Below are 144,179 nucleotides of genomic sequence, written 5' to 3'. Positions count from 1 at the left end.
ACGCCAGCGCAATCGGTTCGATTATGTATGCTATGCTATGCACTAGACCTGACGTAGTGTTCGCGTTAAGTATAACGAGATGTTACCAAGGTAATCCGGGAGACGAGCACTGGATTGCCGTAAAAAACATTCTTAAGTACTTGGGAAGAACTAAAGATATGTTCCTAGTGTACGGAGAAGGGGATCTGAAAATAGAAGGATTTTCAGATGCAAGTCATCTCACAGATGAGAATGATTTTAAATCCCAATCAGGATACCTGTTTATCTTGAATGGGGGCGCGGTCAGCTGGAAGAGTTCCAAGCAAGGAAGCGTAGCTTTCTCTACGACCGAGTCAGAGTATATCACTGCTGCGGAAGCAGCAAAGGAAGTGGTTTGGATTAGGAAGTTCATTACTGAACTTGGTGTGGTGCCTGACATTGTAAATCCCATTACACTGTACTATGATAACAATGGAGCAATTGCGCAAGCAAAGGAACCACGGTCTCATAATGCATCCAAGCATTACCTAAAGCGATACCACATTATAAGAGAAATTGTGGCAAGAGGAGATGTGAGAATAGAGAGAGTACCTACCGGGGACAATGTTGCAGATCCGTTGACAAAGCCCTTAACCCAGAAAGTACATGATCGTCATCTAACTTCTACTGGGATAAGTTGTAGAAACAATTGGCTTTAGTCCAAGTGGGAGTATGTTGGGGTTTAGTGTCCTATAGACAATTGTTCTAGGATACGAACTTAATGTAAATGAAGTGTTCTTTATATCGTTTGTTTTAATGAGATATGTTTTCATAACTATATAAAGGCAATCCCTTTTAAGAACTAAATAAAGTCTAATAAAAGGAAATCCGTAAGTTTGTTTAAAGTGATTATAAAGTGTTCATACAAGCATGAAGTGAGACGAAACTTTATAATAAACTAATAAACATAAAACCACCCCAAGTCAAGTAATATGTTCAGGATTGACATATCACTGTTGAGACTTGCATGTAACAATGTCTTCTGTCCCGACAGAAAGCTGATCTCACAAGCTTCATATATACAGATATCTGGACAGTTACATGGATCCAATGAAAAGAAGTTCATTAGGATTGTGGACCCGACTTGAGATAACAGGATGGGTAGATTCATCCTTGTCACCTGTTCATCTCATTGGTATTAATAGGTATAAGTAATCCTCAGACTCAAAGGAATGTTAATTAGTAATTCTGGATTACGGAATGTGACGCTTTGATCCTGTTGTAACACGATCCTTAACAGAGATGACTCTGGGGTGTGAACAACAGACGTTGGGTATCACAGGAAGTAATTGCAGGATAGTTATACATTGGATTGAGCATTTATCACTCCCGATAAATGGGAGATATGTCCATGGATCGCTTGTGGAAGACTTGACTCTAAATCCTTGCAAGGTGATAGCTTAAGATTGAAATGCAGATTTCTCTTAACCTATCTAATTGGAGTTGACTCGGCCTGTACAAGTAAAACGAACGTCTCGCTATATGTGCCTTGACATTATCCATAGTCATAAGATTCAATTCAAGGATGTAGTTGATAAAGGATCGAATTATACTGTAACTAATACGGAAAGGTCAAACGACAGAATCAACCTGTCTTCTTATAGCTCTGGGGGAATGATTACGGACTTGCCAATCACATTTTGCGTACATCATTCCGTTATGCAAAGATTAAATATAATTCGTTGAAAATTAATTTAATAGTTGCATACGGCTAGAAGCAATAAGAACCTAATGGGTCACATATAAGACTTGGAACCCAAAAGAGAAACAGATGTTAATTAATTGATGGAAGCCCAACTGAGCCCAATAGGGCCCAGTAACTAAAGGGGGGGGCGAAATTTATGTATTAATACATAAATAATTAATTTGATTTTATCAATCCTAATTAGATTAGGATTATGAATTAAATTAATAAAAGGATAATTAAATTAGGAGTTTTAATGAGATTAAAATTACTCCTATTATTATCCAATAAGGTTACTATTATATATATATATATATATATATATATATATATATATATATTTAGATATATTAATAGATAATAATTAAGAATTCTATTCCGAATTAAATTCTTATTCAGTAACCTAATTCTATCTAACTAGGGATTGCATACAAGAGATTATAAATACCCCCCTACATAGTGATTTTCAAAACACACTAAGAGCAACCGGGAGAGAGAATTTCGACCCACACCATAAGGACGAGATTATCCACCACTTCCTTCCGTTCAATTGATTTTCATCTCTTTCTCTTTATCCTTGATCTTGTGTTGATTAATTAGAGACAATCTACTTTGGTTGTTATAAACGATTGATTCTAACTTGATCTTCTATTGTTTTGTTTTGTGCTCGGGAACTCGAAGTAAGAGTTGTGGGCACTTCGTTTGCAACGGTAGATAGAACTTCTGAAAGGTATTTCTTTTATCCCTCTTTATATGAAATAACGATTAACGGATCTTGAGGTTAATGGAAATAGGTTAAAAATTTTATATTTCCGCTGCTATATGTTAGCCTATTTTCCTTCAGTTAGTGGGAATTCGTCCAATATTTATAGGCGGAGCGCGTCGATCTGATAGGTCGAAATGGCGGTTCGTTCTCGAAGAGATCAACGACAGTTATCTCTGGCATTAATGACACATTTGGCGCATGGTTTTCTAATCATTACGCTTACGTCATCCTAGGTGGCTACCAAAATACGTGTGCTAGCATTAATTATGCGAGTTGTTCGACTCAGCATCTAAGATACTAAACGTTTGGAGTTCTGAGTGCGTAGGTAATTGTAGAAGGGATTCATATCATGTGAAGTAACTCAGCATTTAGTAATCACTCAACATATATAGAGACTCAACATATAGTGATTTTATAACATTCATTTTTACTCAACATATGATAGTTACTCAACATGTAATGATTACTCGACATATTATAATCACTCAAATATTCATTTAGCTCAAAAATTTATTGAAGAGGATTAGACATACCAATAGCTTCCCTTAGTATGTTGAACTGCTCACGAGCCAATGGCTTCATGAAGATATATGCAAGATGTTCATCCGTTGGGACATAGGTCAGCTTGATCTCACCATTGAGTACATGATCTCTGATGAAGTGATGCCTTATGCTGACATGCTTCATCCTGCTGTGTTGGATTGGATTTTTGGATAAGTCAATGGCACTTTTGTTGTCACATTTAACTTTGATTGTTTTTGTTTGAACTCCATAATCATCCAGCTGTTGTTTGATCCATAGGACTTGTGCAACACAGCTTTCAGCAGCAATGTACTCAGCTTCAGTTGTTGACAAGGCAACTGACGACTGCTTCTTACTGAACCAAGACATCAGATATCTTCCAAGGAAGTGACATCCTCCTGAAGTGCTTTTCCGCTCAAGCTTGTCTCGTCGATAGTCATCGTCAGTGTATCCAACGAGTGTGAAATCGTTTGTTTTTGGATACCATAAACATGCATTCACTGAGCTTTGCAAATATCTAAGGATTCTTTTTACAGCTATGTAATGAGATTCCTTAGGGTCAGCTTGATATCTTGCGCAGTAACATACTAAGTACTGAATATCTGGCCGACTTGCCGTTAGATAGAGTAGAGAGCCGATCATACCTCGATACAATTTGCTATCTACTGACTTACCTTTTTCATCAGCACAAAGCATAGTGTCAGTACCCATGGGGGTAGATATTGGTTTACATCCTTCCATATCAAATTTCTTCAATATCTCCTTAGCATATTTGGTCTGGCTAATGAAGATGCCATTCTTACCTTGATTGATTTGAAGTCCAAGGAAGAAGTTGAGTTCTCCCATCATTGACATTTCAAACTCAGTCTGCATCTGTTTGCTAAATTCCTTGCACATAGATTCATTAGTAGCACCAAAAATGATATCATCTACATATATTTGTGCCAACAGGGTATCTTTACCCTTTTTCTTAATGAATAAGGTTGTGTCAGCTTTTCCTCTGACATAGTTTCTGGTCAGCAGAAAACTGGTCAGTCTTTCGTACCAAGCATGTGGTGCTTGCTTTAGGCCGTACAAATCCTTTTTGAGTTTATAAACATGATTTGGGAATTTTGGATCCTCATACCCTAGAGGCTGACTAACATAAACCTCTTCATTTATAACTCCATTAAGAAATGCACTTTTAACATCCATTTGGAACAATTTAAAATTCATAAAGCTAGCATATGCACATAATATTCTTATTGCTTCTAATCTAGCTACGGCTGCAAAGGTCTCACCATAGTCAATACCTTCCTGCTGATTATAACCTTGAGCTACAAGTCTGGCTTTGTTCCTGACTACGTTTCCCTATTCATCTAGCTTATTGCGAAATACCCATTTTGTTCCTATGATCTTTTGATTCTTCGATTTAGGCACTAAATCCCATACTTCGTTTCTCTTGAATTGATCAAGTTCCTCTTGCATAGCATTTATCCAGAATTCGTCATGCTCAGCTTCTGAGAAGTTCTTCGGTTTATGAACTGAGACGAACGCAACATTACTGAGATATCTCTTGAGTTGATTTCTGGTCATCAGGGTGTTCTCAGCCGCATCAAGAATGGACTTCTCTGAATGTCCTCTTGGAATCTTGATCTCTTTCGGCAGTGTTGAGTTTTCAGGAGTTGGTGTTTCAATAATCTCTGCAGGATTATATTGGTCAGCAAAGATAATTTCAGGTTCGTTCTTACCATTGGTCAGCCCTTGAGGTTGTGACTCAGTGGCTCCATTTTGGTCAGCGGAAGCTGAGTATGGGTCATCTTCAATAGGCTGACTTATCTTCCATGCATGGTCAGTTTCATCGAACTCAATATGTACAGACTCTTCTACGACCTGAGTTCCCTATATGCTTTGCTGTTTGTTGAGTACCCTAGAAAGATAGCTTTATCAGCTTTAGAATCAAACTTAGCAAGGTTGTCTTTAGTATTTAAAATAAAACATTTGCAACCAAAGGCACAAAAATATCCAATGTTGGGTTTTCGTCCTTTCCAAAGTTCATAGGGGGTTTTCTTAACTATAGGTCTAACTAGAGCCCTGTTGAGTATATAGCAAGCTGTGTTGACAGCTTCACCCCAGAAATACTTTGGAAGCCTATTCTCACTCAACATTGTCCTAGCTATTTCAACTAAGGTTCTGTTCTTCCTCTCAACTACCCCATTCTGTTGAGGAGTTCTAGGAGCAGAAAAATTGTGGTCAATGCCGCTGACTTCACAGAATTCATCAAACTATTGATTTTTGAATTCTCCGCCATTATCACTTCGGATGTGAGCTAATTTTAGGTCTTTATCATTTTCCAGTTTTCTAATCAGTGTTGAGAACATCTCAAAGGCTTCATCCTTGCTACTCAGCAGGATAACCGAAGTATACCGAGAAAAGTCATCTACAATGACCAAGGAAAATCTCTTACCACCTCCGAAAAGATCCAAGTGTAGTAACTCTAATGGGTGCTTGGTTGAGACTACATTTTTACTTTGAAAAGACATTTTGGCTTGTTTACCTTACTGACAAGCATTGCATAATTGATCCTTCTCAAATCTGAGTTTGGGTAATCCCTCAACTAGTTGCTTTCTTGCTAATTTGGCTAGGAGGTCCATGCTTACATGACCAAGTCTCCTATGCCATAGCCAGGAATTATCTTTCTTTGACACTAAGCATATATTTTTTGAAAACTTCTTTTCTAAGTTCAGCATGAAAACATTTTCAACACGAGGGGCAGTTAAAATCAACTCATTTGTTTTTCCCTCGAGTATCCTACACTCAGTGGCATCAAATACAACCTTTCTACCGCTGTCACACAGCTGAGCTACACTCAATAGGTTATATTTAAGACCCCTGACTAGAGAGACTGACTCAATAGTAGGATTACCACCAACAGTACCTGACCCTACTATCTTACCCTTTTTGTTGTCTCCAAAACTTACATTTCCTCCTCGTTTATGCACAAGTGTGATGAACTGAGTTTCATCACCAGTCATATGCCTCAAGCATGCGCTGTTAATGTACCATAGCTTTGACTTCTCCACGCACCTCAAGCTCACCTGCAATGTAACTAGTTATCTTTAGGTACCCAATTCTTTTTGGGTCCTCGTTTGTTAGAGTCAGCAAGTGAAGCATCATATTTAACTTTGTGATGGCATACATTTATTGTGTGGCCATCTTTTCCACAAAAGTCACAATAAACTACCCTTTGAGGGTATTTCCATTTTTGGTCAGCACGATTGTGCTGAGCATGCCAGCATACCTTTGTGGTATGTCCTTTCTCTCCGCAGAAGTCACATTGGACATTCTGCTGAGTATTCCATCTTCGCTGACTAGTACCTGAGTACTCAGCTTTTCGATGGAACCTCTTCTTAGCCGATGTATTCAGCTGATTCTGTATTAATGTGATGTCCTTCCTCAGTTTCTTGGAATCTGATTGGACTTCAGAGACAAACCTATGCATGATTTTTAGATTCTCATCTTGCCTAGTGTTGTCCTGAAGGAGATGTCGAAGGTCACTGAGTTTAACCTCCTCGATCTCATCACATCGCCTGCTGAGTGCTCTTATTTTCTTATTACACTTTTTGATCAGTGTATAGAGATCACCCAGGGCATTAATCATTTCATTTCTGAGCAAGGGTAGAGACATTACCTCAGTTGTATGTTCCTCATGATCAGATTCTTTAGAGAGGTCAGCTTGTTCAGAGAGACAATGGTCAACAGCTTCGTCAGCCATGAAACAGATATTTGCTGACTCGGTGGCATCAGCTTCTGACGAGGTTGACTCATCACTATCACTCCATGTGGCCACCATTGCCTTTCTGCTTCCCTTCTTGTCTTTCTTTAAGGTAGGACAGCTTGATTTAATGTGCCCGGCTTGATGGCAATCAAAACAAGTGACAGGCTTTGAGCTGTCCTTCTTGTGTCTGCTATCACTGGACTCAGCTTTGTATTTATCGCTTCTTTTGAATGGCCTTTTGCTGTACTTGTCATTTTTCTTGAACAGCTTCTTCATTTTCCTGGTAAACATGTGTTGGGGTTTAGTGTCCTATAGACAATTGTTCTAGGATACAAACTTAATATAAATGAATTGTTCTTTATATCATTTGTTTTAATGAGATATATGTTTTATAACTATATAAAGGCAATCCCTTTTAAGCACTAAATAAAGTCTAATAAAAGGAAATCCGTAAGTTTATTTAAAGTGATTATAAAGTGTTCATACAAGCATGAGGTGAGACAAAACTTTATAGTAAACTGATAAACTTAAAACCACCCCAAGTCAAGTGATATGTTTAGGATTGACATATCACTATTGAGACTTGTATGTAACAATGTCTTCTGTCCGACAGAAAGCTGATCTCACAAGCTTCATATATACAGATATATGGACAGTTACATAGATCCGATGAAAAGTTGTTCATTAGGATTGGGGATCCGATTTGAGATAACAGGATGGGTAGATTCATCCTTGTCACCTGTTCATCTCATTGGTATTAATAGGTATAACTAATCCTCAGACTCAAAGGAATATTAATTGGTATTCTGGATTACGGAATGTGATGCTTTGACTCTGGTGTAACACGATCCTTAACAGAGATGACTCTGGGGTGTGAACAGTAGATGTTGGGTATCACAGGAAGTGATTGCGGAGTCGTTATATATTGGATTGAGCATTTATCACTCCCGATAAATGGGAGATACATCCATGGATCGCTTGTGGAAGACTCGACTCTAAATCCTTGCAAGGTGATAGCTTAAGAGTAAGAAATACAGATTTCACTTAACCTATCTTTTTGAGTTGACTCGGCCTGTACAAGTAAAACGAACGTCTCGCTATATGTGACTTGACATCACCCATAGTCATAAGATTCAGTTCAAGGATGTAGTTGATAAAGGATCGAATTATACTGTAACTAATACGGAAAGGTTAACGACAGAATCAATCTATCTTCTTATAGCTCTGGGGGAATGATTACGGACTTGCTAATCACATACTCTGTACATCATTCCGTTATGCAAAGATTAAATATAATTCTTTGAAAATTAATTTAATAACGTTGCATACGGCTAGAAGCAATAAGAACCTAATGGATCACACATAAGACTTGGAACCTAAAAGAGAGATAGATGTTAATTAATTGATAGAAGCCCAATTGAGCCCAATAAGGCCCATGGACATAAGGGGGTCGAAATTCATGTAGTAATATACATGAATAATTAATTTGATTTTGTTAATCCTAATTAGATTAGGAATATGAATTAAATTAATTAAGAGATAATTAAGTTAGGAGATTTAATTAGATTAATATGCTCCTATTATTATCCAATAAGGTTATTATTATTATCCTTAATATATTAGATATATAGTGAGATAATAATTAGGAATTCTATTCCGAATGGAATTCCTATTCAGTAACCTAATTCTATCTAACTAGGGATTAGATACAAGAGATTATAAATACCCTTCCCTTGAGATTTTCGAAACCCAAGCAAGCCATACCCTACTTGTGATTTTCGAAATTCACCTAGTCCAAGAGAGAGAAAATTCGACACCCCTAGTTCGAGGACGAGATTTCTTTACGGCTTCGTTTGATCAATTGATTTTCATCTATTTCTTTTATCCTTGATCTTGTGTTGATTAATTAGAGGCAATCTACTTTGGTTGCTATTCAACGGTTGATTCTAAATTAATCTTCCCGTGTTTTATTTCGTGTTTGGGAACTCGAAGAAGAAAAACAAACAAAAGGGAGAAATTCGTTTTACTACTCCTACATCAGGTCAGTTCGCGATTTCGCGGATTCCGGGAGATTGAACCGTCAGATCGTCGCAATTGTTGGACAGGAGCTTCTAGACATATTCTTCCACGTTTCCACCGATGGGATTGTCGTTCGGAGGTCTGGAAGGTCTGTTTCGGATAGGGGCAGATTGGTAGACAGTTTCTATCTCCTTTGAAGTTGTGGGCACTTCGTTTGCAACGGTAGATAGAACTTCTAAAAGGTATTTCTTCTTATCCTTCTTTATATGAAATAACGGTTAACGGATCTTGTGGTTAAATGGAAATAGGTTAAAAAATTTATATTTCTGCTGCTATACCTTAGCCTAATTTCCAACAACATGGCCATCTCCTCATCATCTGATGACTCAGCTTCAGTTGAGTCGGCTTTCATGATAAGAGATTTTTGCTTCTTGTCCTCAGTTTTTTCTTTAGCCTCAAAGTTCTTCATGGAGATCTCATGGGTCAGTAGAGATCCAATGAGCTCATCATATTTGTACGTGGTCAGGTCCTGAGCTTCTTCCACAACTGTCTTCTTAGCTTGCCAGCTCTTGGGGAGACTTCTCAAGATTTTCTTCACTTGTTCTTCTTCTGTGAAGTTCTTGCCGAGTCTCTTAAGCTCATTTATGATGTTAGTGAATCTTGCATTCATTTCAGAGATGTCTTCATTATCATTCATCTCGAACAGCTCGTATAGCCGCATATGCTGATTCACTTTGGACTCATTGACCTTGCTAGTTCCTTCATAGGTCACCTCCAGCTTCTTCTAGATTTCTTGTGCTGACTTACAACCTGAAATCTTATTGTACTCTGCAGCATCTAACGCACAGTGAAGCATATTGATAGCCGAAGCATTATTTTGTAATTTTTTAAGGTCATCTTCTGACCACTTAGACTCACTCTTGACAGATTTTACTCTATCAATGGTTTCATAGGGAACAAACGGGCCTTGGACTATAGCCAGCCATGCACTCATGTTTGTTGCCTGAATGAAGTTTTTCATTTTGTTCTTCCAAAATGTATAGTTAGATCCAAAGAACAGAGGAGGCCGACTAATAGATAATCCCTCAGGGAGTATCTGTGTTGTTTGATTTCCTGGAAGGAAATGAGTGATGTTCTCAGCCATTTACAGGGATCAGCTCAAGATAGTATTATCTTGAATAGTGAGCTACTGTGCTCTGATACCACTTGTTGGTCCTGTGTAACGTAGTACGATTAGTTCCAAGAGGGGGTTAGGAACTAATGTAACTTTTTCGCTTAATAATGCTGACTTAATTAAATGTTTGACAGTTTAACTCAACTTTTGGTCAGCAAGGCTGAGTGAGATGTGAGACAGCTCTAATCAGATACTAATTAGAGCTATTTCGATTGTGAGTTGGGAAGTAACACTTTAGGTCAGCTTCCAACTCAGCACTTTGATTACTCAGTGTCAGCTTATACAAATTATTTACTGAGCAATTTAAGCAAGCAACACATACATATATATATATATCAAGAGAAAGGGTTAGAGATTACTCAGCAGACATATCCTAGTTTGGCCTCACCGCCTACATCCAGTCCCCAGAATCCTTCCGAGCTTTTTCAATCCTCTACTGAGCTCTTTAAAGGCAGAGCACAAACCTTTTACAATAGCAACTGAGCATGCAAGAGTACCGTCCTCTATTCGTCTACTCAATCCTATCTACCACTGAACACTATAACCGAGTGCTCAGATTTTCTCTACCACTGAGTACTATAACCGAGTACTCAGCTTCACTCTTCTAACCTTTACAATTGATACAAGATTGTTCTCACAAAACGAAGAACACTTTAGATGAATACAATTCACTCTAGACTTTTACACAATGATTGGAATTGGGTGTAAGAACTTGCTTTTTCTAATCAGGCAGCTTCTCTTTTGGATCTTTTAACTTAGTGAAGATTTTCCTTGTCTGTTTCTCTCTTGTATTTTTGGCAATGATCCAAGTGATGAAATTGTCCATTTATAGTGAATTCTGAAGCTTAAATGATTTGAATTCAGACATATCCATTGGAGTAAACGGTTTTCTTTCATCATTGATAGGCCAGCTTCCAGAATTGCAGGCCAATCTTGTCGTCTATTTTTAGCAGGCGCCAGGTTTGCCAGTTTCGTCTTCTTGCACCAGGTTCGTCTTCTAGCGCCAGGCTTGTCTTCTTGCCAAACGCCAGATGGTCCATGCGTCTCGAAAATGTCCTTGAAATAGATTTTCGAGGCTTCTGAAATGTGTCAGACTTTGTCTCACAAGTTGACGGATAATTTGACACTGACTTGATTATCACTCAACTTGACATAGCGACGTCTTGAATATTGCTCAGCTTAACTTCGCAGCTTCACCTTCAAGCTTTCATGAAGAAGACATTTCTGTTGTAACTCTGAGTTGTGTTCCACTCAGCTTCTGCCGTGTGATTTGTTTATGCTGACTTTGTTCTGTCTTTCTTTTATAGACTCTCAGTTCCTGTTCTTGTTAGTTAACTTACTCAACATTGAACAAACACATTAGTACAATTAAATCAAAGCACTTAAATTTAATTGTCTTAATCATTGGATTAACTTAAATAATTTTGTCAAATCAAAATCATGTGGAAAGGTGTTTCAACAAACTCCCCCATTTTGATGTTGGCAAAAGTATTTAATCAAGGAACTCAGTGTTGAGCATCCCTCATGATTGATGACCTTTTTATTCTTCTGAGATTACTCCCCCGTAAGGGTTGCATCTTTTTGACTTAGTTCAACTCTAAACCTTCTAAGATCTAATTGAGTGAATCTAAGACTTGAGTCACTGACTTAGTTCAATTCTAAACCTTCTAAGATTTAATCGAAAAGAGCCTAAGGTTAGCTTCTGAAGAAGGTCAATACTTGGAACACTTTGATTACTCAGTGTCGGCTTATACAAATTATTTATTGAGCAATTTCAGCAAGCAACACATACATATATATATCAAGAGAAAGGGTTAGAGATTACTCAGCAGACTTATCCTGGTTCGGCCTCACCACATACGTCTAGTCTCCAGAATCCTTCCGAGCTTTTTCAATCCTCTACTGAGCTCTTTAAAGGTAGAGCACAAACCTTTTACAATAGCAACTGAGTATGCAAGAGTACCGTCCTCTATTCGTCTACTCAATCCTATCTACCACTGAACACTATAACCGAGTGCTCAGATTTTCTCTACCACTGAGTACTATAACCGAGTACTCAGCTTCACTCTTCTAACCTTTACAATTGATACAAGATTGTTCTCACAAAACGAAAAACACTTTAGATGAATACAATTCACTCTATACTTTTACACAATGATTGGAATTGGGTGTAAGAACTTGCTTTTTCTAATCAGACAGCTTCTCTTTTGGATCTTTTAACATAGTGGAGATTTTGCTTGTCTGTTTCTCTCTTGTATTTTTGGCAATGATCCAAGTGATGAAATTTTCCATTTATAGTGAATTCTGAAGCTTCAATGATTTGAATTCAGACATATCCATTGGAGTAAACGGTTTTCTTTCGTCATTGATAGGCCAGCTTCTAGAATTGCAGGCCAATCCTGTCGTCTATTTTTAGCAGGCGCCAGGTTTGCCAGTTTCGTCTTCTTGCACCAGGTTCGTCTTCTAGCGTCAGGCTTGTCTTCTTACCAAACGCCAGATGGTCCATGCGTCTCGAAAATGTCCTTGAAATAGATTTTCGAGGCTTCTAAAATGTGTCAGACTTTGTCTCACAAGTTGACGGATAATTTGACACTGACTTGATTATCACTCAACTTGACATAGCGGCGTCTTGAATATTGCTCAGCTTAACTTCGCAGCTTCACCTTCAAGCTTTCATGAAGAAGACATTTCTGTTGTAACGCTGAGTTGTGTTCCACTCAGCTTCTGCTGTGTGATTTGTTTATGCTGACTTTGTTCTGTCTTTCTTTTATAGACTCTCAGTTCCTGTTCTTGTTAGTTAACTTACTCAACATTGAACAAACACATTAGTACAATTAAATCAAAGCACTTAAATTTAATTGTCTTAATCATTGGATTAACTTAAATAATTTTGTCAAATCAAAATCATGTGGAAAGGTGTTTCAACAAACTCCCCCATTTTGATGTTGGCAAAAGTATTTAATCAAGGAACTCAGTGTTGAGCATCCCTCATGATTGATGACCTTTTTATTCTTCTGAGATTACTCCCCCGTAAGGGTTGCATCTTTTTGACTTAGTTCAACTCTAAACCTTCTAAGATCTAATTGAGTGAATCTAAGACTTGAGTCACTGACTTAGTTCAATTCTAAACCTTCTAAGATTTAATCGAAAAGAGCCTAAGGTTAGCTTCCGAAGAAGGTCAATACTTGGAACACTTTGATTACTCAGTGTCGGCTTATACAAATTATTTATTGAGCAATTTCAGCAAGCAACACATACATATATATATCAAGAGAAAGGGTTAGAGATTACTCAGCAGACTTATCCTGGTTCGGCCTCACCGCCTACGTCCAGTCCCCGGAATCCTTCCGAGCTTTTTCAATCCTCTACTGAGCTCTTTAAAGGTAGAGCACAAACCTTTTACAATAGCAACTGAGTATGCAAGAGTACCATCCTCTATTCGTCTACTCAATCCTATCTACCACTGAACACTATAATCGAGTGCTCAGATTTTCTCTAACCACTGAGTACTATAACCGAGTACTCAGCTTCACTCTTCTAACCTTTACAATTGATACAAGATTGTTCTCACAAAACAAAAAACACTTTAGATGAATACAATTCACTCTATACTTTTACACAATGATTGGAATTGGGTGTAAGAACTTGCTTTTTCTAATCAGACAGCTTCTCTTTTGGATCTTTTAACTTAGTGAAGATTTTGCTTGTCTATTTCTCTCTTGTATTTTTGGCAATGATCCAAGTGATGAAATTTTCCATTTATAGTGAATTCTGAAGCTTCAATGATTTGAATTCAGACATATCCGTTGGAGTAAATGGTTTTCTTTCGTCATTGATAGGCCAGCTTCCAGAATTGCAGGCCAATCTTGTCGTCTGTTTTTAGCAGGCGCCAAGTTTGCCAGTTTCATCTTCTTGCGCCAGGTTCGTCTTCTAGCGCCAGGCTTGTCTTCTTGCCAAATGCCAGATGGTCCATACGTCTCAAAAAGGTCCTTGAAATAGATTTTCGAGGCTTCTGAAATGTGTCAGACTTTGTCTCACAAGTTGACGGATAATTGGACACTGACTTGATTATCACTCAGCTTGACTTAGCGACGTCTTGAATATTTCTCATCTTGACTTTGTAGCTTAGCCTTCAAGCTTTCCTGAAGAAGACATTTCTATTGTAACGCTGAGTTGTGTTCCACTCAGCTTCTGCTGTGTGATTTGCTTATGCTGACTTTGTTCTGTCTTTCTTTTATAGACTCTCAGTTCATGTTCTTGTTAGTTAACTTACTCAACATTGAACAAAAAAATTAGTACAATTAAATCAAAGCACTTAAATTTAATTGTCTTAATCATGGGATTAACTTAAATAATTTTGTCAAATCAAAATCATGTGGAAAGGTGTTTCAACAGTGTCCTCATTTCAGCCTACTGTCAAAGAAACTACCATCATTCAGGTATGTATGTAAAAGATGTGGAATGCAATGCCATTTTGTTCAAAACTGCCTAACTAATGGCGACCCAAATTACGATGTCAAGAATGTATATGTCAGGCCTGCTACACCAAACCCAACGAGGTTACGTTTGAAGAAAAAAATTAAAAGGCTGATGTCTACTAAGAAATCAGAATCTGTTAATGTCCAACCAGAGTTTTGTGCTCTTTATGCAAGAAAGCTATGAAGGATGATGTGATGAGTAGCAAATGTTGCTTGGAGAGTTTCTATGATAAATGTATTAGAGATCATCTGATCAATTCTAAGTTAAAATGTGTGTGTGGAGCAAGTGATGTTCTTACAAATTATTTGAGTCTGAATATGACAGTTAGGGGTTTGATTAATCAGATGTTGTTGGAATTTGAAAATGGAAACAAATTAGATGTGAAATAGAGAATGTCTAAGAAAGCAAGAACTATTGATGATCATGTTTGTACATCTAAGATTTTTTTGTTATTCCAAGGTTTGGGAAGTTATATGTACTGATTTTATCACATTTCCTTTCAAAGTAGTTTTTAATGTTGAATTTGAGATTAATTGGGCTTGATTGGATGGGGGTTTTAGAGGGGTTAATAAGGGAAGGGTTAGTAAGGGTTGATAGAAACCCTTGTTTGGAAGGGGGAAGGGTTAGTAAGAGTTTACAAATCCATGTTTGGAACACAAAAAAAAAAATAGAAAGGTAAGGGTTTGGAGGGGTTTTGAAGGTTTTTTTTAAGAAATTCCATCCAATTTTCAACGCCCCAAATTGGTGGGTTTGGAAGGGTTAGAAATTACCCTTCCTTCCCCTTCGTTACCTTTCCATACCTTTCTCTACTCATCCTTTATTTACCCTTTCATACCCTTCATCCAGTCAAGCCCAATGTAATTTTGATTTTATTTTGGAAATTTTTGTTCTAATTTTGTTGCTTCCTTTATGTTTCTATGAAGTCAATTAAAGTCAATTAAAGTCGGTTAAAGTCAGTTAAAGTCTAGACGATGTGGTGTTCGATAGAGCAAGCAATGAAGTCTTGTCTATTAAGGCGCTTGTTAGCTTCCCCTTCCTCTTTTAGTTATACTCATCTCCGCTACATTTTCGACTCTAAGATTGGCCAATGACTATTGAAAAATCTCTCTTTTTCACATTTTTCATACTTTTACCATTTCTCATTTTCCCATTTTTTCATTTTCTTATTGTTTTCGTGTTTTTCTCGTTTTTCATATTTTTCACGTTTTTCTATTGTACATGTTTTCGAATCCTAGTTTTTATTCCTCACTATCAAGCCCCTAAATACATATCCTAAACTTGAATTTGATCTAATTTCTTACATGTTGAAATTTGCCATTATCGTCTCCTCGTTTAGCTCTTAAAGCTCAATTGATAAACCGAAACATATAAAACCTTATTTTTAGTTGTCCTCTCTCTACAGACTATTTCTAATAATTATTTCGCATCAATTCTAATCGATCATTTCAACCCAAAATAGTGTTTTCAATTATTTCCCAAATCAGTTCTTATCGCATAACAACTCGGACCAGACTACTTTCACAAATTTATTTTGGTCACACCAAACCCCCCCTTTTCTAGCAAATAGCATACCAAAATCTTCCCTCATATCCAATTTCGGATTCCAACCCTTAATTTGATCAAAATAATCTTTTACAACTTCTGTTTTAGTTCGATTCCAACTCTCAAAACTTATTTTCTATTTAATATTGGTTTGTTCGAAATTGTTATTTGCTAAGTGGCGAATTTCATTCACTCTCCTCCTAAAATATTGACTCCCATTCTAGTCCATTCATTGTGGTTAATACTCACTGGACTATTTCTGAAGCTGTTCGTCAACAACTTTTGACATCTCATTCACATCTCAACGATTAGTTTGTCATTTTATTTGTATTTTTAGTTTTTATTTAGTATTTAGATTATTTTTATTAATGTGGGTTGTATTTTTTTAGGGAAAAGTACAAAAATAAACCATGTGGTTTGAGACATTTTCAAACATAAACTACGTGGTTTAAAAGTTGATAAATAGGTATTTTGAGGTTGGTCTGTTAGTAAACATAGTCAAAACTGATTAACGGTGTTAAAAAAAAAGTCAAATGACAGTCAAAGACAAAAGACAAAGAGTTATTTTTGTCTTTATATTTATTTGTTTTCTAAATTAACTCACTCACCATCTCCTCCTTCTCTCATATATATCTTTAATTTATTTATTTTTCTCTCATCAAACCGAATCAACCCCAATTAATATCTTCTTATCCCCATTTACTGGTTCAAAGAACAATTTCTCAAGAGTATGGAAGCATTTGAGAAAACAAATTCAAATTCTAATAGATTATTGTTTCAAACCGTAATCAAAACTAAAATTAAGAAGTCAATAGATTTATGCACAAAAGACTATTGGAAAAAGCTAGCTTTAATTCATTAATTCTGAAGTTCTATATCAAAAGAAATAACTTTATACCCATTTTGATGTAGTTGATATACTTGACTTAATTCAAGTTCATCATCATCTTCTTCATCTTCTTCTTCAAGAGTAGTAAATTGAGATCCAACAGATTATCATCGGACTTGTATTAAGCCGTAACTTTATTAACATTATTGCCAAAGTAAGAAAAGTGCACCTTTTTGTGCCCACCAAGTGTTTGGACTGAATCAAACACCTTATCACATAATGGGTATTTATAGATTCTATGATCAACAAACACGCCTGTGAGGGCCTAAACCTTTTCTTGGAAAAAGTCGGTTTAAATGCAAAGTCACAATCACTTAACATTGTCTTAGGATGCCACTTGGTTTAAAAGTACAAAAATAAACAATGTGGTTTGAGTCATTTTGAAACATAAACTACGTGGCTTAAAAGTTTGCAAAAGTGGTACCTTGTGGTTCATTCCGTTAGCAAATACAGTCCAAACTGACTAATAGTGTTAAAAAAAATCAAAAGTCAAATGGTAAAGAGCTATTTTTATCTTTTTATTTATTTATTTTATAAATTAATTCCTTTATTATCTTATTGTCACAAACAAACCCCAAAACAAAAACAAATTATCAAATTCACCATCCCCTTCTCCTCTCACATCTCTCTTTAATTTATTTTCATTCTTTCTCTAAACACACTCACACACACACTCCCTCTATATATTTTCTCTCTCTAAACATACCTGTAAATCGAGTTTTTATGATGTTGATATATCTAAATAATTGAAAAATAAGTTATGGGTAGATACTATACGCCGGTTCTTATGATGTTGATATATCTAAAGTATTGCAAAATAAGTTTTTTTGTGGGTAGATACTGTTTCATTGATGCAATGAGCCTTTTTTGAGTATGAAAAGCTCTTGGAATTATGCTCCATTTATAAATACGTTGGGCATTCAACATTGAATTGTTGGAGGAATTTAGGACATGAATCGAAACACCAAGAGGTTCGACTCCATCATGATGACAAACATAAAACCACTGCAGAAAATAGAGGTAGATCAACTTCTAGGACATTTCGGCTAAGGAAACAACGAAAACCTTCTCTAGATATCTCGTAAAGGTTGTGGCAGGAGTTGCAAATGGTTCTTAATAATTTAGAAATTAATGATGGTACCCACCATTCTTATAGTATTCCCAATAATAAATAATTAGCTTATTACAGTGAATCGGGAGATGAAGCTACAACCTCGGGTAAGGATGCAATTGAAAGTTCGGTTGATATCTATAAGTGTAAAATCTGTTTTTGCATGTATTTTTAAAGTGAGAAAATAGAGAGGGAGAGTGAGTGCGTTTAGAGTGTGATAAATTAAAGAGAGATGTGAGAGAAGGAGAAGATGGTGAATTTGATATTTTGATTTTTTTGGGGGTTTGTTTGTGATAATTAGATAATAAAGGGGTTAATTTATAAAAGAAATAAATATAAAGAGAAAAATAATTCTTTACCATTTGACTTTTGAATTTTTTAAAAATATTAGTCAGTTTAGACTGCCTTTGCTAGCGGGATGAACTACAAGGTACCAGTTTTCAAACTTTTAAACCACATAGTTTATATTTGAAAGTGACCCAAACCACATGGTTTATTTTTGTGCTTTTCTCTTATTTTTATTAATTTGGATTGCATTTTTTATTAGGCAAATTCTAAATATAACTATGTTGTTTCTTCGATTTACAAATGGGTACTTATGGGGTTTTTTTTTAAAAAGAAGATTAGGGTCCTCGCCATTAGCAAAATTTAGAACTTTTAGATTGTCATTGTCAATTTTGACCAATGATAACTTCAAATTAGAAAATTCCAATAATTAAAATATGTACATATTGGATATTTTACATACTAACACCAACAATTCATCACAATTTTACCAAACACTAATAATTAATCAGCTAAAAAAAAGCCAACAACAACGGCAAACAACTAACTACAACAACAACTATCAGTTAACAGCTGAACCAAGCAAGACCTAATAGATTTTCTTGGTGTTGATTTTCATTTCCATAGAAATTTCTTAAGCTAGCCTTTTACAAGTGAAACTGCAAACCCAAGAGGATTCTATTTTATTTTCAGTCCTTGAATCCTTCGCTCAATTGCTTCATTTTTAGAATTCAAGTTTTAGGCACATTAATTCACTGATTTTCTAAAAACATTAATTACATTTTGAGAATTAACTTCTCTAACATGCTCGCACCAAATCCACATATGTTCAAATTGCTAAAATATCACTAACATAAATTAACATGACTTGTCAACGTTACGGGTAAAAATTGTACCATTTAAAATGTTTGTGGTAAAAACTACTCTTGCTTGTCATTGTTAGGAGTATTTTTTCTACCATATTCATTTCTTAATATCTGATTCGGGATATGAATAAGGGCCCCAAGGCCCAGAAGGGCCCCAAGGCCCAAAAGGCCCCAAGGCCCGAGCACCCTCTATAAATACACAGCTCATCTGGGAAGTAAGAGGCGGGTAACTCTTTCTAACTCTCACTCATTTTGATTAATAGACGCTCTTGAGCTACTAACTGTCTTGATCGTCGGAGTGTCCACAGGGACCCTTCCCGGCGCAGAGACGAACGTTCAGAGTATCAGACCTCGTCAGCAAGGGCTCGGATCACTGTATCCGCATTCCCAGATTATTTGGTGCGGTGATCGTGGATTACAAGTGACTTCAGAGCTTCAAACAAAATGCAGACCCCTACTGACTCTGCCCTAACTGCAGTACCCGAAACTGGAGCGACCAGCTCCATGACGCACGCCGAAGGCGCGATCCCAAACATTCCAATCTCCCCCAAAAACCTTGGGCCATTGATGGAGGAAGTAAGCCCTGAAGAAGAGGAGACCTTCAACACCACTCAACTCCTCAGCGCGATCCAAGGTTTTCAAACTACCCAGGTCGTACACACAGCGGCTCAGATGAAGATCATAGACCAGTAAAGAGGTTTGCAGGAGGAGAACGCCAAAATCTGTCAATACCTTAAAGAGGCGGCAGAAATGCAGAAAGAGGGAACTTTGCCAGAGCAGGCTGCAGGGCCGGTGGTCATCGCGGGAAGAGGAGCCGGGGCCGTTGCGACCAGTGAGGGCGAGGCGCGGTGAGAGGGGACTGCAGTCGCGAATAGCGAAGACTTATTGGAACTAAAGATTCAATGTTTTCTCGACAAAAGGGCCCTCGGGGGCGTGATGGGAGGAAGCATCACCTCCAGCAAAACACCGCTAGTGCAAAGGATCATCGAGACGAGGTTCCCGCGCGACTGGAAAGCTCCTCGACTGACCCAATATTCAGGGACCGAGGATCCCAACGACCATGTGGCATCATTCATGAGCACCATCAATTTATACTCGAAGGATGAGGACATCATGTGCAAGGTCTTCCCCACCACCCTCTCATCAAGCGCGCAGGAATGGTATCGAGGACTTGCCTCGGAATCAATTGATTCTTTTGATCTCCTAAAAGATCTTTTCCTCTCACGGTTTGCTGCAGCAGCGAAGGTCAGGAAGATCAGTTCGGACCTAAACGGGCTCAAGCAGCGAACAACCGAGTCTCTACACAATTTCCTCTCAAGGTTTCATCACATGGCCTCACAAGTTAAAGGCCTCAACCTGGAGGTGGCCCATGACGCCTTGGCAAAAGGGACCACTTGCGAGCCTCTGAAGCAGAAATGTTTCCGAAAGATGCCGAGATCTTTCGAAGAGCTGATGACCATGGCACAGCCATTTGTCAGATACGATGACTGTGACCGGCCCGCCGGCTACGAGGAGACAGAAAAGGACAAGGCTAAAGGCGACACGCACAAACAGGATAAAGGCAGGCCGTTCCCGGAGCCACGTGAGGAGGCCCGAGTCCGTAAGGAGGCCCCGATGCCTTTTTCGGCCCGGACCGAGCGCGCCAACTTGGAGCGTAGGGGAGATCGATCCCGGGGCAAGGAGGTGCATTACACTGTTTAGAGTCAACCTTGCCGATTCACACACCAAGTTCTGGCCATCGACAAGGGTAAAACCCGGGCAGAAAAGGAGTACTGCAAGTATCACAGATCCTCCGGACATTCCACGGAGAACTGCTATCAACTACAAAAGGAGATTGAGCGGATCACGAAGCAGGGCGTTCCACCAAAGGCGAGCAGGCAAAGGGAGCAAAGCCCGAAGTAGCGGGAAGCGGGACGAGCAGAGGAGCCAAAAAGGCCAAGGTACCATGGGGAAATACACATCATCAGGGAAGGAGCGCCAGCACTTTCCACCCCACCCGAGAGCTCCCGTAAAAGGAAGGCGGTCGGACAGACACTAACGGTGCAACCGCCACTCCGGACCAGCCATTCGGAGGCTCTTATTGTCACCATCAGCATCGCAGGTTTTAAGACACACCGAGTGCTGGTAGACACAGGGAGTTCGGTGAACTTGCTCACCTAGGCAGCACTCCGCGCAATGAAGAATACTCGCACTGCCCTCAGAGCCGGGACTTTCCCTTTGGTTGGCCTCTCAGAGATCGAAGTACCGGTGAAAGGAGTTATCACATTACCAACTATCTTCACCGAAAGGGTCGAGGAAATCGAGGATACCGCAGAGTGGGTGGTGGTCGATATCTCCCTGGCCTATAATGCCATCATCGGAAGGCCTCTTCTGGCCACCCTGAAGGCCACGGTGGATATCTTCGGACTATGCTTGACTTTACCCCTTCCGCGTGGAAGGATCACCATCCAGGGAGATCGTATGCTGGCCAAAAGGTTGCAGTGGGAGGCGACTCAGCCTCGAACAGCGCTCTACCTGGAGGATGGTCTGATGGACATGAGGGGTTACAATCCCGTGCCCATCGAGCCAGTCGATGACTGTATCCTCGGGGATAACAAGATAGTGAAAATAGGGACGAGACTCGCTTCCCCGTTGGCCGAAGAGATCAAGGCTGTCCTGACAGAGCATTCGGATGTGTTCGCCTGGTGCACCGAGGACATCACGGGGGTCTCACCTGATCAAGCAATGCACAAACTGAGCATCGACTCCTCTGTCGAACCTGTGAAGCAGAGGATGCGAGTGCAGGCAAAGGACAAGCAGGCAGCAGTAAAGGCAGAAATTGACAAACTCCTAGCTGTAAAGTTTATCCGCGAGGTCAACTATCCGGACTGGCTTTCTAATGTTGTACTTGTAAAGAAAGCCAGCGGAAAGTACCGCATGTGTGTAGATTTTACGAATCTCAATAAAGCTTGCCCCAAGGATTCTTATCCGCTGCCTAATATAGATCAACTCCTTGATCAAACTGCCGATCGCAAGATCTTGTCTCAGTTTGATGCCATCGCTAGTTTCCAGCAGATCCCTTTGGACCCAGCCGACGCCGAGAAAACTTCTTTCATTACGCACGAGGGCACATATTGTTACAATGTCATGCCTTTCGGGTTAAAGAATGCGGGGGCCACGTACCAACGCTTGGTGGATAAGATGTTCGCCCATCTCATTGGCAAGACGGTACAAGTATATATCGACGACATGGTAGTCCTAAGCACTGAAGAGGGCGACCATCCGCAAGATTTAGCGGAAGTGTTTAAAATTTTCAGAGCCTATAACCTCAAGCTAAACCCGGAAAAATGTTTCTTCGGAATTCGCAGTGGTAAGTTTATGGGTTGCGTGGTATCAGAGAAGGGCATCGAGCCTAACCCTGCAAAAATCGAGGCAATTCTAACAATGGAACCACCGCGCGACCTGTAAGGGGTTCAAAGACTCAATGGAAGGATCATCGCTTTGGGACGTTTCATCTCCTGCTCGGCGCAGCGTTGTCTCCCCTTTTACAAAGCAATCAAGAAGGAGCATCCCTTTAGGTGGTCTACGGATTGCCAGGCCGCATTCAACGCCATAAAAATTTTCCTCGCAACACCCCCACTGCTCTCGGTGCCAAAACCAGAGCAGGACATTCACTTATACTTCACCATCACGGATGAAATAGTAGGGGTCGTTTTGACTCAAAAAGAGGGGACGGAGCTTTTTCCAATCTACTTTCTGAGCAAAGTGCTGAAGGGAGCTGAGATCCGATACTCCGAGGTTGAAAAAGCTCTATTCACTATCACTCAAGCTTCAGAACATTTGAGACCATATTTCCAAGCGCATACGGTTGTGGTCAGAACCAATTATCCGCTAAAAAAGGCCGTCCAGAGACCAGAGGTTTCCGATCGTATCACCAACTGGTCCGTTCGGCTCTCCCAGTTTGATGTACGTTTTGAGCCCCGCACGACGATCAAGGCTCGGGCACTGTCCGATTTTATCATCGAATTCACCAGCTGTTCTATCACCAAACCTACAACAGCGACGGCTCGCGCTGGCGATATCTGGACTATGAGCATAGATGGGTCCTACGCTCCAGGACGAGCAGGCGCTGGCATAGCCATTCAAGGACCCGGCAATCTCCACATGCGGTACGCCGTCCGACTCGATTTCTCGACCACTAATAATCAGGCCGAATATGAAGCCTTGATCGCCGCTCTTCGACTGTCAAAAACAATAGTGAATGAACGGCTAACGATATGCTCGGACTCAAAGCTTATCGTCAGCCATGTCAGCGGCACTTACAAGGAAAAGGACCCAACAATGTGCCAGTACCTGGCCCTCGCCACATCCCTGATCAATGACCTCAGGACAAAAGGAGTAACCCTTGACCTAGTGCTAGTACCACGAGAGGAGAATGAGGAGGCAGACGCTATCGCCGCTCTTACAGTAGGCGAACGGTCCAATGACCCGCTCACCTTAATCGAAATTGCAGGCGCCCCGGCCATTCGCATCGAGACCTCGCTGCAGATCGACTCAGCAGACGCTGCGGTAGGAGGATGGAGAAGTCCAATTATCAGATATCTTCAGAATGGGACACTCCCCACAGATCGGACAGCGGCATCCCTCATGGTCCGGCATTCTTGGCGTTATGCATTGCATGATGGCTTACTATATCGCAAATCCGCCACGCATCCCTGGTTGCGCTGTGTATCCGAGGAAGAGGGGGATCACTGTCTTAAGGAAATTCACCAGGGCGTCTGTAGCTCGCATCAGGGCGCCCAAACAATTGCGAAGAAGGCCCGGCTCCAGGGGCTCTACTGGCAGACCATGGATTCCGACGCAATGCGTCTAGTCCGCAGTTGTCAGGCATGTCAACTACACGCCAATACTCATCACGCCCCGACAGCTCCATTCAAAGGTATCATCACACCTTGGCCATTCGCGGTATGGGGCATCGACCTGCTCGGCCCTTTCCCGATGGCTTTGGCACAAAAGCATTTCGTTGTCGTGGCGGTCGATCACTTTACCAAATGGATCGAAGCTGAAGCAATTGCCAAGATAACCGCCGACAACGTCATCAGTTTCCTCAAGCGAACAATCATATACCGATTTGGGGTCCCTCACTCCTTTATCACTGACAATGGGAAGTAGTTCGACTGTAGTCAGTTTCGCGATTTTTGCGCTGACTGGGGCATCAAAGGACGGTACACATCGGTGGCTCACCCTCAGAGCAACGGCCTCACGGATGTAAGCAACCGAACGCTCCTTCGAGGAATCAAAGTGCGATTATCCGACCAAGGCAGGGCATGGCCCGATCACATTACGGCAATCCTATGGTCATACCGCACCACCCCTCATACAGGAATAGGACGCACTCCTTTTTTCCTCGCTTATGGGGCAGAAGCAATGGCACCATCCGAAGTCATCTTTCGCTCCCCCCGACAAACCAGTTTCGAAGAAGTCGACAACAGCGCGGAGCTTAGGGACGCCAGCGACAGACTAGAGGAGGAGTGCCTTAATGCTCTATTGCATATCATGGCCCATAAGCAGAACATCGCGCGCTATCACGATAGAAGAGTTCGCCCCTTCACTTTTCAAGTCGGAGACCTTGTGCTCAGAGACGCCGCAGCTGCGCAATCCCTTTTAGCTCAAGGAAAGCTCGGCCAATCATGGGAGGGGCCGTACAAGATCGACACTGTTCTCCATAATGGCGCTTACAAGATCGCCTCTTTAGATGGGACGGTCTACGACAATAGCTGGAATATCCAAACGTTAAAAAAATATTATCAATAGCTTGTACACGAGAATTATGATTAATAAAGATATTTTCGTCTTTTCGTCTAACAATCCCATATTGTTAACGATTTTGAGCAAGCAGAACTCTGTCGCGTTCTCCGCCAACAAAACATTCAAATGTTATCATCAGGCTCTTCGATCATATCGAACGCCTCCTATATCATCTAACAATCCCATATTGTTAATAATTTTGAGCGAGCAGAACTCTGTCGCGTTCTCCGCCAACAAAACATTCACATGTTATCATCAGGCTCTTCGATCATATCGAACGCCTCCTACATCGTCTAACAATCCCATATTGTTAATAATTTTGAGCGAGCAGAACTCTGTCGCGTTCTCCGCCAACAAAACATTCAAATGTTATCATCAGGCTCTTCGATCATATCGAACGCCTCCTACATCGTCTAACAATCCCATATTGTTAATAATTTTGAGCGAGCAGAACTCTGTCGCGTTCTCCGCCAACAAAACATTCAAATGTTATCATCAGGCTCTTCGATCATATCGAACGCCTCCTACATCGTCTAACAATCCCATATTGTTAATAATTTTGAGCGAGCAAAACTCTATCGCGTTCTCCGCCAACAAAACATTCAAATGTTATCATCAGGCTCTTCGATCATATCGAACGCCTCCTACATCGTCTAACAATCCCATATTGTTAACAATTTTGAGCAAGCAAAACTCTATCACGTTCTTCGCTCCATTTAACATACAAACGATATCCTAAGACTCCTCGAGCATCCAAATATAACACCCGAATGTTATCATTAGAGCATCTCCACATAACATTCAAGTGTTGTCATAAGGCTTCTCGAGCACCTCGAACGTTTGCAAAGTCATCCGACGTTCCCTATATCAATAACGATCATCTATTTTCCCGTCGGCATAAAAATTTTTGGAAATCTTCGCAAACAAAGCGGATAGATTCAGATAAACTCACAAACTACATAAACAAGGTCAACTAGAATTATCAAACCCCTACAACAAGATCACTCCTGCTACAAAGAGCCATTACAAATATACCTATGGCTGCAACAAACGCACACACAAACCCAACACATTCAGGTAGATCAAGGACAATCAGGGTTCGGGATAGCTTCCTCGTCCATCAAATCTTGATGCATCGCTCTCCAGTGCACACACTCATCGGTATTATGGTCGTTCTGTCTATGGTATAAACAGGCTTTGCCCACATGTGTCACACGGTGATTAGGATTAGCAGGAACGGGACCAAGACTACCCTGCCTCGCGAACTCTAAGAAAACCACACTTCGAGGTTTGATGGGATCGACGAACGTCGATCCATACGGACGCGTCGGTGAAGCATGGCTCCCTACTCACCGGTACTCCGTCTCATGAGGCAAGTTTATCACCCTTTCCATCTCATCAGCTAGAAGCCTTTTTATCCAGGAAGGATGCGGATTGAGCACCGAAGCGACGGTCTTATCGGGCTGGAGATACCCAATGCCCTCATGAGACCATATTTTCTTTTCTGTCGAAGAGAGCGCGCTAATAGCTACCTCACAGGAATCGGTGACAGATCCAGTATAGGGAACGGAGTTCTCACTCTCCACTTTCCTTCGTTGAGAGGCCCAGTCCCGGTTCATCCAAACAGGGGACGAATACCTAGCCTTCCTTTCCAGATCGCGATCCTCAGATGGAGGACAATAGACGTAGGGATGTGGCATCGCTGATATTGCCTTTTGCACTTCCAACACGCGGGCTAGATCGACAACGTCCCGAAGCGACATTTCTCCGAGAAGATTGGTTAAGGAAGAAAAGAAAAAGACGAAAGAGAAATTGCAAGTCCACAAAAAAAATCCGGCTCCTACTTATAGCAAGACGGAGAAAGGACGTGAAAGACATCACAATGAACTCCAATCAAATCAACATGCAGAATACATAATTAAAATACCACAATATCACAAAAAAGATTCAGATTGTACGGGTCATCATTACATCTTTGAAAGCAAAAGCGAATGAGCAAAGTACAACTACCTACTACTACTTCTTGAAACGACCACAAAATTCGACAGCCTTCGCCTGGGCAGCTTTGTCGTACACATTCGGAGCAAAGATCACCTCCGGAGGAACCTCATACCCTGCGGAGTAAGCAGCGGTGATCAGCAACATACGATCCAGCTTTATGAGTTTCTCCTCGCGCTGACCAGTGAGAGCATGAAGATCAGCAGCCTCCTTCCGTGCAACTTCCAGTTGTCGCCTAAGGGAGTCGTTCTCCGTGGACAGCACTGTCGCCTGTCCCATTTTCTCCTTCAGATTCTCCACCACTCGGCGAGTCCACCCAACAGCCATCCTGAGCAACACCCTGTACGCATAAATCTCCTCGACATCCTGTGTCAACCTCTTGGAGAGCTCCACTCGACCGGTCGTCTCTACTTTCAGTTTCTCGGACAGAACGGTAATCTCGGCCCTACGACATTCCAGAAGCTCCCCCGCAGCTACCAATCTCTTATTTGCGTCCTCTAGATCGCCAACAGATCTCCACAGAGCGTTTTCCATATCACGAAAGACTTGATCATCATTAACGCACATGTCAAAAACCCTGGTTGCATTCTGGATAGCCTACATAAAATAACACAAGTTAAAGACGAAAATCATGAAAGATAAATCTAGGCAAATAGTGCGGATAGGAAAACCCACCACACCAAGGGCCGATAAGGTTTCCAGGCCCAGGTTCATTTTTGAAACCCCCTCCATCCGCTGGTGCTCCCCAAGAACCCTGGCAACACGAGCCATCGCCCGAGCTAGATCGGAGGTCATCATATCAGAGTGCACCGATAAATTCATGACATAGTCCCTGAACTTGGAGATTTTCGTTTCCATCCTCTTAACCATTTCCGGATGATCTCCTACCCGATCCGGCACGTCAGCAGACAGCTCGGTCCCGCCATCAGTACAGGTTTTCCTAGCACTCTCGCTGGCCCCAGCTGCATTTTTCCCGGCAGGCTCTTCCCCGGCCCCAGTTTCATAAACAGATTTCCCCGTATCCCTTTTTCGCTTTCGAGCAAGCACCCCACGATTCAGACTCCCGCCTTTTTCCTCTTCAATGATGATCACCTCCACATCGCCCTCGAGCTCCTTGGCAGCTGGATCATTCACGGGCTTTCCTTGCGGAATGTCGACTATTCCGTCAGCATCTTCTCGCGCATCAAGAACCCCTCCCATACTCTGCACCACTTGGTTCACATCCTCGAGCGAGGAAAATGAAGCCAATGAACCCGAAGCTCCTCCGAACGCCTCATCAGCGGTCTCCAGACCAACATTGAATTCGTTGGGGTCAAAGTCCATGCTGACGCGGGGATCTCCTGGACCTGCAAATACAGAAGGAAAAAGTACACTAAGGCATTTCGAATACACAATAGAGCATTATGTGCAACATAATTCACAAAGCAAGTTAAAACCCCAGCCCCTCACCTACAACGGCAACATTCACCGAGATCGCCTCCAGTTCCGCCAATTCTCCAGCCTTGAAGTTATATCCCCGTTTCCATTTCTCAAAATCCGCAACCGACCACCCCGAAAGTTGAGCCATCTGCCATTGATTCCAGATGTAATAACCGGCGGCCAGGAAATGACGAACTAACTCATCTACATCCTGCTTATGATCCTTATCTAACGGGAGATCTTTCAAATATTTCACCAGATTCTCCTCGGATGGCAGCTTCGGGCGAGTTTTCAGCCATCGCCTGGAATCCATGGGGTCTTCATTCCATACCACCCTAAAAGGAAAATCTCCGTCGAGCTTCCTCACCAAGAAATAGCGGTGCTGGTATTCAGATACTTTATCTTTCAAACCACCGATCACTTTGAACTTCTGGTGGGAGAAAGTAACATGTTGAGATCGATGCCCCTTGTTTGGTTTAAAAAAGTCGCGAAAAACCAAACCTGTTGCTCGATACCCGGCAGATCGACACAAAGAGTAGAAGGCGACCATCATTCTCCATCCGTTCGGATGTATTTGCCCGGGGCACAGATCGTATTCCTTCAGCACTTCTACAAAAAAGGGAAGGAGCGGCAGCCGCATCCCCGATTCAAACTGCTCCTCGTAAACGATGAGCTCATTTGCGCCACCCGCAGAGTGAGCTCGATTTTCTTCGCCCAGCGCAACTAATTCATAGGGTTCCCCGAGTCGATATACCGCAGATATCACCGGTAGGTCCGTTGAGATGATTATACTATACACATCCTCCACTGAAAGGGATTCCGGTCTCTTAGGACGCTCGGCTCTCTCAAAGCGCTTACCGTCGATATTAGAAGTCTCAAAAGATCGAGTCCACACCCTCTCGCGCATTTCATCGTAAATCGCGGCAAGGGGCCACTCCGCGGTAATCAGACCCTCCGGCACAACCACTACCACCTCTAGAACACCGGCAGCAACGCCTCCGATAGGACGATCAACGGTAGGCGGTGGACGAGCGACGATTTTCTTTCTTTTCTTCATCTCACCAGCCACTCCGCTAGTTTCACTCTCTTTTTCCGCTCACCTTTTTCGCGATACTGTTCGCGTCCGCGAAGCGTCACGAAGTGTGAAGTCACCAGGGGTAACCGGCGGCAGTCTGCTTAGGGCTCCCCGTGAAGAACCCTCTGACATAATACCCCTCCCCAGAAAAGATGAAATAAAACAAAGAAAAACACAAAGCCAAAGCCAAGAAATTATACGACTAACCTTAGAAAAAAGTTACGACAAACTGACGCGAGGAATCTCCCGAAGAACAACGATAGTCAAAAGACCACCAAATATACGGAGCACGAACAAAAGAGGGTGGGCCGGCACGATCGTAGGAGGAAGGCAGAACCCACAGCAATAAAAAACAACGGCAAATACTCTCCCAAAGAAAGTTTGAGGAAGAAATAAGAAGTTTTCTACTTACCCTTTCTAACATTTATAGCAGAAGGGTAAAAGGCGCCGGCACCGCGCATATTTTCAAGAAATATTTACGGCGCATGCGGGGGATTTAATTACAGACGCAATTAATGCGGCGCTACAAACAAAAAACGCATGCAGTAGTCCCAAAGGTTTCTTCAATTAATCCAACGAACTCTTCTTACAGTTTTCCACCATTTATCAAGACAAGAAACAGTTGCAAATCTTGAATCTTCTCGCATTAAATACTCGACTTGGCTCTTCGGCGGGGGGACTACATGATTCGGGATATGAATAAGGGCCCCAAGGCCTAGAAGGCCCCCAAGGCCCAGGGGGCCCCAAAGCCCGAGCACCCTCTATAAATACACAGCTCATCTGGGAAGTAAGAGGCGGGTAACTCTTTCTAACTCTCATTCATTTTGATTAATAGACGCTCTTGAGCTACTAACTGTCTTGATCGTCGGAGTGTCCACAGGGACCCTTCCCGGCGCAGAGACGAACGTTTAGAGTATCAGACCTCGTCAGCAAGGGCTCGGATCACTGTATCCGCATTCCCAGATTAATATCTAATATGTCATAATATTTCATAGTACATTGGGATAAGGTCCAAATTTAACCCTATAATTTTAGGAATTACAAATTTACCCCTACCATATCAAATTGTATAAATTTATCATTAATGTTTCCAAGTAAGGTGAGATTTACCCTTATCTAACATGAAATTTGAATAAACATGTTTTGTCATGTGTATCAGTTCAAAACTGAACCGCACCGAAATATAATTGACATTAACAATGAATTGAATAATATGTAAAACCGAAATATAACTATACCAAAATATCATGTTCGGTTCTGTTTTAAAACGAACAACCCCAAATTTGATTGTCATATTGAAGCTTCAAATAAATTGTCAATAAACTGAAACAATTTTATATATTTTGTTTAGTCGTTTATAACCGTGTTAGTAATATAATAAACATTTTAAACACTTCGATAGTTTTTTATTTTGATTAACTTATAGATATGACAGACTTAGTTGTTAGTAGTTTTTTGGAGGTTGGTTTTTAATTATGTTATTAACACCGAAAACATTTTAGATATAATTGGGTTTTGGAAAGTTCGATGTCACAGTTAAATTAAACTACACACCCGATCATATAGAATAGATCAAGTCGAGTGCAACGGTAAGCATATTGCTTATATATGTGTGTAAATGTATTGTGGCTTATGACTTGTTAAGTGTGAGATTTATATGATTGAGTAAATTATGATGTTATGAACTGAAATATGGCATGTTGAGCCTTATGCATATATTTGAACTGAATAATGGTTGGATAAGAAAAGAACTCGAGCTTGCTTATATGGATATGTGAAATGATCCTACTTGAGAGTGTTATTCGAATCAGTGAGCCGAAAGAACATATATTGAGTTATATGCGTAGCAGACTACATGGGTTGAGTTCAACTCCTCCATAGTATAAATGATTGTATTTCGCATTAGTGAGCCAGGATACATATTGGGTCAAAGACCATTTTACACATGTCATTTAAGTAAAGTAGGGCCTATATTAATCAAATAATGATTATCGTAATAAGTGAATTAAGTGAGTGACTTTGTTTTATGTATGTATAATAAGGGAAAAGTACGAAAAAAATATCTGTGGTTTGCCCAATTTGCAAATAGAGGCATGTGGTTTAAAAGTTTACAAATAAAGGTTTGTGGTATATTTTATTTAGAAAACAAAGTATTACAATTACACATTTAAGTTCTAATTACAACTAAATACATTTTTATCTTCAAAAAAATTGTTCTTACATATCAGCAAAACACAACCTCCGAAAAAACAACTTCCTAAATCGAAAAAATAAAAAATATGATGGAATTTCACGTTTTTTACTAATCTGACAGTTTACGAACTAAATTGATATTTAAGTCATTTTACATAGTTGCAATTTGATTTTTGGATCTATGTTTTGTCAATATATAAATGTAATTGAAAAAAAAAATCAAAAAACATTCTTATTGTCATCAATTACTTAAAATTTTAATTTTATATACTTTGTTTTGTAAAAAAAACAAACCACATACCTCTATTTGTAAACTTTTAAACCACGTACCTCTATTTGCAAATAAGGCAAACCACGAGCATTTTTTTCGTACTTTACCCGTATAATAATGCTAACTCGATAAGGATGATATATTTTTTTATTTATGTTCTTTACATTACTTTTGTATACATATATTTGTAATATGTTTATTGAATAAGCAGCTCATTCCTTGCCAAAAAATGTTTACAGGATAGGTGGAGTTCTTTTCGTTTAGGGTCGCACCGATAGTGACAATCCATTCTGGCCTATGCATTTTTGAGTATTTTGATGTATTTTATTTTGTGATATGTAGGATAATGACTTGAATATGTGTTATAAATTGCAAAGTCTTTCCTATGTATAATATGTAAAAGATAACATATATTTAGTGACAAAATGTTTATATGTGATTGAAGTTGATATACATTAAGTTAATTGAGATAAAAATAATTATGTGGTAAAAGAATTTGTGAACAGTAATGAAAATAATTTAAGAAAAAAAATGAAACTAAAAGACTTAGTTTTATAATGAAAATGATTGAGACTTGTAAGTACGTGCTTGTATGAGATATCATGCGAGGGAATTATAGGTTAAAAGAAGAAATCCATAGCAAAGTGAGGATGCACCATCAAATGACTCGTTTAGAAGCCATAAAACTTGCTCGGACAGCAGACTCCACCATCTTGAAAGAGAAAAGAGGCGGCATTGCTAACCTAGGTTTTAATTCAGGAATGAAAGAGAATGGTGTGGCTGCTCACGTGATATAGTGGAGAGGCTTTAATGTAAATATGCCTAATAATTCAAAACGGGAAGAGAAAGATGGCTTGGGCATGAAAGAAATAATTCGGGTGGGGCAAGAAGTGGGAATGTGAGATTAAATTCTTCTTCATCTTTGATAGCATAAAACTCCTCAACTGTACACAACAGGGGAACCAAACATATGCACCCAAACATAGTTGGATGATAGAAAGAGAAAGGCTTTTACTTCATATGCGCACAACCTAACTCCCCGCAACATTGCTGTGCAGAAGCCATATTGAGGGTTTTGTTGTTCTCAAAGGATGAAGAGGTAAATGAATAGGGTGAAATAGTCGTGGAAGAAGCCATTAACAGAGAAGAAGGCAATGAAGGAGAGGGGAATGACAATTTTCAAGTCTTGGAATGGAATGGAATGGCTAGTAGTGCTGATGAAGACTTGAAGACGCTCAAATTCACAGGTACAATTTCTGGAATCTCCATATCAATCTTGGTCGAGAGTGGAGTGACTCTTAACTTTATATCTCAATGGTTGGTGAAGTCTCCGGGTTTACAATGGGAATAAGGAAGAGGGATGACTATCCATTTGGGGGATGGGTATCGAGTTAAGGTATCTCAACAATGTCCGAAGCTCAAAATTGGTACGGGTGACTTTGACTGTCATATGAAAGCTCTAGTACCAGATATGGAGAATTTGAATTTGATCCTCGAAATTGAGTGGCTTTGAACGTTCGGAGAAGCCTGCAAAGATTGGAAGTTAGGAAGCATGAAATTTTGGAAGGAGTGGGCAGTTAGTGGAGATTGCGGGTTCGAGTATAAGTCGTCGGGAGCCACCCGCTTTACAATTATGGTTAAAGGAAGATGAAGATGAGAAAAAGGCAATAGAAAATAGAGCAGAAATATGTGGCAAAAGGGGAAGAAAAACAGAGGAAAAAAATTGAATGAATTGATGGACAAATTTTAGTCAGGGTTTGGAGAACCAAGGGCCTGCCTCCTCTAAGAAAGACATCCCATACCATCTCCTTAGTCCTAGGGAGTGAACTTATTCGTGTCCATCCTTACCTCTTCCCCCATTACCACAAAGATGAAATTTAAGGACAAATCACAAGTATGCTAGCTCAGGCCATAATTTGGAACCTCAATAATGCTTATTCAAGCCCGATCCTCTTGGTGAAGAAGAAGGACGCTATATGGCATTTGTGTGTGGATTATCAGGCCCCCAACAAGGTGACCATCCCAGACAAGTACCTGATTCCAATTGTTGATGATTTGTTAGAAGAATTACATAGGACTCGCTATTTCTCCAAAATAGACCTCAAACCGGGTTACTATCAAATACGAATTAAGAGCAACGACATTGAGAAAATGGCCTTCTGAACACACAACGGTGACTACAAGTATCTCGTCATGTCGTTCGGATGGATGAATGCTCCGACTATATTTCTAGCAACAATGAGTGGCATCTTTAGGCCGTTTCTTTAGGAGTTCGTGCTTGTTTTCTTCGATGATATATTGATTTTCAACAATACTTAGGAGGAGCATATGAAGCATATATAAGTAGTCTTAAAAGTCCTCGAAACACATCAGTTTGTGGCTAATCGGAAGAAGTGTCAATTTGGGATGAGAACCATGGAATATTTGGGTCATGTGATCAATGGCGAAGGAGTTTAAATGGATCCCATGAAGATTCAAACAATTGTTGACTGGCCAGTCCCGAGAACGATGAAGGGCGTGCATGGATTCCTCGGGTTAATAGGGTATTATAGGAAATTTATCACCGACTATTGTAAAATTGTGAGGCCCTTAACTAGCCTCACAAAACAAAATGGTTTTGAGTGGAATGAGGATGCTCGAACAGCCTTCGAGTCCATAAAAAGGGCAATTACTCAAGCATTGGTCCTCGCCTTACCAAACTTTGATGAACTTTTCAACATCGAATGTGATGTGTCCATGCGAGGAGCGGGCACATTTTTAATGCAACAAGCAAGACTGATAACATATTTTAGCAACACTCTATGGGATAGAAACTTGGCAAAGTCCGCCTATGACAAGGAAACCATGGGCTTGGCTCTTGCTATCCAACACTAGCGACCTTTTTTGCTGGGCAGAAAGTTTCGGGTGTTCTCTGGCCAAAATATTTTAATACATCTCCTAAATCAGCGCATAACAACACATGACCAACAGAATTGGGTAACAAAGTTTATAGGTTATGAGTTTGACACTTTTTATAAACTTGGTAAACTAAATGCATCCGCTGATGCATTATCACGACGTGAGGAGTATGGTGAACTCTAATGGATAAATTCAGATTCTAAATAGGAAGACGGGTTGCAACTTCTTAAAAAGGCGGAAACTGATCCATAATTAATCAAGATAAGAGAAGCCCTCCTCAAGGAACCGTCGTCCAAGTCGGTGTTTAAATTGTAGGGAGGCGTTATTTTGTACAAAATCAGGTTAGTCATTTCATCCAATTCTCCCTTAATTCCCTCCTTACTACATGAGTTTCATTGGTATCCAATTAATTCCCTCCTTGCTACGTGAGTTTCATTGGTATCCAATTGGGGGCCATTTTGGGTTCTATCAGACTTACAAACATGTGACTGCAAATGTCTATTGGGTAGGGATGAGTAAGACTTGCCAATGGGTCAAGGCTTCCGCTCTGACACTAGTGGGGCTATTGCAACCGTTAGAAATTCCAAAAGTGGTGTGGACTGAATTACCAATGGATTTTATCACAGGATTACCCAAGTCTAAGGGGTTTTATTCGATTTTGGTTGTGGTGGACAGGCTGAGCAAGTATGCCCACTTTCTTACTTTAAGGCATCTATATTCGGCTAAATCAGTAGCATAATTATTTACAAAGGAAGTTGTTCAACTTTTGTAGCATCCCTAATGCAATTGTTAGCGACCGCGAACCTATTTTTATGAGCTTGTGCTAGTTAGAGTTGTTTAAACTACAAGGGACGAAATTGCAACTGTCATCCGCTTATTATCCAGAGACTGATGGGTAGACTGAAGTTACAAACAGATGTTTGGAGGCATATTTGAGATGTTTTGTAGTAGAATAGCCACAAACTTGGGCAGATTGGATACAATAGGCTGAATTTTGGTTTAATACCACACATCAGACGTCATGACCCCATTCGAGGTAGTTTACGGGCGTAAACCCCTAACCTCGTTTCAGTTTGTACCCGGAGAAGTGAGGGTCGAGATAGTTGCAAGGGAGTTGGAGGATAGAACACTTGCTTTAGTTCAGTTGAAGTTCAATTTGAACAAGGCACAACAGGCAATGAAGTCGAGAGTGGATCAGAGTCGACGAGAAGTGATATTTGAGAAGGAAGACTGGGCATACTTAAAGTTTCGACCACACCGATAGAAATCCGTGGCAATGAGAATTAATCAGAAAATGGCAGCAAGGTTTTATGGTCCGTTTCAGATCATAAAACGAATTGGGGAGGTGGCATATCAATCGCGTTCAGTGCAACCGTCGCTGCCAATCAGATTCAAAGTTAACATTGCCGAATCTTTACAGCTGACCCATGCGCTAGCAACACATACAGTAACGAAGGAGAATAGGTCAAACAGTGGTTGGTTTAGTGGGAAGCCAGAGGTGCGAAGGGAGCAACTTGAGAAGACGAAATCATGATTGAGAAGACGAAATCATGATCTGTAGCCAGTACTACTCATTTAGTCTTGTGGACTGTGTCCCTGGGTTTATTTTGCTTAGCCATTAAGTCTATTTTGTAAGGTTACTGTTCTATTGTCTTTCTGGAATAGAATTCACCCCACTAGTTCATTTCATAGTGATTATCCATCTATGAGTAATCTCTATCAAGTTGCTGTGTCCATGTTCTGCAATAAATCAATGATGCCGGATGCTGTGAATGTGATGAGTAGACGATGTTAATTGTCGGAATCTGGTTCTGGGAATTATATTTGTTCCAACAGTGATGAAGACATTGACAAAGCAGAGGTGTTTGTGTTTCGGGTTGGAGTCGTGGTATCAACAAACAACAAAGAGAGGAAAGCAAGAACTATATGAAGAACCCATGTTTCTTAAGTGCTCTTTCAATCTTGAAAAGTTAATGTCTCAAACATTGAAGAAAAATTGATGTTATTCCAAAAGCTTGTCATCTCTAGTAATACATGCGTATGTTCAATATACCTTAAATAGAAATCAACTAAAGCAAAATGTGAGAAAAGGCCCAAGTTTTCAGCAGTTAAGAGAATCTTGGCATAGCTGCATTCTTACTGTCAAACAGTAGGGTTAGTATCAGCTTTATAAAAAACTATTCTCACCAAAACTAAGACCAACAAAATCCTACCAAACTAAAAAAAAAAAAAAAAAAAAAAAACCCAAAAATGAGACTTTTTGATAACTTAGCTGCACCTTTTTTTTTTTTCCCTCGTACAGCAAATTGCTTAACTACACAAGAATTCAATCAGTTGGTTTATCACTACTTTCTGGATCCTTAATTCCCAAAGCATCACCTAAATGAAAGTTGAGATTGCTTCTCATAGTTCTGCTTATTCCAACTCCTGCTTCATCTCCTGTTCTCATCATTGCAGTGAACTCCGCATAGTCGATTCGTCCATCCTGGAAAATACCATTCACATAACCATAAGGATTCTCTCAAATGGAGAAACAAATAACAACTGGATTACAGCAATCAAAACTCAATTTCCAACCTCTAATATTATACAGAAACATATATTAATGTATTAAGCAACATCGTTTCTTTATAAACTATGGCGAAAATTGTTCCCTAAAGTAGCTTCGTTTTTCTCAACAGAATGGCAAGTGTCATCAACATGAATACCACTATATACATGACAAATTAGGTCCGCGGAAAGCATCCTTTACCACTATATACATCGATACAAAATCACAAAGCTAAAGGAATTAAAGAATAAGGAAATCACTTGATATGACCGTGAAGAGACTTACATTATCCTGGTCAATTTCATTGATCATGTCATCCAGATGAAGATCATCTAGGCCGAAGTCTTTGCAAGCCTGTTGAAGCTCATCGACTGTTATGTAACCACTCCCATCTTTGTCAAAATAGCCGAAGGCTGCATGCAAATTCTCTTCCCTCTCCATTTTATTTAAGTGCAAAGTAGCAGCAATAAATTCACCATAGTCTATTGATCCACTATTGTCTATATCCGCCTGTAGATGTTCCCCATGTGAGAACAAAAAGTCATTGAAATTAATCAAGTAGCAGAATAAAAAAAGTCATCTTCAGTTACTAGTCACAACTGAAAAAATATTTTTATTTTACCGCCTCCATTAGAGCCTTGATTTCAGATTCCATCAACTGAGAACCAACTCTCTTCAGACCCTCTTTAAGTTCCTCAAATGTAATTGTCCCACTGTTGTCTGTATCAATCATTTTAAACAACTCTTTCAAACCACCGATCTCTTCCTCAGACAGCCTTTCTGCTATGACCTGTTAAAAGGATTTTCTCATTGCAACAACTTAGTGGATAATGGACCAAATGTTTACTTCCATAGAAAGAGTAAATATATAAAGTAAATGCAGTAGGGAGATAGTGTTTGAAATGTAAAAATCTAATCATTTTGGTATGACAAAAACTATAAAATAAACAAATTACATATGTTAAATATTATATTCACAGAAAAAATCTTAGTCAATCAAATTGATTTTCTTTTTCCAATCCAACTTCTAGAAGAAAAACTTCATTTAAACGCTATTACTCTACTCCTACAACAAGTAATGTCATTATTTCTATATCATATATTCTCATTCTCATGTAAGTTTATCCAATTATACTTGAAGTAACTCAGTAGCTCTATCCATAAATTGATATCAAATAACTATTGCAAAATACACTTTAATTCAAGAATATAATACGAAAAATATGGATAAAAACATACGCGCAAAGCCATCTTTTTAAGTTTATTCATTGCCGAGAATTTCTTCAGACGTGACAAGACTGCAGAATCCAGAGGTTTATCAGGGGCCATTCTGTCATCCACGATCCACGGGTGACCTAAGACAAACAAATTTCGTCAGTATCAATTCATAACAGTTTATAAAGATCCGTACTATAGTACCTATAGAACTAATTTGATCATAATAATAATGAAAGAACTAACATAATACTTCATGAGCAGAAATCCTTGTTCTTGGATCCCGCTCAAGCATCTTTCGAATCAAATCTTTTGCACTATCTGAGATAGTGGGCCATGGCTCAGATTCAAAATCCAACTTGCCTCTCAAGATCAGTTTGAAAATTCCTGATTCATTTTCTGCAATAGGGGAGAAGAAAATAAACTTCACATGGAGAAAAAAAAACTAAGATAAAGGATAGAAATGTAGATGCATCTGTGAACTGCTGAGAGAGATAAAAATCAATGATAAAGGTCATTACCTGCCCAGAAAGGAGGAACTCCAGTTAACAAGATGTAAAGTATAACTCCTGCACTCCAGACATCTATTTCAGGTCCATAATGCTTGAGCAAAACCTCAGGTGCAACATAATATGGACTTCCAACTACGTCCGAAAACCGTTGTCCTGAAGAGAAAAGTATCCAACAATTGAGTCATTGAAAAGTGAAATATATAAGGAAAATGAAGTTCCATTTTCCCAGACATCAAGATATTTTCAACCACTAGAAGAAATGACTTTTACAGGGAAATAATCACTTAAGCATCCTCAGAAATGCTAGCAATTCTGACACCTTAAATCGTATTTGGAACAAGATAGATGTGAAATCATTTATTTTGCAAAATAAATAAAACAACAGTATCATTTGTTGAATGAATTTCGCGTTTCGCATCTTATATACTGATTCACACAATTTTAAAGCATACAACAAACATATATAGTTGATTGCATTCACAGATTCTTACAACTGTTGAAGAAACTGGTTAATTATAACAATATAATAGAATTAAATATATACAAAGAATGAAATCAACATTCTTAGCCATGGAAAATCCTTATAATTTTTTTTTAAAAAAAAAGGACGAAAGGAATGAAATAAAATACCAACTGAACTTCTTATTCGACAAAAGCAGAAATGCTCCAAATGCAAAATAGCAGATTAGAATCATTTAAAGGAAAACAAGAACATAAACACGTAGGAAGAATATCCAGAATGAAAGCACAGAACAGCTCAACCCCACAAATGTCTAAATAACCAATCGGATCCCAATGCACAGGCAGGAGAAAAGAAAAGTCACATGCAAAGCACAAAAGCAAGAAATGCCCAAATACAATATATTTTTCTAATCGATCATAATCGTATCTGTCCGAATCTAGCATACCTAACAATCAACAAACACGAGGACCAATCTAATTAACGAGAAAGGAATTCAAAAAGAGAAGAAAAAACAAACCTGGCTTATAAAAGATAGAGAGCCCAAAATCCGTAGTCTTAAGATGAGCATCATCTTCAGGAACATCAAACAAGAAATTCTCAGGCTTAAGATCCCTATGCATAACCCCTAAAGAATGGCAAGCCTCAACGACACCAACAATGGTCTTGATCAATTTAGCAGCCTCCTTCTCGCTATAATGGCCTTTGGCTACGATCTTATCAAAAAGCTCTCCACCGGCGCAAAGCTCCATAACCAAATGAACAAACATAGAATCCTCATAGGTACCTTTGATTTGAACCACATTTGGATGTTCAGAGAGGTGATGCATGATTTGGATCTCCCTCCATACATCTTCATAATCTTCTTTGCAAAGAAGCTTCCGCTTAGGGATTGATTTGCAGGCGTATTGTTTGTTTGTGGCCTTGTTGGTACAGAGATAGGTTGTGCCGAATTGGCCTTGGCCCAATTTCTTGCCAATCAGGTAATGGTCCCGTAGTCTTGGGGTCTGATATGGAAGAACAGAACGTGCAGACCTTGGTTTTGATGATGATCCTGTAGTTTCATTCATCTGGTGATTTGGATCTCAGCTGAATTTTTGTATATTTTTTCGGTTTTGAGGAATTCTTGAAATTGTTTCCTGCTCTTATTCTTTGTTAATGGCAAATGCAAGCGCCATGTTAATCTGAGATTTGTTTTCTTATTTTTTTGTTTAATAATAGGATAAGGTACTGATTTCCCCAAATTTTTAAGTCTAATTATGAAATGTTAATTTTTTATTTTACCTTAACAAAATAAATCGAACAAATTAATTTACTATTATTTGAACTTAAGTGCCATATTGGATTTTTATTGGTCAAACATCAATTAAATATAAAATGTTTATTTTGATACTAATCTTATCCAATGAAATTTAGTATTTTAATAATAATAAAAAAACTAATCAGTTTTCTTTTAATTTGTTTAAAAACTTGATTTTTTTTTTTTTAAATTTGCGCCCCCCAGATCCGGATGTGATTCTAACCCATGACTTCCCTAGTCATAGGTAAGCTCTCAACCACTGGGCTAAGAGCTTCACCACGTTTAAAAAACTTGATTAATTTCTAAACTTATTTATTAGTCTTTTAAATGTATTTAAAATGTTATGATTAAGTTTTTAAATTTATAAAGATGTAAAAAAAATAGTAAAAAGTTAATTTATTTTTAAAAGATTTTAAATCATAAATTAGATCTTTATTTTTTAAGTTTTGAATTTTTTAATAAATTTAGATAAATTAAAATGAATAATGGATAAGAGCATCTCCAAGAGACTCTTAGTGAGCTCTCTATAAATAATATAAATAATTGACTCTTAGTGATTTAAGAGTGGCTAAGATATATCATCTCCAACAATGCTCTTTATATTCACTCCTTATTTATTATTTTATTATTAAAATTATTCTTTATTGTTACATTACCAATAGTGTGAGGAGAGAGACACATCAATAATAAATTATTAATAAACAATAAAGTTAGGAGGCACTAAGAGGTAGAGAGAGGCTCTCTATTAATAGAGAGGATGGAGAGGCTCTTAGTGATTCGAGGAACCACTAAGAGGCTGTCTTCAAATTTTAACTTAAGAGTCAATTTAAGCAAGTTGGAGATGCTCTAAGCAAGTTCCAAAACCAATGTGCCACTTTAAAAAAATCTAAAAGACAAACATATTATTTTAAATTTTAAACAAGTTGAGAATGATTTTTTTTTTTTTGAAACAATAAGTTGAGAATGTTAAAAAGATATTTTATAAAGTTAGGACCAATCAATTTTTTGAAACAACTTTTGAGCTGTCCATATATTAAACCTTTTTAAAATATGTGAGGTAATACTTAATTAATAATGAAATTATTAGGGTAAATAATTATAAGGTCTTTATGTTTCTACTTAATACGTTAGTAGGTCCATCATATTATTATAAGGTTCTTAAGTTTTATCTTAATCAATTCTTTAATTCTTCTATTTGTTTTGTAAATGAAAGTCCAAAATTACCCCTAGTTATATACATAACAAAATTTATCTTTTAGTTTCAAATTTAATCTAATAAGTTTATTGAAGTTTTTAAACTACATGTACACCGAAATTAATATACTTGAAAAAATGTATTATTAATTTTCTTAAATTGTAATTATTTTTTTTCTTTATTTTTAATATAATATCTTTAAACTAACATTAAATATTATTATAAATTTTTTAAAAATCATATTCGTTTTCTTCATTCGTAAAATTTATTAGAATTATAATTTTTTTTACAATGATAGTCTTACTCCTATTTTAATAATTTTTAAAATATTTTTCATTTATTTTTTTAGTCAATAAATTTTACGTTATTAAATTAAAATTTTATAATTGTATAAAAATTAATAAATCAATTACTTTATATTGGAGTTTATATTGGAGAGATTGTGATTATGTAGAAAAAAGAGAAAAAAATATAAAATAGGAAAAATAGATGTTTTATTATTAAAACATAAAAAAAGGGAGAGAAAAACCTAGGGCTAGGAGGGCTATGGAGGGGGGCGGCGATGGGGGCAGATCGGAGCTGGAGGAGGCAGATCGGGCGGCTGGTGAGGGACGGCCTGCGGATCTGGCGTCGGAAGGGGTATCGGCAGGGGGTTGATGCGAGTTTGGTGGGGGTTTCTAGGGAGAGGAGGGTGAGTGGTGAGCGGGTGAGGGAGCGCTCCCGGGAGAGGGGTCGGGCGGCTCGGCAAGGGATCGATGGGATGGATCCAGGAGGCAGCGGCGCCGGGATAGGGGATCGGGGAGCAGGAGGGGCTTGGGATCGCGATGTCCTTGATGCGGCGCTTGGGCTTGTTGGGGCAGTGCGTTGCTCGCAGTCCCGCCTGGAGCGCAGGAGTCGTCGAAGGTTTCGGTGCTGCCGGTTGGGGTTTCTGGTGACGGGTGCTTGGGCGTGCGACACCCTTGCGCTGAGGACGCTGCTGCCGGGAGTTTGGGCATGCGGCGCCCTAGTGCTGGTTGGGGGGCGCCAGGTGCTGCGGAAGGCAAGGCTTCGGAGGGGGTTGCCGCTGCTGCCACGGGTGTTCCGGCAGCGGTATTGGAATGCCAAGCGTTGGTCCAGGCTGTGTCACCTGATGCTTGTGCTAATCCGGGTCTGAATCAATTTGTGGCCACTAGAGAAAATCTTATTTTTAAGAAAGATTAGGGGAATTCCTCCTAGAGAGACAAGGTTTTGGGGATGGTTGATGAGGAACCCATGATGGAGGAGGACACTATCGAGGATGAGTCTGAGGACATCTATTCCGACTCTGATGTCGAGGATGGAGAGCAAGAGGACCCGCTGTGTCCGGTGATCCGTCTGTCCTCTGAAGACAAGCGAATCCTTAGATCCAAGTGGAAACTAGCTTTAATTACTTTGCCCAAAGGATCCAGGCTCAATGGGCTAAGAAAGGGAAGGTTACCATTACGGACCTGGAAAATGACTATTATGTCATCAAATTCACAAAGGCGGAGGATTTTAATGTCGTTGTTAACGGAGGTCCTTATATAATTTCCAATCATGTTTTGGCTTTAAGGCCTTGGGTTCCAAACTTTAATCCTCATGACAGCTCTGTCAATAGGATCCTCACTTGGGTTAGATTCCCAGGATTGCCTATTGAGTATTATAGCGAGAGATTTCTTAATAAAATTGGTGGACTTGTTGGGAAAGTTCACCATGTAGACAAAACTACCGTTGGGGCAGTGAGAGGCAAGTTTGCCAGGGTTTGTATTGACATTGATCTTGCTAAGCCTCTTCTGTCTAAGTTCTGCGTTCAGAATAAGGTCTTTCATATTGAATATGAAGGTATTCACAATATATGCTATGAGTGTGGCATGTTTGGCCATACTTACGATGGTTGTCCTAGAAGAAGGAATGTGGTTGAGGAGGTGGTGACGAACATTGTTAGAACTGAGGAGAGTCAAGGTGAAGGGAGGAATTTTGGGCCATGGATGCTGGCCAAAAGGTCGGTCAGAAGGAAGCCACGTGCAAATGTTGTTCGGAATCATACTCCCGATATCAGCAAGGAGATGCAATCTCTCCAAATTGCTCCTGAGATCAAGGTCAGGCCCCCGGATATCAGGATTGGTGCTAGTGCTGAATCAGCATCCGCATCTGGGTCTAGGTTTGGTGTCCTGGCTAAAGAGGATGGACAGGACTCTGACTTATCTAATGATCATATGGAGTTAAGTATGCCAGGCCTTGAATCCGCCGAGCCAGCCACCATCCTAGGTGAATATGTCAATCCTCTTTTCGTCTCCAAAGCTGTTGCCAATGGGAGCTCCCAAATCATTGGCTCAACAGGAAATGGGATGACTAATGAGGTTAGTAATTTGAAAACTTTGGTTGAGGTCCCAATTGGAAAATCTATGGGAGTCAATAAGTTGAATATGAAGAAACCCAAGGCTAACCCTAAAAAGAACCAAAAGTCTTTGGATTCTTGGGATAAAAGGGGGCCTGCTGGTACCTCTTCAAGGCTCTCAGGAGCCCCGAATAAATACCTAATCTAGGGTGTGTGCCTGGGGTCAGTAGTCTTCCGATCTGATGGACTTTTTTGTTTGGAATGTTAGGGGTGCAGCTAGCAAGGCTACCCGCATCCATGTTAATGATCTAATTAAACAATTTAACCCCTCTTGCTTTGCTCTTCTTGAAACCAAGGTTAGTGGTGCTAAAGCAGATGAGGTGGTTAAAAAGTTTAAGAATTGGAGTTGTGTCAGATCTGAAGCTACTGGTCGGGCAGGGGGGATCTGGCTTTTTTGGAAGCCAGGTCGTGTTAAAATTGATATTATCAGTATGGATAAACAATTCATTCATAGTAAGGTTTGCTACCCTGGTAATAAACCTGCCTTTGTCACCTTTGTTTATGCCGATCCTGTTTTGGCTAATCGTAAGAGGCTGTGGGAGATACTGTATTCTATAAGTATTAGCATGGTGGATGCATGGATGGTGGCTGGGGACTTCAACGATATTGCCCTTATGAGTGATCAGAAGGGGGGGTAATCATTATGTTAACCGGTGTCTCAATCACAAGCAGAATATGGATTTATGCAGGCTGTCTGACCTGGGAGCCGCTGGTCATAAGTTTACTTGGAAAAGGAATAGCGTGTTTGTTAGGTTGGACAAAGTTTATGCGAATGTGGCTGCGATTTATGGTTTCCCCAAGGTTAACGTGCTAAATCTCCCGTTCCGTCATTCTGACCATTTTCCTATCCTCGTTAAGCTGGTGAAATGTCATCGGCCTAAAGGGAATAGACCTTTTAGGTATCTGGTTACCTGGGAGTCCCATCCTGAGTTCAAAAATTTTGTTAAAGACAATTGGCAGCCTCATTCTAATGTTCTCCTTGCCGCTGAGGGATTTAGGAAAAATGTGGTGGGATGGAATAAAAACATCTTTGGCCACATTGTCAGAAGGAAAGATAAACTTTTGAGAAGAATTGAAGGCATTCAACGCAGTTTGGAGACCCGCTTTGACCACAGTCTGAACTGTCATCTTAGATCTCTCCAGAACGAATTAGAAGCTGTGCTTAGACAGGAAGAGCTTCTTTGGTTCCAGAAATCTAGAAAGGCTTGGATTAAGGATGGGGACCGGAATACCAGGTTTTTCCACCTTTCTACTATTATTAGGAGGCAGAGGAATCGTATCGACGCTATTAAGGATTCCAATGGTGATTGGGTCTATGAGGATGAAGATATTCGTCGCCTGGCCCTTGACTTCTATAAAGACCTTTTTAAAGAAGATGTGGTGGATCTGGATAAAGCTCTTTCTGGTACGTCCTTTCCTAGATTGGAGGAGGATACTATTAAGGATGCTTTCCACCTTATTGACCAGAAAGAAATTGATCTGGCCTTCTCTAGCATTTGAGCGACCAAGGCCTCGGGGATCGATGGTATTCCTGCTTGCTTTTACCATAAACACTGGGATACTGTGAAAGAAGGAATTTACAGTTTTGTTAAAGGTGTTTTTGGTGGGTCCAACGATATTAGGCTGGTTAATAAAACCCTCCTGGTTCTTATCCCTAAAGTGGATAAACCTTCCTCCTTTTTACAAATGAGGCCGATTAGTCTTTGCAATGTGTTGTATAAAGCTATCACTAAAATTGTGGCTAATAGACTCCGGCGTATTCTTCCTGAGATTATCAGCCAGAATCAAGGCAGTTTTGTTCTTGGCAGGCAAATGATGGATAATGTGGTCATTGCATAGGAGATGGTTCACTCCATGAAGATGAAGAAGGGTAAGAAAAGGATTGTGGCTCTCAAGCTGGATCTGGAGAAAGCTTATGACCGTTTAAACTGGAGTTTTCTTCTGGATAGTTTGAAGAAAGTTGGTATCCCGGATAGCTGGAGGAGATTGATCGAGGACTGTATCTCTTCTCCTATCTTTCAGGTCTTGATCAATGGTGATATGTCTGATGAGTTCTCTCCCTCCAGGGGAATCCTTCAAGGGGATCCTATGAGCCCCTTCCTTTTTGTCATTGCTATGGAGAGGTTGTCTCACCTGATTCAAGAAGCTGTGAGCAAGGGGAGCCTCCACCATGTGTCCATCAACAAGTTTTGCCCTCCTATTACCCATTTGTTCTTCGCTGACGATGTGATGATATTTGTGGAAGGGAATGAGGAGCAAGTTGGTGTGGTTATGGATATCCTTAATTGCTTCTGTGCTGCTTCTGGCCAAAAGATTAACATCCAAAAGTCTCAGATGCTTTGCTCTAAAAATATGGATAAAGGAGTTTGTAAAAAGCTTAGTGATCTTTCTGGTATTCCTCTTACCCACTCTTTGGGTAAGTACCTTGGGATCCCTCTCCATAGTGACAGAGTCTCCAAAGCCTCGTTTAAGGAGACTCTGGATAAAGCTAATGGGATGTGTGCTAGTTGGAAAGCCAATTCTCTTTCCCTGACTGGCCGTCTAACCCTTATTCAGTCGGTCAACTGCGCAGCTCCTAATCATATCATGCAAGCCTGCAGATTGCCGGAGCCAGTTCTTGATGAGCTTGACAAGATTAACCGGCGGTTCCTTTGGGGAGAGTCTGGGGAGGGGAAAAAGATTCACCTTGTCCATTGGAAGGAGGTCTGCCAGCCAAAAAAGTTGGGGGGTCTTGGAATAAGACAAGCGAAGGATAATAACAAAGTCTTATTAATAAAGCTCCTCTGGAGAATGTGGCAATGCCCTTCCTCTCTTTGGGTTCGTCTTCTCTGTGGTAAGTACCGAAAAGACAAAATCTTTGGGGGCCCTAAGGAGAGAGTTGCCAATTGTTCTTTCCTCTGGAAAGGGCTTAGCGATGTGTTTGTAGAATTCTGCTTGGGGGTTGGCCTGGAGGTGGGTAATGGCAATTCAATCAGTTTCTGGAATGATACCTGGTTAGGAGACAAACCGTTATTAGATGTGTGTAGATCCCCTCCGCCTATTACTATCCGTAATTGGAGGATTGCCGATGTGGTGGACTCCGAGGAGGACTGGATTTGGTCCAAGTTTGATACTTTCTTTAACCTGGATACTCTCCTTAGGATTAGGGGGTGAAGATTAGTAATCAAGAGGAGGACAAGGATAGGCACTGCTGGGCCCTAACTAACAATGGTGTTTATTCCTGCAAATCGGCCTTTGAAGCCTTTTCTCCCAACGGGTCTGACCATCTCTCTGATACTTGGAAATCCATTTGGGCCCTCAGAGTCCCTTACCATATTAGGAGCTTCCTGTGGCTAGGGGTTAAGGACAGGTTGCTTACTAACTCTGATAGGCACAGAAGGCATTTAGTGGCTTCAGGAGCTTGCAGTAGATGCAGAGGACATGTTGAAACCTTGTGCCATGCTCTTAGGGACTGTTCTAAGAGTAAAGAGGTGTGGAAAAAAATCCTCCCACACCATATTCTTCCCTCCTTCCTTGCCCACTCAGAGCATGACTGGTTCTCTGAGGGTGTTAGTGGGAATTTACTGGCTAACATGGAGCATGGTGACATTTTCTTTGCTATCATCAGTCACCAAATTTGGAAATGGAGGAATGAGGAGATTTTTGGTAATAAAACGGTTTTTATTCCTAACTTGGTGGAGTTCTTCTCGAAAAAACTCTCTGTTATTACTGAGAGTTTCAAAGGGGATTCCCTTGCTTGCTCTACCCAGAAAAAAGCTGTCCACCTCCTTGGTTGGAGCAGGCCAAGAGAAGGGGTGGTTAAGTTAAATACAGATGGCTCCTGCCTCAATGATGGGAAGATTGCTGCCGGAGGTGTTCTTAGAGATGCGGGGGGCGCCTGGCTGTCTGGGTTTACCCAGAATCTTGGGTTGGGCTCTTTCTTTTCTGCTGAGCTTTGGGGTATTCTCTCTGGTATCAAGCTTGCCAAGAATCTGGGTTTGAAGATGTTATCTGTTGAATCTGATAACATGGAGGCCATCAATATGATTTCAGACAATCATGCTATTTGTCGGAATAGCCGTAACCTTATCAGAGCTATTAAAAGGCTTTGCTCCTCCTTTGAGTTCATTAAGTTCAGCCACATCTTTAGAGAGCAAAATCGGGTTGCTGATCGCTTGGTGGCGGCTGGTCATTCAGGGTTGTTGGGCGTCACTACCCTTACTGAGCCTCCTTCCTTTCTCTCGTCTCTTCTTTTAGAAGATAGGATCAGGGTCAACTTTCCCAGGTTGATCCCGAGTTAGGTTTTCTTTGTTTGTTTTTTTCCTTTCCTGTTTCCACAAAAAAAAACATAAAAAAGGGTAATTTTGATATTTTAAAATTTATTTAGTATAGTTTGACCATTGACCCAAGCATAAGGACTAAGGAGTTAACAAAAACAAAAAATGAGGGACTACATAATTATTTCTAAAAGCACAAGGAGTAAGTAGAATATTAGATAAAAACATAGAGACTTTATAATTATTTACCCAAATTATTATGAATAATTATAATTAAATGTTAATAATTATTAATGAATGTGCACAATATTACATGCTACCTAAATAGATATTTCTATTAGAGCATGTATAGTGGTTGTAACTTAGTACGTTACAAATTTTGTGTCACCTCACTATTAGAAACACCCACAAGAGACATCCCACTATATTTCTTATTTCTTCGTTACTACACTAGAGCCCACTTATCATATAATTATATATATTATTCAATTAATAATTATTTACTTAATTTTTTAATAAAAAAGAATGCAGGGATTCTGAAAATTAAGAGATAGTGCCAGAGTGGGATCCATTTAGTGTGTTGCTTCAGTTTGCAACTCACCACAAATTGTAACACCAATATTACAAGGTGTCTAATGGATGGGTGTTACAAGTAACAAACTTGTAATACCCATTAAAGTTACTCTTATATATTTTTCAAAAATACTTTTAGTATATATATAATAAACACTTGTAAGCATCAAATCAATTTTATTTCCCAATCACTCTCTCCAAATCACTCTCGAACATTAACATTTTTGTTTTATAAGCTCAAGCATTAACATTTGTCTTCAAATAACTTGCAACATTTGTCTTCTAATAAGCTTATCTCCTCATTTGTAATACACATACTTATTATTTTGTCTCAATCTAAGTTCTTTATTATAATATATTAATCTATATATATGCATATATATTAATGTACATATAACTATGGTTATAATCACACTATAATTCGATAATTTTATGATACGTTATCAGCACAATTTTGCTCGATCGATTAATTTCATACAAATTTGTTCTTCCAATTAATCTCAAGTAAGTTCTCAATTAATTTTTAATTGTTACATATTATAATTTTATGTTTTAATACAATTGTTTGTATCATATTTTAGACATGTCAAATCTTACAAATGTTGAATTTGTGGTACTTGACATTTTCGGGAATAATTATCTTACATGGGTGTTGGATGCGGAAATCCATTTGGAGGCCAAGGGTCTCAGAGATACTATCAAAGAACCAAATGATGCCAATTTGCAAAATCGTATAAAAGCGATGATTTTTCTCCGTCATCATCTTGACGAAGGGCTAAAATCAGAATATCTGATTGTAAAAGATTCATATGTTCTTTGAAAAAATTTAAAGGAAAGATATGACAACCAGAAGTTGGTCATATTACCAAGAACTCGTTATGCTTGGTTGTAAGATTTTAAATCAATAACATAATATAATTCTGCACTTTTTAAAATTACATCGAAATTAACATTGTGTGGAGATGATGTTACCGATGAACTTATATTAAAGAAAAGGCTTAATACAGCATTTGCCTCATGAACTTGTCCAAAAAGTTTGATTGGTGTCCTGAACTTTCAAAGTGTCCCGATAGCCCTTCATTTAGGCCCTTGAACTTGTGTAAAATGTAATCAATTGATAACTCGGTTGTAAAAAAGTAAGTCAAATGCAGAATATGTATTCCACGCATCTTTGAATGTTATTACATAATTCAAAAATAGATTAAAAAGGAAGTTATTACTTGCTCAACTATACAACTTGTCTTCTCTAATATTAGAACTACATACTGCGATTTTGATCGTTTTACTTTTTTTTAAGACAAGTGCAATATATCTTCCGCATTTAACTTACTTTTTTTTGCAACCGAGTGATCAATAGATTATATTTTGTGCAAGTTCAGAGGGCTAACTGAACATTTTATGCAAGTTGATGAGGCTATCAGGACACTTTGAAAGTTCAGAGGGCTAATCAAGCTTTTTGGACAAGTTCATGGGGCAAATGATGTATTAAGCCTAGAGAAAACTTTCTCTACTTTTGATGCATATGTGCTTCTGCGACAACAATATAGAGAGAAATGATTCAAAAAAAAAATTATGAGTTAATTTCTTATCTACTTGTAACAGAACAAAATAATGAGCTCTTAATAAAAAAATCATGAGTCTCGTCCTATCGGATCGACCGCATTTCTGAAAGTGAATGCAACATCATACAATAATGAAAATAATAACCGTGGACATGGTCGCGACCGTGGTCACGGTCGTGGACATGTCGTGGATATGGTCATGGTGGACATGGTTGTGGTTATAACTATTGTAGTTATAATAATAAAAATACAAATTCCTACCAGAAGTGAAAAAATGACTGCTCATTGGTCACGTACATGTCATACGGCAAAGCATTTGATTTTACTTTATCAAGCATCGATGAAGAAGCAAGACACAAATATTGAAACTAAGTGTGTCTTTGATGGAGATGTCCCAATTAATATATTTCATTTGGATATGACAGATTTCTTCTCTACTGCACCCACCGAAAAAAATAATTAATGTCATGTGTTTTACTTGTAATTTTATTTATGTATTGTATTTTTCTTTATGTAATTTTTTTTTTATATAGGAATGCTAAAATTTCATTAGATAATACGATTGCTAGTACAACGTGAAAAGAGTAAGGAGTAAAACCTCACATACATATAGGCTAAGCCTAATACATGATCCACACGGGAAAAAAAAGACTAAAAATAGCAAAACAGGCCATAAAAGGTACAACTAACATAGAAAACCACTGAATCATATATTTATCGTAACCCCAGATTCGCAGCGGAGCAACTGTAGTCCAATCTTTATCTTTTGAACCATTCTGAAACTTCGGATCTACGTTCCTTCTTTTGCAATCCCGTAGATCCAGTGATCTACAGATAATATCTACCTTTTCTGCACTTGCTACAACAGAAGCAGCTACAAAAGCAAAGATCTTAACCAACCGATGCACTTCAACCGGATCCAGAGATCAGATGAAATATATCAGATCCAAGCAAAATAAACTGGCAAACCAACAGAAAACACAACTAGTACACTAGAAAAACAAAACAGAAAAAAACACAGGGGAGGAGGAAGAAGGAAGACAAGCTTCCTTCTTCCTCCTCAACTAGATAGAAACAACTTGAACCTTACTGTGAGAAGTCGGAAGAAAAAGAAAAGGAGGGGAAAACTGATATTTGGCCGAAGAAGGAGGAGAAGAAGAAAAGGGGAATAGGGAGTCGGCGGCTGATGGCTGATGAAGGAAAGGTGAGGCAGCAAGGTCGAAAACCTAGAGAGCGGCAGGCTTATTTATGTAATTTTCATTTTGAATCAATAATAATATATTCTTATTTTCTTCAATGAAGAACATGAATTCTTCCCCGGTATTAATTAATTTCAAGATAAATGAAGCAAATATATGTATTGTGGATAGTGTCACTATACATACTATTCTTAAAGATGCAAAATATTTTTCTTCTTTAAGAAATGGTGAATGAGTCATTGCTACAATATCTGGTAACACAAAATTAATTGAAGGATCCGGTAGAGCCAATATAATCCTACCAAGAGGAACAAAGTTTATTATAAATAATGCATTATTTTCCTTAAAATCTCACATAAATTTGCTAAGTTCCAAAAATATTTGCAGAAATGGATATCATATTGAGACTGTAACTTAAGTGAAGGAAATCAAGAATGTCTTTATGTACAAATATAATTTCAGGGAAGAAATATATGTTAGGAAAAATTTAATACTTTATCTTTTGGTTTATACTTCACATTCATTAATATGATTGAAGCAAATCATTGTAAAGCAGAAGTTCACCGATTCAAATACTTATAAGATTTGGCATGACAGACTAGGTCATCTTAGTTCTATAATGATGAGAAAAATTATAGAAAATGGACGTAGATATTCATTGAAGAACCAGAAGATTCTTCAAAGCAATGAATATTATGGTGCTGTTTGTTCTCAAGTCAAATTAATTACAGGACCCTCGAATGGTAAGATTGGAATTGAATCATCGATATTTTTAAAACGCCTTTAAAACGGTATATGTGGACCAATTCATCTACCATGTAGACTATTTAAGTATTTTAAAATAAAACCCTTTCTAATTATTTCAAATAAAACATTTTTTTATATCTTCACAAGTACATGCACACTCAGTGGCGAATCCAGGAATTGAGGGAGGGGGGCAAAACTCTATGTAAATTTTTTTTAGATAATAACATTAATTGAAAAAAAATATACTTTAGTACATAATTGCTATTCGATACAAAATGTCTTAAAAAAAAAAAACTTCTAATGCTAAGTAAATCGACGATTAGAAGGTGACAATTGACATCTACGATCTGTCATAGCTTGAAAACGATCCAAAATATCTTCATTATCAATGTTGATGAAGATATCCTTCGAGCTAAATACTACCAAACAGTCATTCAGCCAATCAATTCAATTAAATAATACCAAATCAATTCAATCAATAATACCAAATCAATTCAATTCAATTCAATAAATACCAAATCAATTCAATCAATAATGCCAAATTAATTCAACCATTTCAATCTATTAACCTAAAATTAAGAATAACCTAAAATTAATAACAATCTATCAATCAATATCCATTAACCTAAAATTAAGAACAAACAAATTATCAATCCATTAACCTAAAATGAATTTAACCTAAAATTTAAATTAAAGGAGAAAAAGAAGTTAAACTAACCTGGAAGAGGCAGCCGCAGGTTGGAGATGATGGTGGTGGACACCGACCGGCCGGAGGCAGGGGAGCGCATCGTCGGACGGAGGAGGAGAGGAGGAGGAGTGGTCGCCGCGTTTGTGTGGGAGAGGAGAAGGGAAGAAGGCGAGAGATAGCAGGGGCGAGAGAGAAGAAGCGATATAATATCGCGGATGCAGCGATGCTGCTGTTATTTGTTAATTAAAAACCTTAAATCAAAACGACGTCGTTTTGGTTCCAACCAAAATGACGTCGTTTTGAAATTTTTTTTTTTATTTTTTTTTTACGGATGAGGGGGGTGGGGGGCAAATGCCCCTTTGACCCTCCTAAATCCGCCCTGGTGCACACTATATTAGCATATAGATGTATATTACTGTAAATCAACTTAGAAATATAGAAAAAGGGAAAATTACAAAACTAGGTCAAATGGGAGGCCCATTTACATATTTAACCCATTTACTCAACCTATTACATATCTAGACTGTTTTTATGTGACTTTCCCGTAATACCCCTACCCTTCCCACTTCCCCTCACTCTATCGGTTTCTCTCCCCTGTTCTCCTTGGTGCGCGAAAACGGTTTGGCTCCTCCATTAATGATTTGAAGACTTTTGATCTTCCTATTTGCCTTTAAATTGCATGAAATCTGCACCATGTTTCCAAATCACAATGAAGTTCTCTTTTCATCTCTTGATTCTGCAACTTCCTAACCCTAGAAAACGAAGCCATGGTTCTTCATCTTCATGTTCGTTAATTGGTTTCTTTCTTCTTGTTACCATTCCAGAAATGGTTATTCTACGTTATTTTCGTCGTTCTTCCCAGTTTATCATATTGTTAAGAGCGAAAAATGTAAGTATCTGCAGTTTTTTCTGCGTTTTCCATGAATTCACTTCGCGTAGTCGATGAATTCACGGAGATCTGCGAAGAGAACGAGCCTGAAACTTGATGATCTACTTCGTGAATCGATGAATTCGCGACGTTCTGCGAAGAGAAAGAGTCTGAAACGTATGGATCTACCTCGCGAATCTATTAGTTCGCGAAGTCTGCGAATAGATCCTTACGTTTCAGACCTCGCAGACTTCGCGAAAGCATCGATATGCGACGTAGATAGTCACATTTCAGACCTCGCAGACTTCGCGAAAAAATCGTTATACGAAGTAAAATCACCTCTTCCCATGCACATTTACATTCGCATGCTTCGCTAATTTTCATTTCGCGAATCCAAAATCGTCCTTTTTCATAACTAACACGGTTAATTTTTTCTGTAGATGGTTGAATACGTAACATCCCTTTCTGGAAGGCGGCGTACTGGGCTGCAGGGAAGATGATTTTCCTTCCTGTATAGGGATGAACTTCCCCAAGATTGACACATTGACTCCTGAAATGATTCGTTAGGAGAGGTTGTGTCAATCTCGGGGTGCACCATGGGACACGTCCATCCCATGGTGCCAATTTTGAAGCGGATGCGTAATCTTGGTACCGGATTAGTTAGTTTCACTTTGAAATGATTAGTTAATAGAGTTCATTGTGGCAATCTTGTTGTAAATTTTGATAATGTTATGATTTGAATGTTAGAATCCGTTGTTGTTTGCCCTTTTTTGTTATATACCACTTCGCGAATTAGCTTCAAAACACATCCAGGCTTCGCATATGCGAACTAAATTCATCAAGCAAACCCAAACATTTACTTCGCAGACTTCGCATAGTATGGAATATGCGAAGTCAGACGGGATGGGGCGAGCCGCGCGTAAATATTGGGGGTATTTTTGAAAAGTCACACAAAATGAGTCTAGATATGTAATAGGTTGAGTAAATGGGTTAAATATGTAAATGGGCCTCCCATTTGACCTAGTTTTGTAATTTTTCCATAGAAAAATCCATTCACTAAAGTTTAAATACGTTTAACCATTAGAAAGTAGGTAATTATCCATGAACCTTCTTTGGAAGGTAGGGTAGTCCCTAGGGATGGCAACAGGAAAAAGATTATCCGAAAATTATGAGTATTTGAACCGACGGAGACATGGAATAACCGTAAAAATTAGGGATGAGGATTGAGACGGGGAAAATTTTGTCCTCGAAACCTAAATGGTGATCGAGATGGGGATTGCTATATCCGCCCCGTAGGATCCCCGCTCAGTTATCGTATAAATTTCCGTAGAGATTCCCGAAAAATATTTGTAAAGATCCCTAAATAAACTTATTAATTTTAAATATCACTTGAATAATATTATTTTTTACAAACCTATTAAGCTATCCTAATATTAATTAATTAGAGTATGGAGGGAGAGTACTGAATTGAATAGAAGAAAACATCAAGTATTAGTGAATATATACAATTCAACTATAAACGAAAATGTAATAATCTGTTGGTTGAACTTATCTCTTTACCAAAAGTTATTAATTTTCTAGAAAATGGTTGTTCTAGGTGCATAAAGTATATACAAATTCTAATTTCTAACGATTCAAATATTTAATTGAAATTATGACATGTTTGATTTGGGATTATTAAAGTTTTAATTGAATGCATCATGTTATGATTGATACCACAACACAAGGTATGTGAAAATAAAAAGTAACAGTGAATAAAGTATTTAGGTTAATGGTTACTCTGTAACCAGTATTTAGGTTAATGGTTACTGATTTATAACCATTTTACGGGTTATAAAACAGAAACCGGTTAAAACTGGTGTAGTGTGGTTTTTTTTTTTGTTAAACCATCCGGTACTCCGAACCACATTGGCCGACTAATCCGGATTCGGGGCGGGTCTAAGGATTACGGTATTTAAACCCCTCCCAGTCGCCGTTGGGGGGGATTGATCCTGAGACCGCCCTACCAAGGGCAGCCCCATGCTACCACTGCGCCAACCAACGATTGGTGTGTAGTGTGGTTTTGATATATAAATTAAGTAGATTTTTAAATTAATGTTATTATTTTATTGGGTATGACGATTTTCTGTTATCCGTGGGATTCGCATGGTAAGGGGATGGGGATGAAAAAATCTCCGAATCATTTTATGGGGATTCCCCTAAGCCGTCCCTGTAAATATTAGGGACAGAAAAAATGCATTTCCATCCCTGCCACGGACCGTTGTCACCCATAGTACTCTCCCAGGGCCAGCTTTACCAAATCTTACCCAATTCGTTGGAATCGGGTGATGACTCTATCTTTTAAAAACTAAGAATTTCAAGGTATTCAATAAGTATAGAACTACACGATAAGATTCTCCTAAAAAATAACATCGAAAGAAAAACCCTACAGAAGCAACACAATCCAACTCCTGGGGAAAGCTATCCATGAGCGTCCGACAGCTCACAATATGTAAACTAGGTTGTTTCACCATAGATTAAATCATGTTACTTTCACTTTACGGTATTCATATATAAGCTATTTTACAATAAGATGTTCGAGTTATAAATTATACGCTTCTTTTATCATGCATTTATGGAGGAGCTCGCCTCTAGATTGAAACGAGGAATGAACAAATGATGTTATAAATTATACTCTTCTCTAGAATGAGGCTATAAATTTACTACATATAAAGTATTGGAATGGTATTCTAGCAGAAACAAAACCGTATAAATTTCCATCGAAAATCGTCAGAATATTCCGTCAAAAGATTGTCGAAAAATCTAAAACACTATTGTTGCCATCATTTCGTTAGTTAACCATTTTGCCGACAGAGATATGGCGATTACGATATTCGGGGTTTTTTTTTATTGTAATACTATGTCATTAATTCCCATCTTTTCATTAATAAATAATTGAGCTTACACTTGCAGGAAAAACATAAAGCAGTACAGAAAGAGCGTAGTAATTAAGAAATTTTATTAAGTGATATAGATAGGCTCTGCGTGCAACTTCAGTATCGAACCCCACCAGGTCGTCTAATCTTATTCTTTCCAGACTTTCCGTGCAGATGATATGTCGAGCTGGCAACAATTTGAATAATGCCTGGTTTTCCTGCAATAACACCATCAACATAAAATTTATCATATTTGCATATTCTCCTAAATCTCAATCAATCATGTATCTTATATTAATTTCCGACACAATCTCCACATAATATCTTTTATACTTACAGCGTGTACAACACAGATTCATTATATCAGGTGTTTTTAATTCCACAAATTACTGTTTGGTATAAGATACTCTAATACAATGTTATGAACCTATTGAACTAAAAATTCACGCCTCCAATCATATATTTTATATTAATTTCTGACCTATTAAAATAACCTCTATTTAAAATTGATTTAATTGAAAAGTTTAGGGAGAAAGAAGGAGATGGTTACCAGAGAGTTGTTGAACCTGGTCAGGGGTGAGCTTGGCTGAGAAGCCACAGGCAGCCGCGTTGTAGCTATAAAGCATAGAATTCTTGGCCGCATCATCGCTTCAATGTTTATAGAAAAAAGGATGAGGATCGGGATGGGGATGGGGCTGCCGAGAAAATAGAGAATGAAAAGAGTAAAAAAGAAAGGGTGAAATATACCTGCCGAGGGCGTCGGCAAGAGTACGGAGATGAAAAGCCTCATGCTCCTCGTCATCCTGTGGCTTCTCGGTGTGGACTATATGAACTTTAGCTGACAAATCAGGTTCAGATTCACCCATTTTTATAACAAAACTCACTAAAATCAAACAACACAGTGAATAAATTCCCATTCTCTGCATCTTTTTTCAGTAGAAATTATTTGAAAGAAATATGAGGAAACTGTGATTATAATAATACTAATAAAGTAGATGATATATATGTTATGAGGAGTGTTGTTTGGATCCTTTTTACTTGCCTGAGCATATGCTCTCTTGCCGTTTGTATTTTTTATTTTATTTATATTGGTGAAGCACAAATTTAGGCATATTGTAAACTTTTTCTATGATTTATTAGGCATTTGATTTGACTTGGTATTATGAGATCCATTAACCACGTGGCGCTTAATTTGAAATTTATTTCATCCAATTTCTTGAATCTATTTATTTTTTTTTTTAAATAAAAGTTCCATTTATTCAATATCAGGGGACAGTACAGTATAAATAAATTGGGGTGGATTGGATCTCCACTCCTCTTGGTCGGACACAGAATCGGCAGCCCTTGCTAACACATGGGCTCCTCGGTTCGCAGACCTCTTAAACCGATAACACATTTAGCTAATTGATTAGAGCTTTACAATCATCTACCAAAATGTCAAATGAGGAAACTAACTCCGTGGAACTGTTTAACGCCAGTACCAAAAGCTGCGAATCCATCTCCAAATGAACATTTGAATAGCTTGTCCCTTTTAACCAGCTCAAGGCCTCCTTGCAGCTCATTCCCTCCGCTATAAGGGGATCCCGTGTGCTGTCTGTTAGACCGGTTCCTGCTACACAAAATCCTCCTTTATGGTCTCTCAAAATAAAGCCGAAACCGGACCTGTTATTTTCCGCAAAAACCGCTGCATCGACGTTTAGTTTCAGGCTATGTTGTGTCGGTTTTTGCCATAAAATGTTTGGCAATTGCTGTTCCGAACGGGCTGCTATACATTGCGCTTGCTTCCATCGACTTAGGTAAGCTGTGGCGTTGCTGAATGAAACCGATGGGAGGACTGATCGGTTATCCCAAACTTTGGCGTTTCTATCTTTCCATATAGCCCAGCACACCGTTGCCGCCATCTCCAGGTTACGGGTATCATGCTCCCGTTTGATAAATCTCCAAAAATCCTGCAAAAACGAAAACCGTAAGCTAATATCCCCTATTGGGGTAAACAACCACATTTGCCTCGCCTCTGGACACTCGACTAACGCGTGGTAAGTCGTCTCTCTTTGCCCTCCGCACCTCGGGCACTCGCAGGGAATTTCCACACATTTTCTGATTAATGCTTCGCGGGTTGGTAAATACCCAGCTAGCGCCCTCCAGACTAGGTGTCGGATTTTTGGTGGAGTTCGTAGCGTCCACAGGCTTCCCCACATCTTCTCTTCCACTTGGATTGAGCTGTTGTGAAGAGTAGACTGTAAATGTCTGTATCCACTTCGTACTATATAGCCGCCTCCTCTCTCCTTGTTCCACCACCATCTGTCCCTGACCTTTCTATCTGTGAGCCTTACTCTTTCTATCAGCAATCTGTCTCTGGTTGAAAAAAGATCTGCAAGAAGTGCTTGGTCCCAAGCATGATTAGGACTTGATGGGAGAGATTGCAGAACGGATTTGATTAGGACTTCTTTGCCGGCTTTAGACAGATATTTTACTTTCCAACTGTTGACTCTGCTTCTGAACATATCCTCCAAGTAGCCAAATATCTCCTTTTTGTTCCTTCCTATTAGTGAATGGAGGCCTAAGTACTTCCCTGGCCGTTCTACCACCCCCACGCCTAGTCTGGCTACCAATTGGATACTTATTTCAGGATGGATGTTTCTGCTGAAATGAATTGACGATTTGTCGAAGTTGATTTTCTGTCCAGATGCCTGTTCGTATTGCCATAAACATTGTTTGATAGCATCACATTCCTATTCTGAGGCCCTGAAAAACAGATAGCAGTCGTCAGCGAAAAATAGGTGGGAGATTGACGGGGCCCCTGCTGCCACCGAGCACCCATGAATAATCCCCCTAGCTTCAAGGGTCGCCAATGGCGCTGAAAGACCCTTTACACATTATCAGAAAGAGATACGGTGAGATTGGATCTCCCTGTCTGAGTCCCCTTTGCGGCAAGATAGGACCTACAACATGAGAGCCGTTAATAATATGATAACTGGCTTTAGATACACATTGCATTACTAGATGAATCCACTGAGGTGTGAAGCCCAATTTCAACATCATTTTCTCCAGAAAGAGCCAATCTACTTTGTCATATGCCTTTGCCATGTCGAGCTTGAGAGAAGAAAAACCTTTTTTGCCTTGAGTTTTCCTGTGTAGAAAGTGGTTTACTTCAAAAGCCAACATTACATTGTCTGTTATCAATCTACCCGGGATGAAAGCACTCTACTGCTCAGATATGATTTTTGGGAGAACTATTTTAAGTCTGTTTGCTAGCATCTTTGACAGAATTTTGTATATCACATTGCACAATGCTATTGGTCGAAGGTCAGAAGCATACTCTGGAATTGATTTCTTTGGGATAAGAACCAAGGTTGTTTCATGAATTTCTTCAGGGAAGGACCCAGTGTTAAGACAATTTAAACATGATTCTGTCACTTTTTCTCCAACCACATTCCAGAACTTTTGATAGAAACAAGGGTTGAACCCATCCAGCCCGGGACTTTTATCCGGGTGCATTAAGAAGACTGCTTCTTTCACTTCTTCTGTTGTAAACTGCATTATAAGTTCTTCATTATCCTCCCTTGTCAACTTGCTAGTGATATTGTCCAATATGGCGTCGTCTTGGCCTGGTTCAGATGTAAAAATATTTTGATAATAGTCTACCAGTACCTGATTTAAGCCGCTATCCCAATCATGCCAGGTTCCGTCCGTGCCCTTCAGGCGACCAAGTAAGTTCTTTTTCCTCCTTGTTGTGGCTGCCAGATGGAAGAACTTGGAATTAGAATCTCGATCCTTAAGCCATTGTTGCTTCGCCCTTTGTTTCCAGTAGGTTTCCCGTTGTTGAAGAATCTCATCGAGTTCATTTTTTTACTGTTAGCAGAGCTTGTTGAGACGCCATATCACTTCTGTTCTTTAGTCTCTTATCGTGGACCTGCACTCATTGAGTTAATTTTGAATTGATTCCTGAGCATGTCTCCCCACTGAAGCAGCTTCTCACCACATCGTTTTAGCCTTGCCGTTAGCTGACCCGGCCTGTCGTTCTGCCATCCGTCTTCTATTTTTGCTTTACAATCCACCTCCTTTACCCATGAATTCTCAAAGCGGAAGTCATGTCTCCGGATTGTTCTGCCCTACCATAGAGATAGAAAGATAGTTGTGTGATCTGAACCCGATACCTCTTCATTTATAACCATTGCCTCACCAAACCGCGTATGCCAACTTGCACTTGCTAGGGCTCTGTCCAGTTTTTCCTCAATCAAGTTCCCCGACGCACGACCCCTTTCCCATGTAAATTCACTTCCCACCATACCAACTTCTGTTAAACCAGATTAGTCAATTGCTTGATTGAAACCTCTACAAAGTGCAGGGTTATGATGGTTGCCCCCTCTCTTTTCTCTATGAGCTCTGATATCATTAAAATCCCCAATTATGGGCCACGATAGCGTAGATAGCGATGCTAACCATTTGATCATCACCCATGATTCCTTCCTCCGGGTTCTTTCCGGATACCCATAGTAACCTGTCAGCCGCCAAGGTGCCCTTCCTGGCAAAGTAACAATACCATCAATATAATTCCGAGAGAAATGGAGAAGCTGAATTGTATTGTTGGACCTCCAAAATAGGGCTAATCCTCCTCCTGTACGAACCGAATCAACATAAAAGACACCAGCAAAACCTAGTTTTTTCTTAATTACTTCTACTTTCTCCTTGTTGCACTTTACTTCAATTAAAAACACAAAATTAGGCTTGAATTTGGACACTATATCCACTAACATCTGAACTGTACGAGGATTGCCCGCCCCTCGACAGTTCCAGCTCAGTGTACTCATTGGCTTGGGTGGCCCTGGACACCAGGACCTCCCTTATGACCGGTTTATGGTTGATCAGATCCTTTGGTACTACCTGTGGCCGTCTTTGCCCCCTGTATCCCTTCCATCATGTTCTCCTTCCCTATTGCTGGATCTTCTTGTCTTCTTCGTTTAGCCTCAGATAGGATAAGTTCATCATTGATCATGTTCAAGGGTGGCTGATCCCCTTTCCTCTCCTGACCAATCTGTTTACCCTGATTTTGGATTGAAGTAGCTCTAAACCTGTCTCTGGTATTCCTGTTATTGTCTTTTGATGGCTCATCTCCTGGGGGACTAGATAGCAAGAATTTGGACTGAACTTGTTGGGCTGCTCTCCAGGATAATGCTGTAAGGGAGATTGGAAACACCCTCTCTGCTTGGTCTGAGTCGGGCACTTCCATAAGTAGCTCAAAGTGAATTGTGACGATGCGTGCAAAGGTAGCACAAATTTCGATTCTGCCGGAGGAGTTATCCGAGATAGCAAGGGCAATGGTTAGTTGGTAATAGAGTTATGGGATTTACAATCAATGTCTTCTACCATTCCCCTCTTACGTAGAGATCAGTCTCTGAGAATACTATGACGTTTACATTAACATAAAGAATATATGACAAAGACAAATAATTAATGAGAGTATGAGAGAAAGAATTAGGATTCTTTACCATTAATAAAGTCTTCCTATTTATAGAGGTTGGACAATGAGTTAAATCTAACATACCTTTAGACATTTGGCTAAACGAACCTTTTCTCCGTTGGCTTTCCTTTTGTATGAGTAGAAAAGGGTTTGGAATCGGTGGGCTTGGACCATGGCCCCATATTCCTCATGAATTAGTCCTCCCAACTTGTGGCGTTAGAACCATTGGATGTGAGGTTCTGATAGGGATAGTTGGGCACGGTGGGTTGGTGTGATTTATCGGCATGTCCCATTATTATTGTGTTGTTTGTAGATCAAAGTGTGTTAGTACCACATGTCGTTTTAAAAGCCGCCTTTTGTTGGTTGTTGATGACGAAATGGGTTCAGAGTATGTGTCATTTAACAGATAATAAATGATGGTTGTGTTAGAGGTAATTAATGAAGTTTTTATTTATTTATAGAGGTCGGTCAATGGGTTTAATGACTAATGTATCATTGGGTATTTGGCCAAGTGAACCTTTCCTTTGTTGGGCTTTCCCTTTATATGAGCAGGAAAGAGTTTGGAATCGATGGGCTTTAGGCCATGGGACGATATTTCTCATCAGTTGGTTTTGTTGTTAACTCAAGGACTTGTAGTGTGGTGCTTTCTGAGCTTTGGAGTTTCTAATTTGGGTTGGCATTGGTCTGGAAACATGGTTTCAGGCGTGGAGTGGATTCATTGAAATCGATTCCCTCACTATTGTCCGATTTTTTACCGTTAAGTATTCTTCCCCTACTGGGCTCTTTTGGTTGGTTAATGAGTGGTGTCATCTTCGGGATCAAGAGGTGGTAGTGAAGCATACTTATCGAGGAGGCAATAAAGCTGCTGACTCGATGACAAATTTTATAGAAACTTATTTCTTTGGTTATCATGAGTGTGACATACCACCTAACATCCATGATTTAATTTTTACTGATTCATGTGGTTCCGTTTTTCCTAGAGTTGTTCGTTTTTAGGTTTGTTTTTTCGTTCATTTTGGGCTTTAGCCCTTCCTCGTAATATATATATATATATATATAACACAACTAAATCTTTAATTATTATTAATAAAAAAAAGCAATATCTTTTAGTATTATACATAACTTTTTTTTTATTAAAGTTGAAATACACTTCACACATTTTTTAGGTAAATATAATAATAAAATAGTAATAATAATATTATTAAAGAAAATGGACCCTTTATGAAGGGCCTCTTGCCCTGTTCACTGGAAAAAGTAAATCTAGAATAACTCTTCACCTAAAGTGGAGCCTTCTCATGGACAGCAAACATGGTTAAAGAAGAAATCTGAAAGCACCAATCAATCCTCATACAGTCTCATATGCAAGCAATCTTGCACACTGAGTAGTACAGAGAAGAGAATCACAAATAAAAGATCCAAATTAGCTTTAAGCACACAATACACTGCACTGAAAACATCAAAACACAACACAACACAGACTTGTTCATACATACAAAGTATAATACTACATTTATTCAGTCATATTGAGCTTTCTTTCACATGCAATTTAATGAATACGCCCAACGCCAGGCTTGGCTGGATGCAGCTGATATGTCATGCTGGGAACAACTTGAAGAACACCTGGTTCTCCTGCAACAACACAACAAAATTTATATAACCTTTTGATCATTTTGATCCCCAAAATTCCCAATCTTAATTATATCAAAGGATAAACAAATGAAATGAAAATAAGATAGATTGCCATTGAAATACAAGTGAATTTCGAATCCTCCTATTCCTATATGCTTTCTTTATACATTTCCAATTCTATTCCTCATGGAATTTCAATTTCCAAAACCCTTCAAAATCAGCTCATCCAAAATTCCTAATTCCACCAAAGATTTGGAGGATGATCAAACACTTGAAGACACAAACCCTATATAACTTGAATTCCAATATAAAATTAATCATGTCCCGTCCATCACAAATTCACAATACAAGGAAATGAAATCAACTTTTTATGTTCTCTTCCTTTTTCTGCTAAATTCCTAATAATATAATTTCCACAAAACCCCAAATTCCACTAATTTTCTAGCAGAATACATCGTATAATTCAAAATTCCCAGATTAAAAATAACGAAGAAGAACAGGAAATGCTTACTTGAGAGTCGCTCAACCTGTTCAGGGGTGAGCTTGGCTGAGAAACCACTGGCAGCGGTCTTGTAGCTGTAAACCAAAGCATCCTTGGCAGCCTCATCGCTTCAATTAAGAAAAAGAAAAAGTTAGAATCAATAAAGGCAAACGAGAAAAGAGGGAAAACGATGAAATCTATTAAAATTCTATTAAAATTGACGAGAAAAGAGGAAAAACGATGAAATCACCTGCCGAGCAGAGATGAAAGGGTGCGTAGATGATAAGCCTCAGGCTCTTCATCCGTTGGCCTCTCAGTGTAGACAATATGAACGGCGGCTGAGGACGAATCAGCCGGCGGATTTACAGGAACAGATTCAGCCATTTTGGAAAGGAAAATCAGTAGAAGGAGCGAAATCAAAGATGACAACGATGAGAATTGGGTTCTCCGCATATCCAATTATGATTATGAAATTGTTCCCAATTTATACAATTACACACAAATTATTTGCTTAAAAAGATATTTAACGGCCATACGACACAATTGTCCCAATCGATAAATACCGAAATACCCTTCATAGATTTTAGAGTTTTCTCGTTGGAAAATTTTGGAGTAAATTACACCTATGGCCCCTCAAGTCTACTCTTATTATTAATAATTTATTGTTTATCAAGTCTCTGAGATTGTTTGGTGATTGCGAAAATAAAAGAGACTTTTTTTCTTTTACTAGAAAAGAAGATAAAAAGGAGGTAAGGGGTTGGTGAAGAACACCCACAAAAAGCTTACAAAGAAGCAAATAGGATAAATCAACATAGTGATTTACCTTGAAAGATGTACCAAAATTAAAATAAAAATATTAGTTGATATAAGTTAAATATTTTAACTAATAAAAAATAAGTAATTTTTCACTTAACAATATAAGTTTTTTTTTTTAAATAATGTCAAGTTTTATTAACTTAAATCAGATGAAAGAATATTATTAAGAAATGGTGGTGGACATGCCCACTCACCCCGAACAGACACAAAATTGACCGCTTTTGCTAAACATGGATAGCCGAATTCAGTGAATGCTTAATAAAGGAGAGAGAGCACAACTCTAAATCTCATGATAAATGAATACAAACAGAAATAATGTCAACTAAATACGAAGGACCTTCTAAACTCATTTGAATTGTCTTGGCTATGACGAGACAATCTGCTTGAATTTGAATTTTCTCACTGGAACGATATATCTTAATCCAACTTAAAGCTTCTTTGATAGCCATGACTTCGGCTAGCTGAGGACCGAGATTTCCTTGAAAATCTCTCATCTTAATTAGAATGCATTCTCCAAAGTGATTATTTGATGATGCTATAGATGGAAAAAGAACTTTTGATGCAAGAATTGAAAACAAAATAAGAAACTTGTCAAATGACAAGACAAAACCAAACTTGTTAGATGACATGACTCATATCCGTTGAACAGCCGTGAAGATGAAATAACTCCAAATTCCCCTTTAAAGAAACATTGTTTAACTCATCTTCCTCTCCATTGGACATTAATATGTTTTTCTCTCATCTTCATATAAGTTAAGTTGTTGAAGAATTGTAATCGTGAAACAAACTTAAAATAAATAAGTGTTTTTTTTTGGGGAAAAAAATAAATAAGTGATGTTAAGCAATTTGTTAGATTATCAAACATGAAATCTTACATGGATTTGATTTTTTTCCACGCAATGCATTTTGGATTTTGAGAGAAAATAATTTTAAATAATTCTTAATCCTTTTATTAATGGCCACGATGAGATTTATTTATAGACTATTAAAGACTATACAATTAAAATTATAATAATGCTTTAAAATTATATACTCCCTCTTCAAGATGGAGGTTGAGAAAAAGCGAGATCCATCTTCGAAAAAAAAAGCAGAGAGAATAAGCAGAGAGCGGTTTTGTGACAAGACTAACAAGTTGGAGCTTGGTCGAATTGTGAAGGTGGAGAGGAAGTCTGATTGGAGGTATTCATGGACTATATGACAGTTGATATCGAGATGTATGATGCGTTCATAGAAGACTGGATTAAAATCATTACAAATAGCAGTTTTATCATCACAGTAAAATGTAATAGGTAAGGAAATATGAACTTGAAATTCGTGTATTAGGTAAGAAATCCATATAAGTTTACAAATAATACAAGTCATGCTTCGATATTCAACTTTGATGGAGGATCTACTAAACGTGGGTTGTTTTTTAGCTTTCAAGGAAAATAAAGAGGTAAAAAATGCAACAACCACTAATGGATCGTCGAATTTTCCTACAACGGTCCAATTAGCATCACAATAAACAGAGAGTCAAAAAATACTAGAAGCGTTATAAAAAAAAGAGTGCTTTTCAGATATAGAAGAAGATAATAAAAAACATCGAGATGGTGAGAGCGAGGATTTTGCATGAATTAACTAAGTTGTTAAACAGCGAAGCCAATATCAGGACGAGTAAAATTAAATATAAAAGACGCCCTATTAAACGAGGATGTTGATCCAAATAGGCTAAAAGTGTACCAAACTCTGGATCAAAATTAAAACAAGTTTACATCGAACAAAGGCAAGGATTGGCGAAGGTTAAACCAGTATTAGAAAGTATGTCAGAAATTTACTTTAGTTGAGAAAGGAAAATTTCACCAGGATAACGAGCAAGTTCAAAACTGAAAAATACTTAACAAGACCAAGATACTTAATAGTAAAAAGAGAATGCATATGTTGTTTGCACCTTGAATAGCATCCTCGGAGTTATCGGTAAGAAGAATGTCATCAACACAAAGTATAAGGATGAGGAAAACATCAAAAGTGATATAGGTGAAAAGGCAATGATCGGAAGAGGCATGTTTAAAACCAAAATGCTAGAACATGAGAAGTGAATTCTTTATTCCATTGGTGATCGCTTGTTTAAGGTCATAAAGGGACTTGCATAATTTACATACTTGATCCGATAAGGCTTTAAAATAACCTTCTCGAGGTTAAAGATAGATATCTTCACCCACAAAACCATAAAGGTACACATTATTTATATCAATTTGATGAATAGGTCAGGTCTTAATAGTAATCACCAGACGTACATTTATGACGTTAGCAACAAGTGAAAAACCCTCGATATAATCAATGCTTTCAATTTATTTATAGCCATGAATGAGCCTTGTATCGATAAATAGAACCATCGAGTTTACGTTTGATACGAAAAACTCAGTGAAATGGCTTTTTTTCCTTTAGGTAAAGATTTAAGTTCCCAAGTATGGTTGTGTTCCGAGATAGTTAATTCATCATCCATAACAAATTCACAGTTTAGATAATGAAGCATTCCTTGAAATTATTTGTAGGTTTAGCCACAACCAAATCTACCTTTTAAAGTTGATGAGATTATAATTATTTTTTTTTATTATTTTTCTTTCACTTTTAATAGGCAATTGAACACAGCAAGAAAATGAAATTGTGATCATGTATCGCCGAATGATTAATTTTCTTTTATTTTTCTTTCACTTATAATTGACTTAGTCATATATATTATTTTGTAATTGTCCGGATGTTATTAACTTGCTTGAATTGCACAATATTGTTTGGCTCATTTCGTAAAGGTGTATTCAATTTTTTGTAACTAATATAATTTTATTATTAATTATATATATTTATTAGTTTTATTCCTCTATATTACTCTTGTTTTGAAATTTTATTTAAATTCATTTACATTCTTAATACATATAATAAATATCTACATAAATCAAATAATAAAAATAAATATAATAGTGAGGATATTTGAGTTTTTGAGGGAATTTTATTTTTCGCATATAAAACTTGGAATTGTGGGGATATTCATATTTTCCCACAGATAAGTAGCAATAGTGGGAAAAAATGTTCTCCACGAAACACATTATTATTTGTGGCGAAGAGAAATCCCCACAGAACAGTATGACGATTAGTGGGGAAATGTTCCCACAAAATTCTGTTCATACCGTCACAAAGTAGGTGGATTTGTATACGTTAATGGGGATAATGCTCGCCATAAAAAGTAGGTCTAGCGTGGCGAAAACAGAAATCACCACAGAAAATAATGCTTTTTGTGGCGAACAAATGTTTCGCCATAATTGTATATTATGACGAATAATATTTTCATCCAATTACCTTTAATGTCGGTCTAATAGTGGCGATCATGTGGCGAAATATTTTTCGTCACAAAATGACTTTAATGGCGAATTTTTGACATTCTGTGGGGAAACGTTTCTCCACACAAAAAAAAATCTGTCACAAAATGACTTTAATGGCTTGTGCTGATAGATATTGTACCACCCTGTTCCAATACCATATAGATATTGTCCGCTCTGGCCCAAATCCAACACCTTGGGCCTGACGGTTTTAAAACGTGTCTTCGTGTATTGGATTCTCATCTTATACTAATAAGCTTCAGTCACTCTCTCCCCCTTACCGATGTGAGATTCAGTTCATTCCTTCCCCCATCGCCATCCCTTAGAGCCACTCCTTGCTCAGGCCTTCTACACCGACGCCATCCACTCCGGATCGGGTCATTAGAGATATACTGAATTCTTTTGCTCTGCTTCATGCCAAAACCTCAATGTTTAGAAGTCTAGATTGTTGTGTTTTAAGAATACGTCAAGAATCCTCTTAAGGTCAACACATTATGGAGGCTGCTAAAACTAGCATGAAACCACTAGAGGCTATCAAGAATGACATTAACATGTCGAAAAGGCAGATCAGAAAACGCTTCAATAAAGGTTAAATTCTGTCAGAGAAAGTAGCACGCTACTATAAACAACACCAAGCCATCCTTTGAGCCGATGGGTTAATATGTGATCTTTCCTTGACTCTAAGTTCTAGAGTTTATTCATGGGTCTTGATCTTGCAGCTGCCTAGCATTTCTAACTTATTGGTTGAGTCTCACAATTTGGAAGTGATTAACTATATATCCAACAAGAAAGGAATCATACTTACAACATCTACGAAGAGAACATTCATTCATTATTAGTAGTCTGATTTAGAAGTGCCTATATTAAAAGGAAAGATGTAAGTTAAGGTTGAAAGAGTAACATATATGTTAAGATGAGGTGTGTAAAAGGTTGGCTTTTTACATCAAGATCTCATACAACTTCTTTTCAAAACTTCATTGGTCCTCTAAACTTATAAAGTATCTTGTTAGCTCATCAACTTGTTTAAAATAACTTATTGGTCATCTCAATTTGTTTAAAGTGACTTATTGCCCCTTTAACTTACAAGTTAGTTTTCTAAACTTGTTTAAAGTGATATACATTTTAATTTGGCTAAATCTGTAAAAAAATTCAAAACATAAAAAATAAAGGTCTAATTCGCGATTCTAAATCATTAAAACAAATGAACTTTCTACTTTTTAGACTTTTAAAGGGTTGCTAGATTTAGGGATTTGAACATGACATTTTAAGCAAATTTAGGGACCTAATAATACACTATATAAGTTTAGGAGGCAATCAAATTTTTTATTAGATAAGTTTAGAGGCAACTGATTTATTAAACCTAAAAGATTATTGTAAAAGTTTGAAATGCCAAAAATATTGACGAGTAGAGTAGGGATGGCAACGGGTACTGTACCCGCGGGTACCCGACACTACCCGACCCTAATGGGACTACCCGTACCTTGTATAAAAGGGTATGGGACGGGTATGGGATCAAAATCATTACCCGTTAGGGTAATGCGACGGGTATGGGAATACCCCCAGGGTACCCAGTACCCGTTACCCGCCATAAATCTTTTATATATGAAAAAATATTATTGCTTATTGTATGTAAAATGTGAGATTTGTACCCCAACCTTTTGTTGTTCATCCATTGAGTGATAGAACTAAGTTACTTTATTCTTATTTATTTAGGTTTAATTTATTCAATCTTTAGATCTATGATTTATTAAATTTGTACTTTGTTGAATTTGTAATATTTTTTGTTTTATTTATTGATTCTTAACGGGTAAGGGTACCCGCGGGTACCCGTGAATTAAATGGGACGGGTATGGGATGCAAAAAGTATACCCGTTAGGGTAATGGGACGGGTACGGGTAATTAAAAAATAAAAGGGTAAGGGTTTAGGATTGGCACTACCCGCAGGTACCCTACCTGTTGCCATCCCTAGAGTAGAGGGGTCTGTTTATGTATTATTATTATTATTATTATTATTAGCCTGTTTCCCTAGTTTACTAAACAACCATAATTCGTAATGAACATAAAACAACAAATATGGTAGTCAATAATGATCAAAATTTTCCTATTTCATATTATTTATGAGGTTTAGTTTTTGTAAATATTATTTTTCTATGTTACTTTTATTAAGGCAAAACACTTATTTTAGCTCCTAAATTAAAATTCAAAGTCCAATAATACCTTAAACTATCAAAATCATCAATTAAGTTTCTAAATCAAGCAAAAATCATCAATTAAGTTCTTATACTATCCTAAAATTAGAAACTGTGACTATTTGACATCGACTGTAATGATCTCTGTGTTGGCTCAAAATGGATTTGGAGAATAGAGTCTGAAACTGTTCAACCGAATGATTTTCGATGAGTAATCAACTGATGATTTTTGCTTAGGATGAAGATTCAATTGATGATTTTTACTTAGTTTAGGGACCTGGTTGATGAATTTGATAGTTTAAGGTCCTAATTAACTTTCAAGAGTTTTAGTTTGAGGACCCAAATGGGTATTATGCCTTTATTATTTTATCCTTATTTTAATTAATGAGTGAAGGTATTTTCGTCCCTTTTTTATATATTTAATACAAATTAAACATTTTTTAGTATGTGTAATTTGATGAAATGTAATATTTATTTTGAAAAGAATGGGGGTAATAAAAGTCATTCTTTCTAAATTTTGCATAATTATTTGGTTTTTGTCATTTTTTAAGCTCTCTTGTTGAGTTACTTGTCCATATCTGCTTGAATTAATTAAGCTTCTGCTTCTCCAAAGTGGCCAATGTATTGTTAATGCATTTAAAAAGATCAAATTTGAATCCTATGTTGGAAGACTTCTACTATAATTGAAGCAAAGTTTAAATCTCTCTTCTTCTCCTATAAACATGGTTTAAGCGCTAAGCGGACAGACACGATTCTCGAGGATTACAATGAAACCATTTGAGACTAATCGAATTTGTATTTTTTTATTTTTTTGTTTATTAATAAAAAATTATTCTATAAACACAATTAAAATATGTATTTATAATATAATAATATAAAATAATTTAATATAGAAAAACATATATAGGTGTACATATACAGGTGTCGACAACAACAAAATTTGAACAACAATATTATTAAAACAACTCAAACAAATAAAAAATAATATTTATAATTAATATAACTCACCAAAAACTATGAAACGATATCTTTAACATTTTAATACATATCTTGGAAATAAGTAAAAAATGCAATTAAATAGAAAAACATCAGAAAATAATAAACATAATTCACCAAAAACTTTTCGACAATATTCAAAAGTGAATTATAATAAAGAAAAAAAGAACTATTTGTTGTTATGGCCGGCGTCCATGCATCTCCGGATGGCCTAGACCACCAAAATATGTCTAAGAGGCAAAAAAAAAATGCCTAAGTGATCTAGATAGAAAAAATTGGAACGAATTTTCGAGTTTAAAATTTTAGACAAAGTTTAAAATTCCTTCAATGAAGGGAGATCGCATGAAGGAAAACCAATCATGTGTCAATTTGGTATTGATATGGCCAACAGAACCCTACCGCAGAAAAAAAAAAAAGTGTCGTGAAAAAAACTGAAAAGTTGTTGTGAAAAAGGCTGAAAATGTTTGAAAATACATGATACAAGTTCTAAAAATACAAAAATAAACCATGTAGTTTGAATTATTTTCAAACATAAAACTATATAATTCAATAGTTTACAAAGAGATATCCGTGGTTCATTAAAAACAGTCAACAAATACTAACGATATTAGAAATAGATAAGGTGGCAAATTAAAAAGTCAAAGGGTCATTTTAGTCTTTTACTTATTTAGAATTAAATTTTTTAATTTTCATTATCCCTCCTACTAATTGCTGAAACTAATATTATATAATTAAAATATATTTTAGGATCCTTCTGGGGAGTTTTCAAAAACCCCCATGGTTCGGGGCAGTACCCCCATCCCCATTTTAGCTTTGGCGCAAAAATGTTTTCCATCCCCATCTCCATCCCCGAATATTTCAGTGGTTCCCGGACCATCAGTTTGTATCCTCACAGGTTTTTTGTTGTTTCTAAAGTTACAGTAAATCGCAACATGCGGACAATCAACAATTCGTTAGATCCTTAGAAGAAAATTTGTTAACCCTATAGATCTAACAAATTTTGTTAACCCTATAAACATGATGTTTTAGGTTGAAGTAAAATTTGTACCTTAACCCCTCGGAGCTGTCTTACAAGAATGCAATATACGTCAATTATGCAGTGAGTGGTGTACATACAACATAGCAGGAAGCAGATAGTTTCCAAGAATGCAATATATGCTGATTATGCAGTGAGTAATGTACATACAACATAGCAGGGAGCAGGGGGCAGATAAGACGATCGAATCATGAAGCCAGAAGGGACGCCTGAGTTTACGATGTCCATAATGCATTCATAGCATGCAACTGACTGAAATCTGTGGATTTCAAGGACATCTTATAGAGCTCCTTCAGCTTCCCAGTATCAGGCTTGTTAGATGATGAACTCAACTGTACAGCAGCTGAAGATCTATCTGTATTTGCTGAAACTATTGAGGTCAACATTTTCTTTAAAAGTGTCTGCAAATGATCCCAAAATCTGCCATGTATCTCTGGATAATCACTTGCAAATGAATCCGAAATTGTTTCTGATATATAGCGTCCTTCAAGCATGCGGGATAAGGATGATTCAAGTATCTGGAACAATAGATCAAATAAACAGTTTCCTTCAATACACACTGCCATGCCAACTTTTAAAACTATAAATGCAAAATAAGTTCCAGATCACAGCATCTTTTGTAAGGAAGTAGTTAATTGGATAATTGCTGAATTATAGCTACATTTGAGTACTACTTGAGTATAAACATTCTAAAGAAAATCAACATATGTCTATCTGAAAAATTCAGACTTTGACCCTCAAATTGGAATATATCAATTATATGCCTGCTATCAAAGCAAAAACGTAAACTTGGATATATATAGACACATTGCTATTAAAGAAAAGATAGGTCCAACTGTCAAAGAACTTACCGCGTATGAGTGCAAGGCCCTAGAGAGGCTCAACGAGAGAGCTGATCTGTGTGTCAAAATAGTTAGATACATGGAGGGATGTGTGGTGGGGCCGTAAAATTCCATTGCTTTTTGCCAGTTTCTCTCAGCCAAGGAAGCATATTGCTTTACCCGATGCAAAATACTATTTTCACTTTTAGAGAAGTTGCTTTTCTTATGATCTGACTCCAAAAATTTCAAACAAGAATCCCTTTGGTAGGAAGCAAGCTGAAAGTATGCAAATGCAGCTTCCTGTTTCCGTAAATCACCAAGAGATTCATACACAGACAATGCCTCCCTGATGGCATCATTGGCTGAAATCTCATGCTTTCTCAGTTCTTTCCTATTTCTCCTTTCACCAGGTCTTATGCGAACAGCTGTTTTATCTTCCAAAGCTCTATGCTCATAAACTTCTGCAGTCACATCTTCTCTTGCCAAGAGCATGCCAAGCCTCAGATATGTGTGAGCATATTGAGTATATACTTCATTTTTCAAGCTGTTTGACACTAAGTTATCCTCTTTTGTAATAGCATTCAGTTCCGACTTTGCTGCCCCATAATATCCAAGTGATTCACGATATTCTGTTTTTGCAGTTTCCAGAGCTTGCTTGCAAGCATCCTGGAATACAGCATGTGATTTAAGATTCTCATATTTTGCTATTAACTCTTCAGCCAATGCCCGCCTACCATGGCCCAAGTTACAATTGATTAGTATTATGTTATAGTGATCAGAAACTTCTCTAAATGCAGTTATGGCATCGGCAAATGCATGTTCAGCATTAGTCAACTCCTTTCTTTCAAGCCTATCTCGACCCAGTTCATTACAAACCCACCCTATCTTTTTAATTATCGACTCCACTTCTGCTGAGCCTGATGGAAGTCCAACCAATGCATCTCTAGCTTCATCATAACAACTTAGAGAAGTAGAAAGATTTTGTTCTGCATCACCAACAATGGGGTCCCTAAGATACCTAAATATACCGCCACTCCTCATTTTAGGTTCATCTTTTGATGTGGTTTCACTTTGACATGGCACTGTAAATCCATCTTCATGCTCCTGACTAACCCCACCTCCATTGTTAGAATTAGTAGCTGCCAACGACTGAAATCCATCTTCATCACTGGGACTCCTTTTCTGCAAACTGTGATGTGTGAAGCCACTATCAGATTCTGTTTTAGGTGGGTAAGTGGCACTCTTCGCATGAGATCTTTTACCATGCTTCCTTCCATGGACTACAGAGTGTTTATTTCCACTGCTGCTGCTGGCACTGCTACCACTGCTAGCCCTATCACTCTGGCAGCTGCAATTCACTAAGGAACATGAACTGCAATTCTGAATATACTTACCCAGCTTCGTCTTTAATCTTTGAACTTCCTTCACAACCTCAGAAGACATTCTCAATTCTTTGGCAGAAGAGTTTGGGTCTGATTGTGTACTGTCTTCTTTATTCTTTATGAAATGAAACTCAACATAAACATCTCCAACCAGAGTCCATGCCTTAGCCCAGAAGAGGGATGTGGAAGAGATTCGCTCCAAGGCAAGAGAATCATCAATGAAACTGGGTTTTACTTCTTCTGCATCACCAATGTATGCTATTGCTTTCTTTTTTTTATCAATGCATTTTATTCCAGGTGAATATTTAACCATTGAAGAAAGAAACCTTGTATCCTCCAAATGCTGTGGCATTGATCCATAAACCGTACATGCTAGTTCTACTACTTTCAGAGTTTGATGCAACTGGTTATCCTCCTTATAAGCTTGTCCAAGTGCCAAATAAGATTCTCCAAGCAGGAGAACAAGTTTCCACAATTTGTGATCGATTTTTGATGTTGGTAACCATTCTCGGATATCACAAACTTCAATACAGTCAACATCACCACATGCACAAAGGGAAAAGTTTATAGATGAATGTGGTCTACCGTGAAAACCACTTACTTCATCAAGCAACTCCACTTCAGTACCTTGTAGCTGGCGCATCCATCTAAGAGACTTAATAGCTTGAGAAACATGATGTACTGCAGCTAATTTAGAAGAGATAGGATCAGCTACAGTTTGAACCACACAGGGGGATGCTGGGGGCATTTTTGACACTGCAGACTTTTCATCTCCAGTGGAACTAGGCAGAGGTCGTTCCAAATCATTTGATTCTGTTTTACAAGATGGTATTAACTTTCTGGAATCAGATACATTTGCCTCCAAAGTCATCTTTACTGAAGCTTCTGATATAATAGTAGAGCTTTTTCCATCTTCACTCAATCTGCTTTCTGGAACTGATGAGGAGAGATTTTCATAAGCAACTGACTCAGAGAAACTAGAAGAAGAGTCCAAGGACTCTATTGGAACAGTAACTTCACATTCTATAGGAAATGATTCAGATGGAAAAGTTAATTCCAGCTCTTCATCATGAGTCAAAAGGAGTCTCGCGTATTGCTCATGAGCGAATGCACGTACCACCTGTTTGATCGCTAGTATCAGATCCACATCCAAGCATGAAGAGAGAGGAAAAAAGAAACTTCAAAAAATATAAAAACCAAGAGAGAGAGAAAGAAGAGGAACAACTAATTTATCCATACCAGATGATCTGGCTCGTCCAGGAATTCCAAACATTTTCTGAAGAATCTTACACACTTAGCCCTATTATTAGATGCCTGTAGAGAAAGACTAACAATCAGTAAGACGTCACAACAATGCATTAGGGTATTGGCACTAGAGTCTTGTTTATTCCATACCACAGAAAGGGAGAGCCTGTGAGCAATACGATAAAGGAGAGTTCCCAGTGAAAACAAGGAATTGCTTCTCCCTCTATGTAATAAAGAAGGCAGGGGGCTTGAGCTATCATCACAGCTATTGGCTGTATGGCTCTTGGGAATGATAGAAAGATCAAAAAGCTGAATCACATCTTCCCCAGCACTTTTATAAAGCTGAAAACAAAATAGAGAAAACAGAAAAGAACTGTTCACTAATGAATTTCAGAAAAAAAGATATTTTAAGAAAAAAATTACAACACATTAAATAAAATTGAAATTATGTATACCCAGTAAGCACCAGGATCTTGCTTGCAGTTTTCCTGGAGGAACCTCAAAACAGTAAGACCATTTTGCTGCACAACATGGGGATGAAAAGCTGGAGTGCCATCTTCAGAAATGCCTTTTAAAAGAAATATATCATCTGTTTTAAGAAGCTCATAACCCTGAACAACGCCATTTTGATGATAACAGATGGCCAACTCAGGTACACTTGCCATAACATTGTCAAGCCAGGCCTCAAGCCATGTTAGAGGAGTGACCTATTAGAATAGGGGAAATACTCTATAAAATTTCTACACATAAAGGCAACAGAAAGTAAAAGAAGTTCATTATCTCCTAACCTGTCGTGTTACATCCCACAAATGCAAGCTTACAGCAACATATTTTTCATTGCTGAATAGAAGTAAGTCACTGCCTAAAAGCATGCGGAAATTGTGAAATTGCCAAAATAAAACCCTTAGGAACCCATCATTACTGATTCTTTTATGCTTTTCAGATTCTTGTACAGAGCTTCTGGGCTTTTCACCAACATGTGAAGCCTTTTTGACAGGATGATGGTCCTTATTTTTCTTATTCTTTTTACTTTCCCAAAAATAGCCATCTGGTTTAACCTGCGGATACTCTGAAAAATGGTTGTAGTCTTCATTTACAGAAGGGTTATCACTCTGCCCCACAAAATGGGATGTGCAAGCCCCAGGAAGCACAGATGAGTTTGATTGCTCCTCTGATGTAGAATGGTGCATAGGTGGGCAATCACAAGCCTCCATTCTCACAGAATGCATTGCAAAATTCAAAAATAAAGACTGGTCTGCACATTTTGATTGGTTTTTGTGTCGCCTAACCAGCTTTTCTCCCTCTTCCACATCAGGCCTGTGCGAAATAAAATATTCAAGATATTGAAAGATTTACAGGATAAGTAATGAAAGTGAAGTTAATAGAGACACAAACCCAGTATTTAGAACAAGAGTCTGTCCGACTCGACGAACTGCAAGTGATAATCGACCCTTAGAATATGGCATTTTGAATATCTGCTTCAGAATGTCAGCAGGAGCTATCACATCTATCTCATCCCCATATTCAGCCAAGCCAGATACAGCTAGGGCTTCGCATTTCCTAGTAAGATTTGATGAAATAGCATCTCCTTCCCAAGGTAGCTCTGCAACATATCAGCACAAATCTATAATTTCAAATGTTGCAACATCAAGATAAGGAAGAAAATATAAGAAATACATTTGTCGATATACCTACTTGTTCTAATATAAAAAGGCAAAAGCTAACGGACGCCCCCGGGGCGCTTGATAAGAAATATATTTTATTATTTCTTATATAATATGCATTAAGTGGTTTAACACAAATTAATTAATCAAAGACAAAAGCTTAAATAATTGTGTTAGATATATATTGTATTTATGGTAATTATCCTATATTTATGCTAAATATAGGATAATTACCATAAATACAATATATATCTAATAAATTGTGCCAAAATTAATTAAATTAATTCCCCTACTAGATTTTCTAATTTTTGAAAGCAAAATGCTTGATTTGAGTGTCCTCCCATCCAATGAAAACATAGTTGCGTTCATGGGGCACGATCCAAATTTGGAAAATTCATTACATACTTCAATTCCAGTACAACGCAGAAGAAACTCATGATCCAAATTTTTGGGTTATTATTTACACAATCTCCAATTCTTCACTAATTTCCTCTAATTTTAATACTTGGTTTCTAATTTTTTAGAGCACAAGTGCATGATTTGAATGATAACTAAATTAATTAAAGAAGAAGAAAAAAAGAACTGATATTAGAGAAAAGTAAACGTTAGATTTCTAGAGAGAGAGAGAGACAAGAAGAAGAAGAAGAAGAAGAAGTGGTATAAATGACAGCTAAATTACCATTAAATAGACTACCCAATTACAACCATATTTAATGCATAGAGTTTGATTAATTACAATGCAAATCATTTAATATGTGTTATATAAAAAATAATAAAACATATTTCTTATCTAGCGCCCGGGGCGCCCGTTAGCGGGCTCGATATAAAAAAGGGGAAGTACAGAACTAAACCTTGTGGTTTGGACCATTTTCAAACATAAACTAAGTGGTTTAGAAGTTTGCAAACTGATACCTTGAGACTCAAACCGTTAGCAAAGACAGACAAAAATACTAAAAAAAGGGTCTAATACTCCTCCAGCCCCTTTAACTTGTCCAAATTGATCATTTTACCCCTCCAACTCATCGAATGTCCTATTTACCCCCTTACCTATATTAATGGTATTTCTCACCCTCTTAACTTGTCCAAATTGGTCAATTTACCCCTCCACAATTCATCGAATATCCTATTTACCCCCTTAACTCCATAAAAGTGGTATCTCTCACCCCTTATGATCCTATTTACCCCCTTAACTCTATAAAAGTGGTATTTCTTACCCCTTTATAGTGCAAAATTAATAGGACTTCTTCAAATGAGTTTGAAAATATATATTTTTTAATATCAACTTTTTATTTTGTTTTAATTTGATAATTATATTGATCTTTCATGTGTTTATTACAATAATATTGTATTACAATAATCAAAATTTAACTAACCAAAAAAGTTGGAAAGAGAGAATGAATAAATGATACAAATAACAAAGAACATTAATATAAACAAGTTAAACACATTATATGTAGGGATAAGGTACCAAAATAGGCCCATAGTTTTTAGGGAAGTATCAATTTAGGTTCTACGTATAAAATAGCACCAATATAGGTTTAACGTTTAAAAAATTATATCAATTTAGGCCTCGATAATGGATTGTAAGGGTGAGAAATACCACTTTTATGGAGTTGAGGGGGTAAATGGACAAGTTGAGGGAGTGAGAAATACCATTTTTATGGAGTTAAGGGGGTAAATAGGACATTCGATGAGTTTGAGGGGTAAAATGACCAATTTGGACAAGTTAAAAGGGTTGGGAGAGCCATTAGGCCTAAACAAAATGATGATTTATCAATTTTAGTCAAAAGGTCAAAGGACAATTTTGTCATTTCTGATTTCATGGCTATGGCTTCTTCCTCTCATCACCCGCTACATCAAAAAACTTTCGGCCCCTGTCTTTCTAGCAATTCTGCAATTTCCCCTTCTCGCCTCCAGTTTTCTGTTGCTGCTTTCTTTACAGCTTCTTCGCCAGATAAACAGTTTAGACGGTTTATTCTCAAATTGTGGATTAGATTACAGAAATCCAGCAACCTTATCCTCTTCAAAGACTTGCAGATTATCAACTACCTCAAAATTTCCCACCAAAAAAAAAACACCAGAAATTGAAGCAATGGCAACAACAACAACAGCCTTCATTAAAGGCGCATGGCGCACTAAGGCGCTAGGGGTCCTAGAGCCTTGGCGCATGGCGCACTAAGGTGCTAGGGGTCCTAGAGCCTTGGCGCATGGCGCATGCCATAGCGAGACAAGGCACACTTACAAAAACAAAAATTATAAAACTATAAAACTAACATAAAAATGCAATGAATACTAAATTATGACAATATTCTTAAGCATAAATAAATTCTACCCCATATCGGAAAGCTAAAGTTGAATACTAAATCCTAAGTTCTACTCCTGATCAAAGTTGTTAAATCGAGATTCGATTAGTGACTCGAAATCCTCATTTTGTGAATCGGGACTCGCGAATCGAACAAAATATTATAAAAAATAAAATATTAACCATTTTTAACTTTAAATATTAGTCTAAAAATGCAATTTTAATATCCAAATAGAAATTATATCAAGCTATCAACCAAGCACTCAATTTAAAATTCAAATCTAATGCACAAAAAGAAAACAGAAAGTTGAAGAGAACGAAAAGAATAGATAAGTACAATTGAAAAGGACAAAAGAAATGGAAGAGAAAACGAAAAGAAAAGAAACAGAGAAACAGAAGGAAAGAAAGAGTTGGAATTTGTAAAGTCTAAAGAGTCTCCTACTTGTACTCCGTAACTTCTTAATTAGTTTTAGTTCTGCACACTCGCTTTTTACTCTTTAAAAATTAAAAACAGTTTTTTTAATGGAGTTCATGAATCGACTGAATCGTCCGATTCTTTATGATTTCAAGTCGTACCATAGATACGACTCTTAATCGAACAGAATCGGATCGAATCGTACGAGTCGACTCACGACTGGTACGATTCTAACAACTATGCTCCTGATATAAATTCATCACTCCTCATCATCACTACCACACTTATCTAAAGCATCATCAAACTCTTGATTCAAATGTGTATCTCTCTCTTTCTTTTTAATATTTGTTTTTTTTCCTCATTTGGGACGCTTCAGAACACGTGTTCCAGATATGTAACTGTCAAAAAAACCATAAAACAGCCCCTATGTCACCAAGGCGCGCCTTTGGCAATTGCCCGCAAAATGGCACACCAAGCGCGCGCCACAGCAGGTGTCACGGAACTAACCTAGTGCACCATGCGCCAAAGGCACGCCTTTAATAACTATGAGCCTTCCTCTCAACAGCAAATTCCTTCCTGTCTTAATCTTCATAGTCATCATCTTCTTGTTTTCTGTAATATTTTATCCTTCCTATCTTCATCGTCATCATCGTCAAAAGACAGCTTATATGTTGCAAAGCTTCTTCAAGTGATTCACAACCATTTTTAACCAAAAGAAGCTTATCTATTTGCTTCTTCACCAACTTTGTCTTTTCGCTGCCAAATTCCAGTTCTAATGCAGCTATTTTAGAAGCTGATGAAAATGACGAACTAATGGAGAAAGACGAGTGAATTTTGGCAGAAAGTTTGTTGATGTAGTGGGTGATGGGAGGAAGAAGCAATAGCCATGAAATTAGAAATGATAAAATTGTCCTTTGACCTTTTGATCAAAGTTGACAAATCATCAATTTTTTAATGCCGTTAGTATTTTTGACTGGCTTTACTAATGGTTTGAACCTCAATGTACCAGTTTGCAAACTTTTAAACCTCATACTTTATGTTTGAAAATTGGCCAAACCACATGGTGTATTTTTGTACTTTTCCCTATAAAAAAATATAACAAAATAGAAGAAATAGAAGAAAAAAAATCAAAACAATCTTGTTCAAGTAGGGCACATTTATTCTACCTTAAATAACAATAATAAGAATAAAAAAGAAAAGAAAAAGGTCTTAACTTTGAAAAGTCGGTATACCTACTTGACTAAACTCAATTAAGAGCTAAATTGCTACCCCCTACAATCTGGTTTTTTCGGTATAAGCTGCACGAAAATAGTTAAGGTTTCATATATGATGCATGCCTAAAATTCGTTATAAACTGAGTGCAGCTCAAGTGGGAGGCTCTCCATAAAGTGGAGGGGGATCATGGTTTCAACACCCAACCTCTTCAATTCCCATATTTCTCAGAATAATAGTAGTAAAGAAATAAATATTTTTACAACAATTTGATAACAAATGAATTTGTCTCATGACACTTACATTGCAATTCTTCAACTTAGCAATGGAACTTTAGTGTGGCATCTAGTTTTTAAGTTGAACTTCAAAACTCAGTTTCTACATCAAAATTCCCAGTTGTCAATTTCCCAGTCCAAATAGGAATAATTGTTCTTGTATTGTAGCAACAAGCAAGCTGTTTGGACATAGTGTGATTAAGTCTTAAGCAAATAAAAGGATGAACTGTACAGTTTATTCTTATGATCTTAGGTATGCAAACAAACCAAATTCAATCTTATGCAAACACACAGACGCAGACATTTTTCTAATACACCATGGAAGGCAATGAAGCATTTTTCTACAGTTACAAAATCTTTATAATAGATGTCTAACATCGATTCTACTTAAGAAATGAAATACATTTCAAACATTGACCAAACCAATTTCATCACATTCCCAATTTGACAGTCATTCTCTTCAACAACATCTGAAACCTAATGCTTGTCAATAAACACTACAAATTCACACCACAACTTCATATTTCGTTCTAAACTAAAACTAAAACCAAAGCATACCTCCAGTTGACCTAGACTGTACAGCAGAAATGGGAAGAACCTTCTCCGGCAAGTTGGCAACAACAGGAAGAGTGTTCAAATCCGTCTCCGTCGGAAGCATTCGGTATCTAGGTGCACTGACCCTGCTCAACCAAATATACAAATTAAGCACATATCTATACTAACACAAGCACAGGGAATCAGAAATTAAAAACTTACGTCTCGCGAGAAGGTATGAGAGCGGAATTGAAGGCATGGAAGGAATTATCAGTGGGGACAGGAATAGAACCGCAGAGAAAACCAACTGGTTTAGGTTTAACAATTTCCAATCTCCCAATGCATTTTGGCTCCATGGAGCCATTGGTGGAGCTTGATGGCGATGATGGAGGTGATGGTTTCTCCATGCAGTTGAAGTTTGTGCTACAATTCAAAATTACAGACTGTTAGTTTTGATTTTTCTTTTGTTGAATGTTGATCAGGCTCTTCTTGTTCTTCTTCTTCTTCTTCTTCTTCTTCGATTTCCTTCTGGAACTCACTGGAAGCCATGGTAACTCCTTTCAGGTACTATTTTCCAAGCGTAAACCCATGGGACTGCAACTGAACTGAACGGGCCTAGCCTTATCCCTTTCCGCTCTATGAATAAGCCCACGTATTTCACTTTATATTTTTTTTTTGGTAAGAAGGGAAGAAAAAAAACAAATAAACAAAAACCTAACTCGGGATCAGTCTAGGAAGACTGACCCCAATCCTATCCTCAAGAAGAGAAGGTAACAGAAAAGAAGGAGGAACGGAAAGGGTAGAAACACCTAACATCTCCCCATGCTCAGCAGCTGCCAAGCGATCCGCCACGCGGTTTTGCTCCCTATAAATATGGGAGAAGGTAAGAGAATCGAAGGCAGGACGAAGCCTCAAGATGGCTTTAATGAGATTCTGACTCTTAAGACAAACAACCTGTCTATCCGAAATCCTGTTGATAGCCTCCAAATTGTCAGACTCCACCGAAAGTCTGTTAACACCCATGCGAATGGCGAGTTTAATGCCAGACAAGATCCCCTAGAGCTCCGCAATAAAGGAGGATCCCGTACCTAAGTTATGGGTAAACCCAGCCAGCCAGGCACCACCAGCATCTCGAAGAACTCCACCAGCAGCAATTCTGCCATTACTAAGGCAGGAGCCATCCGTATTCAACTTGACAACCCCTTCCATGTGCTTCCTCCAACCAACTAACTGGACCTCTTTAACCGGGAAGGGGTGAACCAGGGGCTCTCCTTCAAAACTCTTTGTAATAACAGAGAGTTTTTTCGAGAAGTAAAACCGGAGGTCAGGAATAAAGACAGTCTTCTCAGCAAATAACTCTTCATTCCTCCATTTCCACATTTGGTGACAAATAATAGCGAAGAGAATAGCCCCGTGCTCCATACTGGCCAACAAATTCCCATTAACGCCTTCAGAGAACCAGTCAATATCAGAGAACCCCATAAAGGAAGGAAGGATTATTTTCATGTAAAAAGCTATCCGCATATAAATATTAAAAAAAATTATAATCTATAAAAATTAAAATTAATGATACAAAAAATTATTATTTAAATTATATTATTTTATTTTTATATAAATAATTTTTTTATAATTTTTTTTTTTAATTTGTGTACAATGCGATTAAATAAGAAAGAAAAATCTCATCTCATTCCATGTAATTTGAACTCATGACCTCATCGTATACTTTCAAACTGGTTAGAAGTTCACCACAAACAATATTTTTATAAATAAATAAAATAATATAATTAAAATTAATATATTAGATATTATATTATATTTTTTATAAATCACAATAATAATAATATCATAATAATTTTAATGTTTTTTTTTTTTACAACCAAAAGAGCATATATTAAGAATCAAGAAGAAGCATATTACAAATAAAATCAGGGGTACAGAAAACCACTCACCCCGATGTAAAGGTAAAATACTACTTCTAGCTAACAAATGAGCAACAGAGTTTGCAGAACGACAGACAAAACGAATAGAGCAATTAAAAGACTCGTTCAGTGAAAAATGATAATCATTGGCTAAGGCGTTAAAAGGAGATGAAACTTCTAACGGGCGGGCCATAGACTGTACCACGATCAAAGAATCTGATTCAATGATTACATCCTTCCATCCGCGGTCTTTGATCCAACTGAGAGCTTCACGGACCGATAGCGCTTCAATGAACGATGCATCTTGATAATTCTGGAAGGTTCCATTTTTAGCCGCAACAAACCGGCCCAACTCATCCCGAACAACACACCCAAACCTAGCCACATTCTCGTCCGCAAATGACGCACCATCCACATTCAGTTTTAGGAAGCCTGTTGGAGGACGCTGCAACACCGTCGGGCTTGGCACAGCCGAACTGCCTGAAGGAGAAACCGACGCCTGCGCTTTCTTCCAGGCTTGTAGAAAGGAACTGGCCGAATGATACAGGATCAAGGCTTGTGAATCCTTCTGATTCCACACAATGTCATTTCTATAACACCAAAAAATCCACCATAAAACCGCTACAAGCTCAACAAGCTCACCGGTTTAGAGAAGATCCAACCCCAATAATAAAAAATGTTCTGAAATTGGGTTCCCACATCCCTAATAGGCAAAATAGTCCAAATAGCTCGAGCCATAGTACATTTGAGAAAAATATGATAAGAATCTTCCACCGCCCCATGACAGAGCTCACATAAATCTGAGATAGGAACCCTTCGGGCTTTCAGCGCGACTTTAGAAAGGAAACAGTTAGCAAGAACCCGCCAAAGAAGGTTCTTAACTTTAGGGGGCACTTTAAGATTCCAAACTTTATTCTATACTGGAGAATCAATGAACCAATTTGTTCCAAATCCAGACATAAGCTTTCGGTACCCACTTTTAACTGTATAGTTGCCCCGTCGGTCATCCTTCCAATACCACACATCATGATCAACCCGATTAGATAAGGGGATACGGAGAATAAGTTCTGCATCCCGAGGAGCAAAAATGCCCGAAACTAACCCAACATCCCAAGACCGTCGACCCTCCTCTATAAGATCAGCCGCCACTTCCACCCCTAACCCATCCAATTTTTCACTTTCAATATATGGAAAATGATCGTCAGGGAGTCACGGGTCATCCCAAATCCGGACCTCACCACCCGCCCCTACAAACCTACGAATACCTGACTTTAACAATTCTTGAGCACCCATAATACTACGCCAGATGAAGCTAGGCCCATCAGATAACGATGCATCAAGAAAATAGCAATTCGGATAATAAAGAGCCTTAAAAACTCGTGCCACAAGAGACTCAGGATTTGAGCTAAGACGCCAACCTTGTTTAGCCAATAAAGCTAAGTTGAAATTATGCAATTTTCTGAAGCCCATACCACCAGCTTTTTTAGGGCAACACAGCTTATTCCACGATTTCCAATGTAAACTACTTTTACCCGAACCATCTGATCCCCACCAAAAAGAATTCATCAACTTCTCTAGGTCATCACAGATATTCATAGAAAAAAGGAAGAGACTCATAGCATAAGTAGGAAGACTTGCACTACTGATTTGATTATAATCTCCTTTCCTGCTCTTGATAGAAATCTGGCTTTCCAACTCTTCAATCTAGACCGCACCATGTCCTCAGCAAAGCCAAAAACATGTGACCTATTCCTTCCCACCACCGAAGGTAGACCTAGGGACTTATCCGGGAGGGCTACAGTGGAAACCCCCAAGATATTACTAATTTCTGCACACCCACCATCTGGACACCCACCATCTGGGCAGTTTCGACTGAAGGATATAGAGGATTTTGATAAATTTATTTTCTATCCAGAAGCACACTCATAGTCATTTAGAGCTTGTTTAATTGCTGAAGCTTTTGATCGATTGGCTCCGAAAAAGAAGTAACTATCATCAGCGAAGAACAGATGAGAGATTGTTGGCCCTTGGTCCGCAACAACACAACCTTGGATCCGACCCTCTAACTCCAGCCGAGATAAGTAGAGAGAAAGACCCTCCGCACAGATAATAAAAAGATATGGTGACAGTAGATCCCCTTGACGGAGCCCCCTCTGTGGAACAATAGGGCCCACAACATGCTTCCCATGGACAACCCTATATTTAACATTTGTAACGCATTGCATTAATAGGTTAACAAAGCTCGATGGGAAACCAAGTTTCAATAACATCTCCTGAAGAAATCTCCATTCCATCCTGTCATATGTTTTAGACATATCAAGCTTAAGAGCCACTACAAAAAAAAAAGGCTTTTAACAAAGGGAGATATTCTCATTAAAAGTCTAAATATCCTCACGAAAGCATTTTTAACGAGAATAATTACTCTCATGGCACTTCTCATTACTGGGGTCCCTTACTAAAAGCATTAACAAGGATAAAGTGTTATCCTCATTATAAACATACAATGATAATAATTTTATCCTTATTAAAATATTTTTTAAGGATAAGCAAATATTCTCATCAAAGTATTTATAATGATTTAAAATCTTCTCATTAAAATACAATGATAATAATTTTATCCTTATTAAAATATTTTTTAAGGATAAGCAAATATTCTCATCAAAGTATTTATAATGATTTAAAATCTTCTCATTAAAATGTTTATAATGATAAAAAAAAATCATCTCAAAAAAATGTTTAAAATGATTAAAAATCTTCTCATTAAAGTGTTTCAAGTTTTTATAATGATATTTCTCCTCATTAATGATATTATTTGAACTAAAATTGTAAATAATAAAATCAATAAAATTTTGGATTGAAGGGAGCTCTGAATTGCATTTCCACAAAATCTGATCAAGCAAAAACAACACAAATTTGTAGTTTCACCTTTTTCCCCTAATTGCAAATCTTATAGATTTTACCTAAGCCACGGACCAAGAGCCTCCTTTATGCCAGAGTAATTATGAATTATGTACAAATGCAAGGAAATAAATTATAAATACTAAACACCTAAACAAGAAAGACTGGAAAAAAAATATATGAATTAACTTGAATATTGGAATTGGATTTAAACATCAAGCTTAGTCAGAGAAATAAGTCACTATAAATTCCTTGTAGTAATGAAAACTCTCTCACTTGCAACAATCTAATAGAGATGCCTCTAAGTCTAAATTGCAATTATATAAGCTATCTTTGCAGAAAAGTGTGCATTCTTTGCATTATGAAAGTATTCAATTAAACATGTTCTAAAACTGGTATACCAGTCCAAAACTGGTCCTGCTCTGTAAACAGAAATGGTCCTGTTTTTTGGGCACTCTATAAAGACATAAAATTAATGTCATAACCAGGAATTAATCATTTTTTGTGCTTTACAACTTCAAACTAGTAAGATTAACACAAATAAATCAAGAAATTAGAAACACAAATATACCAAAAATAGTCATGGGGAATCCACAACCATCGCTACGAACATCCTTCCAAGTAACTCCAACAGGGCGAACAACAATTTTGTATCTTTTAACAATCTGGCAATATACATGCTATATGAAGCTTTTAAAAAGGTCAGTTCACCAAAGATTTACAAATATGAATACCTAATCAAATATTTCTCTATTTGTGTGTGCATGACAATATATTTAAAAAGGTCAGTTCACCAAAGATTTACAAATATAGATCATGCATGTTTTGTTGCACATGAATATGCTTTTTATTCATAAAAGTACTTGTAAACATTATCATTCATAAATGGACATTTTCCCATTGTGAAGCAAGTAGTGAGTCCAGTACCCCATTTTCTTTTAGACTGCACATCAATATATTACATTTCTTACAAGTAAAGAGATGTTATAAAATACCTTGACTTCATCATATAGTTTTCTTTCCCAGGCATATAGCCTATCAATGGTTGAGGAATGGCTTCCGGCAATCATGCAGAACTCTTCAACAAAATCGCTATAACAGTCGGAGACATCATCTCTTATGGCTGAGGCAAGTGGATTTTTCGACGACTTTGACCTTGATGATGTTGTTCGCTTCCAAGTAATGAACTTCTCAACATGCTCCGCGGTCCTAAAAAATTGGAGAACATAAAGTTTCACTTTGTTTAGCAATCGAACAACATCACATCTGATTAGCATTTGACAAGTTAAACAACGTGAGTTGTGATGAACAAAAGCTTACCATGAGAAACAAGTGAAGAGTTTCGGTGACAGCAAATTCTGAGAGCTGTAAGAAATGCTGAGGCAGATGAACTGACTGCAAGAATCAGAGTTATTAAAAAGAAGAATAACCATGTGCAATGGTAGAATATGAGGTTGTTTAAAAAAGGAAAGGCTAAAGAAATTACCATATGGGTTAGAGTATCCAACCCTTATATTAGCCTCAATCATCCTTGAAACCTCTCATCCTTGAATCTCCTCTCTTCTTTGAACAGACACAAAGCTTCATTTTTCTCTGCTTTCGAGTTCGCTGAACCCATTCGACCCAAAAAAATAAAGAAGTTTTCCAATCATAGAGGAAACAAAAACAAACACAGAGGAAGCTTTACAATCACAGATCAATATATAGAATCAAGTATCTGAAGTAGCAGGTTGTGCAATTTTATCCATTCATAAGCAGCCAATAGAATATACCTTAGATGTTGAAATATTTTCTGGCTTCAAGTCTCTATAAACTATACATGCAGCGAACATGTCAAATTTCATTAATTAATATGTAGATAAAACTATACATTTAGCTTAATTTCTACCTTGAAAGTGAAGATACTCCCATGGAAGGTCTACTTCTGCAACATAAAATCTGTCAATTGCTTAAGAAAAAAAAGACAATATTTTAAGGGCAAGCAAGCTATCGTGACATGTTCAGACCATAAAAATAGAAAACATGTAGACATTATAAAAGTTACGTAATCATGACACTAACATCATTCATCCCACCAGTAGTTGCCCATCATCATGTACACTTGATGTAGAAAAACACACAAACTCCATCTCTATGCTTTATATAATCGTTCATCCCGCATATTATCCCTAACTCAACATATTGTACAAATTTTATGTCATGACAAAATAAACCAACTAACTCTCTCTTTTGATTTGATCATTCTTGTACCATTTGCCAAACAAAATGAAAATAGATAATACATGTATCAATTCCTGTTAAAGGAAAACCAGAGGTCGTACTCTAAAGGATGAATTACCAAACACTAATAGAAATCATGTTAAGTGAAACAGTTTAATCCACACTGAGCCATTAGGATCAAGTAAGACCTCTGATTCTCCACCTAAACTATCATTATCAATTCCAACAAATTGAACAGTATTTTAAAAAAAACACAAATATAATTAAGTTCTGCTATATCAAATTGAAACTCTGATTCTATTAAGCAAACTGCTAATCTGCACGTAAAGAATACAATTAAGCTCTCAACACGTTATCCCTCAATTGCACCTGCTTCTTCACGATTATCAGATAGCACAGTAATTTGTGGCAGCAATCGCAACACAAGATCTAAGAATAATCTGAAATAACATAATAAAAAAAGGCACACACACTGAATGGCAACAAACCAAAGTAAGTGGTATCTAGAAATAACCATGACTTTTAGTTTTAGCTTTTAACAGTAGCCATAAGTAACAATTTGAAAGTTTTGCTATCTTTCATACATTTTTAGAACGATCCAAGAACAATTCAAGACGTAATGTCAAAAAACAACTTCCCTTAATCAAATGCCTTGTATTATATATGTGTATAGGACTTAAATATGTAAAAATATCATTGGAAAGAAAAGAGACTTAGTAAGGCATTGCTTGATTGCAGCACATTGCCTGATTTTAATCCTTTGGCGATATAAATAAAGCCAACTCAGTAAGGCTCTTGCAACCAGTCAAAAGCTTCAGTCATGACAGTAAACGAACAGTGTGAAGATGGTGATTGCACATAAATTAGTAGAACAGTTTTTGGATATTGAAACGGTGAAAAGAAGAAGGCTGCTAAAAAAAACAAAGCAAGAAAAAAAAAAACAGAGAGAGAAACAGAGTACGAACAAAATTCTCCAATCGCCTCAAGTCTAAGCATTCCGATGTTGTGGCCACCATTAACTTGGGGATGGGTCAGTTCTCTGTAACCAATGGAAATTGCTTCCAAACCCTTGTCACTGAGGAAATAACAATCACTAGAGTAAGATTTTCAACTTCTTACACCCACCTCCAATGACACACAAGCCCCTGAAGAGTAAAATGAAGAAACTTCAGTCATCATGAATTGCCAGAGTTATTTAAAAACCCAAGATAATATATTCGAAGCTCTAAGCAAAGGAAATGTAACAGAGGGTGGTGAAACTATGCATCCTATGACACCAATCTAGGACAAAGTGGTTGTTCTGCTCTGCTCTAGATGATGTTTTACTCCTTTACCTCACAACAATACAATATCCAATAACACCAAAGAAAGTTTCTGATTCATCATTTTACGCACTACTTGTGAATGATAAAATTTTGAAATTTTTCATCTGGGGTCCATGAGTACAAGCTCCTATACTAATGAAATAATTCAAAAATAGTTCCTAACATCTAGCATCCATTAGATAACAAGGAAATAAGAAGTCAGAGGACATGCAAATCAGTAGCAGAGCTTCACTTATAGAGCATCGTCTAAGAAAATAATTGATCCAAAATTAAAATCAGCAAGATATATCACAAAACAATTGAGGTTTGAACCTTTTTTCTCCTGCACATAGTCATTAAAGGGACAACAAATCCCTAAACCCAAGCCATTTGCATATGGTTAAAAACAAACTGAATGGTTCATCCATCATTTCTAACCTTGAACGAATATTACGCTTTACAGGAGAACGCCTATCTGGTCCTTCCAGACACATGAATTGTTGATACATGATTCTTCAATTTGAACCCATTGGTCCATGATAAAGGCCTCACTGGAAACGTGGCACAAGAACCCTGTAAAATAGACAAAAACAGTCTTCGGAATTTCAGATCAAATTTAAACATAAGAGGCCGTGAAATTATTATATAACTTAAGTATGTAACAGAACATGATACACCCAAATGCTAAACATAGGACCACACGAGAAAAATTGGGTGCATAACCTCGTGAGCTTTAATTTACTTGGGTAAGGTGCACACATAACTGAAATCTAGGAGATTTCATGCTTTTGAACAGTGAGCCTAAATCATTATCCCGTCATGAATAGAAAACTAGTAGAACTGACTGATATTTCCTCACATGTATTCCTGACATTCTAATTGGAATATTTGGACCAAATAGATATTTATCACATAAAAAAATTAAAAAAAAAAATCAAAACGCATCCCTTAACTGGATTTACTCAAGTAATCCTCTCAACTTAAACCAAAACAAAACCTTCCCTAGTCATGCATCAGATATTAATTTCTCCAAATTCATAGACAACGAACGAAAATAGAAAAATAAGCATTTGAACAAGGTAATAAAAAATGAAAATACTAATAAATACTATCTCAACAACGCGAGGTGAAATTATTGATTCAACTTCCATTACCTAGCATGGACACTATCAAATCATTAAGACAATAACTGCAGAAATCATAGACAAACAACAAAACACTGTAGTAAACACAATTGTGACCCTTTTGATAGCCAATTTGCCAAATTAAATTCATCACATCACATGTTATTACCAAAATATTATTACAAGGATAAAAGCCAGTCGAACAAAAGCGGAAAAAAAGGAAGGGAGTGCTCTCTCTGTTCACCTTTTTCCCCTAATTGCAATCGAGGTCAGAGACAAGGTCACAGACCTATGGGTAGTGATGTTTAGGATTTAGGTTTCAGTAAGGGGTGTCAAGCCATGATTCACAAATAGCAAGCAACACATCCAAACAAGAAAGGAATTTGCATAATTACATGGCTCATCCTGATAAAGTACTTTTCCATTACTTATACAGCTCCCTGCAACAATATCGCAAGTACACTATCCCATGATATGCAAAATCATATCTATAGAGTGAAGTCAAGTCTTCTGTAGTGTTACACTACCCCGTGTTTCACAGAAGTCACATAGCTTGGACCTAGATCATCAGTTGAACCCCATATAATTAGATTTCAACACTCTGATCCAAAAAAGAAGCAAGAGTAAAAACAATTTAACTTTCATAATAAGGACGATAAAAATCAAATGAGTGAAAGAGTAAACATATCAAAGAAGCAACTAAAGTTAAACTAATTAAAATTGCAGTAAGGAGACAGTACAAATTTATAGCTTTATACAATCATCCTCCAATCCAACTAAAATTCAATTTTAACATGAAAACGTAAGAGATGTTAAAAATGCAAATTGAAATTAAATTTTACCAAAATCAAATGGCTACTTCATAATGATTTTTTGTTTAAGGAAAAAACACATAATTTTGCATCACTGGTTTGAACTCGGAAAATCTAAAGTTATGAACTCAAACTAAAATCAAAATTGAAGCTCAAAACTCCTCAGAATTGTGTCAATGCTTAGTCCACTTTGGCAATGGGTTAATTGCCTCCCCCTTACAAAGCCTGACGTGTAGATACATATTGCTAATCTAAGTAGACATTCATGATAAATTTTGCATTTGTAAAGACTCACATGTGACATACCCATGTTTGATTAAGTGTCTGCAGTTGTGAAACAAAGTTGTATTGACTAAAGTGAAGAGTAAGAGCAATGGAGGTAATAGAAGAACCATTTCCTTACTTGCTCCCTCTACTTCCAAATGACATTTAAAGCAAGCAGATTTCTTCCCATGGACTCCTACATCAGGTAATTGAAATTAGTGTATGAATTAAGTTGATGCTTGGCACTATCAAGCGAATGGTAGTAGACAGAAAGGAGAAACAGGAAGGTCAGGCAGCTTCGTAAGGAGAAACAGGAAGGTCAGGAACATCCTTATGTAACAGCATCGAGAGAAATGCCTCGACCTAGCCCCTATGCTAATTTCCTCTACTCATTAAATGCAACATAAGCCATCATGTGATAAATAACAGAATGTTACACTTGTCATTTAAATCAAATACCAAAATTAGCACGTTAATGGATCAACTTGATACTGAAAGTTTATTTTGACCCTGCAATGGACTTGCTCCTTTCGATTTCTGTTTTGAACTTCAATTTTTGTCTTTAGATTACACATAACATTAGCAGTAAGTTTATGAAATTACTCAACTTGAACTTCAATTTTTGTCTTAAAATTACACATTACCCTTAACCAAAGATCATAAATCACAAAATTCAAGAAGTTATGCAGATGCTCAATCTTAATGTTGTATTAAACCGCCAAAACCCCAAAATTCAGTTATAACAAGCAATTTGTTAACACAATGAACAAGGGAGAACAAAACTTGTCACGGGACCGAACAAATAAAACAAGCCCAAACAACCAAAATTATGAGTACATACCCCCCAAACATGGTCGAGTTTCGTTCCTGAAACAAAATGAGTAATTAATTTCAGCAGTAGAAACTCTAACCTGATTCACAAATTAACAAGAAAAGGCACCAAATTCATTCAAAATTAACACAAACCTAAAGAAACCCCGTTTAATTAAGAAGTTAACTCACCTAATGAAGCATAATCTGGCCCTTGATGGTTGTGAGGGGTCCGCACGCATCAGGTGCCTTCCAAAACACAATCCGCGCTAGTATCCTTATGATGGTTTGAGACATTCAAAATGATGGAAGTGGAGAGAGAGGGGTGACCGTCTGATAAAAATCGAGAGAGGAAGAGAGGTGGGTGATTGAGAGGCTAGGACGCAGATTGAGAGAGAAAGAGGAGAGGGTTTCGATTTTAGCAAAGAGGGTAGCTGAGGTGAGCAAAACCTAACAAGGGCGGAGAAAGAAAAATTGTTCCGACTAGATATTTGAAAAGTCTGATGAAGAGGTCGAATTGAGATTGAGAGGAAAGGGAAGATAGACTTGTTGGTCCCTTATAACGTGACAAGTTAGTTCCAAGGGGCATAGAAACTATTTAAAATTTTGTCCGTTAAAGCTGACTTCTTTTCTTATGAAAAGATTTACACAGCGTCACTTAGTAGATTCAAGACACAAACTTAGTCAACTTGTGACTAAGTCTGCTTCTTTACTTGAGTCTGGAAATAGCACTTAGAGTCTATTCCTGAACTCAGCTTCTTAGTAGACTTAACTCAGCGTGAATTCTTTACTTAGTCAGTTTTATAGCAAGCAATATGTATTAAATGAGTTTAAGGGTTAGAAAGATATTACTCAGCAGACTTATCCTGGTTCGACCTTTCCGCCTCCGGAACTCGTTTCGAGCTTTTTGAATTCTCTACTGAGCTCTTTAAAGATAGAGCACGAAACCTTTTACGGATAAAAGCTGAGTATAACAAGAGTACCTTCCTCTATACCTCTACTCACTCCTCTATCTACCGCTTAGTACTATAACCGAGTGCTCAGCCTCTCCTTTCTATTCTTCTAGAAATGATAAAGTGTTTGCCCTAAACAACAATTGCTAAGACACTTTAGATGATTGAAAATCACTATAGACTTTTACATAATAATATAGAAATTGGTGTAAGGTATTTGCATTGCTTTTCTCATAGAAACTTCAAGTATGAATTTGGTCAGCGTTTCGACTAATTGAAGATCTGCATCGATTGAAGCAAATGGATGGCCTTTATATAGTGACACTTGAGGCGCCTGGTCATTTCGAATTTCGAAATAACCGTTGGAGGGAAACGGCTTCCTGTCGTTGTCATTCTGGGCGTGCTCAGCGTCGTTGGCCAATAGGATTCACGCATCTTGTGTCCACGGCAGCTTTTCGTCCTTGAAACAGAATGTTTCGACATTTAAGGCAAAGTCCACGAGACAGCTTCCTGCGCCCTCTGAACTTTACCCGAAGTAGAATTACTTTGTCTGGAAGTTGATCGTTGTCTGCCGCTGTCCAGACTGCATTGTCGTCCAACTCAGCAGCTTCCATATGAAGCTTTTGCTTCGAAAGCTTCTCGATCCTTCTTTCGCTGAGTTGTCGTTTTACTTGATATGGCTTCGTTTTGAACTCTTGGGCCGAATGGTCTTGATGTGTTGACTTGGGCTTGACTTTCACTTTAAGGGCCTTTGGGCTTTTTAATCTTAATGTCTTATAAACAATTAAACTCAACATTGAACAAACACATTAGTGTAATCAATCAAAGCATTTAAATTTAATGTGTTAGAATATTTTTATCATTACTTAGATAATTTTGTCAAATCAAAATCTTGTGGAAAGGTGTTTCAACAAACTCCCCCATTTTGATGTTGGCAAAAATATTCAGTCAAGAACTCAATGTTGAGCTCCCCCATGATTGTTGACCTTATCTTACTCAGTATACTCCCCCGTAAGGGTTGAGCGGCTGACTTAGATTTACTTTAAACATTTCAAGTAAGTCTTGTTGAAACACCTTTCCACAAGATTTTGATTTGACAAAATCATCCATGATTAAGAGGCAATTAAATTTAAATGCTTTGATTTAATTGTACTAATGTGTTTGTTCAATATTGAGTGCAAAAATATATATAAAGTTAGACAGGTCAAAAGTCAGCATAAGCCAAAGCTGAGTGGAACGAAACTCAGCATGAAAGAATAGAAGCTGAGTAAAGTAGAACTCAGCATCAGAAGCTTCCTTCAAAGTTGCCAGAACGAAGCTGACTAAATCAAAAGACTCCTTCAGAATTATACAAACAGAACGGAGCTGACTAAGAAGGAACTCAGCATGGAAGTTGAACATTCGAAAATAACAAATGAAGCTGAGTGATAGTCAGGACAGCATGAAGGTTCCGTTTACTAAAAGACAAAGTCTGCCAATCTTCTGCACCAATAATTGAAGCCTCGAAAATACAAAGAAGACTAATTCCAAGAATCATGGGTCAATGGATTATTGGTAAAAGACAACTGGCACAAAAAGACAAGTCTGATGCAAGAAGACAAAACCTGACGCCTGAAGAAAACAGAGGAAGGGAATGGCGGAACAGACTGAAGCTGACCTGAAGCTGTCTGCTAAAAGAGCCGTTTTGGACTTAACGGCTAAATCATCTCAAATGATCAAATCTTCAGAATTTCATCTATAAAAGGACAATGGTAGTTCTTGGATCATTCGCCGAAGTATCAAAAAGAAAAATACAAGAGAGAAAATCTTCAAAGCACTCAAATACAAAAGATCTTACACTGAATCTTCCATTCTTTGTGTAAATGCTAGATTGATTGTTTTGTAATCATCTAAGGTGTTCTTTAGTTGAAAAAGAACAAGTGTGTAATCAATAAGTATATTGAGAGTGTTGAGCTGAGTACTTGGTTGTAAGTATTCAGTGGTAGAAAAATCTAAGTGCTGGGTTGTAGTACTTAGTAGGAGCTGAGTAGACGAATAGAGGACGTACTCTTGCATACTCACTGCCTTGTAAAGGGTTTGTGCTCTACCTTGAAAGAGCTCAGTATTGATTGAAAATCCCAGGAGGAACTGGGGACTGGACGTAGGCAGAGAGGCCGAACCAGGATAAGTCGTGCTGAGTAACTTCTAAACTCTTTCTCTCAATATATATATATATATGTGTGTGTGTGTGTGTGTGTGTGCATGTGTTGCTTGTGAAATTTACTCAACTTATAAATTGCTAAAACTGAAACTGAGTAAATCTGAGTGCTAAGTTGGAAGCTGTCAATTCCCAATTCTCGAGTCAAGCAGTCTTAGTCAGCATAGTACTAAAACTGTCTGACTAATCAACCGGCCGTGCTGACCAACACGCTGAGTTATCTAACTCTTAAAATAACTCTAAGTCAGCTTAATTAAACGCGAAAAAGTTATATTAGTTCCTAACCCCCCCTTTGGAACTAATTACTAGGGACCAACAAGTGGTATCAGAGCCTAAGCTCTCTACTCAAAGATCTAAGAATCTTGAGCTGATCCCTAAAAATGGGTGAGAATAGCACTCGGTTCCTTCCAGGAAACCAAACAACACAGATACTCCCTGAGGGATTATCAATCACTAGACCTCCCCTATTCTTTGGGTCAAATTATACATTCTGGAAGAATAGGATGAAGAACTTTATACAAGCCACAAACATGAGTGCATGGCTTGCAATTGTTCAAGGTCCACATGTGCCATACAAAACTGTTAACAACAAACAACAACAAAGCCTTAGTCCCGAAATGATTCGGGGTCGGCTAACATGAACCATCATATAAAACCGTGAAAATCAAGTCGTGTCAGCGACACAGATTCGCTCCCTCCACTCCGTCCTATCCACTACCATATTTTCCTCAATTCCCAATAAACTCATATCACTCTCGATCACCCTCCTCCAAGTTTGCTTAGGTCTTCCCCTACCCCTCACCACTACATCCCTTTGCCACTCTTCGGTTCTCCTAACTGGCGCATCAAGCGCTCTACGTCTCACATGGCCAAACCACTTTAATCGGTTTTCTCTCATTTTATTCTCAATAGATGTGACCCCTACTTTTATCCTAATTATTTCATTACGCACCCGGTCCTTTCTCGTGTGACCACACATCCATCTCAACATACGCATCTCCGCCACCGACATCTTATGGATGTGGCAGTGTTTCACTGCCCAACACTCCGTACCATATAACAATGCTGGTCTAATTGCCGTCCGGTAGAATTTTCCCTTCAATCTATTAGGCAAACTCTAGAATCTAGAGGCTTTAAGTTGAGTCGAAGTAAGACAGAATATTTGGAGTGTAAGTTTAGCGGCCGTAAGAGTAGGGAGGCAGGGACAATCACTGCCCAACTCTCCCATACAAAACTGTTAACAATGAGAAAATTGTTAAAAGTGAGGCTGAGTGGACAGAGGATGACCTCAGAAAATTACAAAATAATGCTTCGGCTATCAATATGCTTCACTGTGCTTTAGATGCTGCAGAATACAATAAGATTTCAGGTTGTGAGTCAGCACAGGAGATCTGGAAGAAGCTGGAAGTAACTTATGAAGGCACCAGCAAGGTCAAGGAATCCAAAGTGAACCAACACATGCGATTGTATGAGCTGTTCGAGATGACTGACAATGAGGACATCTCAGCAATGAATGTCAGGTTCACCAACATAATAAATGAGCTTAAAAGACTCGGTAAGAATTTCACTGAAGAAGAACAAGTGAAGAAGATCTTACGAAGTCTTCCCAAAAGCTGGCAAGCTAAGAAGACAGCTGTAGAGGAAGCTCAGGACCTGACCACATACAAATATGATGAGCTGATCGGTTCCTTGCTGACCCATGAAATTTCAATGAAAAACTTTGAAGCTAAAGAAAAATCTGAGGACAAGAAACAGAAATCACTAGTGATGAAAGCTGACTCCACAGAAGCTGAGTCAACTGATGATGAGGAAATGGCCATGTTCACCAGAAAAATGAAAAAGCTGTTCAGAAGAAGTGAAAGAAATGGTAAGCGGCCATACAAGAGAGGAGACAGATATAAAGCTGAGTCTAGTGACACCAGATACAAAAAGGACAGCTCCAAGCCTGTCACATGTTATGAGTGCCGTCAAACTGGGCACATTAAGTCAAGCTGTCCTAATCTAAAGAAAGATAAGAATGGAACCAAAAAGGCAATGGTGGCCACGTGGAGTGACAGTGATGAGTCGACATCATCTGAAGCTGAGCAAAATGAAACAGCCAACATATGTTTCATGCCAGATGATGGAGCTGACCAATCTCAGTCTGAGCAAGCTGACCTCTCTGGAGATTCTGATCAGGAGGAAAACAACAATGAGGTAACATCCTTACTTTTGCTTAGAAACGAAATGGTAAATGCCCTGAGTGACTTATATACACTAACTAAGAAGTGTAACAAAAATTTTAAGGCACTCAGCAGGCGATGTGACGAGATTGAAGAGGTCAAGTTGAGTGACCTCCGATATCTCCTCCAGGACAACTCTGATTTACATACCAACATGTAAATCTTACATAAGTTTGTCACAGAGGTTCAAACTGAGTCAAAGAAACTTAGAAAGTATGTCACAACTTTACAAAACCAAATAAAAGGTTCAACTAAGAATAAACCCCATGCTGAGTACTCAGGTACTGGTCAGCATAAACAGTTTACTCATTGTAGCTGTTGTGGGAAGAAAGGACACACAAAAGCTGTGTGCTGGCATAACAAACAGACTGTCCAATGTGACTTCTATGGTAAGAAAGGTCATACTACCAAGGTATGCTGGCATGCTCAGCACAACAATGCTGACCACACTCATCATCACCCTCAAAGGGTAACTATGTGTGGCTTTTGTGGTAAAAGTGGCCATACTTCAAATGTATGTCGTCACAAGTTAAAATATGACTTTGCACCTGTCTACACTAACAAGAAAGGACCCAAAAAGAATTGGGTACCTAAAAACGAATAGTTTAAAATGCAAGTCAGCTTGACATGCGTGGAGAAATCAAAACTTTGGTATATAGACAGCGCATGTTCAAGACACATGACAGGTGATGAAACTCAGTTCATCACACTAGAGCTTAAACGAGGTGGAAGCGTAAGCTTTGGAGACAACAAGAAGGGTAAGATAGTCGGCTCAGGTACTATCGGAGGTAACCCAACCATTGAGTTTGTCTCCTTAGTTAAAGGTCTCAAATACAATCTGCTGAGTGTAGCTCAGCTTTGCAAGAGCGGCAGAAAGGTTGTATTTGATGATACTAAGTGTCAAATACTCGAGGGAAATACAAATGAATTGATTTTAACTGCCCCTCGTGTAGAAAATGTATACATGTTGAACTTAGAAAAACAGTTTTCTAAAAACATATGCTTAGTGTCTAAAGAGGACAACTCCTGGCTATAGCATAGAAGAATTGGGCATGTCAGCATGGACCTTCTTGCCAAATTAGCTAGAAAGCAATTAGTTGAGGGATTACCCAAATTAAAGTTTGAAAAAAATCAATTGTGTAAAGCTTGTCAGCAAGGCAAACAAACTAAAAAGTCATTTCATAGCAAAAATATTGTCTCAACCAAAAGACCATTGGAATTACTACACTTGGATCTTTTCGGACCCATCCAGCCACTCAGCTTGGGAGGTAAGAAATTTTCCTTGGTTATTGTAGATGATTTCTCTCGGTACACTTGGATCATCTTGCTGAGTAGCAAGGATGAAACTTTTGAAATGTTTACCACATTGATTAAAAAGCTTGAAAATGACAAAGACCTAAGAGTAGCTCACATTAGAAGCAACAATGGTGGAGAATTCAAAAACCAACAGTTTGATGAATTTTGTGAAACCAGCGGTATTGACCGCAATTTCTCCGCTCCTAGAACACCTCAACAAAATGGGGTTGTTGAAAGGAAAAATAGAACTATTGTCGAAATAGCTAGGACAATGTTGAGTGAAAATAGGCTTCCAAAGTACTTCTGGGGTGAAGCTGTTCACACGGCATGTTACATACTGAATAGGGCTCTAGTTAGACCTATACTTAAGAAAACCCCATATGAGGTTTGGAAAGGACGAAAGCCCAACATTGGATACTTTCGTGCCTTTGGGTGTAAATGCTTTATACTCAATACAAAAGACAACCTTGCTAAATTTGATGCTAAAGCTGACGAAGCGATCTTTTTAGGGTACTCAACAAACAGTAAAACATATAGAGTATTTAATAAAAGAACTCAAGTTGTAGAAGAGTCTGTACATGTTGAGTTCGATGAAACTGACCCTACAGGTAAGTCAGCTCAGCTCGAAGAAGATGAACCAAGCTCAGCTTCCGCTGATCAACCAGAAGCCTTTATGTCATCTATACAAGGGCTGACCCAAGGTAAGCAAGAAACTGAAATATCATTTGCTGACCAATCTATTCCTGTAGAGATTGTAGAAACACCTCTTCCAAACGACTCAACATTGCCCAACGAAATTAAGATCCCAAGAGGACACACAGAACAGGCCATTCTTGATGCTGCCAACAACAAGTTGATGACCACAGATCAACTTAGAAAATACCTTAGCAATGTTGCCTTCGTCTCAATGCATGAGCCAAAGAACTTTACCGATGCTGAGCAAGATGAGTATTGGATCAATGCTATGCAAGAAGAACTTGATCAATTCACCAGAAATGAGGTATGAGACTTAGTACCTAAACCTAGGAATCAAAAGCCCATAGGAACCAAGTGGGTCTTTAGAAATAAGCTAGATGAGCATGGAAATGTGATTAGAAACAAAGCTCGACTTGTAGCCCAAGGCTATAGTCAGCAAGAGGGTATAGACTATGGAGAAACATTTGCACCTGTTGCTAGGCTAGAAGCTATACGTATATTGTGTGCCTATGCTAGTTTCATGAATTTTAAACTATATCAAATGGATGTTAAAAGTGCATTTCTTAATGGTTTTATAAACGAAGAGATATATGTTAATCAACCTCCCGGTTTTGAAGATCCAAAATTTCCAAACCACGTTTATAAACTCAAGAAGGCCATATATGGCCTGAAGCAAGCTCCAAGAGCTTGGTATGAAAGGTTGACCAACTTCCTGCTGACCAGGAATTATGTCAGAGGAAAAGCTGACACAACCTTGTTCATTAAGAAAAAGGGTAAACATACCCTACTTGCACAGATATATGTAGATGATATAATATTTGGTGCTACTGACGAATCTTTGTGCAAAGAATTTAGCCAGCAGATGCAAATTGAGTTCGAAATGTCCATGATGGGTGAACTCAACTTCTTCCTTGGACTTCAAATTAAGCAAGGTAAGAATGGTATCTTTATAAGTCAGTCCAAGTACATCAAAGAAATGTTAAAGAAATTCAACATGGTAGATTGCAAACCCATATCGACCCCCATGGGTACTGATACTGTCCTATGCAAAGATGAGAAGAGTAAGTCAATTGATAGTAAACTCTATCGAGGTATGATAGGTTCCTTACTTTATCTCACAGCTAGTAGACCTGATATACAGTACTCAGTATGTTATTGTGCAAGATATCAAGCTGACCTAAGGGAATCTCACTTAATTGCTGTAAAAAGAATTTTTAGATACTTGCAGAGCTCAGTTGATGCAGGTCAATGGTATCCAACTTCAAATGACTTCACACTCATCGGATACACTGATGCTGACTATGGACGAGATAAGCTAGAACGAAAAAGTACTTCGGGAGGATGTCATTTCCTCGGAAGCTGTCTAGTATCTTGGTTCAGCAAGAAGCAATCATCCGTAGCCCTGTCTACAACCGAAGCTGAGTACGTGGCTGCTGGAAGCTGTGTTGCACAAGTCCTATGGATAAAGCAAAAACTTGAGGATTATGGAGTTAAAACAAAGACGATAGAGATCAAATGTGACAACAAGAGTGCCATTGATTTATCTAAGAATCCAGTCCAACACAGCAGGATGAAGCATGTTAGCATAAGACATCACTTCATCAGAGATCACGTACTAAAAGATGAGATCAAGCTGACCTATGTGCCAACAAATGAACAGCTTGCAGATATCTTCACTAAGCCCTTGGCACGAGAACAATTCAATACACTAAGGGAAGCCATCGGTATGTCAAATCCACTCTAAATAAATCTATATGAAAAATTGAATGTTGAGTGATTGCCATGTTGAGTGAAAAGTTGAATGTTTGTGCAAATGCCATGCTGGGTAAATTAACAATAAGAAACTTCTACTCACCTAGTTTGAAATGATCACCCTATGCTGAGCTGACATATACATTGTGTGATTATACTGAGTAGATACAAATATTGAGTAATCACCTTATGCTGAGTAGATGTACATGCTGAGTGATCAACGTATGTTGAGTTATTTAGAGAGAGAAAAATCATGTTAACAAAAACTAGGCACTCAACATCGCGAATGCTTCGAATTCTAGCAAAACCAAAAAGAAACCCACTCGCTTAAAATAAATACCTACACATGTAACTTCTGGCACCTTGGGAAGACGCACATTAATGGCAAATCCTATGCGCCAAAGATGTCATAAATGACAGAATCTTTGTCGGTTGAACGTCCCTAGGTAAAACGGCTAGTTAATGAATAGGGGCCGCCGTAAATCTATATAAAAAGTGGAAGGATCCCCACTCTTCACTCTTTATGCTTGCGATCTCCTGTAATCGAACCTTTCTCTCTCCCTAAACCTCAAAAACCTTCATCTGTAACAATGGCTTCCGACAAAAACGAAATCCCTAAATCTGGCCAAACCTCTGGTAAACCCACTCAAGCTGACCCCGCCGGTTCATCAAAACCAATAGAAAGAAACATGATCAAGGTCCATAAAAAGTTCAACAATTTGGAGGTTCTGAAATGCAGATGGTTCTCTCCAGGATTCGTCACCTTTGAGAAACCGTTCTGTGACTGGATCGAGAAGAACAAATGGACTGGTCTCTTCTCTCTCTCTGGAACAACCTACCCTAGGTTAGTACGGGAATTTTATTCGAATCTATATGTTGATGAAGATGATTTCGATTATTTGGAAACCACGATCAAAGGTCAGAAAATCACAATAACCCCTGCCTATCTAGCTACCTTGCTAAATTTACCAGACGAAGGAATAGAATTTAGGACAACAAAGGAGAAGGTACTAAAAGACAAGCTTGACAAGATCAAGGGGTTCTGTAAACCCAAGGATCATAAAGGTGAAATACCCAGCACCTGTATGGGGCAAGAACAGAAGATGGCCCACTACATGCTGACCAACTTTATCTTCCCCAAACTCAGCTCAGCTTCATCTGCCTCTAACTTTGAGCAGTGCTTCATATGGCACATGCTGACCTACACTCCGCTCAATCTTCCCGTCTTCTTAGTTGGAGCTCTTCAATGAGGTGGTAAGAAACTCCGTTTGGGCTCTCTGATCACAAAAATTCTCAAGGACAAGCAGATCGAGACGATAAATGAAACAAGTAGCTTGGGGAGTGAAATCACTGCAGTTCTGCTGGATGGATTGTTGTACAATCAACCCTTGAAAGGCTATGAAGAAGTTGGAGATGCTGAGGAAAATGAAGAAGCTGAGCAACTAGAAGTTGAGCTTGAAAATGAGCCTGAAAAAGAAGTGGAGGCTCATGCTGAGTCCCCTAAGACAGCTCAGCCTGAGAAGAAGAAGAAGAAGAGGAAGGCTCTTGAAACTTGCTCCAAAGACATTCATGCTGTCCCAAAGAAAGTGAGGCTATTGTCTCAAGAAAAAGTTAAAGCTGACAAGGCAAAGGAAAAAGCTGAGTCAGTAGAGAAGAGAAAGAGGCCAGAAGGGCCTGAAGATGAAGAAGAGGAAACTCTAGAATCCCCCTTGATGAAAAGGAAGAAGGTTAATACCTTAAAGACAGTTGAAGCTGATCCCCTAGATTGGGCTGTCTCTGACGGTCATGGAACTGACCTAGAAAAAGAAGTTGAGAAAGAAGCTGAGCAACAAGCTGAGAAAGAAAGGGAAGCTGAAACTCATGCTGAGGAAGAAGTTCATACTGAGCAGGAAAAACCTACAAATGTTGAGCAACCTCAGGATGAGGCTGAACAGAGAGTTTAAGAAGAAGAAAGTGTTGCTGTTGAGGATCATGCTGAGCAACTTGAGAATCCATATATAGAAGAGGAGACAGTTGCTACTGAGTCCAGTGAAGGTATTCCAGCTGACCCTTCATCCCCAAAAGCTCCGACACGACGGAGACTCAAAAAGAAGGCACAAAAGCAAATTGATCTTATGGACGACTTTCCTGTTGAAGATATTGAGACTGACCTCTCCAAAATCCAGTTCCAGTATTTCTCGAATGATGCTGAGACTGAGTCACCTCCAGCAGATCCCGTACAAAAACAAGCCTCTGTTACTCAGGATGAGGAACAAGCCAAAACCCTTGAAGATCCAATCCAAGCTGCTCAAGATGGATCAAATCCTGCCTCAACTTCACCCATTCAAGTTGAGCAGGTCAACATGACTATCCAAACTCCACCTCCAACTCAGCATGTTGACGACTCAGCTCCTGAAGTCAATCAAAGTCCAGGTACCAATCAAGGTACTCAATCTGGCAAAGAGCCCACTCCTCCACCACCATCAAGCTCAATACCAGCCTCTGAGTCTAATGCTGCTCAATTCACGTACTTGAATGCTACTGAGTCAGGACGCCGTATCATTGCTTTTGCTCAGTCCTTGCTTCAAGAATTGAACCCTCCTCAAGCTGATGCTGCTAGATCTTCTGATATTGAGTCCTCTTAACTACCTGGAATCACTCAGCTTCTCAATGAACTACGAGGACTCAAGGATCTAGTAAGTGTAATAACCACCATTCAAACTCAGCAGCCAAGGCAAGACCAAATCACAAAGCTGACTGAATTGGTTCTCACAATGGTGAACCATCTGAACTCACTTGAAGGCAAAATCCACCAACCATCAGAAGTTAATCCAGGGTATGCCACTTCTGCTGAACTTCAAGGATATTTTGCTAAGTTAACTGCAGAACTGACCAAATCAAGCGCATCTGGCAATGCTGAGTTTGCCACTTCTGCTGAACTACAAGAATGCTTTACCAAGCTTAATACTGAGCTGACCAGTACGCGCGACTTAGTATCCTCCTCCTCTCAGTGTACAATTGACCAACTGAGTGAAGCAGTCAGCCTACTAGACATTAACAAAGCACAGATGGAGGTTGATCCAGTTTCCAACAGTGAACTCTTGAGTTTTTCCCAGGCGATTATGAAGGCAATGCGCATCAACAATGCCCAGCACATATTTTATGACTCTGCCTTACTCAAGATGTACCACCAATCCTTCGGTTAGCTCACCAGCTCGCTCACCTGGCTTAGCAAATCTCATGAATGCCTGCTCAGCATGATTAGCAGTTCTCTTCGTGTTCCTCGCCATGTCCAAGATGACAGTGTTCCTATAATTGATGGCTTGCGCGAAAGTACTAGGAGGCTCCAGCGTTATTCCACTCACCTCTCCGCTCATGCTCGCACTGACACATTCATTTATAAACCCGATGATGGCAAAACGGGGGAGACAAGTCAAGGAGGAACTCAGCTTGCAGGTAATGCCTCAGGAAGCAAAGACAAAGGCAAAGGAATAGCTAAAGCTGACCACCAAGCCCAGAAGAAGAAGAACTAGATATAGTCTAGTAAATGTTTAGAACTTAGCAAAGAAACCTTCATATATGTGTTTGCCTTATTTTTCTTGTTCAATCTATGCCAAGTACTATTTTCGCAATATATTCGATAAAATTGAACAAACAAATTAAGAAGTAAAACATACTCAGTATACATTAATACTAAAATACTTAGGTAATAAACTGAGTAACAACATACTTCTAATATTTTTGAAAGCTGACTTAAATTCAAAAAGTTCAGATCTTGAAAAATCCAACATTAAACTAAGTCAGTGTACACAAATGTCCTAAAGATAATTCAATTAAATCTTGGAAGGTTTAGAATTAAGTTAAGACAATATGTGCAACCCTTACGGGGGAGTCATTTCAAAAATATCAATCATGGGGTAACTTATAACTGAGTTCCTTAATTATGTATTTTGCCAACATCAAAATGGGGGAGTTTGTTGAAACACCTTTCCACAAGATTTTGATTTGACAAAATCATCCATGATTAAGAGGCAATTAAATTTAAATGCTTTGATTTAATTGTACTAATGTGTTTGTTCAATATTGAGTGCAAATATATATATAAAGTTAGACAGGTCAAAAGTCAGCATAAGCCAAAGCTGAGTGGAACGAAACTCAGAATGAAAGAATAGAAGCTGAGTAAAGTAGAACTCAGCATCAGAAGCTTCCTTCAAAGTTGCCAGAACGAAGCTGACTAAATCAAAAGACTCCTTCAGAATTATACAAATAGAACGGAGCTGACTAAGAAGGAACTCAGCATGGAAGTTGAACATTCGAAAATAACAAATGAAGCTGAGTGATAGTCAGGACAGCATGAAGGATCCGTTTACTAAAAGACAAAGTCTGCCAATCTTCTGCACCAATAATTGAAGCCTCGAAAATACAAAGAAGACTAATTCCAAGAATCATGGGTCAATGGATTATTGGTAAAAGACAACTGGCACAAAAAGACAAGTCTGATGCAAAAAGACAAAACCTGACGCCTGAAGAAAACAGAGGAAGGGAATGGCGGAACAGACTGAAGCTGACCAGAAGCTGTCTGCTAAAAGAGCCGTTTTGGACTTAACGGCTAAATCATCTCAAATGATCAAATCTTCAGAATTTCATCTATAAAAGGACAATGGTAGTTCTTGGATCATTCGCCGAAGTATCAAAAAGAAAAATACAAGAGAGAAAATCTTCAAAGCACTCAAATACAAAAGATCTTACACTGAATCTTCCATTCTTTGTGTAAATGCTAGATTGATTGTTTTGTAATCATCTAAGGTGTTCTTTAGTTGAAAAAGAACAAGTGTGTAATCAATAAGTATATTGAGAGTGTTGAGCTGAGTACTTGGTTGTAAGTATTCAGTGGTAGAAAAATCTAAGTGCTGGGTTGTAGTACTTAGTAGAAGCTGAGTAGACGAATAGAGGACGTACTCTTGCATACTCACTGCCTCGTAAAGGGTTTGTGCTCTACCTTGAAAGAGCTCAGTATTGGATTGAAAATCCCAGGAGGAACTGGGGACTGGACGTAGGCAGAGAGGCCGAACCAGGATAAGTCGTGCTGAGTAACTTCTAAACTCTTTCTCTCAATATATATATATATATATATATATATATATATATATATATATATATATATGTGCATGTGTTGCTTGTGAAATTTACTCAACTTATAAATTGCTAAAACTGAAACTGAGTAAATCTGAGTGCTAAGTTGGAAGCTGACCTTTCAAGTGTCAATTCCCAATTCTCGAGTCAAGCAGTCTTAGTCAGCATAGTACTAAAACTGTCTGACTAATCAACCGGCCGTGCTGACCAACACGCTGAGTTATCAAACTATTAAAATAACTCTAAGTCAGCTTAATTAAACGCGAAAAAGTTACATTAGTTCCTAACCCCCCCTTTGGAACTAATTACTAGGGACCAACAAGTCTAAGGTCAGTTTTTCAGAATTAGGTCAGCTCATGGAACATATTCTATTTAACTCAGTTTATGCGGAAGATTTATATATCAGAGAGCGTTAAGTATTTCTTTGTTCAATGTGTTTAAGAAGACATGTAAAAGCGGTCAACATTTTGATCAACACAGCATGCAATCATAAAGCAATGTAGACAAATAGCACAGTTGATTTAGTGAAGATGCGATTAACTATTCAATACAAAACATAAGTAAGCATCGCATAAGATTGGTTAATTTAAAAAGATAGATGCATCAAAGTTTTGTATTTAGGGTCAGCACAACAAAAGTACACAAGGGAAAGACTACAAGTTTTAACAACATGACATCTAGTCAGTCTTAGTAAAGCTAAAGCTATTTCTTCTTGTAGTTGAGTTGTGCTTCATGCTCTTTAGCTTTACCCTTTCCCTTTTGTCTTTGTGACTACCTGAAGCTTCTTCTGAATGCTGGGTTCCTTGAGCTTGTACTTTCTCCTCCGTTTTGCCACCATCAGCAGGAGGAGCAATGAAAGTGTCTTCAATGACAGCTTTAGTTAGGCGTTTAGAGAATGCCTTCAGCTTGTGTGTGTTTGTATTTATGCCATAAAAAATGGGAACACCATCATCCAAAATAGCGCGAGGAATTTTGACATCAGCAGCACTCAGCATACTTAGAACATATGCTTGACCCTTTGCAACCCAGTGTATGCTGTCTGTGAGCATTGAAAAAGCTTGATGAAACATATTTAGCAAAGATGAATCAAAATACTCATGCTAAGCGTTGGTATGGCGCACGTGGTTGAAAGTTACTCGAGAGTACTTCAGAATCTCGTTGGTTTTGAGCTGGTCAGTGTCCATCTCTTGCTTGCTTAAGTTCAGCAGATGCACAGCCTCGCTAATTTGCTCAATGGAGCATTGGGAGGAGGAAGAGAGTTGGTGATTTGTTTTCTCTTGCTCAGTATGAAGCTGGCTGAAGAGATGATGTACTTCGGCAGAAGTGGCATATGCTGAGTTCGCAGCTGACAATTGATGAATCTGCCTTGCAGTGAGTTCATGTGGTTTACCGTGGTCAGCTGGAGTTCGGCTAGCTTTGTTATAGAGTCCTGCCTGGGCTGTTGAGATTGCAATGAAGTCATGACACTCAGAAGATCCTTCAGACCTTTGATCTCAGTTAGAAGCTGAGTGACAGACGAAAGTTGAGTTGTCTCAACATGAGTAGACCCAGCTGCATTGGTGTTTGATTGATGAAGGTCCTGGATAAGAGCTTGAGCTGAGTCAATGATTCTTCAACCAGACTCAGTTGTATTTAGGTAGCTAAAGGATCCATCATGTGTTGGCCCAGATGCCGGAGGAGGAGTAGAACCGAATGAAGGCGGTGTTTGGTTCTGCTCATCATTAGAAGGCCCAGCATTATCAGCGACTGGCCTGGAATTAGGATTGTCAGTAGAAACTGGCTGGATTTGATTCTGCACATTGAGTTGTGGAAGTGGAGGATCGACAGAAAGTGTTGCTTCCTCAGGGTCAGGCTGAAGCTGACTAGGTGTTGGAAGTTGAGGAAGTTCAGTGTTCACCTGAGCAGGTAATTCCTTAGCTTGCTCAACGTGTTGAGGAGCGGAATCTTCAAGCACTTGCTCGGTATCATTTTGGCTGGGGAAAGCAGTTAAGTCGGCATGTTCCTTCGGCTGAGAAACAGAGGCTTGATTTTCTTGTTGCTCAGGTTGAGACTCAGGAGGGTTGGAGAAGAACCTAAGATGTACATCTGTAAGGTCAGAGATCTCATCCCTCAGCGGTGAGTCACCCATTAGGTCAATGACGGGTGCTCGAAATGCCTTCTTCTTCCTCAGTCTCTTTAGCTTTGGAGGAGTAGGGTCATAAGGAATGGACTCAATAGAGTCAGTGGGTAGCGGGAGCATATGCTGTGTGCTCAGTTTCTTCTTCGTTAACCAACTCAGTGTTGATTGGTTCAAGGTGCTCATCATCAGCTGTTTCCTCAGTGTCATCCTGACCACTTTCTTCTTCATCAGACTCATCATCCAGTTCTTCTTCCTCAAACTGTTCATCCAGTTCTTCTTCCTCGAAAAACTGACCACCCAATTGGTCTTGTTCTTCCTGGTCATCTATTTGTTGCTCAGCATCAATGCCTTGACTCTGTGCATAATGGGAGTTAGGAGGAACGACGACATCAGTCGGAAGTGCATCGATAGGTCTTAACTCAAAATTGAGCTTCTTCTTCTTCCTTAATGGTTGCTCATCAACCTCTCTTTCTTCTACCTCTGGCTCAGCTTGCCTAGGTCTTTTCTCAGCTGACCTAGATCCACCCTGTCCTTGTTGAATCTGAGGCTTAGTTCCTCTGCATACAACCTTAAGCCTTTTTGGTGTGGAGGTAGCTCCTTTAGAGGTGCTTTGCACTGCTTTCCTCTTTCTTTGCGTTCTTCCCTTTCGAGTCACTGCTCCCTTAGCGTTCGGGACAGCTTCCCCTTTTCCTTTCTTCGGCACAATTGGTTGATCATATGCCAAACCGAATAGGGCAGCAGCTGTAATCTTGGTTCCCCAAGTGTGGATTTCCGCAACCATGTCCACATTGTGATCCTTGAGGATTCGGGTGATGAAGGAGCCTAACCTAAGGGTTCCTGTACTTCGTAGAAACCCACCGATTATAAAGACAGGCATGTTTATTAGTGTGTAGGTCAGCATGTGCCATATAAAACACTGCTCAAAATTGGTTGCTGAGTTGGTGCAGTTGATTTTTGGGAAAAGGAAATTGGTCAGTATGTAATGGGCCATCTTTTGATGCTGACCCATGGAGGTACTCGAGATTTCACCTACATGACCCTCAGGTTTACAGAAGGTCTGAACGTAGTTGGTTTTATCTTGGTCACCTGATTTACGAAGTATAGCTCCTTCGTTTTTCAGTTTGAACAGTGAGGCAAGATATGCAGGGTTGATGAAGATGTCCTTCCCTCGAACATTAGAAGCCAGGTAGTTCCGGTCATCATCGGTGATCTTTAGGTTGGCCTAGAATTCTCTTACCAACTCAGGGTAAGTAGCATCACGAACTGAGAACTGCTCGGTCCAACCATTATTCTTGATCCACTCATAAAAGGGTTGCTCGGCTTCCACGAATCCCCTTGAAAACCATCACGAGTGATCAATCTTACACCCCTTCACACTCTCGAAAACCTGAGAGTAGGTGCGTTCCACAACTTTCTTGCCCTTGTCCTTTTGTTGTTGTTTTCCCTTCGAAGAGGTGGCTTGGACAGCTTGAGCTTTCTTGCTCGGCATTGTGACCTTAGCGTGGTCACGCTGGGTAGAAGATTTGGGGTTTTTATCGGAGCGGTTGTCGGGTAAACCAGCACCGGAGATGTTCAGAGAAACGTTCGTCATATTCTCAGAGAAGTTTTGGGAAGTTTGGGATTTTTTTTAGGGAGAGTAATTGGAATGCCAAAGTTTTCTAAGCATAAAGAGATAAAAGTGGGAATTCCTCCACTATTTATAGAGGTATTGAGTTGATCTAAAGCGTTGGGTTGTCAATTTGACCTCGAGATTCTCAATCGACAAAGATTCTGGCATTTATGACACATACGACGCGTGTGTTTTCTAATTATAGCGCATACGTCATCCTAGGTGGCTATTTAATTTGCGTGCTTTGCATTAAAGTTTGCAATGGATCTTTACTCAGTGTTAAGGATCTCAAACGTTTAAGATTCTGAGTAGACAATTGTTATGCAAGGGAACAGTTCTTATGCTTAGTTGCTCAGCTTAAGATAAACACTCAGCATGTAAATCTACTCAGCATGTGATAGTAATTGATTTAGCATAAATCATTTAGCATGGTAATTCACTCAGCATGCATAATATACTTGGAATTTATTGAAGAGGATTAAACATACCAATGGCTTCTCTAAGTATGTTGAATTGCTCACGAGCTAGTGGCTTTGTGAAGATATCAGCAAGCTGCTCATCCATTGGGACATAGGTCAGCTTGATCTCTCCCTTGAGTACGTGATCTCTAATGAAGTGATGTCTTATGCTGACATGCTTCATCCTGCTGTGTTGGATTAGGTTCTTTGATAAGTCAATGGCACTCTTGTTGTCGCATTTGACTTCAATTGTTTTAGTCCGAACACCAAAATCTTCAAGCTTTTGCTTAATCTATAGGACTTGATCAACACAGCTTCCAGCAGAAACGTACTCAGCTTCAGTGGTTGACAGGGCTACTGACGCCTGCTTCTTGCTGAACCAGGACACAAGACAGCTCTCAAGGAAGTGGCATCCTCCTGAGGTGCTTTTTCGTTCAAGCTTGTCTCATCCGTAGTCAGCGTCAGTGTATCCAATAAGTGTGAAATCATGAGTACTGGGATACCACAAACCTGCATTCACTGAGCCTTGCAAATATCTAAGGATTCTTTTTACAGCTATGTAATGAGATTCCTTAGGGTTAGATTGATATCTAGCGCAATAACATACCGAGAACTGAATGTCCGGCCTACTAGCAGTTAAGTAAAGTAGAGAACCAATCATACCTTGGTACAATCTGCTGTCTACTGACTTACCATTCTCATCAGCGTAGAGGACAGTTTCAGTGCCCATTGGGGTAGATATTGACTTACAATTCTCAAGTTCATACTTCTTCAATATCTCCTTAGCATACTTAGTTTGACTGATGAAGATGCCATTTTTCCCTTGTTTGATTTGAAGTCCAAGGAAGAAATTGAGTTCTCCCATCATTGACATTTCAAACTCAGTCTGCATCTGCTTACTAAATTCCTTGCACATTGACTCGTTAGTGGCACCAAAAATAATGTCATCAACATATATTTGAGCCAGCAGGGTATCTTTACCCTTCCTCTTAATGAATAAGGTTGTATCAGCTTTACCTCTGACATAATTTCTAGTCAGCAGGAAACTGGTCAGCCTCTCATACCAAGCACGTGGTGCTTGCTTGAGACCATACAGAGCCTTTTTGAGCTTATAAACTTGGTTTGAGAATTTAGGATCCTCAAACCCTGGAGGATGATTAACATAAACTTCCTCGTTTATAACTCCATTAAGGAATGCACTCTTAACATCCATTTGAAACAGTTTAAAGTTCATATAGCTTGCATATGCACATAAAATTCTAATAGCCTCTAGCCTTGCCACTAGGGCAAAGGTCTCACCGTAGTCAATGCCTTCTTGCTGACTGTAGCCCTGAGCTACAAGTCTTGCTTTGTTTCTGACCACGTTCCCTTGTTCATCCAGCTTGTTACGGAAGACCCATCTTGTTCCTATGGTCTTCTGGCTTCTTGGTTTTGGCACTAAGTCCCATACTTCATTTCTTCTGAACTGATCAAGTTCTTCTTGCATTGCATTCATCCAGAATTCATCATACTCAGCTTCAGCGAAATTCTTCGGTTCCTGGATTGAGACGAATGCTACGTTGCTAAGGTATCTCCTGAGTTGATTCCTCGTCATCAGGGTATTCTCAGCGGCATTAAGAATGGCACTCTCTGAGTGACCTCTTGGTATTCTAATCTCCTTCGGTAGATTTATGTCTTGTGCTGGTTGTGTTTCAACAATCTCTGCAGGTGTAGATTGGTCAGTGAAAGTAATTTGAGTTTCACTTTTACCTTTAGTCAGCACTTGAGGCAATGACTCAGCGGCTGTTTCTTGGTCAGTGGGAGCTGAGTGTGGATCATCCTCAGTCAGCTGCATGTCTCTTCCTGCAGGGTTAGCTTCATCGAACTCAACGTGTACTGACTCTTCTAAGAACTGAGTTCGTTTATTGAAAACTCTATATGCTTTGCTGTTTGTTGAGTAGCCTAAAAAGATAGCTTCATCAGCTTTAGAGTCAAACTTAGCTAGGTTGTCTTTAGTATTCAAGATAAAGCATTTACAACCAAAGGCACGAAAGTATCCAATGTTGGGCTTTCGTCCTTTCCAAAGTTCGTAGGGGGTCTTCTTTAGTATAGGTCTAACTAGAGCCCTATTAAGAATGTAGCACGCTGTGCTAACAGCTTCTCCCCAAAAGTACTTTGGAAGCCTATGCTCACTCAGCATTGTCCTAGCTATTTCAACCAAGGTTCTATTTTTCCTTTCAACAACCCCATTTTGTTGAGGCGTTCTAGGAGCAGAAAATTATGGTCAGTGCCGTTGGTTTCACAGAATTCAACAAACTTTTGGTTCTTGAATTCTCCACCATTATCACTTCGGATGTGAGCTAACTTAAGGTCTTTATCATTTTCAAGTTTTCTTACTAAATTTGAAAACGTCTCAAAGGTTTCATCCTTGCTACTCAGCAAGATGATCCAAGTGTACCGAGAAAAATCATCTACAATGACCAAGGAAAATCTTCTTCCACCCAAGCTCAGCGGCTGGACTGGACCGAAGAGATCCAAGTGTAGTAACTCTAATGGACGCTTAGTTGAGACAATGTTTTTACTATGAAAAGATTGTTTTGTTTGTTTTCCAGCTTGGCAAGCGTGGCATAATTGATCTTTTTCAAATTTAAGTTCTGGCAGTCCCTCAACCAATTGCTTTCTTGCTAATTTGGCCAGGAGGTCCATGCTTACATGACCAAGTCTCCTGTGCCATAGCCAGAAATTTTCTTACTTTGACACTAAGCATACAGTTTTTGAAAACTTCTTTTCTAACTTCAGCATAAAGACATTATCAATATGAGGGGCAGTTAAAATTAACTCATTTGTTTTACCCTCGAATATTTTACATCCAGTCTCATCAAATATAACTTTTCTCCCATTGTCACATAGCTGAGCTACGCTGAGTAAGTTATATTTGAGTCCGCTGACTAGGGAGACTGACTCAATAGTAGGATTACCACCAATGGTTCCTGGCCCTACTATCTTACCCTTCTTGTTGTCTCCAAAACTTACACTTCCTCCTCGTTTATGCACAAATGTGATGAACTGAGTTTCATCACCAGTCATATGCCTCGAGCATGCGCTGTCAATGTACCACATCTTTGACTTCTCAGCACACCTCAGGCTTACCTGCAATATAGCTAGTTGCTTTTAGGTACCCAATTGTTTTTGGGTCCTTGCTTGTTAGGTTCAACAGGTAAAGCATCATATTTCATTTTATGACGATATACTTGGACAGTGTGTCCATTCTTTCCACAGAAGTCACAGCTGACCTTCCGTTTAGGATGTCGCACTGACTGGTCAGCACCCTAGTGCTGAGCGTGCCAGCACACCTTAGTAGTGTGTCCTTTCTTCCCACAGAAGTCACACTGGACATTCCGCTGAGGATTCCATCTCTGCTGACTAGTACTTCGGTACTCAGTGTTCAGAGGAATATTTGTTTTATTCGGAACCTTAAGTTGGTTCTGAATTGATATGACACCCTTTCTCAGTTTCTTAGAATCTGATTGGACCTCAGAGACAAACTTTTGCATAATTTCTACATTGCTATGCAAAATTGAAGTGTCCTGGAGAATATATCGAAGGTCACTCAGTTTGACCTCCTCAACCTCGTCACATTGCCTGCTGAGTGCTCTAACATTTTTATTACACTTTTTGACAAGTGTGTAGAGGTCACTCAGGGCATTAACCATTTCATTTCTGAGCAAGGGTAGTGACATTACCTCAGTTGATTGTTCCTCATCGTCAGATGCAATGGAGGGGTCAGCATGCTCAGAAACACATGGCTCAGCAAGTTCGTCAGCCATGAAACAAATCTTTGCTGACTCAGTGGCATCAGCTTCTGATGATGAAGACTCATCACTGTCGCTCCAAGTTGCCACCATTGCCTTCTTGCTGTTCTTTCTTTCTTTCCTCAGCGTGGGATAGCTTGACTTGATATGGCCAGTTTGATGACATTCAAAGCATATAATGGGCTTTGAGCTGTCCTTCTTGTACTTGTTGTCGCTGGACTCAGCTTTGTACTTATCAAACTTTTTGTAAGGCTTCTTAGAATATTTGTCATTCTTTCTGAACAGCCTTTTCATCTTTCTAGTGAACATAGCCATTTCTTCGTTGTCTGTTGAGCTCCCATCAGTGGAGTCAGCTTTCATGACAAGAGACTTTTACTTCTTGTCTTCAGACTTTTCCTTCAGCTCGAAGTTCTTCATTGATATCTCGTGGGTCAGCAGCGAGCCAATGAGTTCATCATACTTGTAGGTGGTTAATTCTTGAGATTCCTCAACAGCAGTTTTCTTTGCTTGCCAGCTTTTGGGAAGACTCCTAAAAATCTTCTTGACTTGCTCTTCCTCAGTGAAGATCTTTCTAAGTCTCTTGAGCTTGTTGATTATGTTTGTGAACCTTGTGTTCATGTCAGAGATTCCTTCATCACCATTCATTTCAAATAGCTCGTACAACCTCATGTGCTGGTTGACCTTGGATTCCTTCACCTTGTTGGTTCCTTCATAGGTGACCTCCAGCTTCTTCCAAATCTCCTGTGCTGACTCACAACCTGAAATCTTGTTGTATTCTGCAGCATCTAAAGCACAGTGAAGCATGTTTATAGCCGAAGCATGATTTTGTAGCTTCTTGAGGCCATCCTCTGTCCATCTAGTCTCAGCTTTGACAACCGTTTGGCCATCAATAGTTTCAACAGGAACAAATGGGCCTTGAACTATAGATAGCCATGCACTCATATTTGTTGCCCGAATGAAATTTTTCATTCTATTCTTCCAAAAGGTATAGTTAGACCCGAAGAATAGAGGAGGCCGAGTTATGGACAGGCCCTTAGGTAAAATCTGAGTTGTCAGATTTCCTGGGAGAAATGGAGTGATGTTCTCAACCATAGTGGGGATCAGCTCAAGGTAGTTAAACCTTGCACAGTGAGCTTTTAAAGCTCTGATACCATTTGTTGGTCCCTTATAACGTGACAAGTTAGTTCCAAGGGGGGGGGATATGAACTATTTAAAATTTTGTCCGTTAAGGCTGACTTCTTTTCTTATGAAAAGATTTACACAGCGTCACTAAGTAGATTCGAGACACGAGCTTAGTCAACTTGTGACTAAGTCTGCTTCTTTACTTGAGTCAGGAAATAGCACTTAGAGTCTATTCCTGAACTCAGCTTCTTAGTAGACTTAACTCAGCGTGAGTTCTTTACTTAGTCAGTTTTATAGCAAGCAATATGTATTAAAGGAGTTTAAGGGTTAGAAAGATATTACTCAACAGACTTATCCTGGTTCGGCCTCTCCGCCTACGTCCAGTCCCCGTAACTCGTTTCGAGCTTTTTGAATTCTCTACTGAGCTATTTAAAGGTAGAGCATGAAACCTTTTACAGATAGAAGCTGAGTATAACAAGAGTACCTTCCTCTGTACCTCTACTCACTCCTATATCTACCGCTGAGTACTATAACCGAGTACTCAGCCTCTCCTTTCTATTCTTCTAGAAATGATAAAGTGTTTGCCCTAAACAACAATTGCTAAGACACTTTAGATGATTGAAAATCACTCTAGACTTTTACACAATAATATAGAAATTGGTGTAAGGTATTTTCTTTGCTTTTCTCACAGAAACTTCAAGTATGAATTTGGTCAACGTTTCGACTAATTGAAGATCTGCATCGATTGAAGCAAATGGATGGCCTTTATATAGTGACACTTGAGGCACCTGGTCATTTCGAATTTCGAAATAACCGTTGGAAGGAAACGGCTTCCTGTCGTTGTCACTCTGGGCGTGCTCAGCGTCGTTGGCCAATAGGATTCACGCATCTTCTGTCCACGGCAGCTTTTCGTCCTTGAAACAGAATGTTTCGACATTTAAGGCAAAGTCCACGAGACAGCTTCTTGCGCCCTCTGAATTTTACCCAAGGTAGAATTACTTTGTTTGGAAGTTGATCGTTGTCTGCCGCTGTCCAGACTGCATTGTCGTCCAACTCAGCAGCTTCCACTTGAAGCTTTTGCTTCGAAGGCTTCTCGATCCTTCTTTCGCTGAGTCGTCGTTTTACTTGATACGGCTTCGTTTTGAACTCTTGGGCCGAATGGTCTTGATGTGTTGACTTGGGCTTGACTTTCACTTTAAGGGCCTTTGGGCTTTTTAATCTTAATGTCTTGTAAATAATTAAACTCAACATTGAACAAACACATTAGTGTAATAAATCAAAGCATTTAAATTTAATGTGTTAGAATATTTTTATCATTACTTAGATAATTTTGTCAAATCAAAATCATGTGGAAAGGTGTTTCAACAAGCCTAAACCAGAAGAGGAATCGGGGATGAAGTACTGTTTTAGGTTTAGTGAAAATTTGGGTGAAATTGATGGCGCCTTTCTAAAATATTTTAGTCAAAAATTTAGGGGGAATCCATGGCGCCTTAATGAAATATTTTAGTAAAAAAATTGGGCTCTAAATTTTTTGGAGAATATATAGTATAATATAATATAATTATATTTTATTTTATTTTAATATTTATGATATTATTTATTCTTATTATATCCATTGGTGATATGTTTTAATGAAAATATTTCATATTCTCATTAGTTTTTTCTTATTTAATGAGGATATTTCTAAAAAAATATCTAAAAAATAAAATTATTGGTAATTAATATTTAATGATATTATTTCTTCTCATTATATTTATTTTTCAATGAAAATTTTGTTATTATCATTATTTTATTCTCATTATTACTCATTTTTCTTGTAGTGAGCAGCTATACCACTTGAAACCCTTCTAGTCCTCTGATGGAGATAGTGATTCACCTCAAAAGCCAGCATAACATTATCAGTGATTAGTCTGCCAGGGACAAAGGAACTCTGGGACGGAGATATAAGAACATAAAGAACTTTCTTTAACCGATTAGCTAAGACTTAAGAAACAATTTTGTAGATCACATTACAAAGAGCTATCGGTCTCAAGTCAGAAACCATCTCAGGCTTCGATTTCTTAGGGATTAATACAATATTAGTTTCATGAATCTCATCAGGCAACATTCCAAAATTTAACCATAACAAACAAGCTTCAGTAACATGACCTCCTACTACATCCCAAAATTTCTGATAAAAACCGGGGTTAAAACCATCAGGTCTAGAGCTTTTGTCAAGGTGCATTGAAAACAAGGCTTCTTTAATTTCCACAGCATTAAAATCACCATAGAGTATATCACAATTTTCCACAGACAACTTCGGAACCACATTTTCAATAGTAGGCCCCAAAACACAACCATTCGAGGTAAAAAGCTGAGTAGAGTAAGAGAGAATAACAGAATCCAAACCTGCACCCCAGCTGCGCCATTCGCCATCTGCATCACGAAGCCTCACAAAGCTATTCTTTTTCCTCCTATTATTAGCAGCTGCATGAAAAAATTTTGAATTCATATCACCGCCAGCCAGCCACAATTTTTTTGCTCTTTGCTTCCAATACAATTCCTGTTGGTACAGGATATTTTCCAGCTTTTCCCGAGCTTCTAAAAGTAACGCCTGACCTGCCCCGTCGACGCGATTCTGTAGCCTTTTAATCTCAGCTTGACAATCCACAAGTTTAGAAGAAAACCGACTGCGTAACTCGGCTCCCCACTGATACAGCGCCTGCCCGCACTGCTCCTGCCGAACCAAAATGTCAGTTGAGGCATTCACATTCCAGGAGCTTGCAATCCGTTCATGACAATCAGGTTCTTGAGTCCAGGCAGCTTCGAATCGGAACCAGCGAACAAACACCCCTTCACTAGGGGTCGGACACAGCACAACAGCTGAATGGTCAGAGGTCGAAGCTTCCTCATTAATAACTTTGGCCGAAGGAAACAATTGAAACCAGCTGGATGACGCTAATCCCCGATCTAACTTCTCTTCAACAAAATTATGATAGCCTCTGCTCTTTTCCCAAGTAAACGCATGCCCAATCATAGGGACCTCGAACAGATTACATTGCTCAATCACATTAGAAAAACCATTAATTAAATAAGGTGGATGTCTCCAACCACCACTCTTCTCACTCTGTAAAGCCATGTCATTAAAGTCTCCAATAATTACCCAAGGCAAAGAATGATTACTACACAGATCCTGGATCATCTCCCAAGAAGCTGACCTTCTAGAACGCTCAGGAAAACCATAAAAATCGGGTAATCGATACTCCGGCAAACCCAGTAAATAGACTTTGACATCAATAAAATTTCTAGAAGCGCGTAACAAACTGACTGAACCATTAATTTTCCAAAGTAAAGCCAAACCTCCACCTTGGTTAATAGGATCAATGAAAAAGCGACCAGAATAAGAAAGACTACGCTTTATTACCTCAACTTTCTCGCGGTTACATTTCACCTCCATCAGAAAAATAAAGTCGGGCTTGAACCTAGCAACTAAGTTCTTTAACATACGAACTGTTCGAGGGTTGCCCATACCTCGACAGTTCCAGCTTAACGTACTCATTCTCCTCGGCGGGCCTGGTCTCCAGATCCCGCCTGCTGTAAGTTTTTTGAACCAGTCACTATTGGCGTTGTATCCACCACCATATCAGAGGTTTTATTCTCAACCACCTCCTCCTTTCTTCTTCTCTTTGACTCCATTACAACAAGGATATCCTTCTTGTCTCCTTGCTTTGAGGCCATCCCCTTATTATTTTCAAACAAGGAAACAGTATTCATCACTGTCTTTGTTCCAACTCCTTGTTTCATAATACCTCCAATAGAACTTTCCGGGGCCGTAATATTTTCCAACGGACGAGCAGTTTCAGGCGGCTTTGTCAAGAGCCACTTCGACTGAGGTGGGGGCTGCAACCTGTGGGGCAGAGCACGTAATTCGACCGAGAATGGCCATATGACAGTAGCCGGATCAGGCACATCAAGCAATTTCAGATAAAATCTCTCAGCATGCCCTAAACAACCACAAAAGAAACAGAATATAGGTAGGCGTTCATATTTGAACGTAATGGTTTGCGGAGTTTCACCCGCTCTGTCGATAGGCATAGAAGCACACAAGCTTTTTCGAACATCAAGAGAAACCCTAACCCTCATATACGATCTGTCGACGCCATTGAAGTTGTTCGGATCCGATTCAACGAAAATCCCTAAAGTATTGCCAATCAAAACAGCCACCCTCTCTGACATAAAACCACTCGGCAAATTATGAACTTGAACCCACATCTCCGTATACATCAGTTCTTCATCACCACGAACAACATCCCCTTCAAGTTTATGCATAATTAAAAGATGTTGGTCATAAGTCCAAGGGCCTCCTTTTAAGATCCGTTCACGCTCCCATGGATGATATAGATCAAACCGAAACAGATTAGGACCCAATGGTTCCACCGTCAAACCTTTTGCCGGCTGCCAGATATCAGCCAAAACGCTCGGCATTTTTTGGGCCCTTATAATCCTCTCCGTAAAAAAAACGCCCAAGAAAGCTCTAACGTTGAATTGGCGCCGTTTGTACCACATCATCTGCTTCAAGCACAAGCCCCAACTGCAGACTTCTCTCCACCCCATCAATCATATTATGATTATTCGAATTCGCCATTGAAATGAATACAAAGACTGGATCGGAAACAGAAAAAAATTACAATAAAATTATCCGGTAAGATATTCAAATCCTAACTCTAAAACTCCTAATGTATTTTATTTTATTTTAATAGATCATGGTTATCACTGTTATATTCAAATATGAATAACATTTATTATAATCACTGTTTTATTATAATACATAATATTAAATTGTTATCTATATATAATTTAATTATCTTTTTTCTATTTGTTATTATCTAGTTTTGTTAATTGATATTATTATTAGGGTAAAAAAAAACAAATAGATAATATTTGGTTTCATGAATTTGCATATGGATATTTATAGTATTTTGCTTTATAAACGCAAACTTATGGTTTGTAAAATTTTCATTTTTTATTGAACTTGCCAATTTGGCTTCAAAATGAAACTTTTTAAAAATTAAGGTATGTGTTACAAAAGCAATTGTCTTAATATCCCATAATTAATTGAATTTTTCATATTTTGAGTATCAAAAACTATTTTTATTTACCTTCTTTTTGAACTCATGTCTAGCGTAATCCAAATTTTTCAAAAATAATTGGACACTCACAATCTCTCTATGTAGATGAGTGGGCAAAAAAGCTTAACTTAATAATAATAATAATAATAATAATAATAATGTAGAATCTATGATTAAAAAATGAGAAAGGAACTTAGAATAGTAATAATGATATAACATAATTTATAATTGAAATAAACTTTATTGTAAGTATAATATTCTAATACCTCTTTAATTATTTTCTTCAATATGTCTCCAACTTAAATGAATCACTATTGTGTGAAACTTTATATCTATTCTTACCAAAATGCATAAAAATAATAATAAAAAATACAATCCATATCAGTTACATAAACCCAAATTAATAAAAAAATTAGTGCACTTCACCAGGTTCTAAATTTGAAAAATTAATCTAACTTCAATTAAACCTAACAGCTGAGTTCATATAAAGCCGAAAATTTAAATTTTAGTTAGAGTTGACAATCGAAACGATTACACTTAGCAACATATACTAAAAAGAATGCAAATGTATAAAATCTTAATTTTAGTTATTTTGAAAAAAAAACAAATAAAAAAGAAAACATAGATAAGGTAGCGAGAGATATAAAACCTGGGTAATGATAGAAAGGAAATTTCATCTATAAAAAATGGATCTATAACAACTATTGTTTTATAAAAATAAAGTAACAACACAATTGAGAACAAAATAACTACTATACATGAAAAAAATCGAATAATTACCTTCAGAAACATAAGAATTTCCTATAATTTTTGACACCTTTGTGTTTTTCGAATTTAGTTGTCATGCATCGTCTATTTCTATCAGATTTCTTCAATTGGAGATATCAAAGATTGAATTTTCAAAATTCTAGAAGAAAATGCTATTAAATAATTTATTAATGGAAACCGCTTCTAAATAGATTTGAATCTCTTAATGAAGTAAGAACAAAATTATAAAACTATATTATTAAAAGTAAGAACACAATTATAAAACTATATTATAAGAAAATGAAAAACAAAAATAATACATAATCAAAATTAAAGGTTGATGAAGACTTTGGTTTTCGGTGGACAATGAAAATAATGGTGGAATATTATCTATCATGCTTTATATATCGATTTTTTTTGTGACTTTTGGATTTCCTTCGCTTTTTGTTTTTCATCTTTATGTAACTCTTACTTTTTTATTATTTTAATTAATAGGTTAGTAATTGATAAATATTTATTATTATTATAAATTATAAATATATATATATATATATATATATATATATAACTTTTCAATTTTCCTTTTGTTATTTTTAATTAATTAAATATTATTAATTTTGTTTTTACTACGTTGCCAGCTCATAAAAAATGCTTCTAAAACACTTTTCCTCATTTCTCTCTGCTTCCAATATTATATATAGTATATATAATTTTAATGATAAAAAACTAAATAAGGTGTGAGTATGAGATCTATTGTTAGAGATGACATGTATTTTAATATCTTAAATGACTAAGAATCAATTGTTTGTATTCGTTTTAAAGTGTGAATTAAGAGTCTTTTAAAGATGCCCTCAGACAATTAACCTTCAAATATCCTACCATTTAGTTTTGTCTCGATCTTTTCATGTAAAATTTGAATTTTATCATCTAAAGTATAAGCTTCTAGATATTAACACTTTGCCACTTGTCTCATACTCGCTTTATTGTCAAGTGAATACCGCATAGTTTATCTAGCAAATATCACTTGTCCACGTGGTGTCGCAGAAGCCTGAACCAACTCTTAGAAATAGAGAGCATGTGGCATCTCCTCAACGAAATGAAGTAATATGACTGCGTATTAATGAGCTTGATTCGGAAAGTCTCATAAACCCAGTCAAAGATCCAATCGTAACCATAATCACATCTGATCCCCGAGAATCACAGTCCAAGTGGCCTTGAGGGATATCAAGCCCAATATTTGGATACACTTCCTCCTATCAACAAGAGACATGTGGTCCACCCCGCTCCGTAATCCATAATTGTCTGTTATAGTTCGACATCAATATAAATAGAGTAAGCTCACCTCAAGGTTAACAAGTTCATTTTGATTCTATTAAGCTTGCATTACAACTTAATTTATTGATTGTGATTAATTTCCAATCCTTTCATAAACTGACTTAGGTACCGAAGCGAGTTCGTCGTATAATAACCCCTATTGACATTGCTTATGTGAAACTACGGGTTGACATGTGGACTCTTAGGATTCAACCACATCAAATTGGTGTGGTGAGCATGGACTGACACAACAATGACTCGTATGAACAGTTCCATTGAAATTCCTTCCACATGTGCACTCCCCCAAAACGGAGATCCAAAAAACGACTGAAAAGGAGGCACGCCGAATTCAACAGGTTAATGACAACCTGATTTTGGAAAGGGTGAAAGAAAATGAAGTCCTAAAGCCCCAACACCAATCACACAAGACCCTAGAAGATCCGGTATTTGTCAGGATTCCGGTAGATATGGATTTCTCGTGTCTGGCAATAAGAGTCTTCTAATAGTAGATCAAAACGAGCTGACTTCCCACTAGGAAGCAATCAACAGCCCAGATTCAATCAAATGTCTTGGAGCGATAGAGGCTAAAATGTAATCAACGTATTATAATCAAGTTTGAAACTTCATTGATCCACTAAAAGGTGCTAAGACCATTGATTGTAACTGGTGCTTTAAGTTGAAATCAGATAGCACCTTCAAAGGGCGACTTATTGTGGAAGATTTCAAACAAGTTCATGATATTGACTCTGATGAAACTCTCTCACTAGTTGCTATGCTCAAATCCATAAGGATACTACTTGTCATAGCTGCATATTTTAACTATGAGATGTTGCGCACAGATGTCAAAATAATTTTGTCAATCTTAAGTATCCCAATCGGGTATGCAAACTTTAGAAGTCCATTTATGGACTGAAGCAAGCATGTCGAAGTTGGAATATTCGTTTTGAGGAGGCAGTGACTCCATCAGGAACGAAGATGAGCCTTGTGTTAATAAGAAAATTAGTGAGTGTATTGTAGTATTGCTTATACGTAGACGGTATTCTACACAATTGGAACGACATTCCAAACACTGTTAAAGGTCAAACAGTGGTTAAGAAAGTCTTTCAAAATGAAAGACTATGTGAAGCCAAAAATCTACTGGGGATAAGGATCTATAGATATAGATATTGCAGCTTAATCTACTACAGAAAGTTTCTAAGTACACAACGGTTAGGAAGAGCTTGTTGTTACTAGTTACACCAACGTTGGCTTCAAATCTGAAGTCGGTGATCCAAGATCATTGTCACAATACGTGTTCATTCTGGACGGAGGTAGTACCGTATAGTATATTACAGCATCAAATGGTGTATAAAAGTTGTTTGCATCAAGAAGTTCATTACTGAGTATTTATCTATGCTAGATCTAATAGACCTTTTCTGTGACAGCAACGACGTCATATCACAAGTTAAGGTGTCTTGGACACACAAAAAGACCAAACACATACTCGGAAGATTCCATCTTATTCGGGATATAGTCGAACAAGGGGATGTCAAATTAAAAGGATTGCCTCTAAAAATAATATCACAGATCCAATATAAGTCTCATATTAGATCTAAAAGAATTAGACTCACACATAGTCAAGACTAATGTAGGTGAAAGATTATTAGTATATGTCCTAATCATCATTCATTGTGCACCCACCCGGTTAGCATGAAATTTCCTTCCGATATAGTAAAATCAATCAAATTATAACGATAGTTTGAATTTTTGAGGATTAGTAATACAATAGATTTTGAACTGAAATATTAGCATTTAATAAGAACTCAGCTTCATCATTTACATTTTAGTTGCTGCAGAGTGTTAACTTTACAACAACCTAACCATGAAGTAAAATTCATATCTTGATTTGAAGAATTACAGTTAGAGGCCCTAACATTTATCAATAAAATAAAAGAAGAAACTTTTGTCAAACTCTCAACCTTTAGTGCGCCTTAGTGCGAGGTAAGCTAATAAACGATACCCAAAAAACATGAACACAAGAATGCCGATACAAACTCCAGGGTTAATTTGCCCTACATCCTCTTCAATAAACTTGCAACTCGCTTTCTCGTGCCCGTGGACACCCGGCGTGCAACCCAACAACGACCAAAGCTCCTTCCCTTCGCCGTATTGGACGCTAATCAGCAGCTTATAGCTGTAAAATGTACTTGAAATATACTTAATCCAAGCCATACAAGACGGTACCTTATGCACGTAATATCCGCCTGTTAGAACAAATGCTAACATTGTCACTGTCACTATAGTTGAAGCTTGTTTTGCATCCATGATTGCCGCGCCTAGAAAAAGACCGAGCCCTTGGGAGACCAGCACGTACCCGAGCAGAACCAACAGAGTCAAGAGAAATGCAACTAAATCGGGTTTTAATCCCGCCATCCAATATGTCACCGTGAGAAAAATAGTGGGGAGAATGAGCTCCATTGGCAAATCTCCTACTATCCGCGACATGAAATACGAAGAGAGTGTGTACATGCCGGACGCCTTTTCCTTCATAAAGATAGCTCGCTCTTGCGGGAAGGCGAAAACAGAGTTAAAAGAAGGGAAAACTCCCCAAAAGATTGACATGAAAAAGAATAGGCCTAATCGGTCCTGAATGTCCCGGTAATCAGAATGCCACCACATTAAGCCAGCTAGTAATGCAGCTGTGACTACTTGGAAGACTCGAAGCGTGTTGAATGACTCGTGCTTTCGTTCTTTGAGGCTTCTTCGAAGAAGAATGCTGAATTGGTTGAACCATACGGCTAGACTAATTGCATTGCCACAACATCTGGTTCGTTTCGAAGAATGGCTTTCGATTACAACTCTGTCTTTTGCTGGAGTTATGGTCGTTTCCATACATAGAGCTTTCACTCTTGGACCTAATAAGTTGTTGTATGAAGCAGCTAGAGTTTGCTTTACGTTCGGCTTATCTCTTTCGCTTACGCCATCTGCGTGACACACACCTGCATTTAATCAATCAAAATCGTTAACAATCATTTCTTAACATTTCATATAATAAACAGAACTTATTCAAATTGAACTTAAATTTTTGGGGGAAAAAAAAAATCTTTTTGGTTGAATAGTCCCTAGACATAGTGAAAGGTTGAGGGCATCTTAAAGCTAATTTCCTAAATGTTAGTGATACCCAAAATATTATATTTAAAATTAAAAAACAGCATTAAAGCTAACATCTAGATTAAAATTATTGTGCACATTTTTATTTAATCAAGAATAAAATTTGAGCAGCTGGAAACCAAATGAAAGTTCATGCATCATTGCCAGAACAAAAAAATGATTCTAATGTGCTATTAGGGACATAGAAGCATGGAATAATGAACTTTAATTAGATGATTTTACAGGTAGGGACTAAGAGCTTTAATTATAATTAATCAACTATTTAAGAATAGAATAATATAATACATTAGCATAGTAATCAAACCAAGGATAAAAAATCATACATCATACTTAAATATCTTAAAAAATATCACTAAATTAAAGAAACGTTATGCAATTAAATTGCAAGAAAAATAAAAATAAAACCCCTCTTGTGTAACGTGCAGACCATTGGACCGTCAATTGAATAAAAAATTATAGTATATGATAAAACAAAATTAAATTAGAATTAGAATTAGTAGGAAACGCACATAGATTAAGAAATGAATTAAGTAATGAATAACAAAAGCTGACCAGTGTTTGTGGTAAGGTGGGAGTCCACTAATATTGTTGGTGCTATGCTATTTATCAATTAATTAGGTTTTGGGCACCACTTTCATTTCTTTCTGTATTTTTTAATTAATGTCAAATATATTATAGTGTTTCTTTTACAGGAAAATAAAATGCACTTTTGCAACTTTTTAAGGGGGAAGAAAAATAAAAATTCCTTGTGGAAAATGTAAAGTGACCCAACACGTGTTAAACTTCTGGAAATACCAAGTTCAAGATTTGGAAAAGGCTGTCTAAAGAGTGGAAAGTGGGGAAGAATAAGGTTTGATGACTAAATGTGGATCAAATTTTAGAAAATGCTAATGCCAGATTTATGCCAAGTGTAACTCTTCATATGGGTTGCTTTTTCCACTCATATAGTACATTCAAAAGTGCTAGAGACAGAGAGAAAGACTAGTTCTTTATGCTGCAAAACACATGTAAAGATCATGTATGAATAGGAAAATCACTATTCGTACCAATTCAAGTAGATTAAGTTAGCGATTTTGAGATTTTGAGTTTTAGTGTACACACACAAAAATTTAAAATTTTAATTGGATGAAAATTCACCTAAAAGTTATCTAACGAGTTTTAAATCAGAGTATCAAATAAATTATAGCAGCAACTGGTTTCATTACGATCAAAGAAATTATACTCGCACACCTAAACTTGTCATGTGTCACGAAATTACCATCTCTGTTATTTACAGTTTGAAACTCTAAATTTATAGTTAGAAACCTATCATGCATATACCTAAATTTATCAATTTTGAATATTCGACTATCTTATTTATTGATTTGACAGATTTTAAAGGTGACATGACATTTCAAAATCAAACTTTTATCTAAACACGTCATATGCCACGTGAGTAAAGAGTATAAAATTGATAAGTTTAGATGCGTGATATATTAGATTGTTTTAAAGATGCAAAAACATGAAAAGATATGGATGAATAGGAAAAACACTATTAGAACCAAGTGGCATAGCTAAGGATCAAAGAAATTGGGCACTATCTAATATTCAACCGTCACCAGTGGCTAGTCAAAAACCAAGATTATTATATAACTATAATTTCTCAACAAGTCCTCTAATTATTGATTGATGACAAATGAAGAGAAATTTTGACAATGAATGTTAAGAATGTATTATTGAGTGGAAGAAAAAGTCTATTAATTTTCCGTTTTTTTAAATGATCAAGGTTAAGCAGTCTAATCAATTTGGTAAACACAATTATGGCCCATAAATCTAAAAATCAAGAGATTAATCATCAAATTGTGATATTAATTAATAACCCAACAACATTAAGTTGACTAATCCATTAATAGGTACATCTAAAATTTGTTTGCTTATTCTTTTATTTGGAAGCACAAATTAAGATGAAATTATGTGTTTATATCAATAAAAGAATGAATGCCACGTAAGTTAAATAAAAGTTTGGATAAGGATGAGATGAGACTCACTTTAAGAAAAATAAAAATAAAAAGTAGAAAAAAAATTTAAAAAGAAACTACAATTGAACCACATTTATTTTTATAAAAGACAATAAAAGATATGGTTTATAGCTTTACGTAAAAAGAAATTTTGTGGGACTATTTTTTTCAAAAATTTGTCCAATAACAATGTTGTGATTCTCCACTCAAATATCTCAACCTTTATCTAATTAAAAAAGAAAGATTGAAATCTTTTCCTTGGCTAGCCACTTATCTAACAATTAATTATATAGTTAATTAAGCTAATAACACTAATTAATTATCAAGTGTGACAATTTATATGATGCAATACTTTTCAAGTGCTCATATCTTATAAAATTAACTAGTAAAAACATATGGTTTCAAACGTGATCAATGTCGTCATGAATTAGAATTAGAAGAATCACAATCTTTTATTGGGATATTTAGGCATAACCTAAACAAAGAAGGTATGAAAACATCTAGTCAAAGTGCACTTAATTAGCCTATATATGCATTTAATTAAGTATAGAATTTGTGTTTAGTGACATATACCATACCCCCACCAATAATAATATCCATCCTAACCAAATAATTAATGGCAATAATACAAGATGTAGAGGAATAATACGTCTTCTTCTTAATTTTCTAGAGCTATTGATGGATTTTATTTATGTGTTCATATAGTGACAAAGTTGTCTCCTTTATTGGAGCAAATAGTAGAAGATTAAACAAAATTAAGAAATTTAAGTGGATTCTACTAATTGGATACAAGATTAATTAAGGTTTGTTCAATATGTATCTTAGATATTTGAATTCAAAATCAAACTAATTGGATTGGAGGATTTAAGTGGATTTTACTAATTGGATACAAAATTAATTAAGGTTTGTTCAATACATATCTTAGATATTGAATTCAAAATCAAACTAATTTTGGATTAGAGGAAGTAAGGTTTAATATATAAAAAAAAAAAATCACTACCATGTGAAGCCAACAAGGTATGAAAGACAAAGTAGGAGCAATGTAAAAGATTTTTATAGGTAGGGGTAGTGGTGGAACCATGATTTGAAATTAGGAGAGACTAATTTTAGTTCATGTGAGAGAGGAGCGGACTTCAATGACGACAGAGCGGTACACAGAGGAAGAAGTAGGATTGAAAAAAAAAAAAAGATAAAAAAGAAAGAAAGAAAGGTTCACAAGAAGGGAGGGAGGAATAGAGGAGGGAGAAGGTCGAAGAGAAGAGCTGCAACACCCTACTTATGGTTTCGTCGGAGCAGAAACATTCAACTGCCTCCGCCACTAAATAGAGATGTTAACGAGCTGAGCTAATTGAAACTGAGTTTGGATAAACTCAATTGAAAATGGGTGAAACCAGGCACGCCTGAGCTAAGGCTCCAGCCTTAGCGCCTTGGTCAGTAAGGCGCGCGCCTTGGCTATCTTAGGATAATTTAAGGTATTTTAGGGTTGAGGATATTTTAGGGTTTTGAGGGTGTTTTAGGGTTAGGGTATTTTAGGGTTTTTTAAGTTCAGAAAATAAAAAAAAAACAGAGCCAGACAAAGATCGAAAGTTTTTACTACACATCGCAGCAGACATTATGTCTTAGTAGTTAACTAGAACTTAACTCATGCATTTTATGGTTTTATTGTTGGTATTTGACTATTTGTGACTAGTATTATAAATTTATGATTTTTTTTGGTGCGCCTCGAGTCGCTCGGGCGCGCGCCTTAAGTTGCGCGTTGCGCCAAGGCCCCATGACCCCCCTTGCGCCTTAGTGCGCCTTTAATAACTATGGGTGAAACAGAACTCAAAATTTGGATTCGGCTCAAGCTTGAGAGATCTAAAAATTTGGAGCCACTAGTTAATGTTTCGAAATTTTGATCGAAATTTTAATCGAACTGAATTTTGAACGAACCGATCTCTGATAGTAAAAGGTTGGAGCTTCTCTAATGTAAAAAGGTGTTCATGGGTTTCCCATACATTGTCAACAAAATGTAACACAAAATTAAGAAGTTTGATGTAATTGATTGTTGAGTAGTGAGAGCATCACAATCTAAAGGGGTTTGATTTGTAGGTTCATTATTATGTTATAGGATGTGATGGGAAGGGTCCACCTTCCATACTCCTGTACTATATATGTTTGTTTTGTAAGGGTCCTATATAGATTGGGTCCCATGTATCAAATTCATGGCCCCAAAATTTGGAAAAAACCATTTGCATATATTCCCCTAACACCTTATAAAATCAATCACAACCTCTAATTTATTCTACCTAAACATCCAAAAGTCTACATTTTAAATCTACCAAGAAATAAGGTAACCAAACAGTTTTAAGAGAGAATAAATTTAATATTCATATATAAAATAACATAATTTTAAATTCAACGTTTATTGACTGACACAATTATCTCACTAATAGAAATTGAGATATCAAATAATTCTACCGTTAACATCTTCATACCTAAATGTCATGTTATACTTCTGATCTAATCTACGTGCAAGAAACCCCCCAAAAAAAAAACATACAAAGTTCATGACTTCTTTAATTCTAAAAACTTCTTTCCAAAATACAATTTCCATCTCTATCCTTCTCAAATCGAGATCAAACCCTCTACTCTCATCTTCTTTCATTCCCAAAAAGAATTGCACGTTTTTTCAAGGAAGTGTTTTGAAAGAAGTCACATGTTTTTTTAAGCTATGTCATACCATGTGGATCGTATGGAAATATGATATGAGACTTAGGTGTAAAGTAGTTAACGACACTAATGTCTAATGTGAGTTCTATAAAGTTGGAATTGACATTGAATTTTATTATTTTGTACCTAAAATCTAAACTACTATTTTCTAAAAATATTGAGATTTATCTATTTTCCCAAATTTGATATTTATCTCTAATAATAAGTGTCTACATCTACAAGAAAGTCATCTCTCTGATTTATGGACACCCAAGTCACATCTAGGGGTGCACACAATAATCCGGAAAACCGAAAAACCGAAAAACCAAACCGAAACCGAACCGAAAATAAGGTTAACCGAAACCGATGGACTAGTGTACGGTTTTTAATTTTAAAAATAGTGGTTAATGGTTACGGTTACGGTTTTTATGTTCCAAAAACCGCGGTTAACCGAAACCGACCGAATTCAATTAAATATATAAAAAATATAATATATAGTTTCATCAATTATATTAATAATATTAATCAACTCCACTTCACCAATTATATTATGCAATTCCTCAATTATCAATTTATTATTATGTTATTTTAGTTATACTAACTAAGTTACACAATTTTATATAAAAAAAAACTAAGTTACAAATTATCAATTGTAAGCTTTTTATAGCTAATCATTGATCTTTTATTATTTGAAGTTTTAGTGTTTTGAAATAGAAAATTCTACTTGTGTCCCTACTCTTTTTATTATAACTCACCCTTCAAGTATCAATTTTTTTTTTTTTATTCCAACCCGAGAGACAACTTCCCTAAATTAATTGGGGTAAATAATTTCAATAACAATAACCCAAATATATGAATACTAATATATAATTTTACCAAAGTCTCTTCTCAGTTCCATTAAATTAATCACTGTCCTACATACTAAAAAAATCACTATCATATTCTTTGTATTAACTAATTATATTTATTTGCATTTCTTATCTTCAAATGCCTAAGTATTTAAATTGATGAAAATTTATGAGCTATTTTGAAACATTAAACTTTGATTTCATTAGTAGTGAATGTTAGAGACTTTATAATACTTTAGTTAATTTTATTTGGCACTAAACTTTCATTTCAATTCTTTTATTATTTTTTACTAATGGTTAGAAACCGAAATAAAAGGTTAACCGACCGAATAATTGGTTAACCGATTAGTGGTTAACCGAATTTAATGGACTAGTGTATGGTTAGCATATTTAAAAAACCGATGAAATGGTTAACCGACCGAATAAATCTTAATGGACTGGTTAACCGACCACGTGCACCCCTAGTCACACCCACCTCTTCAAATTAAATATACACGCGCCTAAACTTACTACTGCACTTCTGAAAAAATTGTCTAATTTTGCGGTGGTTTCAAAAGTCAAATTGAGGGGATAATAAGGCACGCCCAACATAAGCGCGTGGGGAAATAGCACATTTAAAAATTAGATAGGTGAATAATGAAACATCGGAGGAGAAAACTAGACGCAACCAAAAACATCGGAGACTATGAGTGGTGGTGTCTACTTCGCCGAAAGCAAAAGAAAAGAAACCAACAAAAAAAACACTACTTTTCCCTTCCCATATCTACAAACTCGTTACCATTATTCTATTTCACAGATTTTACTACATTCCTGTAAATTCGGTTTCATTTCGATTCCGTAAATTTCACTTTAAATTCTTATCGAAACAAGTGGTTTTCGGGTTGGGTAGGCCTACTTATCTAAATTTTTTGTTAAAAGAAACAATAGAGAAGTAGCGCAGAGTCTAAGAATGGTAAGTCACAATCCATGAGACATAATTAAAGTTCAATTCTACAGCTAACAGTGTATGGCAGCTTATTATTTAATGCCCCCAAGTGGGTCACTGTACCCTGTTTTACTTTTTGTACATGCCCCAGACCAGATCATACTATTCTCTATTTTATACTATATATTCACTTTCATCCTAAATTTAACAAGTATGGAGAAGCATATAGATAGATATATATAACTCCAATTTAATTCTTTTTATTTTTAGCAAAATCCTAACTTCATGGACCAAAGTAAACAGTTAACGAGTCAACTCAACAACTACTCAGCAAATAATTAAATGTAGACAAAAAAAAAGATGTACGTACCATTAGCGAGATCAAGCAGAAAATCAGCAGGATTCATGGGAAAAGACGGCGAGTAACCAACTGATTCAAAATAACTCATAGCTTCACTTCCTTTCCCAAAATACAAACACTTCCCCTCACTTAAAACCAACACTGAGTCAAACATTTGATAAACTCGGCTCGACGGTTGATGCATGGACGTAACCACCGTCTTCCCTTTCTGCGCCAGCGATCCCAAAGTCATAACAAGCCGATACGCCGCCGTTGAGTCCAAACCCGACGTCGGTTCATCAAGGATTAATAAACTAGGGTTAATCAACATTTCATGAGCTATACTAACTCGCTTCCTTTCTCCACCCGATATCCCACGTATAAAGCTGTTCCCTATTATTGTATTCTCGCATTTCGTTAATCCCAACTCGTTCATCACTGACTCAGCTACCGATGTTTTCTCGTTCTTAGATAAGGAGGTGGGTAAGCGGAGTAGAGAACAGAATACGAGAGTTTCACGGACGGTGAGGTGCGGGTAAAGTATGTCGTCTTGAGATACAAAACCGGTGCGTTTTAATGTTTGTTTGTTGAGTTTTTTGTTGTTGGCTAATACGCTTCCGGTGAGTCCATTTCCTTGGAGTCTACCGGCAAGTGTGTTTAACAGAGTCGATTTTCCACTCCCTGACGGACCTAGAATCGCCAGGATTTCTCCCGGAGAAACCATTCCGGTTATTCCATTCAAGATCGTACGTTCTTGAATCGAAGATTGAGTTGCTTTGTGGCCTAATATTCCTCTGATGTTACCTCCTTTCCCTTTGGATTTGCTCGTCTCCTCAAACTTCACCCTATAGCAGACGTCGATGAACTGCATGAAAATTGGGGATTATTAATTAAAAAAAGGAAAAGTCAAAGCAGGAGTCAAACTGAGTCAACTCGGAGTCTGAAGAAAAGAGAAAAGAATGCAATTAATTATCTATCCATACATACCTTGAGAGTAATAGGATAGGAAGAAGACAAGAGTGAAGAAGGGAGATGGAAACGTGAATCTCGAGAGAAATCAGTGGGTTGATCTGAGCCGTCCAGGGCGTCCCCATCGAAGATCGGCATTATTAAAAAGGAAAAGAAAGAATAGTAGGAGAGGTGTTTGATAAAATGCCTGAGAGAAGATTTGAATGAAAAAGAGAAAGAGAAAGATGGAGTGTGGAGGGGATAGGGAAAGAAGGGGAAGGGGGTATTTAAGTAGGGGGGAAGGTAAGAGAATGGGTGACACGTAAAAGGGAAAGGCCAACCCATGAAAAGAAACGTGGCGGGTTTTGGAGGCAGTTGGCAGCTTTTCAACCAAAGTGGTGCAAACTTTCAATTACTATATTGTATTATCGGCCACACCAATTTCTACTAATGGTATTGAAATTTTTGAGAACTCAAAAGTCATTTGTTGATCATACCACATGTCAACGCAGTTGGATTCACGTAACATTATCTGAATTTATCTGAATTGGAGGTGATAAAATTATAAACGATCCGATTATATAATACCAATATATATAGAATTTTAGTGGTTAATTTGACTTAAAAAGTGTTAAATCATTTTTCACTAATTTGAAAATGTAGTTTATAATTTTATCTTTGAATTGACTAATATGGGAATTTATTTAAACCCGACACAGTTGATGCATTGATTTATACAAGAGATTGATTATTTAGTGATCAAAGTAATATTTATTAATGGAGATATGGAGATGTCAGATGATCTTCGGAGCTTGAATCGTACTTGCGCTGGAAAAGGTATCTGGGAACACTCTAACGCTCTAGTTAGTAACAAGTAGAGAGAGAGAGAAAGAGAGAGAGAAAATGTATTAAAGTAGAAGCATTGGTGGTCTCTTTTATGAAGTGAATTTGTGAGGTAGCATGTCGCTAGTCTAGAGTCTGTGTATGATGGACTTGGTCTATATTTATATGTGTACAATGGACTTGGTTATGGATATGATGGGCTTGGCTCATATTCCTCATCATTTACTAATATCTCTTTGTTTGTTCATTTTCAGCTTCATAGATATTTTTTTGTTATAATTTATAGAAATTAATAAAGATGAATTGATTGAAGATCGGAGAAGGAAGAAGCAATTAAAAGTAATTCTACTAAAATGGTTGGGTGTTCTAAATCAATTCAAGTACATATATTGGCTTTGCTTATAGCATGTTTTAACTTTTATGAATGTTAAAATTTAAACTTGTTAGTTAATGTATATTTGTTTTAAGTATTATGGATCTTTCTGTTTGTTGTAATATGAATTTCAAATTTGATGTTTTAAATTTTGTTTGATGGATATGTAAAACTTAGTTTGATGAATGCTTGTACCGGATGATGAATCTAAAGATTTTTTGTGTGTGTTTATATAACACTTAATATCGGTGTGTTTATATTACACTTAAGGGGTGTTTATTTACCTACTTTTTACCTCTTGTTTGCCTTTTCATTTCAAGAGGCCGAGTTTTAGATGTTTGGTTAGGCTCATTCTGTTTGCTTTTTACAATTGAAAAGCAGTATTAAGTGTTTGGTTAGTGACCTCCTGTTTGCTTTTTACACCTGAAAAACAGCATTTTACAAAAGTAGAAAATCTCTGCTTTTTGGGAAAGCAGCTTTTTTCAACAGCAAACAACAAATCGTAACAGTAAACAGCAAACAATAGGTAAAACAAACGGGCCCTTAATTAGATTATTATACTGATTTGAAATCTTTTGTTCTGTTCAAATATTTCGGATCCTGCCATGTTAATTTTTCATGTTTAGATATTTAAACGACGAAAAACTTATATTATGTTTAGCGTGTCAGGAGCATATCATATTTGGATTTAAGTTTTTCACTCAAAATATTTTGATATCGTGTTTGTATTTAGGTTTTTAATACTAATTTGAAATTATATTAGGGAGTCTAATCTGAGTGAACTAGTCCCGTTTAATTAGGAAGTGGGACTAGAGTGTAGTTGGATGAATAATTGTTGGATTTGAAATGAATAATTTATTTGATTTAGAAAAGAAAAAATAAAAAGAAGTGACCGTGCAAACGAGGGAAGGAAGGAAGTCCTAAGTTTTGTTAAGTCTTTATTGACCTAACATGCCAATCTTAAATTCTGTTTGACTAGATAACATAGATTTGTCAACCCAATTTCTAAACAAACATAATTGTTCTTATTTACTCACACCTATCATTTATAGTAGTTTGTTTAGCTTATTTAATGAAAATATGGATGTATTGGAGAATTATCATATTTTATAATTTCTGAAATTAAAAGATAAAAACACTATAAAATCCTTAAAATTTTAATAACCAAAACGATATAACAAAAACGGTACGGGTATGTGTGACGTACCAGATTTCTTCCACTAAATCTCGTTTTACATCATCATAAGTTGTTATTTCCATGATAGATTTGATACCTTCTAGAACTGTTTGAATTTTTTTGCTTCTTAACTGGCACATAGAAAATGAAAATTCAACGACCTTACCTGCGATGGAAGAACAAATAATTAATCAATTCATCTTATACTCATATTACTCTACACAAAAAGACTTTTAAGTACAATTAGTTCGGGACAGTTTATAACTTTGTTACCTGATTATTGTTTAAAATTAATATAGTGGACCATATTTTGTTTCTAGTAAATATCTATGCAAGTAGAACTCTCTAAATATTTCAACATGCCGTGTCAAGCTAAGATTTTCCACCACGCCCTCCCTTTCTAATTGTATGTCTAATAAGGAGTGCTTGGACTAGTGTCTAGCATTAGAGAGACAATATTTGCTTTTTTTATGGTAATATTGCCACTTTTTGACGCTTTTACTGTATCTTTTTTTTTAAATAAAAAATACAACTGAACATTAAAATATTCGATTATTCAATGTGACAATATTTATTATTAAAATAAATTACACATAAAATAATGATTTGTGGGACCATGATGTTAACTTTTGGAGTTGTTTAACATTTTAAAGCATTTAAAAAAAGTTTGTCAAAAGTGACGTGGATAATAAAAAAAATAAAATATTATATTTTAGGTTAATGGGTTAAATTTTGACTATTTTTTGAGGTTGTTTGCATTAGAGATACTTTATACTCCCACATCGGCAATAGATGACATGTCAATCAAGGATTTATCACCTTTTTCCCACCACTTTTTACCTTAAATCTCATTAATAGAATTAAATAGAATTAATGGTCGTTATTAATTCTATAAAACGTCTCTCCAAACTGGCTTATCAAATGACACGTGTAAAATTATATATTTATTTGAATTTTATCACTTAAACAATTTTTTTGCATGAAAGATTGAGACGCGATTAAGTGGCTAGACATCCTAACTAGGTTGGCACCCCTAGTTATCACTTTTTTTTTATAGAAATTGGGACGAGACAGAACTTGAGCGGGGAGAGCACCCATGACCCAAGAACTGCCAAACCCGTCATATTTAAAAAAAAGAAAAGATGAGTGTTTGAACAACTTAATCATGTTAACTTGAGTAAACCGACGTATTAAATTATGCGTGTAAAAATTACAAATTTATTTAAATTTTATTACTTAAATGACTTAACCAGATCAACTCAAATAAACCGGCTTATTAAATGACGCATGTAAGAATTGCAGATTTATTTGAATTTCATTACTTAAACGAGTTAATTAGGTCAACTAAAGTCAACCACATATTAAACGATACATATAAACATTAAAATTTTATTTGTATTTTATTACTTAAAGACTTGACCAAGTCAACTGGAGTCAACAAGCTTATTAAATGACACATGTAAAAATATACAAATTTATTTGATTTTCAATATTTAAACTACTTAACCACGTCAACTCAAGCTGACCGGTTTATTAAATGATGCATATAAAAATTACAAATTTATTTCAATTTCATTACTTAAACAATTTGACCAGGTCAACTCGAGTCATCCGAATTTCAATGCATGTGTAAAAATGACAACTTTGTTTGAATTTCATTAGTTAATCAATGTTTCCATGTCATCCTGAGTCAACCGACTTATTAAATGACGCTTTTAAAAATTATTAATTTATTTGAAATCATTACTTAAACGACTTAACCAGGTCAACTCGAGTCAATTGACTTATTATGATGCGTGTAAAAACTATAAATTTATTTGAATTTCATTACTTAAAAGAATTCACCATATCAACTCGGGTTAATCGACTTATTAAATGGCACGTGTAAAAATTATATGTTTATTTGAATTTTATCACTTAAATAACTTAACCAAGTCAACTCGAGTAAACGGGCTTATTAAATCATGCGTGTAAAAATTATAAATTTATTTAAATTTTATTGCTTAAATGACTTAACCATGTCAACTCGAGTAAACCAGCTTATTAAATGACGGGTGTAAAAATTATAAATTTATTTGAATTTTATTATTTAAACGAGTTAAACAGGTCAATTCAAGTCAACCACGTATTAAATGACACATGTAAACATTAAAAATTTATTTGAATTTTATTACTTAGATGATTTGACTCGAGTCAACATCTTATTAACGTGTAAAAATTATAAATTTATTTGAACTTTATTATTTAAACTACTTAACCACGTTAATTCGAGTTGGCCGACTTATTAAATGATGCGTGTAAAATTATAGATTTATTTTAATTTTATTACTAAACGATTTAACTAGGTCGACTCAAGTCATCCAACTTATCAAATGTGTGTATAAAAATAACAACTTTATTTGAATTTCATTACTTAAAAGGGGTTTCCATGTACCCCGAATCAAACGGCTATTAAATGGCGCGTTTAAAAATTATTAATTTATTTGAATTCATTATTTAAATGACTTAACCAGATCAACTCGAGTCAATTGACTTATTAAATGACATAGGTAAAAAATACAAATTTATTAGAATTTCATTATTTAAACGATTTCACCAGATCAACTCAGGTTAACCGGCTTATTAAATGATGCGTGTAAAAATTACAAATTTATTTGAATTTCATTATTTAAATAACTTAACCAGTCGAATTCCTATTAATAGTTTTATTTATTCGGATCTACATGTCTATCTTTCAGGAGGAAATAGAGAGTATACGATTTTTGTTAGAGCTGTTGATCCTGGGATTGACGTTGCTACTCTTGAAGTTGAGGGTCGGTCTCGTCGTGTGCGAAAGGTTCCCGCCTGACACAAGGATTATCTATTTAATTAGTTCTTATTGCTTAATTAGTTATCTAGTTCTTTTCTGATTAGGATTCATTATTTCATTCCTTTTCAATTAGGATTCAGTTATCTCGTTCTTTTCTGATTATAATTCATTATTTTATTATTTTCCAACTAGGATTCAGTTCCTAGTTTTATTAGTATAAATAGCTTGTTTTGGTTCAATTGAAGGTAAGCAATAATAATATTCTCTATTCTTCTCTCAACTATCTGGAGCAAGCACTCGCTCGAAGAGTGTGGGTTTGATCATCCGTCTTGATCGTATCAAATTTTATTAGCATTAAACTCGGTGGTTAGAATGTCTAACTTTTGTGTTAGGGTAGAGTGCGGGTTAGATCACTCGTCTTATCAATTTTCCTTTTTCCATTTTTAGATCAATGAAAATGATAAATTACACTCTTTTGAATAAAATATTTATATAAATATACAATATTTTCTTGCTTGATTTTATATTTTTCATTAATAATTACTTGTGTCAAAGTCAATCGTTATATTTTAATAGAAATAAGGTGCAAAAAATATCCCTAACGTTTCCAACCAGGAGCAATTTTATTCATAATGTTTAAAATGATACAATTTTACCCTTAACGTTGGCATCAAAAAGCAATTTTACCTCTAACGTTGGCAAGTTGTATCAATTTCAGATATTATTATAAAATACAGATATTTTATTTCTTATTCAATACCAATTATATATAAATTGGTTCTAAAAAAAGATTTCATATATTTTATGATTTAATAATAGAGATTAATATTTATAAATTCGGGAAAATATAAGAATTTTTTTTATCCAACTCGTACAAAAGGAAGTATATTAAAAAAAAAATCACGTCTAATCTTATGTTTTTTTTATCTATTACTAATGCGTGATAAAATGATGTACATGTGAAGTATAGATAACAAGATTCATAACCGAAAAACAATTTGATGAATTATTTCTTTAATTGACTCAATTTATCAACTTTAAAAATAAAATTATTCTTGACTGCCAATATTAAGTAAAATTGTATCATTTTAAACGTAATACTAACATTTAACATTTCACACTTAGTTGCCTATAATCTGTGAACCTAATCCCAATTATCTTCTTCACTCATGTCTCTCTCTCCCCCAATTTAGAGGTGGTCGGTTATGTAGTGGTAAATATTTTTTCTTTGATTCGGATGAAAATGAGTTTGAGAGAGTTTGGGAGGGATTCAAATTTTCAGTTTTTGTTCAAAGGGCGGTTAGGTCTTTTTTCGGGGCTGGAAGTGTGAAAATGGGACTGGGTTTAGTAACCCACTAAACATATTATTACATAATCGGCATGGATGTTAGGCAACACATTAATATATGCATGGATGTTAGACAACACATTAATACACTTAGCATATTTTGTTTTATGGATATCTTGTAAATATTTTATATTTTTAAATTAATTTCCCGAAAAAGATAAAATGAAATAGAGTTTCAAATCTTTATTTAAGCTATTTTTTTTATAAATTATATATATTGATATATTCCTGAAAGCTTTGTGGAAAAAGAAAATCAGTTTACTTTTTGAATTTTCTCATCTCAAGATTTATAGTTTCTGTTTTCTATTTATTTTTCTATAATTATAATTTTAGTTCATATGATTATTATTTGATTTACAAAATATTTATTATATTGTTAAAGTTTATTTTTTATTATTATTATTGTTATTATTATTTTAAATGATTACCTGCATTATGATTAAAGGACGTTAGGTTACTCTTTTTTCTTATCATATTTGTCTTTTCACTTTAAAATAAAGAGTTTTAAACGAGTAACCAAACAACCTTTTTTTTTTTTGGTAGAAACAGGAAAAGAAAAGGACAAAAACCAAAACAAAGAAACCTAATCTGGGATAAGCCTAGGGAAGCTAACCTCAATCCTATCTTCTAATAGAAGAGAAGAGAGAAAAATAGGAGGATCCGAAAGGGTTGTGACGCCCAATATCCCCTCATGACCAGCCGCCGCCAAGCAATCAGCAACCCGGTTCTGCTCTCTGAAGATATGGCTGAACTTTATAAACTCAAAGGAAGAGCATAGCCTTTTAATAGCTTTGATAAAGTTTCGACTATTTAAACAAATAGCATGATTATCAGAAATCATTTTAATGGCCTCCAGGTTATCAGACTCAACAGATAACATCTTCAAACCCAGACTCTTGACAAGCTTTATGCCAGAGAGAATCCCCCAAACAACCTTTAAAAAGTGTTTGGTTACTCATTTTTCTTTTCATATTTACATTTTCACTTTAAAATTAAGAGCTTTAGATGTTTGGTTTGGTAGATTTTGTTGCATTTTATACCTGAAAAATAATTTTTTACAAAAACAATGAACCTATGCTTTTTGAAAAAGCATTTTTTTCAAACAACAAACCGTAACAGAAAACAATAGGTAAACCAAACAACCCCATTCGGTTATGTACTGCTTTTGTTTTTTTCAAATCAGCTTAATACATTATTTATCCCCCTAAACTTATCCAAAAAGCGTGATTGTCACTCTAAACTTTCAAAGTGTCACAATGACACTCTCAACTTGCATAAATTGCTCAGTTAACCATCTGAACTTGCATAAAATATAATCAATTAATTACTCAGTTGCAAAAAAAAAGTAATCTATATGCGGAAGATGTCTTGCACGAGTCTTAAAATGTTATTACATAATTCACAAAATAGATTAAAAAGAAAGTTTTTACTTGCTCAACTTTAAAACTTATCTTATCTAATATTAAAACCGTATATCCCGACCTTTGTCGTTTTAATTTTTTAAAACGTGTGCAATGCATCTTCCGCATTTAACTTACTTTTTTTTTATATAATGAGTGATTAATTAATTACATTTCTAACTAAATATTTTATAAATATTGAGAGATTATCAGGATATTTTGAAAGTTTAAGGACAATCAAACTTTTTGAGCAAATTTAAAGGGTCAATGATGTATTAAGCCAATAAAATATTTAGAACAACGTTGAGTCTATCCACTTCCTAGAAAATTAATAATATCTGGCATTTTTGCTTAAAAACAGACTTATAAACTGAGAAAAATATTGAAATAAATAAATAATGTAAATAGAGATATATGCGGTTTAAAATGTTATAAATAGATGTATGCGGATATTTTTATTTAAAAAAAAATATATTTCAACTTACA

General features: G+C 37.4%; 6 protein-coding genes across 19 annotated transcripts; all 6 read right to left on the bottom strand.

Moving 5' to 3' along the window:
* Window positions 1-36,738: 36,738 nt before the first annotated feature.
* Window positions 36,739-40,709, bottom strand: LOC136235380 (calcium-dependent protein kinase 11). Its single transcript, XM_066025028.1, has 7 exons — window positions 40,012-40,709; window positions 39,041-39,184; window positions 38,766-38,918; window positions 38,544-38,659; window positions 37,927-38,094; window positions 37,590-37,814; window positions 36,739-37,238 (listed from the first exon to the last, which is right to left on the bottom strand). The coding sequence occupies exons 1-7, from the start codon at window positions 40,559-40,561 to the stop codon at window positions 37,080-37,082; spliced, it is 1,515 nt and encodes a 504-aa protein (XP_065881100.1). The 5' UTR covers window positions 40,562-40,709; the 3' UTR covers window positions 36,739-37,079.
* A 16,465-nt stretch (window positions 40,710-57,174) lies between these two features.
* On the bottom strand, window positions 57,175-58,269 carry LOC136200872 (subtilisin-like protease SBT3.4). Its single transcript, XM_065991359.1, has 3 exons — window positions 57,937-58,269; window positions 57,740-57,837; window positions 57,175-57,407 (listed from the first exon to the last, which is right to left on the bottom strand). Exons 1-3 carry the CDS (start codon window positions 58,113-58,115, stop codon window positions 57,307-57,309), a joined length of 378 nt encoding a protein of 125 aa, XP_065847431.1. The 5' UTR covers window positions 58,116-58,269; the 3' UTR covers window positions 57,175-57,306.
* Window positions 58,270-63,962: 5,693 nt separating this feature from the next.
* Window positions 63,963-65,252, bottom strand: LOC136201379 (subtilisin-like protease SBT3.11). Its single transcript, XM_065992040.1, has 3 exons — window positions 65,011-65,252; window positions 64,791-64,888; window positions 63,963-64,279 (listed from the first exon to the last, which is right to left on the bottom strand). The coding sequence occupies exons 1-3, from the start codon at window positions 65,211-65,213 to the stop codon at window positions 64,197-64,199; spliced, it is 384 nt and encodes a 127-aa protein (XP_065848112.1). The 5' UTR covers window positions 65,214-65,252; the 3' UTR covers window positions 63,963-64,196.
* A 7,802-nt stretch (window positions 65,253-73,054) lies between these two features.
* Window positions 73,055-84,623, bottom strand: LOC136235680 (uncharacterized). The gene is made up of 9 exons (XM_066025541.1): window positions 83,220-84,623; window positions 83,022-83,143; window positions 77,991-78,198; window positions 77,384-77,912; window positions 77,051-77,302; window positions 76,746-76,937; window positions 76,590-76,664; window positions 73,999-76,470; window positions 73,055-73,665 (listed from the first exon to the last, which is right to left on the bottom strand). Exons 1-9 carry the CDS (start codon window positions 83,402-83,404, stop codon window positions 73,363-73,365), a joined length of 4,338 nt encoding a protein of 1,445 aa, XP_065881613.1. The 5' UTR covers window positions 83,405-84,623; the 3' UTR covers window positions 73,055-73,362.
* A 3,066-nt stretch (window positions 84,624-87,689) lies between these two features.
* LOC136235681 (uncharacterized) lies at window positions 87,690-94,860 on the bottom strand. Of its 14 annotated transcripts, none has more exons than XR_010691887.1 (11): window positions 94,541-94,860; window positions 94,380-94,405; window positions 93,581-93,734; window positions 92,858-93,021; window positions 91,777-91,911; window positions 91,000-91,109; window positions 89,703-89,762; window positions 89,587-89,627; window positions 89,301-89,422; window positions 89,135-89,205; window positions 87,691-89,023 (listed from the first exon to the last, which is right to left on the bottom strand). XR_010691887.1 is itself a non-coding variant. In XM_066025542.1 (10 exons), exons 6-10 carry the CDS (start codon window positions 89,301-89,303, stop codon window positions 88,122-88,124), a joined length of 546 nt encoding a protein of 181 aa, XP_065881614.1. In that variant the 5' UTR covers window positions 89,304-91,179; window positions 91,777-91,911; window positions 92,858-93,021; window positions 93,581-93,734; window positions 94,380-94,405; window positions 94,541-94,860; the 3' UTR covers window positions 87,690-88,121. The 14 variants fall into 14 exon arrangements, 2 of the variants coding, with proteins under 2 accessions (XP_065881614.1, XP_065881615.1); XR_010691880.1 differs by having other exon boundaries at window positions 87,696-89,023; window positions 89,135-89,209; XR_010691882.1 differs by having other exon boundaries at window positions 87,696-89,023; window positions 89,135-89,209; window positions 92,990-93,021.
* A 31,753-nt stretch (window positions 94,861-126,613) lies between these two features.
* Window positions 126,614-135,997, bottom strand: LOC136200849 (ABC transporter G family member 25). Its single transcript, XM_065991326.1, has 3 exons — window positions 135,783-135,997; window positions 134,826-135,660; window positions 126,614-127,822 (listed from the first exon to the last, which is right to left on the bottom strand). The coding sequence occupies exons 1-3, from the start codon at window positions 135,900-135,902 to the stop codon at window positions 126,798-126,800; spliced, it is 1,980 nt and encodes a 659-aa protein (XP_065847398.1). The 5' UTR covers window positions 135,903-135,997; the 3' UTR covers window positions 126,614-126,797.
* Between the last annotated feature and the right edge of the window lie 8,182 nt (window positions 135,998-144,179).

The sequence above is a fragment of the Euphorbia lathyris genome, chromosome 7 (assembly GCF_963576675.1).
Source record: "Euphorbia lathyris chromosome 7, ddEupLath1.1, whole genome shotgun sequence".
Taxonomy (NCBI): Eukaryota; Viridiplantae; Streptophyta; class Magnoliopsida; order Malpighiales; family Euphorbiaceae; genus Euphorbia; species Euphorbia lathyris.
The sequence above is the reverse complement of the archived record's forward strand: the minus strand, read 5'-3'. Positions and strand labels throughout refer to the sequence as shown.

What these genes read in the sequence shown, in the direction of transcription:
- LOC136200872 (XM_065991359.1), bottom strand. Translation starts at nt 58,115, where the DNA reads ATGCAGAGAATGGGAATTTATTCACTGTGTTGTTTGATTTTAGTGAGT. An exon ending in CTTGCCGACGCCCTCGGCAG is followed by an intron (nt 57,838 to 57,936) that starts GTATATTTCACC and finishes TAAACATTGAAG; the next exon opens with CGATGATGCGGCCAAGAATT. An exon ending in CCAGGTTCAACAACTCTCTG is followed by an intron (nt 57,408 to 57,739) that starts GTAACCATCTCC and finishes GTGTTATTGCAG; the next exon opens with GAAAACCAGGCATTATTCAA.
- LOC136200849 (XM_065991326.1), bottom strand. Translation starts at nt 135,902, where the DNA reads ATGCCGATCTTCGATGGGGACGCCCTGGACGGCTCAGATCAACCCACT. An exon ending in CCTATCCTATTACTCTCAAG is followed by an intron (nt 135,661 to 135,782) that starts GTATGTATGGAT and finishes ATTTTCATGCAG; the next exon opens with TTCATCGACGTCTGCTATAG. An exon ending in TCTGCTTGATCTCGCTAATG is followed by an intron (nt 127,823 to 134,825) that starts GTACGTACATCT and finishes GATTAAATGCAG; the next exon opens with GTGTGTGTCACGCAGATGGC.
- LOC136201379 (XM_065992040.1), bottom strand. Translation starts at nt 65,213, where the DNA reads ATGCGGAGAACCCAATTCTCATCGTTGTCATCTTTGATTTCGCTCCTT. An exon ending in CTTTCATCTCTGCTCGGCAG is followed by an intron (nt 64,889 to 65,010) that starts GTGATTTCATCG and finishes TCTTAATTGAAG; the next exon opens with CGATGAGGCTGCCAAGGATG. An exon ending in ACAGGTTGAGCGACTCTCAA is followed by an intron (nt 64,280 to 64,790) that starts GTAAGCATTTCC and finishes GTGTTGTTGCAG; the next exon opens with GAGAACCAGGTGTTCTTCAA.
- LOC136235681 (XM_066025542.1), bottom strand. An exon ending in AACTATATGATGAAGTCAAG is followed by an intron (nt 88,495 to 88,809) that starts GTATTTTATAAC and finishes AGCTTCATATAG; the next exon opens with CATGTATATTGCCAGATTGT. An exon ending in ATTCCCCATGACTATTTTTG is followed by an intron (nt 88,271 to 88,385) that starts GTATATTTGTGT and finishes ATGTCTTTATAG; the next exon opens with AGTGCCCAAAAAACAGGACC.
- LOC136235380 (XM_066025028.1), bottom strand. Translation starts at nt 40,561, where the DNA reads ATGAATGAAACTACAGGATCATCATCAAAACCAAGGTCTGCACGTTCT. An exon ending in AGTTCCTCCTTTCTGGGCAG is followed by an intron (nt 38,919 to 39,040) that starts GTAATGACCTTT and finishes CCCCTATTGCAG; the next exon opens with AAAATGAATCAGGAATTTTC. An exon ending in TTAAAAAGATGGCTTTGCGC is followed by an intron (nt 38,095 to 38,543) that starts GTATGTTTTTAT and finishes TCCTTTTAACAG; the next exon opens with GTCATAGCAGAAAGGCTGTC.
- LOC136235680 (XM_066025541.1), bottom strand. Translation starts at nt 83,404, where the DNA reads ATGGAGAAACCATCACCTCCATCATCGCCATCAAGCTCCACCAATGGC. An exon ending in ACTCTTGTTCTAAATACTGG is followed by an intron (nt 77,913 to 77,990) that starts GTTTGTGTCTCT and finishes TATTTCGCACAG; the next exon opens with GCCTGATGTGGAAGAGGGAG. An exon ending in AAGATCCTGGTGCTTACTGG is followed by an intron (nt 76,938 to 77,050) that starts GTATACATAATT and finishes TTTTGTTTTCAG; the next exon opens with CTTTATAAAAGTGCTGGGGA.